The sequence below is a fragment of the Somniosus microcephalus genome, chromosome 16, assembly GCF_052327205.1.
Source record: "Somniosus microcephalus isolate GS21.2 chromosome 16, FLI_Smic_1.0, whole genome shotgun sequence".
NCBI classification, from domain to species: domain Eukaryota; kingdom Metazoa; phylum Chordata; class Chondrichthyes; order Squaliformes; family Somniosidae; genus Somniosus; species Somniosus microcephalus.
In genome coordinates, this window is record NC_141002.1 from 81,377,105 (window position 1) to 81,488,378 (window position 111,274).

At 42.3% G+C, this 111,274-nt stretch overlaps 1 protein-coding gene across 2 annotated transcripts; it reads left to right on the forward strand.

Annotated features, from left to right (window-relative positions):
- Positions 1 to 19,837: 19,837 nt before the first annotated feature.
- Positions 19,838 to 101,075, forward strand: zfc3h1 (zinc finger C3H1-type containing). Of its 2 annotated transcripts, XM_086009331.1 has the most exons (35): positions 19,838 to 20,430; positions 24,544 to 24,951; positions 25,043 to 25,110; positions 25,246 to 25,480; positions 28,864 to 29,099; positions 30,053 to 30,173; positions 43,505 to 43,596; positions 44,089 to 44,298; positions 45,056 to 45,223; positions 48,079 to 48,216; positions 52,395 to 52,513; positions 53,144 to 53,290; positions 54,333 to 54,507; positions 59,731 to 59,859; positions 60,631 to 61,176; positions 63,573 to 63,682; positions 70,206 to 70,337; positions 71,886 to 72,007; positions 72,218 to 72,319; positions 73,071 to 73,196; positions 77,109 to 77,295; positions 81,392 to 81,578; positions 82,472 to 82,663; positions 86,938 to 87,178; positions 87,272 to 87,377; positions 87,594 to 87,792; positions 88,878 to 88,972; positions 91,196 to 91,306; positions 91,538 to 91,642; positions 91,775 to 91,940; positions 97,566 to 97,666; positions 97,830 to 97,931; positions 99,314 to 99,356; positions 99,783 to 99,845; positions 100,070 to 101,075. In XM_086009331.1, exons 1-35 carry the CDS (start codon positions 19,908 to 19,910, stop codon positions 100,199 to 100,201), a joined length of 5,937 nt encoding a protein of 1,978 aa, XP_085865457.1. In that variant the 5' UTR covers positions 19,838 to 19,907; the 3' UTR covers positions 100,202 to 101,075. The 2 variants fall into 2 exon arrangements, with proteins under 2 accessions (XP_085865457.1, XP_085865458.1); XM_086009332.1 differs by lacking the exon at positions 99,783 to 99,845.
- The last annotated feature ends 10,199 nt before the right edge of the window (positions 101,076 to 111,274 follow it).

A 111,274-nucleotide genomic window follows, 5' to 3' on the forward strand; every position in this document is an offset into this window, starting at 1 on the left:
GTCTTGTTTTCGTTCAGGGCCAGTCATCAGAACTACAAGCCCAGCTCCCCCAGTGGCTGGAGGACAACATTAATAAAATTGGATATGCTGCTCAATTTTTTTTTTAAACAGGAGACTAATTTAAATGATAATAATTTGGAAATTGGAGTTAATGAAGCAGTCAGACCAGGTAAGGAACTATGCAAGGTGAGGTTAGTGAGAGTTAAATTTTGCTTGAGGCTGCAAGTCAGAACTCAGGATGATGAAATGTCTGGCTTTTTTAAGTGTGATTGTTACGGTTATTTTTCAGATCAGAAGTTACAGACATTCTGACTTCAGTTTTAAGATATTGGCACAAAATTTACTGTCAAAATAATGGCGTGGCTAATAGCGCTTGTCGTTAATGATGAGCAAATGCCACAAGAACTTCAGGCAAGGGGCAGATGCGCAAGTAAACGCAGAAATTGAAAAGTTGCTGTCAGAGATGTGCCACTCTGCCGTTAGTGTCACAAAAATAGCATCTCACTGTCTGGCTCCCCATTCAAATACATTGAGTGGTGTGAAGTTTCTGTACTTGCGCAGTAGATATGAAATAAACTCGCCACTGAAAGTTAAGTCAAGTCATTTCAAGTCTAAGTACCCTTTTAACAAGGTGTTAAGTGTTAATTACTGGCAGTCAGACTCTGGCACTGAAATGTAACTATTACAACTGTGGAGTCTCATTCCTTCAGGTTTTAATTGTTGTTGGAGATTTATTTTAAAAATATTTTTTAATTAATTTTTTTTAACTTTTTCTTTCAGTCTCTTATTTCTCTCTATATTTTTCCAATCTTTCTTTCCCTGCGCTGTTAATTTCACAATGCTTCAATCTGATTGGCTAAGGAGATACACAGTTGCTTGCCTTGTTCACTCAGATCCCAGATGCCCTGTAGTGTGCGCCGCGCCGTTTCCATCTTGCACTCCCAGCAGTTTTCAGCGCAAAATATCATCAACATTAAACGGACAAGGGCAAATCTAACTAACAGTGGGCCCAATGTTCCCGTTTAGCTATGCAGAAGTTTGAATGGGCCGCACATCCCAAAAAAATTGCAGGGAACATTGAGTGAGCACTGTTCATTGCCCTGCAATAGCAAATTTTGAGCCAATATCAACATTGAATTTTACTGCACAGATACAAGCCATTTGGCCTAACAAGTCTTTGCTGGTGTTTATGCTCCACTCACCTTAGTTCATCTCACCTATCAACATATCCTTCTGTTTCTTTCTCCCTTATGTACCTATCTAGCTTCCCCTTAAATGCATCTCTGTATCTGTTGATACAGGGGCAGCGTTAGGACTGTGCAATTACACGGGGCTCTGAACAAGTCACCTTTTCCACCATGTTGCTGTGTCTCTGATCCCTGATTCAAATAAAAGAACTTGTGACAAAAATGAAGCATGCTTTGTTTATGATGTACTATGTTAACTTCTTTCTTTCTGCCATGGTATATACAGGGTTAAAAAAAATCAGAATCACTCACAGAAAATGGTCCAGTTCTTTTTGATACACAAGAGCGCCAGAATATAAATTACGCTTGTTCAAGTTACACAGGGTGGGGAGCCAAGCCATTCAATTCAAATCAACCTGAAACATTAACCTCACCTTCCTCTCTACAAATGCTGCCTGACTTGCTGAGCGTTTCCAGCATTTTCTGTTTTTACTTCAGATTTCCAGCATCTGCAGTATTTTGCATTTTGCAAGCATCTTGTGGGTTTTCTTTGAATATATATGTTTAATTGGCAGCCCTTTTTCAGTTTTAGAAAGACTCCGTGGATGATCAGTAACCAATCATCAGGTAAGGAAGTTCAGGTGAAGAGGGCATGTTAAATAACCAGTAAGCTGAAATTAATGATGAGGGTTTTGTGTTCAATCTCTGGGATTGCGACAAACTATCTAGGTATTGAGCAGGTAAAAAAAAACTTGCATTTATATAGTGCCTTTCACGACCACTGGACGTCGCAAAGTGCTTTACAGCCAATGAAGTACTTTTGAAGTGGAGTCACTGTTGTAATGTGGGAAACGCGGCAGCCAATTTTGAACACAGCAAGGTCCCACAAACAACAATATGCTAATGACCAGATAATCTGTTTTTGTTATGTTGGTTGAGGTATAAATATTGGCCAGGACACCAGGGATAACTCCCCTGCTCTTCTTCAAAATAGATTTTTTACATCCACCTGAGAGAGCAGAGAGGGCCTCAGTTTAACATCTCATCCGAAAGACGGCACCTCTGACAGTGCAGCACTCCCTCAGCACGGCACTGGAGTGTCAGCCTAGCTTTATGTGCTTCAAAGTCCCTGGAGTGGGACTTGAACCCACAACCTTCTCAACTCAGAGGCGCGTGTGCTACCAACTGAGCCACAGCTGACACTGGGGCACACTCTGGGTCACAGTGAGAGCTTGCCTATAGGAGTGGTCTGAAACACTGAACCGAAAAATGTAACAGTGCTTTATTTATTAACTAAGTATTGCAAAGTAGCACAGAGAGTGTGAACTTTGACTATTGAATCCTACCTTTTCTGATTTACAAAAATCCTGAACATATTAATTTTCATTGCTCGATTACACATATAATCAATAGTTTATATGGAAATAAATTATTTCAAATCAACAAGAACAACCTGTATTTATATAGTATTCGTAAAGTAGAAAACCTTTCCATGTTGCCACACAGAGGTGTAATCAAAAAAATGGACGCGCAGCCAAACAAAGAAATATTGGGCAAAGAGATGGGTTTTACGTGGAAGGTCTTAAGGGAGCAGTGGGAGGTGGAGAGACAGAAATGTTTAGCGACACAGCCACCAATGGTGAGGAAAAGAGGGTTTGGTGGGGGAAGGTTGTTGAGCTGGAAGAGGTTACAGAGATATTGAGAGGCAAGGCCATATATTTGAGGTGTTGGAGTCCCAGGAGCCAATGTAGGTCAGCGAGGACAGTGGTGACAGGTGAACGGGACTTAGTGTGATAGTGTTACATTTCTCTTCCGTCAAAGCTTTAGTTGTACCGAACCAGCTGAAACTATTACTCGTGTTGGCTTTTATTCATTTTTATTCGACTCAGGAGCAGAGGGGATCAGGAACCAGTCACTTTTCATTTAAAAGTTAATGTGGTGAGATGAACTTGACTTGTAGACGGGGTGGGGTCAGTTTGGAGCACTGGTGAACTAATGTCCAGGTTGAGAGACAGTTTTCATGTGGAAAGTGGAGGAGATGTGGAGAATCGACCATGAGCCAGACTTAGGTTGATCCAGGGACCCAGCGGAGGTGAATAGTGGCCTTGGTGACTAGTAGTACACACCAACAGATCTAATATAACAGCAGAGGTATATAAGCGACAATGGGAAGCAGGCAGAAAGTGGCAAAGCACAGGTCATTCAGCAGCAGTGGAGCAGAATCCAGAGCAGCATGGGAACCAGCAAAAACAGATCAGAGCTAGCTCAGCGTAGAGTGGAAAATTCCCATCAGCGAAGCAGAAAACTGAGAACCCAGTAGCAGGCAAGATACTAGAATCGAGATGACCCAGCAGAGAGTAGCATCTCCATGGAAACAACGGTGACGTTGGAGGTCCAGAAGCAGTGAAGAAGTGGTCTACACCCTCCAACACCTTGCCAAAGTGCCATTCTTCGTGTGTAAGTCATGCGGAAATCATTAGCGATAGTTCCTCCAGCTGCCTAGGTGGAATCCCCAGCCTGAGCCCTTCCACCTTTTCTCCTTTAAGACCCTCTTTAAAACCTATCTCTCTGACCAAGCTTTTGGTCATCTTTCCTAATATCGGCTCAGTGTCCATTTATTTCTGATTAACCTTGGGGCGTTTTTCCTCTTGGAAGGCATTATTCAAATGCAAGTTGTTGTTGCAAATCGAAACCACGAGAGCTGACAGGTTTAAGCAACCATAGGGAATGTCGCTGCTGGGCTTGAGCGTTTTCTCACCCAAAGTCCACGCGTATGCATTTTCCATTAGAGTTACGAAAAATAAACCATGAGCAAGAATCCTGTCTGATTTTCCTCTTCCTTCATTTTGGAGCACTGGAATCAATTGCACTGCCCCGAATGCCTCCTGGATTAGACCAGCTAACAGCAGGCTGGCTGAGTACATTCCTTTTATTCATCAGTTATTATTCATTCAACTTATTTCCTGTTGGAAATAGCACTGAGAAAAAAAATCCACGCACAGATGTACTGTAAGTTCATGCATATAGTGTAAAATGAGTCTAAAACCATGTTTAGAGAGCTGGCACGGGCATGATGGGCCGAATGGGCTCCTTCTGTGCTGTATCATTCTATGATCCTCTGATATGCCTGCAATTAACAAACCTATTTGGAAAAATTGATCAGTTGTATTTTTTTCTATAACATTATCCATTTGCATGGTGACATAAATTGTGCCATTTATGTAGAAAGGACTTATGAAATATACTGGGCAGCCTGCTGGTGGTGCTGTCCAGGGAGAGTATAAATACTCAGGCACGGGCCCAGCTTGCTCAGGGACATTTTGTAAACAGGAACTAGTGAAGGATAACTAGACTTCCATGTTGTGAAACAGTCGATTAAGGCCTTGTTTAATACTCTGACCAAGTGCCTAGTGGTTTTCTTACGTCACATGGCACCTGCTACAGTTTGGGGTACATCAATGCAGCACAATATAAAGACAGTGGAAGCATGTAAAGAGGTCCTGATGGCACCATGCATAGTGCAAGATTGTAGAAGAAGGAGTTTTACTGAAAATTTGATTTGCGTTAAAAGTCCTGCCTCCATAGCTCAGACCACCCAGTTGGTTATAAACCTGCAGATCAGGTTTTATTTTTACTCTGTGATGATTAATCACATTTCAATGGGTTGACGCCTTGACATTGTTTTTCATTTTTTTTAAACTATGTGGTCACTCACATTTATCATTGATTTGAAAATCTACAAATACTCTCTTTTTGAAGTTGTAACCGTGTTATTCAGATTCCTTGTGCAAATTGGACCAAACCACTCCTGCTTCAAAGCTTTGGCTCTTAGAATTTCCGATGTTATTTACTGCGTGCTGCATTTTAATGGCAATAAATCCATTATCACTTTTTAAATCTACTTCAACAATATTAAAGAAAGTCTTGCATTTATATAGCACCTTTCACAATTTCAGGATGTCCCAAAATGCTTTACAGCCAATGAAATACTTTTGAAGTGTAGTCACTGCTGTAATGTAAGAAACGCAGCAGCCAATTTGCGCACAGCAAAGTCCCCATTAAACTCATGATTAGGGCATTGGGGGCCAGGTTGATCAGCGTTCACTGAGCATGTTGTACATTATATTCATGTAATCCTCGATCATCTCACTATGTTTTCCTTATTTTGGGGGATGACTTACAACGCTTTGAAGTTTTGGACATGAGCACAAAAATCTAGGCTGACACGCAGTGCAGTGCTGAGGGAGTGCTGCACTGTCGGGTGGGCCATCTTTCGGATGAGACATTAAACCGAGGCCCCGTCTGCTCTCTGAGGTGGATTTAAAAGGTCCCATGGCTCTATTTCGAGGAAGAGCAGGGGAGTTATCCCCAGTGTCCTGGCCAATATTTACCCCTCATTCAACCTAACCAAAACAGATTATCTGGTCATTTATCACATTGCTGTTTGTGGGAGCTTGCTGTGTGCAAATTGGCTGCTGAATTTCCTACATTACAACAGTGACTACACTTCAAAAGTACTTCATTGGCTGTAATGCGCTTTGGGTTGTCCTGAGGTTGTGAAAGGCGCTACATAAATGCACGTACAAAATCAAAATGCTGCGGCTGCTGGAAATCTGAAATAAAAACAGAAAATGCTGTTCCTCTCTCCACAGATGCTGCCTGACCTGCTGAGTATTTTCAGCATTTTCTGTTTTTATTTCAGATTTCCAGTATCTGCAGTATTTTGCATTAGTATCAGTCTTTCTTTTAATGATTAGGGCATGGTGGTGGGCACGTTCACTGAACATGCTGCACATTATATTCTTGTAATGCTCAATCATCTCACTTCTGCTTTCCTTATTTTGGGGGCGGGGGAATGGCTTTGAAGTTTTCAGTACACTCAGCAAAGGGGTTTGCCCGGAGCATGCGCATGGCCACAGCGAGCAGGGGGTACACGAGGGTGTGCCCACCTTCCTGTCCAGAGGAGACGGGGGGTCTCCAATGGAGGGCTCTCTACACGGGAGTCCTCCCTTTATCTAATGGGGACTTGGCCTGGAGGGTGTTGCACGGAGCAGTCCCGTGCAATAAAGTTTTAAGTAGGTTCACGGACTCCCAGGCCGCCTGCCTTTTCTGCGGCCTGGAGGAGTCCATGTTCCATGTTTATACGGAGTGTGAGAGGTTGCAGCCCCTGTTCCATTATTTGAAGGGGCTGCTCCTCGGTTTTTGGCTGCACTTCAGTCCCACGCTCCTGATCTTTGGTCATCCGGTGCGGTGGGGAGCGGGCAGATCGGGGGACCTCTTCATAGGACTGCTCCTGGACCTGGCCAAAGTGGCCATCAACTGGTCCAGGCAGCGGGTGGTCGAGGGGGCCGCTCGGCCCGACTACCTGCCTCTCTTCCGCGGCCACGTTTGCGCCTGGGTGGCCCTGGAGATGGAGCACGCGGTGTCCGCCGGCACGCTCGAGGCCTTCACAGGGACTGGAGTGCATCATCAACCCCAATAACAACATTTTAATTGAATTTGTTAAGTTTCATTTGTTGTATTTTTTAAGTTACGGTTCTAGTTGATTGCACCAAAACAGCATCACCCCAGGGAATAGAATTTTAATTTAAGTCGTTAAGTTTTCCCGATGGCGGGGGAGTCCAGAACCAGGGGTCATAATCTAAGGATAAGGGGTAAGCCATTTAGGACAGAGATGAGGAGGAATTTCTTCACCCAGAGAGTGGTGAACCTGTGGAATTCTCTACCACAGAAGGCAGTTGAGGCCAATTCATTAAATATATTCAAGAAGGAGTGTGTTGTGTATGTACCTTTAAGAGAGAACTGACTTTATACTGTAGTACCGGCAGTGACCACACCTGTATATAAAGCCGCAGCAGGTTTCTGTACTTTCAGTTTAAGCTTACCCTCTGTTCAGTAAATACCTGTTATTATTGTTCTCCTGCAGTCCGTGTATTATTGACACTCGGACACTACACTGGCGACGAGCAGGTTTGGACTCACCTGCAGTACTGCATCACCTCATGGGGATCTTTCCCTGAAAAGAAGCTTCTTGGAGGTCGAAGTCAGAGCAACGGGCGTCGACCGCGGGCAACCGCCCAGGGATCCATCGGAGTTCGGAGAATTGCAGGGGAGGCTGTGGAGAGCTGGGCTTGGCTCCCCAGTCGAGGTTCCAACAAATCGTGCTGGTAGCAGGTAGTGCGCTGACCCTTCCGGACTGCGGCGGGCTCGAGCTCGATCGAGCGGCTCTGCAAAGGGGCCGTGCAGCGTCGTCGGGAGGAAAAGAGAGAGAGAGAGGGTGGTGCTCAAGAACCGGGCAGCGTAGAGAAAATAAAACGAGGGGAAGGAAAAGTGAGACGCGCCGAAGCCGCGGGTCGCCGCCATTGCCCTGTAGAATGCTAGGAGCAGCGTGGCAGCAAGGGGAAGAAGGAAAAGCGCGGGAGGCGCCATTTTATTCCATTGGGGAAGAAGGAAAAGCGCGGGAGGCGCCATTTTAATCCATTGGGGAAGAAGAAAAAGCGCGGGAGGCGCCATTTTAAACCACCCAAGATGCCGAAGAGTGGCAGTATCACTGCTTTTGACAACAAGGTAGAAGACTGGACCACGTATGTGGAAAGAATTGAAGTGTACTGCAAGGCAAATGAGGTGGCCGATGGAAAGAAGGCGTCGGTATTATTAAATTTGATGGGCGCGAGAACGTACGGCCTATTGCGGAATTTAATTACCCCAGCTAAACCAATGGAGAAAAGTTTTGAAGAGATTGTTAATATCTTACAGGAACACCTAAACCCTACACCGCTGCTGATAGCAGAAAGATTCAAGTTCCATAAAAGAAACCAGCACAAAGATGAGAGCAATGTCTTATGTTCATTAATAAATAGACATTCTTATTATGAACACAGCTAGCTTCTGCTAGACACTTTTATTGAGCACATGTGGACTAGGTACAGTATCTGTAGAGGCTTCCATCTTGACTGCTGCCTTGTGGGTAGCCTAGTGCCTAATGGGTAATGTAGTCTTAATATACATACAGCTGGGTAGTGTAGTCTTAGACATACAGCTATATACAGCTCTACACAGCTCTACGGCTCCACCTAGTGTCCACTATAGAATGACATGTTATTGATCATTACATCCCCCTTTCTTTGAGGTTTAACAAAATCAATATCAATCAACTTTCAAGAAAACAATAAAGATAATATCAGTAACACTTTTGTTAGTGCTCTATAAACATAAACATTTTCAAAACAGTCAACACATTTTCAAAGCTTTACATTGTACTCAAAGATTAAGTCTATCAGGCTCTTTTACTTCACGTGTGGATCTTCTCAACACGGGTAAGTCTGATGTGTCTTCATGAGATTGTTCTGGCGGTGAATGACAAGGTGCAGTTGCGGCATTGTCATCAATCTGGTCTTGAATAGTCTCTTGTGTTTTTAGGAGGGAACGGCGGTTCCTCCTGAGAATCTGTCCTTCCTCAGTTCTAACAGTGTATGACCTTGGTCCTACTTCCTCAAGAACTGTAGCTTTCCTGTTCCATGCATCTGGATCCTCAATCCTGACAACATCATCCCTTGTCAATGGTTTTAGAGTTTTGGATGACTTGTCATAGTATGATTTCTGTTTCAGCTTTAACAGTTGAAGTCTCTGTCTCAGTTCCTCACTTTGCTGTTCTTTTGCACAGCAGGGTAGCGTGGTGCGCAACTTGCGACCCATTAGTAGTTCAGCAGGTGAAGAACCACAGTCTAAAGGTGAGGCTCGGTAGCTCAGCAGGGCGAGATAAGGATCAGACTTGCTTTCTGTCGCTTTCTTCAGTAGCTGCTTGAGAACTTGAACACCTTTCTCTGCCTTACCATTTGATTGAGCATACAAAGGACTGGATGTGATGTGCTGAAAGTCATAATGTGCTGCAAACTGTTGCCACTCCTTACAGTTGAAGCACGGACCATTGTCGCTGATGGCAATCCTGGGAATTCCATGTCTGGTGAAGATGGATTTCACATGCATTATGACACTGCTTGCTGTGGTGCTTGAGAGCAGCGCCATCTCAGGATAGTTAGAATAGTAGTCAATCACTATTAGATAGTCTTTACCATTTAAATGAAAAAGGTCCATACCAACTTTTTGCCATGGTGCTGTTGGTATGTCAGCTACTATCATTGGTTCCTTTTCTTTACACATACCATGGAGTTAACCCAGTCTGTTGGCTCTTCAACTTTCCTGATGACTCCTAGTGTGGTCATTCTGTCCAGTTCATTCTTGAGCCGGTCACGCAGGGGTGCTGGAACTCTTCATGGAGCATGTACCACTGGCTGAGCATCCTCCTTTAGCTGGATCTTGTAAGTGAATGGTAGAACTCCAAATCCTTTGAACACATCCTGGAAATTATTCACTACAGAATCCACCGAGTCATCTGGTCTGCTTATGGCACAGTTTATGCGGTAGACTCTCTTGACCAGTTCTAAGTCCTCACAAGCTTTGTCACCCAGTAGTGAATCAAGTCTTTCAGCCACAGCAGAAAACATGAGATGATGCACTTTGTCTTTGACTGTCACTTTAAGTCTGCATACACCTAAGCTATATATTTTCTGTCCATTATAGTCCTTCAGTAGTACTGACTTTTTCTGTATTTTGGGCTTTTCTTTCATATTGTTAATGTCACTCATACTGATTAAGTTTGCTTTTGCCCCAGTGTCTAGTTTCAAGGTAACTAATGCTCCATTTACCTGCAGTGGGATCATCCATTTGTCTTCTTTTACTGCATTAACTTTATGTTCAGCATTGTCCATTTCTGAGGGCTGCACATTTTCTGTATCCTTTTTGATATTGTCACATGACACCATTCCTACAAAAAATGTCTCACTTATATCAGTGTCCTCAATTACATTAACTCGTTGCCCTTTCTTAGTTTTTACTTTTGAAAAGCATTGTTTGGCAAAGTGATTCTTTCCATTACACTTTGTGCACATTTTTTCAAACGCTGGGCATTGTCTTAACTGGTGTTTGTAACCATAGCATTTACAATTAAAAATTTCATCCTCCGATTGCTTTTCATTTCTGTTCTGCCCATGTTTCTTCCCCTTGTAGGACACAGCACCGACAGCAGCATTATCACTCATTACAATCGCATCATTATTGATTTCACTGAAAGTCTTCACGTGCTTTCGAGCTAGCTCGCTGGCTTGGCATATTTTCACCGCATTTTCCAAATTTAGTTTGGTTTCTCTCAACAGACATTCCCTGACTTTTTTATCATGAATACCAAACACAATCTGGTCACGAATCATGGATGCTTTGAACTCAGAGAAATTACATGTCTGTGCTTTCAGTTTCAGATCAGTTATAAAGCTATCAAAAGTCTCATTTTGCTGCTGTGTCCGAGAACAGAACATGTATCTTTCATAGGTCTCATTCTTTTTGGGAGAACAATGTGCATCAAATTTCTGTAGCACATCGTCTAATTTTCCTCTGTTCTCCTCTGGATTAAATACAAATGTATTAAATACCTCTATCGCCTGTGGGCCTGCAACCGTAAGCAGCAACGCTATCTTCCTTGCGTCTGGCTTCGTACCGAATCCGATGGCTGCAATGTAGAGTTCGAATTGTTGTTTAAAAGTCTGCCAGTTGTAGTCGATTTTTCCTGTGAGTTTCAAACGCTCTGGTGGCTTCAAATTCTCCATGTCGCTTTTCACAATTTTCAGCAGATCTTCACCATCCTGGTACCATCTTATGTTCATTAATAAATAGACATTCTTATTATGAACACAACTAGCTTTTGCTAGACACTATTATTGAGCACATGTGGACTAGGTACAGTATCTGTAGAGGCTTCCATCTTGACTGCTGCCTTGTGGGTAGCCTAGTGCCTAATGGGTAATGTAGTCTTAATATACATACAGCTGGGTAGTGTAGTCTTATACATACAGCTATATACAGCTCTACACAGCTCTACGGCTCCACCTAGTCTCCACTATAGAATGACATGTTATTGATCATTACACAATGCTGACTATCTTACGGAACTACGCAAGTTATCGAAGCACTGCCAGCTCGGAGCAGGACTGGCAGACACCTTAAGAGATAAGTTTGTCTGCGGGCTCCAGAGTGAAGGAACCCAGAAACGACTACTTTCGGAAAAGGACCTGACGCTAGAACAAGCTTTCAGCATGGCAGTATCCTACGAAGCAGCAGCATGGGGAGCTGCGGAAATACAACAGAAACCACAAGAATACAGCGCTAACGAAATGGCGTATGGAGCAGAAAAGTGCTATCGCTGCGGCAGAACAACCCATGATCAGAAGGACTGCTGGTTTAAGGACAAAGTATGCAGGCAATGTGGGAAAATGGGACACATAGCAAGAGTCTGCAGGTCGGGAAAGAAAACCAACACTAAAAGAACTACGAAGGAAAAGTACAAGAAAGTAAAAAAAATGACAGACAGTAGTTTAGAAGGTCAGGAGAGTGATAATGACTCCGGGAGCAGGAGACGAAGTTGTCTAAAGTTACACAACGTGATCGCAAAGGAGGATCACCGAACCATTTGGGTCACCCTCATGATAGTAGGGTCCCAAGTAAAGATGGAATTGGACACAGGATCAGCCCTAACTGTCATGAATCAACGAGACTATGAGCGGCTATTCTCACACATACCCTTGAAGGACACGTCCATTGTATTGAAGACATACACGGGGCAAAAAGTCTACCCCAGAGGAAAAATAAGGGTGCCAGTTAAATACAACGGCAAGGAAACAAATAAACTGTATCTATATATACTACAAGATGGAGGACCACCATTATTGGGACGTGAATGGATCCGAAAAATACAATTGGATTGGCATTCCATTCAGGCGCTAACTGTGACTGACAAAAAGGATGACGACGTCACACCTGGCCGACTGTCAAAAATTCTAACTGACGCGAAAGAGGTGTTCCAACAAGGACTTGGGACTCTAAAAGGAGTAACGGCAACGATAAAAATCGAAGATAACGCAAACCCAAAATTTTTTAAGGCCAGACCGGTACCATACGCGATCCGCCCAGCCGTTGAAGCAGAGCTGGAGAGTCTGGAGCGTTCGGGTGTGCTGTCCAAGGTGGACTGGAGCGAGTGGGCCACACCCATCGTTCCTGTAATGAAGAAATCATTGAGCAGCACGCCTGGGGAGCCGAAGAAGGTTCGCATCTGTGGGGACTTCAAGGTAACTGTGAACCCAGTCCTGCACACAGTACAATATCCACTTCCACGGATAGAAGATATTTTCACCTCACTATCTGGAGGGAAACGCTTTACGAAGATTGATCTAGCCCAAGCATATCTACAAATGGAGGTGGAAGAAGCATCTAGGAAATACCTCACGATAAACACTCACAAAGGTCTTTACCAGTACCAGTACAATGTTAGAGTCCATTATTAAGGAGACAGTAACGGGACATTTGGATAAACATAATTTAATAGGGCAAACTCAGCATGGTTTCATGAAGGGGAAGTCATGTTTAACAAATTTGCTTGAGTTTTTTGAGGAAGTAACATACAGGGTGGATAAAGGGGAACCAGTGGACGTAGTGTATTTAGACTTCCAAAAGGCATTTGACAAGGTGCCACACCAAAGATTATTGCTCAAGATAAAAAATCACGGGATTGGGGGTAATATTCTGGCGTGGGTGGAGGATTGGCTCTCTAACAGAAAGCAGAGAGTTGGGATAAATGGTTCGTTCTCAGATTGGCAACCAGTAACTAGTGGTGTTCCGCAGGGGTCAGTGCTGGGTCCCCAACTCTTTACAATCTATATTAACGATTTGGAGGAGGGGACCGAGTGTAACATATCAAAGTTTGCAGATGATACAAAGATGGGACGGAAAGTAGTGAGTGAGGAGGACATAAAAAACCTGCAAAGGGACATAGACAGGCTAAGTAAGTGGGCAGAGATTTGGCAGATGGAATACAATACTGGAAAGTGTGAGGTTATGCACTTTGGCAGGAAAAATCATAGAGCAAGTTATTATCTTAATGGCAAGAAACTGGAAAGTACTGTAGTACAAAGGGATCTGGGGGTCCTGGTGCACGAAACTCAAAAAGTTAGTATGCAGGTGCAGCAAGTGATTAAGAAGGCCAATGGAATGTTGGCTTTTATTGCTAGGGGGTTGGAATATAAAAACAGGGAGGTATTGCTGCAGTTGTACAAGGTATTGGTGAGGCCGCACCTGGAATACTGCATACAGTTTTGGTGTCCATACTTAAGAAAAGACATACTTGCTCTCGAGTCAGTACAAAGAAGGTTCACTCGGTTAATCCCGGGGATGAGGGGGTGGTCATATGAGGAGAGGTTGAGTAGATTGGGACTCTACTCATTGGAGTTCAGAAGAATGAGAGGCGATCTTATTGAAACATATAAGATTGTGAAGGGGCTTGATCGGGTGGATGCAGTGAGGATGTTCCCAATGATGGGTGAAACTAGAACTAGGGGGCATAATCTTAAAATAAGGGGCTGCTCATTCAAAACTGAGATGAGGAGAAACTTCTTCACTCAGAGGGTGGTAGGTTTGTGGAATTTGCTGCCCCAGAAAGCTGTGGAAGCTACATCATTAAATAAATTTAAAACAGAAATAGATAGTTTCCTAGAAGTAAAGGGAATTAAGGGTTACGGGGAGCGGGCAGGAAATTGGACATGAGTCTAGGTTCGGAATGGTCATGGCCCTGTGGGTAGTGGAGTGGGCCCAGGGGCCGTGTAGCCTTGTTCTGCTCCTACTGTGTTCTAATTCTGTTAGATTTCAGGAGATGGTTTTATTCCTGTTCCTGGCTGGGGTGGAGATCGCCTTTACAGAAGGTAAGTACTGTAGAAAATATAGGGACAGAGTGATCTCCTGGAAGAATTTCGATCGCCTAGATGGGTCGGAGAGGAATTTCCCAGATTTTTTTCTCCCAAATTGGCCATTGGGTCTTTATCTGGTTTTTCGCCTCTCCCGGGAGATCACATGGGTTCGGGTGGATGCAGAGTGATAGAAGATTTGAGGTTAGGATCAGATCAGCCATGATCTTATTGAATGGTGGAGCAGGCTCGAGGGGCCGATTGGCCTACTCCTGCTCCTATTTCTTATGTTCTTATGTTCTTATTAACCGACTGGTATTCGGGGTAGCATCAGCCCCGGCTATTTGGCAGAGGGCGATGGAACAAGTCCTGCAAGGGATCCCGGGGACCCAGTGTTATTTGGACGACATCCTGGTTATGGGCGAAAATGACAGTGAACACCTTGCCAACCTGGAGCAGGTGCTCACTAGATTACAAGAATATGGGCTACGAGCCAACCGCCCCAAATGCGAGTTCTTCAGGAGACAAATCTCGTATTGTGGCCACATGATTGATGAGGAAGGGTTGCATAAGTCCCCAGACAAGATTGAGGCAGTAATCAAGGCTTCAGCACCGGAAAATGTGTCGCAACTGAGGTCGTTCCTCGGGTTTATCTACAATTTATCTACAATTCTGCACCCACTGAACGCCCTGCTGCAAACTGGAGTAACATGGAAATGGAGTGATGAGTGTAAGCGTGCCTTTCAGAAATGTAAATGCCTAATCACTTCAAAAGAAGTATTGGCCCACAACAATCCAACACTACCGATTCAGTTGGCATGCGATGCGTCTCCCTACGGCATTGGAGCGGTGCTGTCTCACAAATTCCTTGACGGTTCAGAGAGGCCAATAGCCTTTGCGTCGCGCTCGCTAACCTCAGCCGAGCGTAACTACGCCCAGATTGACAGGGAGGCCCTCAGCCTGGTGTGCGGGGTGAAGAAGTTCAATCACTATCTGCACGGGCAGAAATTCACCCTACTGACTGATCATCAGCCTCTGGTCTCCATTTTTAACCCAAAGAAGGGCGTTCCGGTGATGATGGCGCAACGGCTGCAAAGGTGGTCACTTTTTCTAGGGGCACATCAGTACGACATAGAGTACAAGGGTACGAAACAGCATGGAAACGCTGATGGGCTGTCACGCCTACCGTTGCCTACGGTGGAGGAAGCACCTGCAGTGGACCCTGTTGAGATATTCCATTCGACCATAGTCGAATGTCTACCTGTTACAAACTCAAGTATAGAGAAGGAAACCCGAAATGACCCGACACTCTCTCGGGTCTATGATTTGATGGTGAAGGGATGGCCAGCACATGGCGACTCACTGTTGCCAGCATTCTTGCCAAGGAGAGAACAGCTGTCAGTGTGCCGGGGGACCTTGATGTGTGGATCCCGAGTGGTAATTCCACCCAAGTTGAGAGATAGAGTGCTCAATGAGCTTCACGAGGGTCATCTGGGAGGGGTAAAAATGAAGAGCCTAGCCAGGGCGTTTGTGTGGTGGCTGGGAATCGATAAAGAAATCGAGGATATGACCAAGAGATGCACAGGATGCCAGAAGGTCCAAAACGCTCCACCACAGGCCCCGCTACACCCATGGGAGTGGCCCTCATCTCCATGGCAACGGGTACACATTGATTTTGCTGGTCCATTTATGGACTCAATGTTTCTAATCGCCATGGATGCCCATTCGAAATGGCCAGAGGTCATCAAAATGTCCTCCACCACCACGGAGAAAACTATTGCAGTCCTACGGACCATCTTCGCCAGGAATGGCTTGCCAGAACAGATTTGCTCCGACAATGGGCCACAGTTTGTGTCCGAGGATTTCCGGAGGTTTCTGTGGAATAATGGGGTGAAACATTACACATCTGCCCCATATCATCCAGCCACAAATGGATTGGCTGAGAGGTTTGTTCAGACCTTTAAAAAGGCAATCAAGGCGATGTATAACGACGACATACCACTACAACACAAGGTGGATAATTTCTTGTTTGCTTACCGGAATGCGACACATGCAGTCACCAACCAAGCTCCAGTCATAATGTTCTTCAACCGAAGGCTAAGATGTCGCCTGGATTTGCTCAAACCAAACATAAGACGAGATGTTGAGGATAAACAATTCCAGCACATCAATGAGAAGCCAACCAGGAGCTTCAAGATAGGGCAACCAGTCTTGGCCCGCGACTACCGAACAGAAAAACGGCAGCCAGGAACGATATGCACACAGCAGGGACCACTAATGTACACAGTGGACGTTGGAGAGAGCATCGTGAGACGCCATGCTGACCAGATTCTAGAGTCACAGGAACAAGCCAAACCCATACCACGAGCATGTGCACCTGGTAATGAACCTGAAGTACAGATTGCGTCTACCTCAGAATCAGTGGTATTGGAAGCTGACGAACCAACCAATGACAATGAGCCAGAATCGACTCCGCCGCAAGAACAGGATACTCGAGAAAGGCGCTATCCAGTCAGGATCAGGAAGCCTCCTCAAAGACTGAACTTATAAATGATTATTTCAGTTGATGTATATAGTACAGAGAAAAATTGTAATTGTAATTAGTTATTATTTAATTGTTAAATGAATGTTATGTACTGTTTATCTAAAAGGGGAGGAATTGTTGTGTATGTACCTTTAAGAGAGAACTGACTTTATACTGTAGTACCGGCAGTGACCACACCTGTATATAAAGCCGTAGCAGGCTTCTGTACTTTCAGTTTAAGCTTACCCTCTGTTCAGTAAATACCTGTTATTATTGTTCTCCTGCAGTCCGTGTATTATTGATACTTGGACACTACAGAGTGGGATATATTTCTTAAAGCTAAAGGGATCAAGGGATATGGGGAGAAAGCAGGGACAGGGTACTGAGTTTGGATGATCAGCCATGATCTCATTGAATGGCGGAGCAGGCTCGAGGGGCTGAATGGCCTACTCCTGCTCCTATCTTCTGTTTCTATGTTTCCACGGCCACGTTTGCACCCAGGTGGCCCTGGAGATGGAGCACGCGGTGTCCGCCGGCACGCTCGAGGCCTTCGCAGGGACTGGAGTGCATCATCAACCGCAATAACCAAATTTTAATTGAATTTGTTAAGTTTCATTTGTTGTATTTTTTAAGTTACAGTTCTAGTCGATCGCATCACCCCAGGGAATAGAATTTCAATTTAAGTTGTTAAGTTTTCTTCAATGGATTTTTAGTTACAGTTTATTTGTTTTTGGGTGCACCCAAAAGAGTACACGAGAGGCCAGTAGAGGCCAATTCATTAAATATATTCAAGAAGGAGTTGGATATATTTCTTAAGGCTAAAGGGATCAAGGGGTATGGGGAGAAAGCAGGGACAGGGTACTGAATTTGGATGATAGCAAAATACTGCAGATGCTGGAAATCCAAAATAACAGCAGAAAATACTGGAAAAACTCAGCAGGCCAGGCAACATCCGTGGAGAGAAATTCGAGTCGACGTTTCGGGTCTAACCCTTTTACAAAACTGGAAAGGAAATGAAATAGATCGAAAGGCAGGGCTGGGAGAGAACAAAAGAAGCAAAGAGACATTAAGAGGTATTCAAAACGAGACAAGATGGTAATAGGACTAGTGGAGACAAAAGACGGCTCAGATTAGGTGTGAAATGTTCTGGCAGAATGAGAGACAGCTGCCATGTGGGAGAGAGAAAGAAAAGGAAAGTGGGGGTGGGGGGGAAAGGGAGAAACCGCAAAGGGATGGATAAAAAATATAAGTAAAAATGTAATAGGGGCCGAGGTTATGATCTGAAATTGTTGAACTTGATATTGAGTCCGGAAGGCTGCAAAGTGCCTAATTGGAAGATGAGGTGCTGTTCCTCGAGTTTACGTTGAGCTTCCTATCACCATCTCGTCGCGTTTTGAATACCTCTTAATGTCTCTTCACTTCTTTTGTTCTGTCCCAGCCCTGCCTTTCAATCTATTTCATTTCCTTTCCAGTTTTGAAAAAGGGTTAGACCCGAAACGTCGACTCTAATTTCTCTCCACGGATGTTGCCTGGCCTGCTGAGTTTTTCCAGTATTTTCTGTTGTTATACTGAATTTGGATGATCAGCCATGATTGCATTGAATGGCGGATCAGGCTCGAGGGGCCGAATGGCCTACTCCTACATGGAAACATAGAAGATAGGAGCAGGAGTAGGCCATTCGGCCCCTCGAGCCTGCTCCGTCATTCAATGTGATCATGGCTGATCATCCAAATTCAGTACCCGGTCCCTGCTTTCTCCCCATACCCCTTGATCCCTTTAGCCTTAAGAAATATATCCAACTCCTTCTTGAATATATTTAATGAATTGGCCTCTACTGCCTTCTGTGGTCGAGAATTCCACAGGTTCACCACTCTCTGGGTGAAGAAATTCCTCCTCATTTCTGTCCTAAATGGCATACCCTTTATCCTTAGACTGTGACCCCTGGTTCTGGACTCCCCGACCATCGGGAACATCCTTCCTGCATCTAGTCTGTCCAGTCCTGTCAGAATTTTATAAGTTTCAATGAGATCCCCTCTCATTCTTCTAAACTCCAGCGAGTACAAGCCCAATCGACCCAACCTCTCCTCATATGTCATTCCTGCCATCCCAGGTATCAGCCTGGTGAATCTTCGCTGAACTCCTTTCATGGCAAGAACATCCTTCCTCAGATAAGGTGACCAAAACTGCACACAATACTCAAGATGTGGTCTCACCAAGGCCCTGTACAACTGCAGCAAGACATCCTTGTTCCTGTACTCAAAGCCTCTCGCTACGAAGGCCAACATACCATTTGCCTTCTTAACCGCCTGCTGCACCTGCATGCTTACCTTCAGCGACTGGTGCACAAGGACACCCAGGTCTCATTGCACTTCCCCTTCGCCCAATCTATTGCCATTCAGATAATAATCTGCCTTCCTGTTTTTGCCACCAAAGTGGATAACCTCACATTTATCCACGTTATATTGCATCTGCCATGCTTCTGCCCAATCACCCAACCTGTCCAAATCATCCTGGAGTTTCTCGGCATCCTCCTCACAGCATACACGCCCACCTAGCTTTGTGTCGTCTGCAAATTTGGAGATATTACATCTAGTTCCCTCATCTAAATCATTAATATATATTGTGAATAGCTGGGGTCCAAGGACCGATCCCTGCGGCACCCCACTAGTCACTGCCTGCCACTCGGAAAAAGACCCGTTTATTCCAACTCTTTGCTTTCTGTCTGCCAACCAGTTTTCTATCCAAGTCAATACCTTGCCCCCAATCCCATGTGCCTTAACTTTACACGCTAACCTCTTATGCGGGACCTTATCGAAAGCCTTCTGAAAGTCCAAATACACCACATCCACTGGTTCTCCCTTATCTATTTTACCAGTTACATCCTCAAAAAATTCCAGTAGATTAGTCAAGCATGATTTACCTTTTGTAAATCCATGTTGACTTTGTCCGATCCTGTTACTGTTTTTCCAAGTGCTCTGCTATTACATCTTTTATAATGGACTCTAGCATTTTCCCCACTACCGATGTCAGGCTTACCGGTCTATAATTCCCCGTTTTCTCTCTACCACCTTTTTTGAATAGTGGGGTAACATTAGCTACCCTCCAATCCATGGGTACTGTTCCAGATTCCATCGAATCTCCTGATCCTATCTTTTATCTATCTATTATTTATTTATTTTTATTGTTTCTATATGAGAGTGCGCGCTCTCTGTTCCCCCCTCCCTGGGAGCGCGCACGTAAACCATCATCGGGGAGCGCGCAAGTAACCCACCCCGAGAGCGCGCACGTAACCCCTCCTCGGAAGCGCTTACGCAACACCCTCTCCGAGAGTGCGTCAGTTCCGCTTCCAGCGGTTGTGCAGGAGGTGCTGACGGAGTCGGGCTCTCGCCCTCAGTCTCTGCGACAGGCGACGCCATGGAGCTGGGCGCCGAGCGGCTGTCGCCTAAAGAGGAAGGCGAGTTAGAGGACGGCGAGATCGACGACGACGACGAGGAGGGCAACGACGAGAACGTCTACCCGGATCCCCGGCTGGCCCCGTCATCCACTCCCAAGCCGAGGCCCAGCAACAGCGGCCCGGTCCCCAAAGCTCACCGGCCTGGCGCTCGCCTCTCCTCGCAGCTTCCGCCGCCGCCGGGCTCGGGCAACGGCCTCCTTTACCGGCTCAAGGAGCCCTACCGGGGCTTCATGCAGCCGCCGCCGCCGCTCCCTCCGCCTCCGCCCGCTCTGCTGGGCGACTCGCCCCGCTCCAACTTCTGGGAGCGGAGTCATGGTACCTTCGGCCGCTTCCGCTTTCGAGAAGGCTCGAACCGCGGCCGCTGGGGCCGAGGGTGCCCGGGTCCCGGAGCCGGCCCGCGGGGCTGTAAGAGAGGGAGGCCGGGACCCGGGCCTAACTTCGGCGGCAGCAACATCATCCGCAGGGATTCTCCACCCAGGAAACGTATCCTTCCCCGTCACCCTGAGCCCCCTGTGACCCCGGGCCCAGCCCTGGCCCAGGTCACGGGCCGCCTGACCAAGCGAATTGGAGGAAATTGATGAAGCATCAGGGAAAAAAAAAACACCCACCCTGGAACCTCCCTTCGGAATTAGGAGTCAGGAGCTGGATCAGAATCGAAACTTAATGGCAATTTTTTCCAGAGAGAAAGTTGGGTTCCAGGGTGCCATGGTCTGATTTAACAGTATTCTTGCTTTAGAAGATCAGAGAGGGAACTTCCTTTAGGCGACGAGTTGGGGAGGGGAGGTTGCCTGTGTTCTGTGCATGGGGAGGGTCGCATGACCTCCCATTGAATGCTAACTTGTGTATGGCAATTCGACAGTATCTTCACGGATGGCTGGGGGAAAGTAGCTACGAAATTAATTTGAGGGCAGGTGATGGGCGCATTCAGGTGAAGCCCTAAATCAGGAAAGTAAAGATTGTGTGGTTTGTTTTATGAGCCCTTTGATTCAGTTACAATATGGTCGTGTGTGTATATGCAAGAATAGTACCCCATGATTCACAAGAGGTTGTAACGTAATAACTTACTTATGTGGCAAAAGCAGGTTATCACAATGCTGGGTGGTGTCTTGAATGCATAAAATATGCACCACTTAGAATTTGTATGATGTGTATATTCTTTGGCTCCATGGAGATTTGTTTGGATAAATTGACAAATATTTCATTAGAATTTTTATGTATGTGTTGATGTTTTAAGACATTACCACCTCAGTTATAGTTGAAATCAGTGTTACAAGATCAGGCTTAGAATCCTATTGGCTGAATATACATCACGGATGGTTTGTAACTTGTGGGTTTAATCCATTTTTTCACTAGGTATATAGATTGTTATTTCCCTTTGCTGCATCAAACCTTCATCCACAACCACAGAGAATACGTCTAATGAAGGGCCTGAAACATTAATCTACTGTTTCTCTTGGGTGCTAAATGGCCTGGAATTCACTGCAACAGCAATATTGGCGACTGACACCATAAGTTAGATTGTTCTGCTCCCAGATCCTCTTCTGGCGAATTGACTAGAATATGCTGCAGCGAGCATAGCGGCAAGTGTGAAGCGGCGCAGTCAATGTTCAAGACACACAAGTTACCAGGACCAGACATAGAATGGGATAGGCTATTTAACATTTCCATAAAAGTATAACGAGCTGAACAATTTGTGCAGGTTTCCCATTTTTGTTGTATTAAGAATCTTTATGCCTGTACCTGAGTTGATTATAAGTAGTTTTTTTCTTATTTTGTAATGAATTCTCGTTACTTATAATCAGAATGAAAACAAAGGCCGCTCGTTATTGTTGCGTGTTCTGGTTAATTTCCCTTCTGACAGTCTGTCTTATCAAACCTGTCTGAGATCACATTTATTTTCCACATTCAGAACCCATTCTGTGCAATTCCAGTGAATTAGTTCACAGTGACAATCAATCTTCCTTTTCCATGACCCGTTTTTAATTAATTTTCCTTCCGTTTTCTTTTAAGAACTATTATTGGCCGGTAGTTTGTTGGTAAGTGAAATGGGTTGACTGCCTTGCAGCCGATGCACAGTTTTGATGTAATTATTCTCAATCAATGCTGACTCTTGATTTTTTGAAACTAACACAATAACACATCAAATTGAACAGGAGTAGACCAGAGCTCCTCAGGATTGGCCACTCTAACGAGTGCGCAGTACCTCTGGTATGTAATTCAGGAAAATTCATTCTACCCAACTAAATTGGTGCTTTAGAAAGGAGAGACAGCGGAAGTCTTTTGACCCAATAAATAATTGAATCATTCTGGTTTTTGAGCATTTTGCTGCACTGTCTGGCTGTGTTCATTCCCTCAGTTATTTCTAGAACCTGCGGGATAGTACGAATATATCCTCCTGTATATTTGGGCGACGCCACAAATTGTGACTGAGGAATTGAATTCTGAGCCCGCCAGCAACAGTGGCAGCAGTGAAATTTCATAAATTAGCGATTGCGTTGAATTTGATGGGGGAGGAGCTTTGTTTTAACTGTTCCAGCGAGGGTCTCGGCAGAGTGGTGCAAAGGTTGCAGAAAATTATGGCGGAGCATAAGTAATGGCATATGTCACTCATAATTTCCTGGAATATCTTCACCATAATGATGACTTGTGCTGTAGCTGCACCATTTGCAAGTTTTCAGCAAATTCCAGTTCATTGTTTATTTCCAGCAATTTCTGTTTTTATTTAATGCGGAATAAAATACTTTTCAGTGAAAGTGGTAAACATATCCAGGTTATATTGATGTGAATCTTCATGCTGAGATGACCTGTGTGTCCAATTTCGCCCACTACTTGCTGGTATTCCTGCTTCCATCTCCATAAATTACAACATGTCTACAACCCATGGCCCACATGCTCAACTGATTGATTACAAAATTACCATACCCCAGCAGATTGATTAAAAATCTTCACCCTCAAATCCCTGCATGGACTTGCCCCACCATACCTCTGCAATCTTCTCCATCTGTATAACTCCACACACAACCCTCTGCACCCCAAGATCAGATTATCCCTTGTTCTTCTTTTGTGCTTTCAGCCTCTGCCTCCTGCCATCCCTTTGTCTCGTCACCCTCTTCCCTGCTTTCAGAAACCTCACTAAAACCCTTCTGTTTGAGCGTGCCTCAGTGCCCCTTCCTAACTTTTTCTCCCTTAGCCACTCGGTTTCGCCTTTTCTCTTCCCTCTGCCTTGTAAAGTGCTTTGACATGCTCGCCGTGAAGGGCTATGAAAATGTAAATTGTTGTAACTGGACATATATTGTGTAAATTTAGTGACATTGGTTGAGTTGAGCTGATTGTATTGGCTTTGGATATGCTTACACTCTTTCCTGGCTGTGGCAATATTCTACAACTTTTAGCAATTAAATTGGTTCATTTGATGACTTAGCCAACCCGATACCAGACAGTCAGCTGCTCAGTGCTTGCTGATTGCTCAGAAATATGTTGAATAGTTGTGGATCGATATCACTCTGATTTTCAATTCCTTGTTGTGAAGTTTCTTTCCACCATTTAGCAGTGAGATCAAAATCTCACAGTGATTTGTGGGTGTGAACCCATATCCTGTTGTAAGGCAACTTATTGGTGCACGATATCCTGTACTACTAGTTTGTAAACTGACTGACTTGTTTCCACTACATTGTACAATGCGACAACTCTGGAAAGTTTTGCATGTAATGTTGACTTAATGGTAGGAGCTTTGCATTGATGGAAAACTCTTTTTGATGCAACCCTGTACCATGAGATTTTGAAGCATTTGTAGTAGTTCCACCTAGGAATGCTTGAGTGTTTGCCGAATACTTTTCACACTTCTGTTACAAAGTTTCTAGTGCAAATTGTTGTTTCTTCACCAAGTCCTTTTCATAGATGAGCTGTTCTCTTTGATGTGCATTGACTGAGTTTTGCTTGTGCGTGCTTAGACCTAAATGATCATATTCTGCTTATAGTATAGGCTTAAAATACAGAAGTGAATCTAGTTTCCCTGTGCGTGTGTATTAGCTGTTGTGTGATTGATGAGTATGCTTATGAGGACATTGTAGTGCCGTATCAGTTAAGCTACCTCCTTTTATTTTGGGCTACTTTGGGGAGCTGGATCTATGTTTGTACCCTTTCTCCATTCCTCCTCTTGCCCTGCCCTCGCTGAGCAAAAGCAGCTGAGCCTGAACATGTATGGTACTACGCCTCAGTAGGTTTACTATCTGGGTTTCTTGATCTCCCTGCCTCCTGTATGACTGCAGAGTTCATGAATTATCCAAGTTGAGGGTGTATTATGAGCAACTTAAAATTAAATTTAAAAAAGAGCAATGGATTGGTACGTGTTCTCATTTAATCCCATGGTACGAGGTCCTGAACCGGTAATAAAGGATAACTTCCCCATAGCAGAATTGAACACCATAAAAGCTTTTGCACAATTTTTTTTTTAATGTGGAATTGGAACTCAAAATGCTGATCACAGAATAATATAGAAACTTTGACACCTCCATATTACAGGGACATGTCAGATAGGGTCCAGTATTTAGTTAATTGGATATTGAAAACGTTAAGTTTCCTTTACATTTAACTCAGCAAAATTTTTTGGGCGGTCACCATCAAGACGACCGGCTCACTACTACAGAAATGAAGATGACATGAATGAAACATTTGAAGACCTGCTGAGGAAATACAAGGAGATTCAGCTGGAACTGGAATGTATCAGTCGAGAAGAAAAGATGTCTCAAAGTACCAAGGGAGAAAACTTGCTGGAAGAGGAAGCTGCAGTTGTGCCTGGGAACATTAGTATAGACGCCAACAGTATTGAAAAGAACAATTTGCCGTTCCCATCTTCCACAGAAAAATCTCCGACGAAAGCTTTTCAGGCATTTGAATTAAAACCTGTAAGAAATAAGCTACCTACTCCAGCTGAGATGGATCAACTCAACCTGGTCAAAGACGACCATAAACCAGAGTCTTTGGCGTCCGGAACAAATAAGCAAGGTGCACAGAAAACAAATTATCATTCTTAAACGATTTATGAAAAATAATAAATGTTGCAATTTGTTAGTAACTCAATTGCATTTTCTTTTAGATGGTGAAAGTAAAGATCCAGACCTTTCTTCAAATAGTAAGGGGTTGTTGGTGGAATCTCCTCTTAAGGTAAGTAATCAGTATATTTGTGTGAAAGTGTCTGTAATGGGAGCTTTCTATTTTTGCTATTTGAGTTGCATCATTTTGGAGGTAGAATATAACTGGTATTACTGTAGGGAAATTAATTTTTTTAACATTTAACAGGACATTGTCAAAGTGGAGGATGACAATGAGGAGGAGGAGGAGAAGGAGGAAGAGGAAGAGTTGTCTGAACTCCAATTGCGGCTTCTTGCACTACAGTCGGCTAGTAAAAAGTGGCAACAAAAGGAGCAATGTGTAATGAAGGAGAGCAAGGAGAAGCTGACGAAGCCAAAAATATCTCAGCAGAAGATCAGAAGTAGCCCTAAAACGCACGTGGTCAAGAAACCTCTTAGTGCAGGTAACACACAGATTTGTGGAAATCGATGTTACTTAATTTTGTTTGGAGTTGGCAAAGTTTGAATTGCCAATGGTGATAGAACATAAGAACATAAGAAATAGGAGCAGGAGCAGGCCATACGGCCCCTCGGGCCTGCTCCGCCATTCAATAGGATCATGGCTGATCTGAATCTAGACTCACGTCCACTTCCCTGCCCTCTCCCCGTAACCCCTAATTCCCTTATCTGCTAGGAAAATGTTTCTCCATTTTAAATTTATTTAATGTTGCAGCTTCCACAGGTCTCTGGGGTAGCAAATTCCATAGATTTATTACCCTCTGAGTGAAGAAGTTTCTCCTCATCTCAGTTTTGAAAGGGCTGCCCCTTATTCTAAGATTATGCTCCCTAGTTCTAGTCTCACCCATCAGTAGAAACATCCTCACCGCATCCACCCGATCAAGGAACATGGAACTTATACAATTGTGAGAGCAGACTTGTTTTAGTGAAGGGATAGCTGTATTTACTGAAGGAACTTTAATTTAACAGGGTTTACAATTTGTTTTGAGTGCTAGTAAAGATTTGATACATTACTACCTGTCATGAATTGTTTTTAAACCACATTTCATAAGTGCATCCTTTCACCTGACTTCGAACTCTTCATAACAATGATTATTTTAATTATTAATTGATCTTCCGTGACATTACAAACGAGTCATGACCAAGTGTGGTCTTCAGGTGAAGCGGTGTTGGGGCAGTTGATATCTTGCATTTATATAGTGTCATTAATGTACAGAAATGTCTCGGTGTTTCGCAGTAGCATAATTAGACAAAAATGGACGTCAAGCCAAAAAGATAATAGGAGGGGTGAGCAAAAGCTTGGTCAAAGAGGTGGGTTTTAAGAAGTCTTAAAGAAGGAGAGGGAGGTAAAGACGCAGAGAAGTTTAGGGAGGGCATTCCAGAGCATAGGGCTTAGATGGCTGAAGTCACCGCTGCAAAAGGGGGCAGAGGAATAGAAGATGCCCAAGAGGCCAGAATTGGAAAAATGGAGACCTGAGAGGGGGGAGGTGTTAGACTAGGAGTTTACCGAGATAGGAAGGTCAAGGTCATGAAGAGACTTGAACACGATGCAGATTTTAAATTTGAGTCGTTGGGGGACTGGGAACTGATGTAGGGCAGCGAGGACAGGATGGTAGCAGAGTTTTGAATGAACTCTGAGGGCATTGTAATAGTTGAGTCTGGAAGTGGCAAAGGCATGTGGATGAGGGCTGCTGAGGCAGGTGTGAAGGAAGAGGAGGAGGCAGGGATGGCCATGTGGGTGACACCAGAGGTAAGGGAGTGAGGAGAAGCCATTGTTGGAGATGCTCCGGCTACAATTGGATAGTTAAGAGTGAAACCAAACAAAGACAGTCCCACTGAGTAGGACAGTGGAGAGGCCTTGGAGGAAGATTGTGTGGTCGACCGTGTCAACAGCTGTCGAGAAATCGAGGAGGGTGAAGATGGATAATGCACCACGGCCCCAATCAGAGTGTATTTATGACTTTGATTAGGGCCATTTCAGTGTTGTGGCAGGGCAGAGATCTGATTGAAGAGATTCAAACATGGCGTTGCGGCAAAGATGGGCACGGATTTGGGAAGTGATCCTGCGTTCCAGAACTTGAGAGGGAAGGGAACTTGGAGATCGGGCAGTAGTTTGCAAGGATGAGGGTAGGTTTTTTGAGGATGGGATTGATGGCAGTTTTGAAAGGGACAGAGATAGTACTTGAGGAGAGGGAACCATTTACAATGTATGGGGCCAGAAAGGTAATTAGTGTGGTCAGCAGTTTATTGTGAATGGGATCAGGGAAGTAAGAGGGTTCCTGGACAAGATGTGCACAGAGAAGGCATGAGGTGAGATCGGAGAGAAACTAAAGAAGGTCATAGGTTTAGGGGGAGGGAGCCTTGGGAGGTTTGGCTTGGCGGACAAGGGCAAGGCGGGGGGGGGGGGGAGAGAAACAGTAGATGTAGCTGAATGGATTGTCTCAATCTTAGTGACAAATAAGTCCATAAATTCCTCACATGATGTTGCAGGTGAGGGTGGAGGGCTGGAGATATGGGTTTTAGATGACTGGTGGTAGAGAAAAATAATAGGGATTATCTTTGCTTACCAGAATGGTCCTGGATTAATGGTTGGTTTTGGCAGAGGAGAGTGAGGCCTGATAGTGCTTGATGTGGATCAGCCAGATCTGGTGATGGATGACATAGAAACATAGAAGATAGGAGCAGGAGTAGGCCATTCGGCCCCTCGAGCCTTCTCTGCCATTTAATGAGATCATGGCTGATCATCCAAACTCAGTACCCTGTCCCTACCTTCTCCCCATATCCCTTGATCCCTTTAGCTGTAAGAAATATATCTTAACTCCTTCTTGAATATATTTTTTAATGAATTGGCCTCAACTGCCTTCTGTGGTAGAGAATTCCACAGGTTCACCACTCTGGGTGAAGAAATTCCTCCTCATCTCTGTCCTAAATGGCTTGCCCCTTATCCTTAGACTATGACCCCTGGTTCTGGACTCCCCCGCCATCAGGAACATCCTTCCAGCATCTAGTCTGTCTAGCCCTGTTAGAATTTTATAAGTTTCAATGAGACCCCCTCTCATTCTTCTAAACTTCAGCGCGTGTAAGCCCAATCGACCCAATCTCTCCTCATACGTCATTCCTGCCATCCCAGGTATCAGTCTGGTGAATCTTCGCTGCACTCCCTCCATGGCAAGAACATCCTTCCTCAGATAAGGCGACCAAAACTGCACACAATACTCAAGGTGTGGTCTCACCAAGGCCCTGTGACTAAACCAGTTGTGTGCCAGATGCACTCAAGTCTGTTCCCTTTGAGTGAGGATGGGGTCTGTACCTGGGGAACGACCAGGATGGGAGAGAATAAAGGTTTTACTGGGGACATGAACATCCAAGGTGGAGGAGAGGGAGTAGTTGACCAGATTGACAGCTGCAGAAATATCATGGTGAAAGGAAGGCCAAATGCTCGACAGTTGGGGGCGTTTGTAAGTGACTTGGGGAGGGTTTTATTTGGGGACGAATGCAGAGCAGTTAGGGTTGGATGGGATACGGGGATGTTGATGGCAAGGGATTCAAGGAAGTAATTTGATTTAATTTAATTTAATTTAGACCATGGGAGTAGAGACTACATGAGATGGGACAGTCAAGGGTTTAGCTGTGAACATGGGTAGGAGAGTTTTTATGGAGGTAGTGCTTTAGGAAGGGCAGTGAAATGAGTGAGGACAAGTGATAATTTGAATGGGGAGAGCAGATGTAAATCACTCCCCATATTGAAGCATACACTCGTCCATATTTTCATTGTAAACTCATGTCCACATTTACACCACTGTAACCTTTTGCTTTCACTTTTCTGTAGCTGCTGCTACAAAACAGGTTTTGCGAAGGCAGAAAACTAAAGCATGGAAAAAATTGCAGCAACAAAAAGAACAGGAAAAGCAACGAAAGGAAGAGGAGGAGAGGAAGCAAATAGAGGAGGAGGAGCGAAAAAAACGCGAGGATGAAATCAGAAAAATTCGTGACCTCTCCAATCAGGAGGAGCAGTACAATCGTTTTATGAAACTTGTGGGAGGGAAAAGAAGATCTGGTAGCAAGGTAAGGCTGATGGCTTGTACCCATTTAATTTATGCTAGGTGTTTTTGATCAACTTTTCTTTTATGCTTGTGTGCCACTAATGCTGTACAAGATGTGTATTGTTTGGGACGCTTAATACTTTAGCTTTAACCAAGTGCAGAAGAAACATTAGCCCCAATTTTCTGCTCACAGAAATTGCTTGCTCTTTCAGAAGAATTTGGCTAAGATAAGTTGCACTTGGATTCTGTGCAATGATAGATTCCATTTCAAGTTTCAAATTAGCTGTTGTAAAATTGGAAATGCATGTCAAACTTCCCTACATGATTAAGCTCAAAATGGTTCCTGCATCATGCAAAGTGAATGCTGAAGCTACTCGGATCAAAAGTGAAACTGAGATGCTTTGGAAATTCATCCCCAATATTCTAATGGGTATTGTAGTTTGTTTGAATTGATCTGTTCTTTAACTTGTTTTATTTAACAGCCATGTTGGTGTAAAGCTATTCAACTTCTCAGACTCTAAATCTACATTATTCCCAAATTGTGCAGGTTTTAGTACAGTAGATTGATTGTAGGGTTCCTGTTGAGAATTGGATACAATTCTGTATATTGCATTGAAAGTAAAAGCAGGCATACTTTGCAGAAATGTTAAGTGTGCATTGACTATAGGTGTAGTCAGTCATTACTGTATCTATCCCAGGTTATGATGGGTTTGGAAGTGAACCAATTGAATAGGATGGTTTGTGGTATAGTGTGTAAAGTGCAAAATACATTTAGATTATTGTGTAAGCTAGTGGTTCAGAAACTGGGAGGAAAAGGGCACTTGCATTGTATTTCACAAAGTAGATACGGTTAAAGATTTGAGATATTATTAGATATGCTGTGAAATATTAAAAAATCCTAAATCAATCCAAATGTAGGTTAGTGTTGAAGGGATTTGTACACCGTGATAAAGATTTTATTTTGGATTTTCTTAGTCAACAGATGCAGATATAAAAAAATCACAGGATAAACCAATAGAAGAGTCTGGCAACCTGTACCAGTATGATAACTATGAAGAGGTTGCTATGGAAACAGATAGTGAAACCAGTTCACCAGGTAAGTGCCACCTATGATCTGTAAGTAAACCACATTTCAGGTCTTGACACTAAATTGTTGTTCCAAGCCATTCTTTGTTGTCAAATTGATGCCCAGATTTTGCACAGATAATAACGGTGAGGCTAACAGCACTCGCCGTTATTACGGAGTAAATTGGACTGCAACTTCCGACGTTCGCACATGTGCAGTTAAGCGTGGAAATCTGGAAGTTGCTGTCAGAGATACCCTACTCCTCCACAGGGTGAGCTGTAACAGTCCTCGCCGATGGACTCTGCATTGAAATCAATGCAATGGCGTGTAGTTGGGGTACTTGCCCACAAAACGTGCCAGATTAAGTTAGGGCTGGTGTATTCAGGAGTAAGTGAGTTTTTAACGGTGTGATAAGTGACAATTACTGCCTAACAACCCCTCTGCCCCATAAAATTTAATTTTTAAGTATGGAGTTCTCATTTCTTCAGAAGTTAATTAGTGTTGAAGATTTAAAAAAAAAAATTGGATGTAGAGCTTCGCTGTCTCTTGACCGGCTCAGAAACCCTGTAGAGAGCGCTGCGCTAGATCAGACGGCGGATTAGAGCAAGTCTCTGTTCAAACACCAGCAAAAACTTTGTGGGCAGCTGTCTGAGGCGAATGGCGAGCGTCGTTCCTTTGCCGCTGACCACAAAATTTGGGCCGATATCTTGTGAAACAGTTGAGATAGTGGCAACATCTTTTAATTGTAAGGGACATTACACGTGAATGTAGGATAGTTGTGGGAAAATGAATGTATGCATGGTATTCTGTGTATGAGAATCTGGATTTTGTTCATCATTACAAGACTTTACAAATGTTTGAGAATCTGTTTGCAATGTTTTAGACAATCCTAATTGTTTTTAAATGCTGATGTGCAAATCACACAACAAGAAAAAAAGTAATATAAGGTTTACTCTAAATGCTGCCAGAAATCCAATCATGTATTTATATGGACGTCATTGTCTAAAGATCTGATACTAAGGGGTGCAAGTCCAATGGCTAGCAATTAAAGAATTAATACATAACTTACAACAAATATACATTCCTTTAAGACACGAAAACCCCACAGGAAAAGTGGTCCAACCGTGGCTAACGAGAAGTTAAAGATAGCAGATCAAAGGAAGAGGCTTATAATGTTGCCAAAAAGAGTAGTAAGCCTGAGGATTGGGAGGATTTTAGAATTCAGCAAAGGAGGACCAACAAATTGATAAAGGGACAATAGAATGAGAGTAAACTAGCGAGAGACATAAAAACAGACTGTAAAACCTTCTGTAGGTATGTAAAAAGGAAAAGATTAGCAAAAGTAAATGTGGGTCCCTTACAGGCTGAGACAGGAGAAATTATAATGGGGAATAAGGAAATGGCAGAGAAATTAAACAAATACTTTGTGTCTGTCTTCACGGAAGAAGATGCAAAACACTTCCTGGAAATAGTGGAGAACCAAGGGTCTAGTGAGAATGAGGAACTGAAAGTAATTAGTATTAGTAAAAAAAAAAATAGTACTGGAGAAATTAATGGGACTGAAGGCCAATAAATCCCCATGACCTGATGGCCTACATCTTAGGGTTTTGAAAGAGGTGGCTGAGATTTTTTAAATGGTGAGAGATTGGGAAATGTTGTTCAGAGGGACCTGGGTGTCCTTGTACACAAATCACTGAAAGTTAACATGCAGGTACAGTGATGTAAGCCCCCAAAGTGCGGACCAAATGATATACAAGGTCGACGTCACCGGCTTGTTGTAAGAAAGACAGACCAAATAATTGAAGTCACAATGGTTTATTCAGGCCTGGGGAGAACTTCTCGTGCCCCTTCGCGAGTCCAAACTCCAACGAGCCTTTCAAAGATCCACATACAGGAAACTTTCTGGTATCTGGCACTGACAGGACCGAGCTGGTGCCGTCCCATCAAAGCTGCCAGAGAAACCAGCGCTAATGTTAAAACATACGGAGCTTCTGAGCTCCGTATCTAGCAACAAACCCTGTTGCTTAGCAACAGCTTCAAAACAGTTGGTGCAGCTTGCAAGCGTCTCTGCAGCTAAGCAACAGCTTCAGCTAGACGCTTGCAAAGCCACGACTGGAGAAAAAAAGCAACGAAAAGTTAAATAACTTATCTGAACCGACTCCTGAATTTTGCCAGTGGATAGAGCGTTCTGGACATTTAACCTCCGTTTAAACGAAAGTTTCCTGTAGTTATACACATTTTGCCAGCCATACCTCCTTGGAGATCCAATCAATTTAAAAGTTTACTCATTAATCACTATCCAGGAGTGGCTGTTCATAGAGTTAACACATAGTACAAGTTTCGTTTTCCTGTAAATGAGTCATGCCTCTCTTGCCTCTAAGGTTCCATTTCCTGGAACTGAGTCATGCCTCTCTTGCCTCTAAGTTTCATTTTCCTCTGAACTGGCAGGCTTCACTTCTGCAAGTCAAGCATATGTGTAGTTAGTATTTCATCCTCGAACATTCTGTGGCTTTGCCCGTTATAAACCTGCTTTTCTGTAGGTGAATCCTGTCTGTCTTGCCCTTTTTATGTCCAATTTTTAATATCTTACTTTAGTCCCCCCTTTTGACCTTTTGGACAATTGTTCCAATACAGGTCAACATGTATTTCCACTTCCTGGTGTCTGCCTGAGCATGCACTCCCTGGCCTTCTACCAGTCTAGGTTATACATGTGTATATATGCTATCAATCTGGAAGCCGACTTCCCCCCACGCGGTATGGTGGTCTTTCCTTTATGGTGGTCTTTCCTTTATACATTCATTCCGGTGTAACCATTCCCGGGGCCCCTTAGACCCTGCATTAATGTTTTAGGCTTTCTATTCAAGCTTGTCCTTCGTTCCCGTGTCGGGTGTGTGACGTGTCCATTCGAGACTGTCATCACTCACCAATCCTCATTCACCACTCCCCCGTCTGCCACCTCTCTCTTGCGGTTGGCCGGCCCTGTCATTAATTACCATGCCCAATTAATCCCTTGTAATTTCAGGGCTTCAGATCAAGTCTTACACCATTTGCCTTGGAGAGGTGGAGGCGTTTTCCATAATTAACTTCTCAACCTCCCTCCCTTTCGTTTCGGCTTCTGTCATGGCACCAATTTCGGCTTTACTTATTCTGGTGCAGAGGCACTTGAGCAGCAAAAATACACAATATATTGTAATAACAATCGCGAGGAACATCATTATGCCTTGTACCACTGAGGCGCCCAACGTCCCCGACCATCCTGATCCCCAATTACCAAAATAGGAGGTGGGGGAGCTTCCGCTAATGTTGTACTAGTGTCTTTTTGTTGTTTAAGTCTTCTCCTATTTTATGATAATACTTTAAAATTTCCTTTGTTTCCTGCCGTAATTTCTTCCAAGCTTCCTCTTCCTCTAACTTAGGAATTGCCTTGGGCTCTGGTATGACATAAGTTTCAACCTATTTATTAAGTCCCATATTATCAAGTGACCAGGTTTTCTTTACCTGTGGTCTTGGTGGGTGTATATATTAGTGTCCTATCTGTGTAGGTATCTTTAGATCAAAACAAAAGTTTGGTTGTGGAATGGGACAAGTCATATCTTTATCCATATTTCTGTTCAGTTGTGACACAAAATGTCCTGTTGTTCCTTGGTGCTACCCTTGTCCGGTGTATCCCCCTTGGGTGTACCTCCAAGGGTGTAATTGGTGGTTTTTGTAAATCCGCACTCGATGTGTCTCCCTCGGTGGGGGGGGGGTGTGCACACCCATGTCCTTTCCTTGTGGTGGCACCTGTCCATTACCACCCCCCTTAAGGTTCCATTCTTCTGGTTATTATCTTCATCCCTTTCCCAAAGTGCCTTGGTAGGGACATCATGATATTTAACCCAACTCTCCCTTTGTACCTCTCCTATATTAATCACGTCATATAGGGGCTGTCCCTCTTCTGGGAGTTGTGGGATGGCCAGTACAAAGCCAATCATAATCCATGGGGTCAGACAATTGCCTGCCCGGTATACTTGTCCCATTTTACGCCCCTTACATAGGCTTTTATTTGTGTCAATCCAAGGTCCCAGATCCTCATTTGTAATCCAATCAGGGATCTGTCCATTATTTATTTGCCTCATGTTATGCTGAGCATTCGACAATAGCCATGAGCCATACATGGCACATATTAGTTCCTTATGGGTTTGGCGAGAAGCATTATTAAGTCGATCAATAATTGTATTGATTGTTTCTGCATGGGGGGCTACTATCTCTTCCACCCCTAACAATTGCATTATTGTTTGTTTTCCTGCCAGTGCCAATTGCTGGCTATTTCCAGTAGCTTGTTTTAGTAACTTCTCTATTTTTGCTTGTAGTTCTTCTACTCCTTCGTTTACTCCTTCTATGTCCAAGCTATTAACTGTTGCTAACCCGGCCGCATACCCTGCTCTGGCCATTTCCAATACTCCCCGTTTCTTACGTCTTTGTAAGATAGATTTTCCCTGTGGATCCTCTAATTGTTTTACCCACAGGGAGTTCCATATTTGTTTTGTATGATTGTTACACATCCGGCATCTCAAAAGTACTCATATTAATGGTAAGCTTAATAATTCTACTAATCCCCTCGACAATGGCAATACTTATGTTCATCCCTAGGATCAAGGCGAGGATGTTCCACCTCATTCCGGACGTCCAGTGTTCCTGTAATTACAAAAAGGGGGCTGGTCGTCACCAGCCAATTAGAACGGATAAGAGTAGAATAATTCTATCAGTTCAAAATGCTGTACATCTGGTTCATTTCTTGTTCTGTGGCTCTATCTCCAGACGTACCTGAAGATGCAAACTATGGCATATAACATTATCATCATACACAGCCCTATCATTGATATATGTAGTAACTTCCCTTCCCATTCTTTATACTTTCTAGCATACTCCTCACTCTCCTCAAAAGGATCAAATCATAATTTTCCTTCTATCACTGTGGGGAAATATTAACTTAACATTAAGAAACTTAAATTTAATAATGTCCAATATCTTTAAGTTCACCAAGCAACAACTTCAGTATTACTGAATAAAATTTAAACAGCTGTCAGTGGAAAGGGGTTAACTCCTTTGTAGGCTTTTGAAGGTGGAGCAAAACATTATTGCGTCACTTCACGTAACTTAAAAAACATTCCTGATCGAAAAAGGCAGTTGTGTTTTCACACTTTAACTAAACATGAACACTTGGGCTTCATTGGTCAGATTTCCTTTCTCAGCTGCCCGCTTAGCTGCCTCGTCTGCCCATGCATTGCCCTGTTGGTGTCAGTCAGTAATCTTGTGTGCTTTAATTTATTATTGTGCACTCTTTGGGTAGGAGAGAGGCTCCTACTAATTCCTTGATTATATTCTCGTGTCTTATGGGTCCTCCTCCTGATGTCATATATCCTCGCCTACTCCAGGCTACCATGTAATCAGGCACCACCCCAGAGGAATAGTGACTATCTTGTATATGTTTACACTTTTTCCTTTGGCTAACCTCAGGGCTTCGGTGAGAGCCACCAAGTCTGCTACCTGAGCCAATAGGCTTCCTTCTAGCCGACTTTCCCTTTTAAACTCCGTTGCCATTATAATGATCCTTATCGTGGCAGTTACAGATTATTCTGGTCTGGTAATCCCAGGGCAGGAGCACTTACGAGGGCTTGTTTCACTTTACAAAAGCTGTTTCATGGTCGGTGCCCCAGTCCACCAGCTCCTGGGATGGTTTCCCCCCTTTGATCAAATCCTGTATAGGCTGGGCCATTTCTGTATATTCTGGGATACAGTTCCGGCAATAATTAAATAGCCCTAATACCTCCCCTCCCGCAGCCGGTGATTGCGTGCTGTTCCCCATGGTCCTAATGCCCCTCCCATCTGTTTTCGGGCATTTGTCTCTTTCCCTTGTGTTATTATGTATCCTAGGTAGATTTCTTCGCCCTTCCCTACCTGTACCTTTCTAGGGTTTAACTTTAGTCCTGCATTCTGTAGGGCTCCCAGTACCATAGTCAATTAAATATTGTACAGGGACCTGCCACTATCGAATGTTCTTGCGGAGCGGAGTTATCTTATTCAATTCGGACTACACCAATTTACACCAACCAGAATTTCACTGTGGCCACAATGAAAGTCTGGTTTTAATAAGTTAATTTATCTCCTAACTCCAAGGTTAAATCTTAGACTGAAACTTAATCTTTTGTTAAACAAACTTTTTGTTGCTCTTAATTTTTACACTCCAGCTTAACTTAAATTGTAGTAGTTTTTAAAAATTCATTCTGGGGGCACAATCTTATTCGCACATTCTTAAAACTTTCAAAATCCAAGACAAGACAAAAGGGTTAAATGTCTTTTTTTTTAACAGAAGTGGGTGGAGCTAAAACACGCAACAGACATTTTTCTTTTTTTTTTGAAGGACAGACTTTCAGACAAAGGAATATTGTAACCTCTTAAACATTCATAGTCAGGAAAACATTCACAATTTAACACACAATTTCATACAACCTGAAATTCCAGCATATTTTTAAGGTTCCTTTCACTCCACAAATCTTGTGTTTTATTTGTCTCGGTACAGATGTTAATAACTTCCATGTTGGTAGAGCTTTAAGTTTATCTTTTTTTCCTTTTTAAATCGGTGACTCAGCAGCTTTCCCCCTGGCTTTCCAAATCCGTTTTTTTTTCTTCCTTTGCTGAGTTTTCAAATTGGTTAGCCTGCAAATTAGATCTTTTTCCTTCTTTATCTCTCCCTTCTGTTTCGATTCCTTACATTGTTTCTGGTAACAAGCTAAGATTACCATTCCCCCTTTTCCCTCTTTATCTTTGGTTTGTCCCCTCCACCAAGCCCTTTGGCTCTCTGCACCGTCTTTTTTTATTTTTTATCGACCAGGAATGGGATTATAGAATCCAGGTCCCCCCACAGTGGGGAATCCTCCTTTCCATCTCTCTTTTTCATGATTCTAAATTCACTCGTCTCACTTTATATATCTAATACATAATTCACGTTGGTAAATTAGGTTTGTACGCAACGTTGTTTGCCACTATAGCGTTAACTTAGTTAGTTCCTTACTTCCTGTCAATCACTCCGTTTCGTTCAACACACACACCAACCCTATAGTCACAAGATTTTGATACTGTGGGGTCTGTATCTCCCTACGTCCTACTTGATCCTGGCCAACACGTGGGACTACTGTCCTCTTAATTCCGGCTCAGGCTAGGCGTTTGGGACAGACCTCACCCATGTCCGTTTTAACCTCTGACTATTGAGTTATTTCATTTACTCACGATTGTACAATCATTCATTCGTTTACTGAGGTTTCGCCGCCTCTCGGCTTATAAGGATTTCCCACCTCCCGGGTTAGGGGACTTGCCACCCCTGTCGGTTTACTTTTTCGGTCAGAAGGACTCGTACTTCGTGTTAAAACAACCCGTTTAACTACTTCTTTTAAGAGCCGCACCTCGTGGGCCTACCAGGTTTCTAAACCCCTGTTTTCCGGTACTGCAGTCCGGCAGTTTTAACCGCCTTCAATTAAAGGTGTCTTTCTTTTTATAGTTTTTGTACGTCGATCTTACTTGACGTCTCGCCAGCGATTAACCTCTAATTTTACAGGTGGTAATTTAAACATACCCGTCTTATGTTATCATTGTCCAAGAGTTTTGTTCAGATCGCGTATCCCATCCTCATCGCCAATTGATGTAAGCCCCCAAAGTGCGGACCAAGTGATATACAAGGTCGACGTCACCAGCTTGTTGCAAGAAAGACAGACCAAATAATTGAAGTCACAATGGTTTATTCAGGCCTGGGGAGAACTTCTCACGTCCCTACGCGAGTCCAAACTCCAACGAGCCTTTCAAAGATTCGCATAGTTATACACATTTTGCCAACCATACCTCCTCGGAGATCCAATTAATTTAAAAGTTTACACATTAATCACTATCCGGGAGTGGCTGCTCATACAGAGTTAACACATAGTACAAGTTTCATTTTCCTGTAAATGAGTCATGCCTGGCCTGCCCCTGTAAGGCTCATTTTCCTGGAAATGAGTCATGCCTCTCTTACATAGAAACATAGAAGATAGGAGCAGGAGTAGGCCCTTCGAGCCTGCTCTGTCATTCAATGAGATCATGGCTGATCATCCAAATTCAGTACCCTGTCCCTGCCTTCTCCCCATATCCCTTGATCCCTTTAGCCTCAAGGAATATATCCAACTCTTTCTTGAATATATTTAATGAACTGGCCTCCACCGCCCTCTGTGGCAGAGAATTCCACAGGTTCACCACTCTCTGGGTGAAGAAGTTCCTCCTCATTTCAGTCCTAAATGGCTTACCCCTTATCCTTAGACTATGACCCCTGCTTCTGGACTCCCCGGCCATCGGGAACATCCTTCCAGCATCTAGTCTGTCCAGGCCTGACAGAATTTTATAGGTTTCGATGAGATCCCCTCTCAATCTTCTAAACTCCAGTGAGTATAAGCCCAATCGACGCAATCTCTCCTCATACGTCATTCCTGCCATCCCAGGTATCAGCCTGGTGAATCTTTGCTGCACTCCCTCCATGGCAAGAACGTCCTTCCTCAGGTAAGGTGACCAAAACTGCACACAATACTCAAGGTGCGGTCTCACCAAGGCCCTGTACAACTGTAGCAAGACATCCTTGTTCCTGTACTCGAACCCTCTTGCTACGAAGGCCAACATACCATTTGCCTTCTTAACCGCCTGCTGCACCTGCATGCTTACCTTCAGCGACTGGTGCACAAGGGCACCCAGGTCTCTCTGCACTTCCCCTTCTCCCAATCTATTGCCATTCAAATAACCTGCCTTCCTGTTTTTGCCACCAAAGTGGATAACCTCACATTTATCCACATTATAGTGCATTTGCCATGTTTCTGCCCAATCACCCAACCTGTCCAAATCGTACTGGAGTTTCACGACATCCTCCTCACAGCTTACCCTCCCACCCAGCTTTGTGTCGTCTGCAAATTTGGAGATATTACATCCAATTCCCTCGTCCAGATCATTAATATATATTGTGAACCGCTGGGGCCCTAGGACCAATCCTTGCGGTACCCCACTAGTCACTGCCTGCCACTCGGAAAACGACCCGTTTATTCCAACTCTTTGCTTTCTGTCCGCCAACCAGTTCTCTATCCAAGTCAATAGCTTGCCCCCAATCCCATGTGCCTTAATTTTGCACGCTAATCTCTTGTGGGACCTTATCGAAAGCCTTCTGAAAGTCCAAATATACCACATCCACTGGTTCTCCCTTATCTATTTTACCAGTTACATCCTCAAAAAATTCCAGTAGATTAGTCAAGCATGATTTACCTTTTGTAAATCCATGTTGACTTTGTCCGATCCTGTCACTGCTTTCCAAGTGCTCTGCTATTACATCTTTTATAATAGACTCCAGCATTTTCCCTACTACCGATGTCAGGCTTACCGGTCTATAATTCCCCGCTTTTTCTCTACCACCTTTTTTTGAATAGTGGGGTAACATTAGCTACCCTCCAATCCATGGGTACTGTTCCAGAGTCTATCGAGTTCTGGAAGATGACCAGCAATGCATCTACTATCTCTAGGGCCACTTCCTTAAGTACCCTGGGATGTAGACCATCAGGCCCTGGGGATTTATCGGCCTTCGGTCCCATCAATTTTCCTAACACCATTTCCCTACAAATACTGATTTATTTCAGTTCCTCCCTTTCATCAGACCCTATGTTCCCCGACATCTCTGGGAGGTTATTTGTGTCCTCCTTTGTGAAGACAGAACCAAAGTATGTATTTAGTTGGTCTGCCATTTCCTTGTTTCCCATTATAAATTCCCCTGATTCTGACTGTAAGGGACCTATGCTTGACTTCACCCATCTTTTTCTCTTCACATATCTATAAAAGCTTTTACAGTCAGTTTTTATGTTCCCTGCTAGCTTACTCTCATTCTATTTTCCCTTTCTTAATTAATCCCTTTGTCCTCCTTTGTTGACTCCTAAACTGCTCCCAATCCTCAGGATTATTGCTTTTTCTGGTCAATTTATATGTCCTCTCCTTGGATCTTATGCTATCCCTAATTTCCCTTGTTAGCCACGGTTGAGTCACCTTTTTTGTTTTATTTTTATGCCAAACTGGGATGAACAAATTCTGTAGCTCATCCATTCGGTCTTTGAATGTTTGCCATTGCCTATCCACTGTCAATCCTTTGAGTGCCATTCCCCAATCAATCCTACCCAACTCGCTCCTCAGACCATCGTAGTTTCCTTTATTTAAATTGAGGACCCTTGTCTCTGAGTCAACTACTTCATTCTCCATCTTAATGAAGAATTCGATCATATTATGATCGCTCTGACCCAAGGGGCCTTGTACAACAAGATTGCTAATTAATCCTTTCTCGTTACATAATACCCAGTCTAAGCTGGCCTGATCTCTGGTTGGTTCCTCGACATATTGGTCCAGGAAACCATCCCGTAAACACGCCAGGAATTCCTCCTCCACAGTTTTGTTACTAATTTGGTTGGCCCAATCTATATGTAGATTAAAGTCACCCATGATGACTGCTGTGCCCTTATTGCACGCTTCTTTAATTTCCCTTTTAATGCCATCCCCAACCTCCGCCTTACTGTTTGGAGGTCTATATACCACTCCCACTAATGTTTTTTTCCCCCACAGTATTTCTCAATTCCACCCATACAGATTCCACATCATCAGAGCTAATATCCTTCATTACAATTGTATTAATCCCTTCTTTAACCAGTAATGCTACCCCACCTCCCTTTCCTTTTTGCCTATCTTTCCTGAATATCGAATACCCCTGGATGTTGAGTTCCCAGTCTTGGCCATCCTTGAGCCACGTTTCTGTAATCCCAACCAAATCATATCCGTTTACCTCTTATTTGCGCAGCCAATTCATCCACCTTATTACAAATGCTCCTCGCATTAAGACACAAAGCCTTCAGGCTTGTTTTTTTAACGCTCTTAGACCTATTAGAATTATTATTTACTGTGGCCATGTTTGATTTAAACCGTTGATTTCTCTGACTGCCACTTTTGTTTTTCTCCTTCCTATCTTTTGCTTTTATCCCTGTTTTCCTTTCTTCTGTCTCCATGCTCAGGTTCCCAACCCCCTGCCATTTTAGTTTAAACCCCCCCCGAACATCACTGGCAAACACTCCCCCTAGGACATCGGTCCCGGCCCTGCCCAGGTGCAAACTGTCCCGTTTGTACTGGTCCCACCTCTCCCAGAACCGGTTCCAATGTCCAAGGAATTTGAATCCCTCCTCCTTGCACCATTCCTCTAGCCACGTATTCATTTGAAATATCCTCTTATTTCTACTCTGTGACTAGCACGTGGCACTGGTAGCAATCCTGAGATTACTACCTTTTGAGGTCCTATTTTTTAATTTACCTCCTAACTCCCTATATTCTGCTTTTAGGACCTCATCCTGTTTTTTACCTATATCGTTGGTGCCTATGTGCACCACGACAACTGGCTGTTCACCCTCCCCTTCCAAAATGTTCTGCAGCCGCTCCGAGACGTCCTTGACCCTTGCACCAGGGAGGCAACACACCATCCTGGAGTCTCGATTGCGGCCACAAAAACGCCTATCTATTCCCCTTACAATTGAGTCCCCTATCACTATAGCTCTTCCACTCTTTTTCCTCCCAGTCTGTGCAGCAGAGTCACCCATGGCGCCAGGAAGTTGGCTGCTGCTGCCTTCCCCTGATGAGTCATCCCCCCCCAACAGTATTCAAAGTGGTATATCTGTTGGAGAGGGGGATGGCCGCAGGGGATTCCTGCACTACCAGCCTGCGCCTCTTACTCTGCCTGCTGGTCACCCATTCCCTTCCTGCCTGTACAACCTTTACCTGCGGTGTGACCAACTCGCTATATGTGATATTGACGACGTCCTCAGCATCGCGAATGCTCCAAAATGAATCCATCCGCAGCTCCAGTGCCGCAATGCGGTCTGTCAGTAGCTGCAGCTGGACACACTTCCCGCACACGTGGTCGTTAGGGACGGAGGAAGCGTCCCTGATTTCCCACATAGAGCAGGAGGAGCACACTATGGGGCTGGGCTGTCCTGCCATGACTTGCCCTTTAACTAATTAATTAAAATTAAATGAATCCCACCAATTTCACTAGAGTTAAATGATATATTTAAGGGCCCTGGTTTACAAACTGTCCCCGCTACACCACAGCAACCTTAAAAACTGTAAGGTTCAATTTCCTGGAAATGAGTCATGCCTCTCTTGCCTCTTAAGTTTCATTTTCCTCTGAACTGGCAGGCTTAATTTCTGCAAGTCAAGCATATGTGTAGTTAGTATTTCATCCTCGGAACATTCTGTGGCTTTGCCCGTTATAAACCTGCTTTTCTGTAGGTGAATCCCGTCTGTCTTGCCCTTTTTATGTCCAATTTTTAATATCTTACTTCATACAGCAAGCAATTAGGAAAGCAAATGGTATGTTGGCCTTTATTACAAGAGGATTTGAGTATTCGAGTAAAGACGTCTTACTGCAATTATATAGGGCCCTGGTGAGACTACACCTGGGGTATTGTGTACAGTTTTGTTCTCCTTACCTAAGGAAGGAAATATTTGCCATAGAGGGTTCACCAGACTGATTCCTGGGATGGGGGGATTGTCCTATGAGGAGAGATTGAGTAGACTAGGCCTATATTCTCTAGAGTTTAGAAGAATGAGAGGTGATCTCATTGAAACATACAAAATTCGTACAGGGCTTGACGGGGTAGATGCAGGGAGGATGTTTCCCCCTGGCTGGGAAGTCTAGAACCAGGGGTCACAGTCTCCGAATAAGGGGTCGGTCATTTAGGACTGAGAGGATAAATTTCTTCACTCGGAGGGTGGTGAGCCTTTGGAATTCTCTACCCCAGAAAGCTGTGGAGGCTCAGTCATCGAGTATATTCAAGACAGAGATTGATAGATTTTTGAATATTAAGGGAATCAAGAGATATGGGGATAGTGCAGGAAAGTGGAGATGAGGCAGACGATCAGCCATGATCTTATTGAATGGCGGAGCAGGCTCGAAGGGCTAAATGGCCTACTCCTTTTCCTATTTCTTATGTTCTTAAATGTTCCCGTAAAGGTGCGCGCACGGCCGCGCAGTAATCTGAAAGGTCCCACGCTTTAGAAAAAACAGGCCGCGCAGCACAAAGCACAGCTTACAGGCAACGTTGTGCAAGCCCCACAAATAAATAGTTTTTTCTGCCGATTGCTTAATATCCATATGTAATTACATTTCAGGGTCGCCAGTTGAAGGGTTTTGATAACTATTTTACTCATTTATATGGACTGGTGGTGAACTTTCATCTATTCTGGGTTTATAAAACCATGTGAATAAAATGTGTTTTCTTCCCCTTTGCTGACAGTATCCTCTCCAGTGCCACCTTCGTTCTCTACGGATTACCAGACCGGGTATTTTGTTCCAATGCCACCAGTGCCAGTATCTTTACAACATCAAGTTAGTTTCATTTCTACATTAATCCTAATATAAAAATGATTGTGCTATGGTGTTGAGTGCCCTTAATTTATACATCAAACTACGGTACTAATTATCTTCCATGTTGTCTAACTCTTATTGCCCTGGATGTGTACACACTGTACAATCCGAACCGATTGGTTGCTGTCGGTACTCTTTTTTTTCTATGTTGCAACTGCACCTTTATTACTGTGCATGCACTATTGCCATTTTGCAGTTGATAGTATCCCAGTTAATTGCTTCAGGAGTGACTGAAGATCGTCTGCTGTCATGGTTTTTCATTTTTGCTGGCGTGGGGAGGGCGGACAAATGAGGTGAAGAATTCATATCGTCCAGATGTGATCAAGCCATTATAATTGGATTGTTGTATAAGCTGCAATGAAACAATCTCAGCCTTTTCTGTTTCATAGCAGTAAAAAAAAATGTTTAAACCTGTAAGATATTTAAATATTTTGCAAATCTGTTTCCTTTTAGAACATGGGGGAGCCTGTGATTCCAAATTACTTGGAGACTTACTTCCCCGGTCCCTTGGAGCTGCCCCCACCGCCGCCGCCGCCACTTCCTCCGGAGGAGCCGGAGCAGCCACCTAAACCTCCATTTGCTGATGAGGAAGAGGAAGAAGAAATGCTCCTTAGAGAAGAATTGTTAAAATCTATAGCAAATCGGCGTGCTGTGAAACCTGAAGTAAGTGAAACGGCTTTGGATTTAAAAAAAAAATCACATTTAGCCAGCAGAGGGCAATCTTTAACAAGTCAGGAGATTTAGTTGGAATGGTTTGTTCTTGAGGCTTCTTTGTTCAGTCGTCGATGAGTCCAGGATGTTTAAGTTTTATTTAAGATGCAAGCTCTCTTACATTTTACTACCCTGCAACAAGTCCTCGAGTTCAATTTCTGCTCTGTTGCAGTTTTAGTTGATTTTGGTTGGAGCACAAGAATTTCTTGAACTATGTTCTTGCTCCTGGTTGAAATCTATTGGCCTCTGCTGGCAACTGATGCGTCTGGATGTCTAATAAGGACAGGATTTGGCTGGGCTTTGATGCTCTTCATTGTGAGATACCTTGCTGATACTCAGTTACTTCACACATGAAAAATGACCACTTGGTTTGCTGGTGCCTGTTGAATCGTACTCCACAAGAGTCCGTGCTTCGCAGAAATGAAAAGCAGGAGAAAAACCTTCCTGTCACATGATGGAATCTTCTACATAATTCCCTATACTAATGGGGGGGGAAATTAAATATTTTATTCGTTTTTCAAAAAAAATCTCATACTAACATTTAGATGACATATTAGTTGGTTTGTTTACATTCATATTGGGTGAGTGGTGGAGGGGGAGGGAGTTAAGACTCTGGAATGTAATTTGAGCATTGCGAGAAGTAGAAAAGAATCACATTTTCATTATGTATGGCTATAGTTGACTTACCCTCCCCAATTTTCCTAAGCAGGATTCAACTGATAACTCTGATCTATCTTTGCCACCTCTTCCTAATGAGAACTCCCAGTCTGCGCCAATAAATAATTTTTCAACTGCTAGCCTGAACTCTACGTTACAACTGCGTCCGCAAAGCACCAAGTTTGTGAGAGGACCTTCAGCCCCTCGGCCACTGATAATGGTAAGTATTTTGTTTAGATTTTCTTGACAGTTTATGCTGACGGAATGGGTTTTCATTTCAAATATAATATTTTCGAATGTGGAGGATTACAGGTAAAAAAAATAATAATTTTTTTTTTTCCTGTACCCTCTCTGGAGTAATGCACAGTATTTAAGATTTTTTTTCAAATTTTGCAATGGAGTGAGCCTTTACCAAAATTGAGTAGAGCTTAAGTAAGATTTGTTGCTTATAATAAGAATATAAGAAATAGGAGCAGAAGCAGGCCATACGACCCCTCGAGCCTGCTCCGCCATTTAATGGGGTCAGAGCTGATCCGATTTTGGCCTCAACTCCACTTTCCTGCCTGCTCCCCACAACCCCTGTTGCTCAAAAATCTGACTATCTCAGCCTTGAATATATTCAATGACTCCGCTTCCACAACTCTCTGGGGTAAAGAATTCTAAAGATTCACGACCCTCAGAGAAGAAATTCCTCCTCATCTCCGTTTTAAATGGGCGACCCCTTATTCTGAGACTATGCACCCTCATTCTAGATTCCCTGACGAGGGGAACATCCTCTCGGCATCTACCCTGTTCAACCCCCTCAGAATCTTATGTTTCAATAAGATCACCTCATCTAAACTCCAATGAGTATAGGCTCAACCTTTCCTCATAAGACAACCCTTTCATCCCAGGAATCAACCTAGTGAACCTTCTCTGAACTGCCTCCAAAGCAAGTATATCCCTCCTTAAATAAGGGGACCAAAACTGTACTCTGTGCTCTAGGTGTGGGCTCACCAGCACCCTATACAGTTGTAGCAAGACTTCCCTACTTTTATACTCTCTTCCCCCTTGAAACGAAGGCCAACATTCCATTTGCCTTCCTAATTACTTGCTGCACCTGCATGTTAACTTCTTGTTTCATGTACGAGGACACCCAAATCCCTCTACCGCCGCATTCTGTAGTTTTTCTCCATTTAAATAATTTACTTTTCTATTCTTCCTACCAAAGTGGATAACTTCACACTTTCCCACATTATACTCCACCTGCCAAATTCTTGCCCACTCACTTAACCTATCTATATCCCTTTGCAGACTTTTTGTCCTCCTCACAACTTGCTTTCCCACCTATCTTTGTATTGTCCACAAATTTGGCTACAATACACTCGCTTCCTTCATCCAAGTCATTAATATAGATTGAAAATAGTTGAGGCCCCAGCACTGATCCCACTAGTTACAGATTGCCATCCTGAAAATGACCCATTTATCCCAACTCTCTGTTTTCTGTTAGTTAGCCAATCCTCCATCCAGTCTAATTACCCCCAACACCATGAGCTCTTATCTTATGCAGTAACCTTTTATGTGGCACCTTGTCAAATGCCTTTTGGAAATCCAAACACACTACATCTACTGGGTCCCCTTTATCCACCCTGCTCGTTACCTCCTCAAAGAACTCTAATTGATTTGTCAAACAGGATTTCCCTTTCATAAATCCATGTTGACTTTGATTGTATTATGATTTTCTAAATGCCCTTCTACTATCTTGTCCAATTTAAAGCTGTATCTTGAAACCATTAATTTAATTTTCTGTTCGGTACAATTATGTAGTATATTAAATTCCTGGAGCTTTAAATGCTAAAACACTCCAAAGTATCTTTTCAACAGTGACTAATATAAATGTTTTTTATTGACGGCAGGATTGTGATAGTGAAATATATTAATCATTTTGATTTATTGGTTAAAATCGCTCGATTTAGATATAATATATGGAGGATGACCTTTCTACTCTGCACGTAATGTTTCAGTTACTGCTGAAATCTGTAAAAATAGCCACGTTATTAACTTCCAACGGACCTAAAACATCTAAACAGAAGCAATACGGCCTTTAGCTAAATACCATTGGGCTCAAACCCTCAGTTACTTGAATGCAAGAAACTGTTATCAGATGATGTATTGTAAGTTCCAAGAAATTTTGAAACAAAATAACCAAGTTCATGCAGGTTGTTATAGAATAGGTCTTCTGTGATTTTTAGCCTTAGATTTTTGTGTAATAGTTTTCATTTTTTCATTTGAAAGTCCATCCTGCAGGTACTTGTCAACATATGGGTGTATATAGTATAGGTTTCAACAGCTTCCCTGTGAAGGCAGGAAATGACATAAAATTATTAAATAGAATATACCGCACAGGCCATTCAGTCCAACCAGTCCATGCTGGTGTTTATGCTCCACTTGAGCCTCCTCCCATCCTTCCTCATCTAACTCTATCAGCATAACACTCTATTCCCTTCTCCATCATAGGCATATTTAGCTTCCCTTTAAATGCATCTATACAATGTGCCTCAACTACTGTGGTAGCAAGTTCCACATTTTCACCCCTCTCTGGGTAAAGAAGTTTCTTCTGAATTCCCTATTTGATTTCTTGGTGACTGTCTTGTATTGATGGCCTCTAGTTTTGCTCTTCCCCACAAGTGGAAGTGCTAACTTAGTGTATGTTTTTCTTGGTTTACTTATTTCTGAAATGTTGGATGGTCTAAATGTGCATCTCTGGGAGGTTTATGGAGGCAAAACTTAATTATTAAGTCCTTTTAATTTCCTAATGTAAAAATTTGAGATACGGTGATTAGTGTTGTCTTTAAGCTGCGTGGCTGCGCAGCGCTCTGTTGGTCCCGCACAGCCGGTGAGCCGGCTTTTAAATAGAAAAACCGTGATTGGGTGAAATTTTGAATGGCCTGCGCAGCCCCTTAAAGGAGCCGCGTGGTCCAAAATAAAATTAGAGGGAACATTGACACTGACCTCAATTGCAGTATAGTGCGACATAGCCTGGCATTTTCCCTCTTACTGTGTACACTAAATATTTTGCTTTTTTCAAATTTGCAGATTCCAAGGCACAAATCGGTAGTTGTGAGACTGGATGACTCTGACGATAGTGAGTCAGATAATGAGCAATCCAGTTTAAACGTGGGTGTCTTTGGAGGTTTGGAGTCCATGATTCGAGAAGCCAGAAGATCTGCAGAGGTGTGGAGAAACATAACCACATAGCTACAATAGTAAAATGTTTTTGTAGGGTATAACTGTATTGTTTCCCCAAGACCTCAGGATGTCCCAAAGTGCTTTACAGCCAATGAAGTACTTTTGAAGTGTAGTCACTGTTGTAATGTAGGAAACGCGGCAGCCCATTTGTGCACAGCAAGGTCCCACAAGCAGCAATGTGATGACCAGCCAATCTGTTTTGGTGATGTTGGTTGAGGGATAAATTTTGGCCAGGATACCGGGTATAACTCCCCTGCTCTTCAAAATAGTGTCATGGGATCTTTTACATCTACCTGACAGGGCAGACAGGGACCTCGGTTTAACATCTCATCCGAAAGGCAGCACCTCCGACAGTGCAGCACTCCTTCTGTACTGCACTGGAGTGTCAGCCTAGATTGTGTGCTAAAGTATCTGGAGTGGGACTCAAACCCACAACCTCATGACTGAGGCGAGAGTGCTACCACTGAACCACAGCTAACATACCTTCATGCCCTTTTATATTCATAATTGGAATAGTAAAACTCAGATTATGTTTAGTGTTAGAAATTAACTGCAGTTTTCATTAAGTCACTAGGTAATCTCCTGTGGTCTTGCACATGGGAGTCAAGACCAAGTGCAGTGTTCAGGTGATGGGGTAAGAGGGCAGGGGAAATTTGGATTAGGTCATACAGATGCAATTCTGTCACTGCATCTATATATATAAAGCTGTCTGTCTGTCTGTCTCTGTCTGTCTGGTATGCACTCGAAAGTTACAGGGCGTACCTACGCGCGCGTTACCTCCAAAGAAAGCTTACGCTTCAGAGACGGTTTTAAGCGTATTTACTTTTCGGTCGGACGAAAATTGTTCGCGCCTTATGCAAAGAACCTTCAAAATTAAACTCATTATCTGCTAGCATTGATTGACTGACATCAAGGTTCCACCAATCCTGTTCCGTCACGATTGACCAATCCTACAGTACGGTCCCCTGATGGTTGGCCAATCGGTGTGGGCGGGACTATTCGTTTTCATCTCGGGGAGCTGCCAGCCATTGTTTGACTACCAGCTTCCAGCTCAAATGACTTCACCTTCCAGCTAAAACGACTTTCAAAGTTAGTTTCTCTTTTAAAAATAACATAAGATTTACCAAAAACGTTTTATAAGTACTTTCACTTTCATTTTTCAACCTTTTAAAAGCTAGACATACAGGGACACAGACAGGGCCCTAAGCCTCCCACTCGATTTAAAATGTTGCCCAGCACCAGATTCACAAAGGGACACAGACAGGGCCCCAAAGCCATAAGTAGTTTCACTTTCATTTTTCAACCTTTTAAAAGGTAGACATACAGGGACACACACAGGGCCCTAAAGCCTCCCACTCGATTTAAAATGTTGCCCAGCACCAGATTCACAAAGGGACACAGACAGCGCCCCAAAGCCTGGCACTCGATTTAAACCGCCTGCCCCAAAACAGCCCTGGCAACGCCGGGCTCCCCAGCTAGTTTATTTATATTATAAATTGCATATAATATACAAGAGTCCACCATGTGGCGATTTATTATGGAAACTGCCGTTGCAAACTTGACATGCTGTAATTACACCCTCCTGCCAGTGGAAGTGCTGCAGCATCACAACTGGCAGGATAGTATAATTAAAACATGACCAGTTTAAATTAGAAACGTGGACGTGGCAATTTGTAATGGAAAAAGTTGACTGGAAACATGCACAAACTAAGATTTTACAGATAGAACTGGGTGTACACAGTTGGTTTTGCACACTCCCTTTGCCTCAGTCAGCTAGTTTGAATATACAGTGACTGCTGCCAACGACTGGAAGCTATGCAGAAGCATGCTGTGCACTCCAACGACTGGAAGCATGATGTTTCTGCTTTTTTAAAAATGAGCCCGCTCCCTCCCCGGCTCTGTCTCTCCGGCCCACTCCCTCCCCGGCTCTGTCTCTCCGGCCCGCTCCCTCCCTGGCTCTGTCTCTCCGGCCCGCTCCCTCCCCGGCTCTCTTTCACCGGCCCGCTCCCTTCCCGGCTCTGTCTCACCGGCCCGCTCCCTTCCCGGCTCTTTCTCGAATTTTTAATGAGCCTGCTCCCGTAACGAGCCGGAAGCGCGTATGCGCAGAACGCTTCCAGTTTGTTGGCAGCGGTCGCATCCTTGAATATAACCTGGGTTAATGAGATGAATCAATTGATCAACTAAATGTAAATGCCATAAATTTGGACTGTTTCAACCATGTCCTATAAATGCACAGCACAATCTGTTAGTAATTTGGTACCGTATTGATAACTTCATTTAGGCTACAAGGAAGGCAGGTGTGGGAGTATGAAAAGGAAAACTCATTGATGCAGCAGGGTAGGGATGTCCAGCCTGTGATTCACCACCACTCCCCCCCTCCCCAGCCCCCATTCCCTGAAGTCTTGACGATCTGGCCCTCAAAGCAAAGACAATACAGTCTTAATGCTACTGTGTTTCTTATTAGCTTATTTGTCCTGTTTGAATTATGTGTGCTTGAAGGTATGGAAAATTGTTTTTGGTAGATACATTTTAAATTACACCATCAAACTCTGTCCCTATTACTGTACATCATTTTTGGCATCTTAACAAAACGCGCAAGTTCAAAAGACATTCGGCACTCGGAAGGGTTAATAGGTGCTGCTTCATTTCAGTAATGTATGGACAGCAAGGTTCCACAAACAGCAATGTGATAATGACCAGATAAATCTGTTTTAGCGATGTTGGTTGAAGGATAAATTTTGGCCAGGACACTGGGGAGAACTCCCCTGCTCTTCATATTATAAGACACAAATAAATTAATGGTAACCTGGATTTTAACTTTATATGTGGCCCTTGGGGCTCCATATTACACACATGTACAGTCCATGAAGCCAAAAGCTTTGACCTGTGAATGCGATGTATTTAAATGTCAACAAAGCTTTATTGATACGGTGTGACAAAACCTATTAATCACCAAGGTAGAAGGTCATCCAAATAGGAGACAAGTTTCTGAGGTGGGTCAAAGTCTCTAAACGAGTGAAAGCAAAAGTTATGAATGAAGTTGTTGACAGACATGGCATCGCTAGCAGAGTGCCGCAGGAATTTGTGCTGGGGCCATTGCTGTTTATAGTGGACATATATTATTTGGTTCTGGGAACAAAAACAAAGCCTGTTTGTTTGCAACTGATACCAAATTTGGGGGGTGGGGGGTAGGGCATTTTCAAACATTAGCGAAGACGCAAACTATATACAAAAGAATCTGGATAGATCGACAAGGTGGTTAGATGAGTGACAAATTATATGTAATATGCACAAATACAAAGTAATGAGACTAGGGAATGTAAACTAAATGGCTTTAGGCTACAGAGCACAAAGGAAAGGCACCTGAGGGTATTGTTGGATAGCTCTGTAAAACCAACAAAGCAATGTGCAGCAGTAAAGAAAGTTAACTGAATATAGGGATAGAGCAGAAATCCCAGGAGGTGGTGATGAAGCCTGTACTTGGCACTGGTTTGGCTGCACCTGTACTTTGTGTACAATTTTGGTCACTACCAAAGAGAGAATTATGCAGACGTTGGCGGCGGTTCTCAAAAAAGCAACGAAGCTTAAGGTATCTTACGTTATCAGGAGAGATTGAAAAGCATGGGATTGTTTACTTTGGCAGAGAAGGCTCAGGAGATATCAAACATCCTTCAGGGAATAGATAAATTGAATAGTATGTTTGAGATTACCGCAAACTCGAGAGCCAAAGAACGTGGTTTCAAGCTAGAAGAGGGAAGGCACGCATTTATGCAGAGGGTGGAGACTGTAAGACAACCAGCAGCCCAGGGAGACAGTGGAATAATTGAAGAGATCAATGGGTAGATATTTGAAGAAGGGGCAATTGAGGGACATTAGTTTTTGAGAACAGCCAGGTAATATCGCAGTCTTTTCTGATACTGTGCTATCCTGTGATCCTATATACAAAATTACACCTTTGCAGTAGGCGCTGCTTTTCAGACACATAGTGGGACGGAGCAAGTCCATTAGAGTTGTCATGCTGTATTTGACCTGAGTGCTTGGTACTCAATCTAAAAGTGGATATGAGTTTCAATCCTGAGCACTGGCATTCGTTGCCAATTTTTTTAAAAACACACTAACAGAATGTATGTATAAAGGTTGAATTTTTTTCTTTCCTTTTAAAGGCCTCAAAACCAAAGCCAAGACTAAAAGCAGAGAAAGAAAATGATCCTGCGGGAACCAAAGGTGGCTTTTCAGAGGGAGGGAAAAAAGAAAATAGACTTTTAAAGGAAGAAAATGCCAGGTACATGTTCAGTATTGATTTTGCCTATTTGCTTCTGTTCATTTTATGCTTAAAACAAAAATGATTACAAGACTTAATAATTGCTTTGTTTGAGAGATCCGTTTATTGAATAACCTTTGTCATTTGGAGGACATTGAAATTATGGCCATTTAATTCCCAATCACTGTTAAATAGGTATTTGTGCAGAAGAAATTGGATTTTGTCACCAGCTTTTTGTTAAGTTAGCGAATGTGAAACAGCACTTTTACTGTTCAATTTATATACATATTGTCCTGTAAGCTGTTTACGTTCCTTTAACTTTGAATGAAAGAAGACATCAATAGCAAATTTAGAACCTAATCAAGATAGTTACTGCAACCTGAATGTTTCCTCACTTCAGTGATGGTGTTGAACTAATCTCATGCCCAGTGAAAACAGGAAGACAAAAAGTCTGGGTGTGTTCTGGACAATTTAGCTTAATTCTTGTGACCACAAACTTGTACCAAACACTGCAAGCCTATTCTATGTGTTTGCTGCCAAGCATGAACAGAACATAAGAGGACTGTCTGTCTTCTGTTTGTCAGAAGGACATGCATTAGTTTCATTAGTGCAGTGCCATTGTACTGATTGGTTTGTCTTGATTTTATTTAGCCGTGAGAAGCAGCGATTGTTGAAATCTGATTTGTCAAGGAGTAGTCCATCACCGGTTCACTCAGATGCTGAAGCAAATGCTGTTGGAAAGAGAGTAGTGGTCAGTAAACAACTGTCAGACGTTGAAGATAGACTGAGAAAACACAAGTAAGTTTTGGTTGTGCTTAATTGGTTAAGTAGGTTTTCTTTATTCGGAACACCAAGGAAATAATGACAAACAAATTTGCATTAATAGGAACTTTCCCAGATGTCTTTTAGGCAGCAATGATGTAAATGACCAGACAAACTGTTTTGTTGGTTGAGGGATAAATGTTGTCCAGGGTGCCGAGAACACTCGCTGGCTTATCTTCAAATAGTGCCATGGGATCTTTTATATCCAACTGAACAGTTGGGACCAGAGTTCAACATCTCATTCAAAAGATGGCATCTCTGACAGTGAAGCACTCCCTCTGTACAGCACCGAAGTGTCGGCCTTGATTTTCTGCTCATGTTCTTGTAGAGCAGCTTGAACCTATGACAGAGGAGAGAGTGCCACCAATCAGCTTATTTGCTGTTTCCATTGTAATGTTCTCTGGCAACCGTAGGTCGGCTTCATTTAAAAGAAAATGAATGTCCCTCCCTAATTTGAGACCCGGTGTAAAATACCACCATTTCATGTTTGATTTTTGTAGGGCTCCCAATGACAGTCTTGTGTTGCTGTATTTAGCATAGTTCATTCCATTTGTTTCTCACATGCTCAAAACACCTGCAGAACAGGAAAGAATTTGGACTTCACTTTCATACAAGTTACAGGAAGGGGCAGGAAAATTCAAGCAAGATTGTAGGTGTCTCAATTTTCCAAATGCAATTTTCCGCAATGGTACTGCAACATCTTTGCACCTATTCTTTATCCCCTATCTTTGAGCAGCTACTGCACCTTCTATTAGCAAGGTACAGCTTTCTCGACACTTTCGAACCAAAACCTATTTTGAGTATGGTATTTACTTGAGATTTGGTAACCAAATAGACTACCCTGTACATGGTAATTAACCTATTTAGTATTAATGTGTAATATTTCCTCAAAGTTTTTGAAAGCACATAGCATGTACAATCTACACTTAATACTGCAATGAATTCTACCTTTTCTGTATTTATATTCGCTCCAAAAAAAACTTGGTTTATGACTTGGTGTTCTTTGTTTATATTTTAGTCTCCTGTTGACAAAAGATGAATCTCTCTTATCAAACCTGCTACAACAAGAAGCAAAAAAGAAAGAAGCGCTGCGCCAAGCTGAAGCCAAATATATGAAGCATAAAGAACAGTTGCAGGCAGCTGAGAAGATTGTGAATGCCAATAGAATGCTCCTTAAAAAGCTTCAAGAACAGGTAGGCAACATAATAGCTTTCTTGAGCTTCCCCTTTTCTTCCTACTCCCTAAACTGTTTCAAGTTTAGTTTTGAAGGATATACTTGCAACGAAGGTTGACTAGATAGATCCCTGGGACGAGAGTGTTGTCCTATGCGGAGAGACTGAGTAGATTGGGCCAATACTCTCTCGTTTAGAAGAATGAGAGGTGATCTCATCTCGGATTGGAAGGTGGCAAATGTAACCCCACTATTTAAGAAAGGATGTAGAGAGAAAACGGGGAACTACAGACCAGTTAGCCTGACATCAGTAGTAGGGAAAATGCTAGAATCTATTACAGGAAACTTTTTTTTATCTGGCACCAACGGGACCGGCGTGGTGCCGGTTTATCAAAGTCCGGATTACAGAGGTATAGTTAAAAGGTGCGAGAGCTCCGTACACCAACAAATCCAGGCTTCCCTGTTGCTTAGCAACAAGTGCAGGAACTCCGGCCACAGACCAAGCGTCCCTGTTGCTTAGCAGCAAGTGTAGGAGCCCCGGTTACACAACCACAGATCCAGGAAGGGCCACTAATATGAAGTAAAACTTACCTGAACCTACTCCTGAATTTTGCCGGTTAACACAGATTTCCGGTTATTTAGGTGCCGGTAAATCGAGAGTTTCCTGTATTAAGGACGTGGTAATAGGGCACTTGGAAAATAATAGGATTGGGCAGAGTCAACACTGATTTATGAAAGGGAAATCGTCTTTGACAAATCTGTTAGAGTTGTTTGAGGTTGTAACTAGCAGAATAGATAAGGGGGAACCAGTGGATGTGTATTTGGATTTTCAGAAGGCATTCGATAAAGTGCCACACAAGAGGCTATTAAACACAATTGGGGCTCATGGGATTGGGGTAATATACTAGCATGGATTGAGGATTGGTTAGCGGACAGAAAACAGTGTAGGAATAAACAGGTCATTTTCGAGTTGGCAGGCTGTAACTAGTAGGGAACCGCAAGGATCCGTGCTTGGGCCTCAGCTATTCACAATCTGCATCAATGATTTGGATGAGTGGACCAAATGTAATATGTCCAAATTTGCTGATGAGACAAAGATGGGTGGGAATGTAAATTGTGAGGAGGATGCAAAGAGGCTTCAAGGGGATATAGACAGGCTAAGTGAGTGGGCAAGAACATGGCAAATGGAATATAATGTGGAGAAAGGTGAAGTTACACTTTGGTAGGAAAAATAGAAAAGCAGAGTATTTTTTAAATGGTGAGAGATTGGGAAATGTTGGTGTTCAGAGGGACCTGGGTGTCCTTGTACACAAATCACTGAAGGTTGACATGCAGGTAGAGCAAGCAATTAGGAAAGCAAATGGTATGTTGGCCTTTATTACAAGAGGATTTGAGTATAAGAGTAAAGATGTCTTAGAGCAACTGTATAGGGCCCTGATGAACATAACATAAGAAATAGGAGCAGGAGTAGGCCAATCGGCTCCTTGAGCCTGCTCCACCATTCAATAAGATCATGGCTGATCTGATCCTAACCTCAAATCTTCTATCACTCTGCATCCACCCGAACCCATGTGATCTCCCGGGAGAGGCGAAAAACCAGATAAAGACCCAATGGCCAATTTGGGAGAAAAAAATCTGGGAAATTCCTCTCCGACCCATCTAGGCGATCGAAATTCTTCCAGGAGATCAGTCTGTCCCTATATTTTCTACAGTACTTACCTTCTGTAAAGGCGATCTCCACCCCAGCCAGGAACAGGAATAAAACCATCTCCTGAAATCTAACACAGAATTAGAACACAGTAGGAGCAGAACAAGGCTACACGGCCCCTGGGCCCACTCCACTACCCACAGGACCATGACCATTCCGAACCTAGACTCGGGTCCAATTTCCTGCCCGCTCCCCGTAACCCTTAATTCCCTTTACTTCTAGGAAACTATCTATTTCTGTTTTAAATTTATTTAATGATGTAGCTTCCACAGCTTTCTGGGGCAGCAAATTCCACAAACCTACCACCCCCTGAGTGAAGAAGTTTCTCCTCATCTCAGTTTTGAATGAGCAGCCCCTTATTTTAAGATTATGCCCCCTAGTTCTAGTTTCACCCATCATTGGGAACATCCTCACCGCATCCACCCGATCAAGCCCCTTCACAATCTTATATGTTTCAATAAGATCGCGCCTCATTCTTCTGAACTCCAATGAGTAGAGTCCCAATCTACTCAACCTCTCCTCATATGACCACCCCCTCATCCCCGGGATTAACCGAGTGAACCTTCTTTGTACTGACTCGAGAGCAAGTATGTCTTTTCTTAAGTATGGACACCAAAACTGTATGCAGTATTCCAGGTGCGGTCTCACCAATACCTTGTACAACTGCAACAATACCTCCCTGTTTTTATATTCCATCCCCCTAGCAATAAAAGCCAACATTCCATTGGCCTTCTTAATCACTTGCTGCACCTGCATACTAACTTTTTGAGTTTCGTGCACCAGGACCCCCAGATCCCTTTGTACTACAGTACTTTCCAGTTTCTTGCCATTAAGATAATAACTTGCTCTATGATTTTTCCTGCCAAAGTGCATAACCTCACACTTTCCAGTATTGTATTCCATCTGCCAAATCTCTGCCCACTTACTTAGCCTGTCTATGTCCCTTTGCAGGTTTTTTATGTCCTCCTCACTCACTACTTTCCGTCCCATCTTTGTATCATCTGCAAACTTTGATATGTTACACTCGGTCCCCTCCTCCAAATCGTTAATATAGATTGTAAAGAGTTGGGGACCCAGCACTGACCCCTGCGGAACACCACTAGTTACTGGTTGCCAATCTGAGAACGAACCATTTATCCCAACTCTCTGCTTTCTGTTAGAGAGCCAATCCTCCACCCACGCCAGAATATTACCCCCAATCCCGTGATTTTTTATCTTGAGCAATAATCTTTTGTGTGGCACCTTGTCAAATGCCTTTTGGAAGTCTAAATACACTACGTCCACTGGTTCCCCTTTATCCACCCTGTATGTTACTTCCTCAAAAAAACTCCAGCAAATTTGTCAAACATGACTTCCCCTTCATGAAACCATGCTGAGTTTGTCCTATTAAATTATGTTTATCCAAATGTCCCGTTACTGTCTCCTTAATAATGGACTCTTAACATTTTACCAACCACAGATGTTAGGCTAACAGGTCTATAGTGTCCAGCCTTCTGCCTACTACCCTTTTTAAATAAGGGTGTTAACATTAGCAGTTTTCCAATCTGCCAGGACCTTTGCTGAGTCCAGTGAGTTTTGGAAAATTATTACCAATGCATCCGCAATCCCTACCGCTACTTCCCTCAAGACCCTAGGATGCAAGCCATCAGGTCCAGGGGATTTATCTGCCTTGAGTCCCATTATTTTACCAAGTACCACTTCCTTAGTGATTTTAATCGTATTTAGTTCCTCCCCCCCCCCCTAGAGCCCCCTGTTTGTCCAGTGTTGGGATATTCTTAGTGTCCTCTACTGTAAAGACTGATACAAAATAATTGTTCAGTGTTTTTGCCATCTCCATGTTTCCCACCATTAATTTCCTGGTCTCATCCTCTAAGGGACCAACATTTACTTTAGCCACCCTTTTTCTTTTTATATAACTATAGAAACTTTTACTGTCTGTTTATATATTTTTTGCTAATTTACTTTCATAATCTATCTTCCCTTTCTTAATCAATCTTTTAGTTATTTTTTGCTGTCTTTTAAAGACTTCCCAATCTCCTATCCTCCACTAGATTTGGCTACCTTATATGCCCTGGAAAATTGTGTACAGTTTTGGTTTCCTTACCTAAGGAAGGATATACTTGCCACATAGTGAGTGCAACGAAGGTTCACCAGACTGGTTCCTGGGATGGGGGGATTGTCCTATGAGGAGAGATTGAGTAGACTAGGCCTATATTCTCTAGAGTTTAGAAGAATTGAGAGGTGATCTCATTGAAACATACAAAATTCTTACAGGGCTTGACGGGATAGATGTAGGGAGGATGTTTTCCCCTGGCTGGGGAGTCTAGAACCAGGGGTCACAATCTCAGAATAAGGGGTCGACAATTTACGACTGAGATGAGGAGGAATTTCTGCACTGCGGGTTATGAATCTTTAGAATCCTCTACCCCAAGGGCTGTGGATGCTGAATCGTTGAGAATATTCAAGGCTGATATAGATTTTTGGACTCTAGGGGAATCGAGGGATATGGCGATCGGGCGGGGAAAGTGGAGTTGAGGTCGAAGATCAACCATGATCTTATTGAATGGCGGAGCAGGCTCAAGGGGCTGTATGGCCTACTTCTGCTTCCTTTTCTTATGATCAATTTTTTTCTGCAAGCGAAGTTGATCTGTTAAAAAGCAATTCTTCCTGGGTGAACAGTTGCAGTGGTACAATTGGTTTCTGACCTGGGTCTAGGGAAGGGAATGGGAAATCGGTCAGGTTCCCGTTCCTGATTGCTTTGCTGGAATCCCTCTGCTGGAATGTGCGTGTGGTCATTGGATGAGGACAGGATTGCGTTCAGCTGCAATGCCCTCCAAGTCAAATAGCTTGCCAGTGCTCCGCTGTCTCGGCTCATAGGTGGGCACTTGAGGGTGATACCCGAGGGCTCCTGTGGCCATGTGCCCCAGCAAGAATAGTACTTCCAGGAAAGGAGAGAAGAAAACTGGAAAACAAAAAGCCAGTTATTTTCCTGTACATGTTGCCTTGTTTTTAGCATATAGGGTATGTAACAAGAAAAGCTTCCATTCCTATAATGGGAATGGCATATCGCATCTCTCAAACACCTTAAAGTATTTTGTATACAATGAATTACTTAGAACTGCAGTATTTGTTAATGCGAACAGACGCAGCTTCCATTTTGTACACAGCAAGGTGCTACGCACAATGAGATGAATCACCAGCTAAGTATTTTTTTGAGAGGTGGTAGAGGAAAGAGTGATGGGCAAGAGCCTGGCGAGTTTTCACCTCTTAAAATAGTGCCATGGGATCTTTATCATTCATTTGAACCATGGAACGGGCAGATGAGAATTTGGTTTAACATTTCATCTGGCTGATACTTTAATAATGCAGCAGTTCCTCAGCATCGTATGGAGTGTCAGTCTAGATTATGCATAACAAGTCTTCAGTGAATGTTCTCATGGTTTGTGTATTGCCATTTTTGATTACTTAAACTGGAGACAGTTTAGTCAATGTTGACTTTTTCTACAATGGCAGAAGTTTTTTTCCTCCCCTTTTTAGATCCATAAAGTACAACATCGAATACAAGTCAAGAAGAGTTTGGCGGTAAAATATGAAGAATTTGCACGAGCGAAAGCTGTTGCTAGTCGAGAAGTGGGAAAGCGTAAATGTGAACAAGATTCATTTGTAGTAAGTTGAAAACGGGTTAGGACCAAGGTGTGAAATATGTTCAAAAACTTTGATTATAATCCTACAGAAATTTGGGGAAAAGTTTTTAATCATATAAATGGGTAAAAAAAAAAAAAATGCACAAATGCAGAACCACTGCAATTATAGGTAGAGGTATAGTTTAAATAGTTAAGTGTTTTATCAAATCTGCATATCAGGCCTTTTAAATAACTTCAAAAAGTGCTATAAGAATCTCTAGGTAATACATCACGTAGTTTTAATGCCTGGTATGTGTACAGCTACATATAAACCTTTGTACTTGGGATTCGTTTTTGGTTTTTAACTTTAAAAACACTACAATTAAACTTAACTGCCATGCAAAAATTGACAGTCAAGCTGCTTGATCGCTCAGATCTTGCAATGTTTAGTCTAAAGATCTAATTCTCTATTCCAGCTGTAAATGATGGTGCCTAGTCTGCAATATTTTGTCTATTGTCCACTGTACCATCAAATAAAATCAAACATGAAAAATGTGCTTTTAACAAGTAAATAAGTATGCTGAGTTTTAGTGGCTTTGTAACTGAATTTCCCCTCTATTTTTCTATTACATTTAGTTTAATTAATGAAACATTACTTTGGAAGGGACCATTTGATTTTCTTTACTTCTGTCATTGGGGCCAAGTTACTCTAAACTTACAGCCTTTGATATTTAAATGTTATTTAGATAGATGCCACTTTAACATATTAATAGCATTGGTGATTTTAAAAAGGACATAATTTTTCTTCCTTCAGTCTAACAAGAATATCCGATTGGATGGCTCATCTAAACATGCGGCAATTTTAAAGAAACAATCTGCTGAATATATAGCAATGGAGAAAAAACGCTTGCAGCAACTTGAGTATGAGTATCGGCTAAAGATTCAAAAACTAAAAGAGGCGCAGGCTTTAAGGAATGCAGGGCAACCTGGGATAGAGGAAGAGCGTGCATTTGTGGTATCACAGCCTTCTCTGCATGACCTAACGCAGGATAAACTTGTTCTTGATATTGAAGAAAATGATGGAGAAGATGAAGTGCAGTCTCCATCTCTAAGGGAGCGAAGAAGGTCATTCCGGGAATCAAACTCTTTCACTAAGCCAAATCTCAAGCACACTGACCTAAGTCAAGGGAAAGAAACTTTAAGCAAACCTACAAAGAAAAGCTTTGATGAGCCTGAACTGTTTCTTGGACTCAATATTGATGATCTTAAAAAGCTTCACGGGGAGGCTGACGACTTGAAAACATTGCTACAGAAAACTTTAGATTGTGTGTCTTCAAAAGAGAAACATGTGTATGGTCAGGTTAGTAGAATGGCATTGATATGTCTGTCTTGTGAAGTAACGCACAAAACTGCAGACTTTGTGAAGCTGATGAGCAAATGTGGTTTTCCTTTTCTTAGGATTATTAATAGATGTGGCATTAAGTGGGGGGGGGGGGGGGGGGTGAGATTCGTATTTATATACAGGAAACTTTGAGTTATCTGGAGGCGAACCATCCGGCAAGCTGGAGCCACCGGCAAAAATCAGGAGCTGTTTTTTATTCTTTGCTTTTTTTGAACAGTCAAGCACTGCAAGGTCTGTAGCTATAGCAACAGCTTCAGCTACAGACGCTTGCAGCCACACCCGAGTGTTTAGAAGCTGTTGCTAAGCAACAGTGTTTGTTGTCAGATACGGAAATCTCCGTATCTTTCAACATTAACTCTGGAGTGTCCAGCAGTTTTGAGGCAACGGCAGCAGCTCGGTGCCGGATAGCGCACAGTTTCCTGTAGCACCATTCACAACCTCTGAAAGTTCCAAAGCACTTTACAGCCAAACTTTTGGAGTGCAGTCACTGTTGTAATGTAGGAAACGCGGCAGCCAATTTGTGCGCAGCAAGCTCCCACAAACAGCAATGTGATCATGACCAGATGATCTGTTTTTGTTACGTTGATCGAGGGATAAATATTGGCCAGGACACCGAGGAGAACTCCCCTGCTCTTAGAAATAGAAATCATAGAAACTTGCAGCACAGGAGGCCGCCATTTGGCCCGTTGTCCCTGTGCTGCCTCTTTGAAAGAGCAGTCGCGCTTAGTCCCACATCCATGCTTTTTGTCCGTATCCCTGTAAGTTCCTCATCCTCAGTATCTGTCCAACTCCCTTTGAAAATGATGGAATTAGCTTCCACCTCCTTTTCAGGTAGAGTGTTATAGATCCCAACAACTGATTGAAAAAAAATTCCCCATCTCCCCTCTGGACCTATGACCTCTGGTTACTGACTCACTTGCTAGAGGAAGTCCTACAGAGAAATTTGGTATTTTTTTGCCTATGAGGGACATCCTCCAGCTTGGAGCAACCTGAGCAGATCATTGTTTTCTCACTTGGACAGCCAAAATGCAGCTTCAGAAAGATGGAGATAAATTTATAGATTAGCCATATAAGTTGAAATTAATGCAGAAAAATTTGAGGCGATAGATTTTTGGGAGGAAGTCTAAGGGGAGGACACATTCATTACTTTAAAAGTAGAGGAGCAAAAAGACTTCTTCAAAATAGTGCGGTGGAATCTTTTATGACCACCTGAGAGAGCAGATGGGGCCTCGGTTTTAACGTCTCATCCAAAAGACGGCACCTCTGACAGTGCAGCACTCCCTTGGTACTGCACTGGAGTGTCAGCCTAGATTTTTGTGCTCAAGTCTCTGGAGTGAGACTTGAACTCTCAACCTTGTGACTCAGGCGAGAGTGCTACCCACTGAGCCACAGCTGACATGAGTTAGTTTTTAGTGCGTGTGCTGTAAATTTGTTTCTTTCCCTGTGCCATTTTGCAATTGATCATTCAGGTTGTAAAACTGCATATCCTGGCCCTAGATGCAAGTTCAGTGCGATCATTTATATGATTAACTTAAAAAGGGTACTTAGTCTTACTGGGGGAATGCAAGAAGTGGATTCCTCTGGGTGGTGGCTTGTGCTCAAACTTCATAGACTTACTTTTAGCAGACCATACTTACACATTTAATTAGCATTTTAAATGCAAGATTTCAGATTTTTAAGCTAACCTCAAAGATGCTAGGTTTATTAAAGCAAGAACATGGCATGATTAATTAGTCCAACTTCTAAATTGTGCTGTCTGCAAAATGCCAAAATTCAGTAAGTATAAAATGTACCCGTATAAAACTTGTACATGAGCACTAAAGGGGTGCTACATTTTACAACAAAATTAAATTAGTGCTAATGTTTTTGAAAACTTTTTTTTTTTGTAAACATCTGTTGCACACTTATTCTATTAACAAATTTTGTGAGCATTGCTTTTACATTTGGAATTCCCTTCAAGCAGTTGCTAAAGTATTTATGAATACAAGCCACTAAGGACATTATAGTATTTCCAAACTCTGACAACCTAGGTAAACTGCTGGAAAGTTCTATCACTAGCAGCATTACTCCGTTAAACACAGACAAAAGCTCACTGTAATGGGCAATGACCTTTTATCCACATTTATAATGAGTGGAATTGCAGTTTTATTGAAAAGGTTATAATTTTAAAGTCTCAAACTATATCATTTAATTACGCAGTTTAGAAAGCTCTTGATCACAGTACTTCCTACTCAAGTTACAAGTAACCTTTTTCTTTCTGAATAGTTCTTTAAACTTTAGAATATGTGAAGTGTTTCTCAAACGGGCTTGAAATGTTTGTACTTTTTAAAAAAAAGAACCGCTGTCTTCTGCAGGAGATTCCTGTGGATTTGGATGTAGTGTTGGCACAGTCAAGACAAGTTGATTTGAAACCAACTCCATTTGGAACATATAATAGCCCTCTTTTGGTCTTCAAATCTTACAGGTATGAAAGAAAAATATATTGGCATGTTTAATACCCTTTGAATACTTTTATATCTTGAAACAAATGCAATCCTGATAAAACTACCTAGTTGGAATTTAAATGGGGAAGGAGAAAAGTGAATATATAATTCACTTTGAGACAAACCAGAACTTTAAATGAAGAATATGGCTAAAGGTGCATTTGACTTCAGTACACACAAAAACCCTTTGCACCCACCAAGTCGAACAAAACTCAGATGTATATGGAAACTTTCCTTTTAGCATTGGTTTACATAATTGGTGAGCATTTTAGTTCCTGGATTAAAAGGATAATGAAACAAAGCATTTATTTCTATGTTAAATGTGCAAATGCATGCCAGAGATACTGTTATAATAGCAAATCTCCTGTGGCATTGCCTATAATGAATTGCAGAATACAGCAGGGGTGCTATACAATGTTCCCGCTAAGGTGCGTGGCTGCGCAGTAATCGTAAAGGTCCCGCGCAGACTGCTCACCGGCTTTTACATTTGTAAATACCGTCCATGTGCAAAAATTTAAAGGGACCACGCGTTAAAAGAAACAGAACATTGGTCCTATACCAGGTAACTGTTAGCAGGGCCACTGATTAACATTGTTTAAGTCAAATTCTGTTCCATCAACTCAAGAGTGTGACAGGTAAAGGATTATAGGAAGTAAGTGTGACACAGAAGGGGTGCACTATACACAAAACTCTTAATATATTTTACAAGTTCTTCTGTGGTGCTCATCGTGGTAAGTTGGAGGATCACTGTTTGAGGACAGGAGCATAAACCATTATAATGCTTGATGTATTAATTTGCTGCTAAAGTAAGGGTGTATATGTACTGCATCCTTTAAAAGCTTAGTTACAGATCAGATTGGCTTTCTCTCCTTTAAGTGGATACAAAGCCACAAAGTCCAATTTGAGTAAACATAGGCCGAGTTAAATCAAAATGTAATTGTTCAGGGAATTTTGTGTTGGGAAGTGCTAATCAGTTTCAGGGTGTGGGGAGGGTGGGAGGTTGGAATCTAGAAATGGGCAGCATTAAGTCACAGCTGTTTTTTTCCTCAAGATTGTTGTATATTTGTAACAAAAGTGTGACCACAACGTACATTTATATAGCGCCTTTAAATGTAGGAAAATATCCCATGGTGCTTCATAAAAGCGTAATCAGACAAAAATGGATGCCAAGCCAAAGGAGGAGCTAGTAGGTGGGGTGTCCAAAAGCTTGGTCAAAGAGGTGGGTTTTTAACAAGAATCTTGAAGGAGGAGACAAAGGTAGAGAGCAAGAGGGGTTTAGGGAGGGAATTGTGGGTGCTAGGTTGGAAGCTCAGCTCGGGGTTGAATCGGATGCCGAGGTTGCGGATCAGTCTGGTTCAGCTTGAAACAGTGATCGGGAGGGGGAATAGAATCAGTGGCCAGGGTAAGCAGTTTGAGGAAGGGGCCAAGGACGATGGTTTTAGTCATCTCAATGTTTAACTGGAAGAAACTGTGGCTTATCTGAGACTGAAAGTTGGAATTTGACCTAGTACCGTAAATCAGTGGCTCTGATGAGAGATTGTACATCACGTATCATAAAAATGTATTTTTTGACTTGCCCTGAGCAATGCCATGTATCCAGTAGTGATATTTATAGCACATTTATTTGTACAGGAAACTTTGATATCTGGCACCAACGGGACCGGCGTGTTGCTGATCTATCAAAACTGCCGGACATACAAAGTTAATGTTGAAGCATACGGAGGTTTTCATCTCCGTATCTGACAACAAACACTGTTGCTTAGCAACAGCTTCTAAAGAGTCGGCTGCAGCTGCAAGTGTTTCTAGCTGAAGCTGTTGCTATAGCTACAGACCTTGCAGTGCCTGACTGGGGGGGGAAAAAAGAACGAGAACTAAAAAAAACATAGAGAAAACGGCTCCTGATTTTTGCCGTTAGATCGAGTATTCCGGACATACAACCTCCGGATAAACCAAAGTTTCCTGTACATTTTCAGTGTCTCGCACGAAAATTTGTTTTAAAAAAAAATTATATAAACAGGCCATCTTTTCAAATGTAGAGAGAAACTCTGGCAGCAGAAAATACCTGTCACCATCTGCAGCCTCTTAATTAACTTCTATATATAATGAACTCGCTCGCTGTAATTGGTTTCTGTAATTGGTTACCCCACTATTCAAAAAAGGTGGTAGAGAGAAAACGGGGAATTACAGGGAGAAAATGGGGAATTACAGACTAGTAAGCCTGACACCGGTAGTGGGGAAAATGCTAGAGTCCATTATAAAATATGTAATAGCAGAGCACTTGGAAAACAGTGACAGGATCGGACAAAGTTAACATGGATTTACAAAGGGTAAGTCGTGCTTGACTAATCTACTGGAATTTTTTGAGGATGTAACTGGTAAAATAGATAAGGGAGAACCAGTGGATGTGGTGTATTTGGACTTTCAGAAGGCTTTCGATAAGGTCCCACATAAGAGATTAGCATGTAAAGTTAAGGCACATGGGATTGGGGGCAAGGTACTGACTTGGATAGAGAACTGGTTGGCAGACAGAAAGCAAAGAGTTGGAATAAACGGGTCTTTTTCCGAGTGGCAGTGACTAGTGGGGTACCCAGCTATTCCCAATATATATTAATGATCTAGACAAGGGAACTAGATGTAATATCTCCAAATTTGCAGACGACACAAAGCTGGGTGGGCGTGTGTGCTATGAGGAGGATGCCGGGAAACTTCAGGATGATTTGGACAGGTTGGGTGATTGGGCAGAAGCATGGCAGATGCAATATAACGTGGATAAATGTGAGGTTATTCACTTTGGTAGCAAAAACAGGAAGGCAGATTATTTATCTGAATGGCAATAGATTGGGAGAAGGGGAAGTGCAACGAGACCTGGGTGTCCTTGTGCACCAGTCGCTGAAGGTAAGCATGCAGGTGCAGCAGGTGGTTAAGAAGGCAAATGGTATGTTGGCCTTTGTAGCGAGAGGGTTTGAGTACAGGAACAAGGATGTCTTGCTGCAGTTGTACAGGGCCTTGGTGAGACCATATCTTGAGTATTGTGCAGTTTTGGTCGCCTTATCTGAGGAAGGATGTTCTTGCCCTGGAAGGAGTTCAGCGAAGATTCACCAGGCTGATACCTGGGATGGCAGGAATGACGTATGAGGAGCTATTGGGTCGATTGGGCTTGTACTCGCTGGAGTTTAGAAGAATGAGGGGGGATCGCATCGAAACTTATAAAATTCTGACAAGATTAGACAGACTAGATGCTGGAAGGATGTTCCCGATGGTCGGGGAGTCCAGAACCAGGGGACACAGTCTAAGGATAAGGGGTAGGCCATTTAGGACTGAGATGAGGAGGAATTTCTTCACCCAGAGAGTGGTGAACCTGTGGAATTCTCTACCACAGAAGGCAGTAGAGGCCAGTACATTAAATATATTCAAGAAGGAGTTGGATATATTTCTCAAGGCTAAAGGGATCAAGGGGTATGGGGAGAAGGCAGGGACCGGGTACTGAATTTGGATGATCAGCCATGATCTCATTGAATGGCGGAGCCAGCTCGAGGGGCAAAATGACCTACTCCTGCTCCTATCTTCTATGTTTCTATGTAGTGAACTCGGCCAATGGTTGCTAAACAGCAGTTAAACTTGATAGCTTTAAAGAGGTACCGTTTCATCTGAGCAATAAAGTAATACTTTCTGCATGTGTGATATAATGCTCCTGTTCTTTGAAAATTATTATCCCGCTTGCAGTGCTGCAGGGAAAATATGAAATACATATTCATAGTTGTATTGGACCAGATGGGTATGCAGCTGCATTCCTTAATTTAGTGGTGGATTGCTAATATAGTGGAATCTTAATTCTGACTCTCAATATACCACACCTCGTGAGACATTCAATTTCATGAGAGCTGCAGTAATGCTTGCTCCTGTTTTTCTATTGTTTTGAGTTTAATTAAAATTTGGTGCACAAGCAAGATATTTATGCCATAGTCAAATCTAAGTAGCAAGATTCTAATGGATAGTTGACTTTAAAAAAAAAAAAAAAAAAAAGTTTTGAAATAGTTGATCTTCCTATCACTGCAGTAGGTAAACTTTACTTTCTAAAACAGTGTTTTCTGAATGCTGTACTTTTGTGCTTGCTACATTGTAGATGTATATTTGAATGATTTGAATTTAGGTATGCACTGTATCTGGAAGCATGCTTTACAAAAAAATAATAATTTTAGCATTTCATGACTGACTGTTGTGGACATTTGAGTCAAGCTCACCTTTCACTGAGTGTCTGTACCTTTAAATTTCTGCTGTACTTGTACTGTTATTTAATACCATTAATACAAAAGAGCACACCTTTCTAATCTGTCACAACAGTTTGACTGTATGGCTGAGCAGACTGCCTGTGTATTTACATACATAGAATATGCAGCACAGAAACAAGCTATTCGGCCCATCCAGTCCATGCTGTCGTTTGTTCCACTTGAGCCTCTTCCTCATCTAACTATCAGCATAACCTTCCATTCCCTTCTCCATCATATGCTTATCTAGCCTCCCCTTAAACGCATCTATACTATTCGCCTCAACCACTCCGTGGTAACAAGTTCCACGTTCTCGCCACTCTCCGGGTAAAGAAGTTTCTTCTGAATTCCCTATCTGATTTCTTGTTGACTCTTATATTGATGGCCTCTAGTTTTGCTCTTCCCCACAAGTGGAAACACTCTGTGTCTACCCTTATATCTGTTAACCGTTTTGGATGGTTCTGTTACACAGACAGCACACGTCACTGTGACGAATGATGTAGGTTAATTATGACATTCTACCTGACTTGGAGAATGGATTGAAGGAGATGGGACCAACTACATTGGGTGATTGGTTAACTGATTCAATTAAAAAAAAAAAAAATTGCTGAGGAAGAATTGGATACATTGAAGGTCAGGCAGCATCTGTGGAGAGCGAAACAGTTAACGTTTCAGGTCGATGACCTTTCGTTAGAACTGGAAAAAGTTAGAGATGTAACAGATTTTAAGCGAGGGGAGGAAAGAACAGAAGGGAAGGTCTGGTGATGGGGTGGAAGGCAGGAGAGATTAAATGACAAAAGGTATGGTAGTACAAATCAAAAGGAGATGGTAATGGTTTATACTACAGGAAACTTTTTTTATCCGGCACCGACGGGACCGGCGTGGTGCCAGTTGATCAAAAAGTCCGAATTACAGAGAGGTATACTTACCAAGGTATGAGCGCCCCGTACACGGCCACAGGTGCAGGAGCCCCGGTTACCTGGCATTTGTGCAGGAGTCCCGGTTACACGGCCACAGGTGCAGGAACCCCGGTTATACTGCCACAGATCCAGGAACCCCGGTTACACGGCCACTAATATATAGTAAAACTTAGCTGAACCTACTCCTGAATTTTGCCGGTTAAGAGAGATTTCTGGATATTTAGGTGCCAGTAAAAAGAGTTTCCTGTATCTCCTTTTGCTTTGTTCTCTCATATCTTTGGTCTCTGAATCTCTCCTGCCTTCCACTCTATCACAGACCTTCCCTTTTGTTCTTTCCTCTCCTCCCCCCTTTCTCTGCCGCTGCACCTGCTTAAAATCTGTTACTTCTCTAACTTTTTCCAGTTCTGACAAAAAAGGTCATCGACCTGAAACGTTAACTCTGTTTCTCTCCCCACAGATGCTGCCCCACCTGCTGAGTATTTCCAGCATTTTCTATTTTTATTTCAGATTTCCAGCATCTGCAGTATTTTGCTTTTGGATACATTGAAACTGCACTTAAATGTTATTAAATTGAGTACTAGTGACCATTGCTCTCAGCAAAGCAAATCCAATTGTTAGTGTATTCTTAATTGGAACATTTCCCCATCTACAGTAATTCTTCTGTAACATGGGCATTAGAGAAAATCCATTTGCTGGTAAATCTGCATGTTTGAAATTGACACAGGACCAACATAACTCAAATGTTTTTTAGATTATACAGGAAACTTTGAGCTATCTGGAAGTTGAATGTCTGGCAACTTTGATCTAATGGCAGAAACCAGCAGCTGTTTTGGTTAGGTTTTTTTTTTCCTCCTAGCATTCTTTTCACAGGCAGGCTCTGGAAAGCGTCTTTGTCGCTTAGCAACAGCTTCAGAGATGCTTCCAAGCTACTGGGCCGAGTGTTTACAAGCTGTTGCTGAGCAACAGTGTTTGTGGTCAGACACGGCAGGCTCTAGAAAGCGTCTCTGTATCTTAGCAACAGCTTCAGAGACGCTTCCAAGCCACGGGCTGAGTGTTTACACGCTATTGCTGAGCAACAGTGTTTGTGGTCAGATACTGCGATGAAAAGCTCCTATCTGATAACATTGACGCTGGTCTATCCGGAGCTTTTAAAAAAACGGCAGTAGCTCGGTCCTGTGGGTGCTGGATAGCACAAAGTTTCCTGTAGTTGAGATGTTTTCAGACTGAAATGTGTGGTTTATTTCCTTAGTTTTTAAAAGCTGCCAAAATTTGTCCTGTGGTGTGTTTTCATATACTTGTTTTAAAATCTCTTTCTGCAGGTTCAGTCCTTATTTTCGTAACAAGGAGAAACTTCTGATTAGTTCAGTTTCCTATAGCAACTTGATTGAGCCCAAGCAGTGTTTCTGTCGTTTTGATTTAACCGGTACATGCAATGATGATGATTGCCAATGGTACGTATATTGTTTGGTAATGCAATGAATATTAAATTAGTTTAACATAAAATCAATGATGCAGTGAAAAATTTACACGATAACTACTTTGGCAGTGGAAGAGTTTTAGCGCAAAGTTCTACATGTCTTATTACTTGGCTATATGTTTACACTAAAGATGTAATGCCCTGTTTTTCCTAAAACATCAGGAACATTGGAAACTCCTTTAAGTTAATACTTTGTCTCAAAAATATAATTTTTTTAAAAGGCTGTTAACAGATTTGTGATCCCTATCACTGAATTAATTACTCTCTCTTTCGCCAGAGCAGCTATGAAATTACAATGCTTTATTAGGAATTGGAAACTGATTTTTTCTACATTGTTTACTTAAAAGGTTTATTTTCAAAATTGCAACAATTTTGGATTCTGGTCCTGACAGTACAATAGTAGCCTAAACTTCAATGGCTTATCATTACGGACGTTATTGGCCCTGAATTTGCAGTAGCTAAGGAGTACGCCACCGATGTCCGAACGAAATCCGCACTCACCTGGTGTGAAACCCCCCCCCCCTTCGCGAACTTGCGTTGTTTCACTGCGGAGTTGTGTGCCGTGTAGTGGCCCACCGATCCCAGGTGCGCACCGATACCTGGGATCAGGAAACATAGAAAGCCCCTTGTATTATGTGGTTACAGCTTGCAAGTGAAACTAATTATATTTATTTGACAAGTACAGTACTTGGCTTTAAAAAGCGCAGGAAATACTTTGGAGTAAGTACAGTTATTTACTGGAAGGCTCTGCAAGATTTTTAAAAAAATTAAAACTATCTCAGCCCTCAAACCGAGCCTTGGGAGCACCGCTCCACCTTACTTTTTTTTTTTCCCCAAACTGTAACACAAAACTACTTTATAATGCCTCTCCGTGATATTCTGCAAACAGTGGCCACAGTGTCAGGAATTTTAACCGCAATTTTATTCCAGTTCAGATTAGCCTTTCTGTCATATAGCGCAGAATAGTGATTTTTTTTAATCACTTTCTAACAACGGAGCATCTGAAGTAGAAATAGATAGGTGCATGGGACGACAGAATATTTCTGAACTAATGCTAATTGTTTCGATAGCAACTGAAATGCAGTCAATGTAATGAGTGTAATAGTTAGATAAAATAGGACAGTCTTCACACGCTCATATAGCTTGGTAAACGGCTCTTAACATGTTTGTTTTTAATTATTGTACAATTTTCTCCCCCCCCCCCCCCCCCATGCTTTGTAAACAGGCTCCTGTGCCTGTTTGCACCAGCCATTAAAATTTCCATCGTAATTGATGCGCAGTAGTTGGGCAATCAGCCCAACTCTTTGCCAGCATGCCATTTGAATGAGGACTTGAAAGACGCAGCGGATCATCTATCTATTCGGACGTTATTTAGCGTATGTGGAAATCCTAAACTTGCAATCAGTTTCCAAGGCGGTATGATGGCGTACTCTGACTGCAAATTCAGGGCAATGTTTGGCAATGTGGGGAGGGAAGGATTGATAAACCTATTAAAATCTGGAATATTTTTTCTTCCGTCTAGGCAGCACATGAGAGACTGCATTTTAAATCAGTGCCAGCTGTTTCAAGATCTTCTCTCCTACAATGTATCTCTGATTAAATGTTCAGATTTTAGTACAGATGAAGAAATCAGGGTTGCCGCAGGTAATAAAGTTATGATTTACTGTCCAAATGTTTATGTAAACTGTCTTGATTTATAAAATGTAACCATGTATGGCAATATTCAAAATTTGATCATTTCATGTTCATTAATTTCTCTTGTTCTCTATCATACCAAATGTTTCTTGTTGAAAGTATTGCCTTTTGAAGCAAGCATTCAAGCATAGAATTAACTGACTTTTTATATATATTCAGAAAATTATGTGGATAAACAGTTTGGCAAAAACAAAGATCGTATGACCACAGATGAGATGGCTGTTCTGCTTGTTAGCAAAGTGAATGAGACTACTGGTCACAGTAAGTAACTCTGTTTATTTTCTCACAGTATAGTCTTTCAAATATTTATTGTATTTATAGCCCACAAATTACTGGACTTATTATGTTCAAGTTTGCAACTTGTGGTGGTGGGATTTGAACTCCTGACCTCTGGCTTGCTAGTCCAGTATCTACTTCAATTAAAGCCCCCCTACCCCTGAAGTGAATTAAGAATTGGGCTCGGCTGTGATGCATGTACAGCCTATCGAAGACTTCCAGACTCATCCATGAAAATGAACACTTGGTTAAAGCCCCATAAACTGTGCAGGTTAATGTCTTCAGAAGGCATGGGGAGAATGGAGTGAAGAAGAAAATGCTTGTGCAAGTTGGAAAAAGGGCAGCTATGTCCATGTACATCATATGGAGATAATCCAAAGTAAAAGCTTTTAATAACATTTTATGTATTTGAATTAATCAGAAAATGTGCCGTAATACAGTTGGAGCATTTGACTTTATCTTGGAACATGCTTTGAAGTATATTACAATGAAAAAAAAAATGCTTTGTGAATCAATGAGCTGGTATAAATACTCGTGACTTTCATGAAGTTTGATATTTACTGAATAAATGTATTCATGGATATGCTACTTTTTCAAAACTGATCTAAGCTCTTGGGTGTAGAAATGCTAACTGATTCAGGAATGTTGAGTTTGGTAATTAAGTGACTAGAAATTACACATTTGCAAGTTAAAATTGTAGCATTTAAAAAAAACAAAAAACGCTGATTTGTTTCAGCACCTCCTTTCACAACGTTCAAAGACCGAAGGAAATGGAAGCCCAAGCTTTCGAGAAAACAAGTTTCTGAAAGCAGCACCAGTAGCAACAGTGATGATGAACAAAACTCTGGACCAGTACGATATGGTATGAATAAGCTTTCTGTAGATAAGATTAGAATGGGTTTTTAAAGTAAAGCTATTGATTTTGTTTTTGCAATATTTGGAAAATGCGATCTTTATCTTGTCTGAATACATGGGCATCTGTTCTTTTAACTAATGTGATGGTGGATCATTGATAAAGCACCGCACAAATGAAATGGCTCATCTGTTCAGTATTTCATTCATGGTGAGATTTTAGTAGCGTGGTCTTCTATCTGTCCTTTGATAGTAGATTGTCCTGATAAGTGGATTATACAGTGTTTATTGTATAAGTGGAATTTTCCCCCTCCTTTCTTTCACTCCAGATAAAAGTGCATCGATAAATCTGTCCTTCAAAGGCCAGCAGTATTTTCCTAGCAACAATTCAAATAAACAGTGTTTAACACACACCTGGTATTAACTCTTGAACACTTGTACTGGAATTCTTGATTATTTAGCCAGGCATGGGATAGGATTTTCAGAATGGCTGCATTCTTTAATGGGACAAAAGTTTGTAAATTCCGTTTCGTTCCATGGTTGAAAGAAAAGAATGAAAGAACTTGCATTTGTATAACGCTTTTCACAACCCCAGGATGCCCGAAAGCACTTTACAGCAAATGAAGCACTGTTGAAGTGTACTTAGTGTTGTAATGCAGTCACTATTGTCATGTCGGAAACTGAGTACAGTAGTTTGTACAGTAATTGAGCACTGACCGTATTATGAAATATATGCTGAATAAACACTGGGCTGAAATAAGATGAGCTTCTCTGTTACATTGCCCAGCTATCTAATTATGGTCCCTTTTATTTATTTAAAAAAAAAAAAAAAAAAATTTGTGTTTGAAGCAGCATGTCCATAATTAAAAATTTAGATTTAACCATGTAAAATAGTTGATCTGAAAATTTGTCTGAAGGAATTTCATTGCAGGCTCTTTTAAAATGTTTAATTAACAATTTTTTTTAAAGAAACTTTTCCAAGCTATTCCCTTGGTGTCAACAGCACTCGTAGCTTTTTAGGATCATTGACATTGCTCTTGGTCTTTAACCAGGTTGTTTGTGTTTATTTAAATTAAGATGTTCTAAGTTGAAGCTACATTATTATATCTGGTAAGATCATTTCTGAGGCTTCAAAATGTGTGGTAAGGCTGCTTGTGCTGTTGCTGGTCTTTGAGAGGTCACCTACCTGTGGCCAGTGATACCTGGTAGCACTTCGCCCACCATTGGCAGCACTTTGCCTTTACTGGCCCCTTGGAAACCCATTTGAACGTGGATCCCCGTGCCTCCGAAGGCACAAGTGGCACTTTAGTTATGTTAAAACGCTTTTCCACTATAATATAAAAAATGGTAATCAGTGGTTAGGCCTCAGCTGGAGTATTGTGGACAATTCTGGGCACCGCATGTCAGGAAAGATGTAAAGGCCATAGGGTGCAGAGGAGGTTTACCAGGATGTTACCAGGGATGAGGGCCTTGAGTTATGAGGAGAGGTTGGAAAAGTTGGGACTGTTCCCCTTGGAACAGAGAAGGTTAAGAGGTGACCTAATCCTAATCGAGGTTTTCAAGATGATCGGTTTTGATCGAATATATGCCCTCTGGCGAGTGGGTCAATAACTGGAGGTCATAGATTCAAAATCATTGGCAGGAGGTCTAGAGGGGAGATGAGCAATTTTTTTCACTCGGCTAGTTTTCAGGCTCCTCAAGGCTCTACCTGAGAAGGTGGTGGAAGCTGGTTCCATAAATAATTGGTTGGACGGGTACTTGAGGATGAGGAGCTTACAGGGTTACGGACAAAAAGCGGGGATGTGGGACTAAGCACGGCCGCGCTTTCAAACAGCCAGCACAGGCATGACGGGCCAAATGGCCTCCTTCTGTACTGTAAGTTTCTATGATTCTATGCTCATAATCACCTATGTTCACAATTTCGGTTCTCAGAAAGCCTGGTTTAGAACTTCACAAATTTAATTGCTGGTTTTCTCACTGATGAATTATTAGTTAACACAATTATTCAAAGAAAAAAGAAAGACTTGCATTTATATAGCACCTTTCACAACCACCGGACGTCTCAAAGCGCTTTACAGCCAATGAAGTACTTTTGAAGTGGAGTCACTGTTGTAATGTGGGAAATGCGGCAGCCAATTTGTGCACAGCAAGTGCCCACAAACAGATGTGTGATAATGACCAGATAATCTGTTTTTGTTATGTTGATTGAGGGATAAATATTGGCCAGGACACCGGGGATAACTCACCTACTCTTCAAAATAGTGCCATGGTATTTTTTATGTCCACCTGAGAGCATATGGGGCCTCGGTTTAACATCTCATCCGAAAGATGGCACCTCCGACAGTGCAGCACTCACTCGGCACTGCACTGGAGTGTCAGCCTAGCATTATGTGCTCAAGTCCCTGGAGTGGGACTTGAGCCCACAACCTTCTGACTCGGAGGCGAGTGTGCTACCCACTGAGCCCCAGCTGACACATCAGTTCAGTAGATTCTTTCATGTGAAGTTTCAGCCTGTTGAGCTATAAATAAGTTATGAAAATTTGTAACAATCTGATACATTTAGAAATGATCTAGAGATCTATTCTGATCTGTATGTTTGGACTAGTCAATAGACATCTTGCACTAATGACTGATCAGTAGCTGGTCCAATAGTTTAGTTTTGTTGCCCGTTGGGATGACCACCAGAGGTGGTCAATAATGGTTCAGCAAATAGACATGATTCTGAGGGAGAATAGCTTCTAGGAACTAGTGCTCCATGTCCAGTACCTTGGGTTGAATAGAGCCCATATGGAGGAGATGAAAATAGCCCTTGAAGGGTCATTGTTGAAATGAGTTTGGATTAGCTCAATGCAGTTCATAACAGGCATAGAACCACAGTATAAAACTATATCTAATGTGATGTGAAATGGCACAAAGTCCAGCAATCTCACTTAGTGTCCAAAAATAAACACATTTCCTCAAGCAGGGAAGTGTGTGGTAGCTATTCTGCACTCCATATGCTCCAAGAACCTTATCCCACCAGAATTGGGAACACAGGTTGGCTGTGTATTTGTTGATTTATTCATCCTGCTGAATTAAAAGCAGCGGACTATTTGAATAATTCTTTCCAGCTGCAAACTTCCAGTAAAACACTTTGGAAGGAAAGCTATGCTGAGAATGCTAGTGTTTAAGATTGTGGTCACCTCAGACACCTAGACTTTTGCCAGATTGACAAGTAATTTCCTCAACTTATCTACTTGCAAAACTGGAGATGTTGGGAGCCATCACTGCCTCTGACAATATCTCCAAGCTGTCCATCATTGTGCAGCAATATCTCGTCCCTCCAACAAAAAACATTTTATAGTATTTAAACAAACTTGACCGATGTCTTGCCATCAAGCTTGTAAACTGAAAACCATACCGTTGTCCAAAACACTGAAGTCTGGCAAATACACCAACCACTGAATGAGCTGGAGCAAAGAAAAATAATTTACGCACCAATAAAAAGACCATTAAAATGCCAACCGCCTTCATCTATAGCATTCTCAAAGTTGATGAGGTGATCAACTAGCATAGTGTTGGTGTGTTAATGCACAAAGTGGTCAGATGTGGCTTTATGCAGTACAATAAATGATTAAATTTGTGTTAACATGGAAAGTTTTTTTGGAAGGACTGGCTGGAGTTTATCTTGGGATTTGACTTGACTGGTGCTTCAATGTGGAACAGGAAAAAATAAGTTGTTAAAAGGAGCTTGAATGTGTTTGCTGGGACAAAAGGTGATGTTTCTGAAACTGAGCTTAACATACCGTAGTTTTTAAATGCATTCCTTGTATCACATCAAATCAGTCCTTTTCATGAGGGTGTTTTCCTAAATGTTCAGTTCCTCCCATTTTGAATCTCTTCCTTTTTCAGTGGAAGCATAAACAATATCCTTGTATTTCAGCCAAGTCTGTGGAACATCCATGGTCTGGAACTCAAGCTTTGGATGCAGTTATTACCCCAGATGACGTTCGGTATTTTACAGCGGAGACTGATGACATTGCCAACCTCGAAACAAGTGTGATGGAGAAGTCCCATGATGTACAGCTTTGGATTAAACTCACATACAAATACATGAATCAAAAGGAAGGGTATGTGCTTTTTAGTCATCTCCTGGACTAATTTGTATGAAATGATTAGCAACTATAAATAGGTTTAATGTTTAATTGTCTTGTCTAATTCATTTAGTAAATCATTCTTTTGCTGCAGACAGTTCAAACAGTCACAGACAGAACTCAAATAAGTTACTATATTGTCAAAGAAACTTGTCTTTATTAAGTAACTTACAAATGAAATTTAAGAGTCTCCGTTGGGCACAATTCACCAATATGTTGTGCGTTAGGGGAATACTCTGTTTAGATGAGATTTCAGGTTAAAAAAAGTATTGTGCTAAACCTTGCATTAATCAAATCCTCAAAATGCCCACGTTGGTTTAGTGTGTGTCAAATGGTGTTAGAACTTTTTCCACTTTGTCCTATAAAGTGACCGGTCCGCAATGCAGGCAAACCATGAGAACTCAACAAATTTGGGAAACTAATTTTTGCGGGTCATCAAAATGGGTACATTTATGCACATGTGAGAAAGGAAATGTGTGTTCTATAATGTCTTTGTACAAAAGCTCATTTGTAAATGGCGTTTTAATTAATTGGAATCTTTTTACAAAAATTGGAGTTAATGTTGCAATTTGGATTAGGCGTATTGCTTTATAGTGTATGTTTACTTTACATTCTTTCAGTCAGTATTGATTTAAAGCTACTCAGCTGCATAAACACTAAAATTAAAGTGATACTTGTTGATGCTTATCAGTTACAACTTAACTGCACAAAGGTTTTCTGTTTTGAATCTAGTTTTTTTTTATTGGGAATGAGATATTTGAATCTAGGACTTTGTTAAATCAGGAAGTCCTGCCACCTGGAGCTACGAACTGTATAAACACGGCATAAACCACTCTTGGAGCAGAACAAGCCATAATTAAAATTCAAAATGTATTTGGTCATGCAGAGCGTAAACTTTAAAAGCAAATTAATCTTTTGCTAATGTTGCCAATTGATATTTGGGGCTAGGTCCCAAGCAGTTTGTCTATTTAGTGTGCCATCACAGTCACCTATTTTAGTTTAAAGAATCAACATTTTATAAAGTTAAAATGGAGCCTTCTCTGGAACATTACAGCTGTATCTTTTTACTTTCCCTCCTTGTGGCCTCCAGTATGGTTGTGACTCCATTCTCCTGCCTCTCTCAGATCCACCTACATGGTACCATCCTCTCATGATGCTGCTCCTACCTTTCACACCGAGCAGGTTTTGTTCTCTCCTAACAACTTTATTCCTTTTCAAGTGGGTTTGAACCTCCATCTTTTTTAAGTTCAACTTCCTTTATAAATTTCAAGGGCAAAAACGTTGACCTGCCCTTTGTTTTGCGCAAGAATGGAGGATATGAACTGATCCGTAGCTTTAGCAATCCATTTGGTTTCCATTTGATTTGATTTTTTTAGTGTCTATCCATTAACTGGCAATTGGCACTTCCTTATTTGCTATCTCTGCACCCAAAACATTTTCTCTTACTGCCAACCCATTTTGCTGTTGCAAGATCTGTTCCTGTATTCTGTAGCACAATATTTTCTTCAATTTTCTCCCCTTTACCTCCTCGCTGATTTATGTTGGGATGTAGCTCTGCAGGAGTTGGCAATCTCCCAGTATCTCATCCAAGATACCTTCATGTGTGACCCTAGTTGGTGAATGTTTGGCTGTTCGATGGCAGCAGGAAGGAGATGAGGAGGAAAGATATAGCAACCAAGCCTGATCCTTGTTCACTTATGCGCTTCCTTTCACTCTCGCGTTCCCCGCCCCTCAATCCTTGTCTTGTATACACGCGTGTAAATTAAAATCGTGCATATTATGTGTACTTCCTGTTGACGCTTTACAAATACAAGTTCTTTTAGCTTGTTTAAATATTTTTATGGGAATTTCAATGTTAAAATTCTCAACACACTCTCGCTCCTTGCCTCTACATCTGGAGCCCACATTTATTTGCTACTGCCTATAGATGGCAGAGGTTTGTTCCTCCTGTAGACCTGCAAATACATTTACTTATACATCGACTCAGGAATTTCTGCTCCTGGAGCATTTTTCCATACATTCTAAATGGCTACCTGTATTGCAAATTTTTTTTGTGTGACACGAGTTTTGACTGATACTTCTGAGTCTGGAAGCACAAGAGAGTATCTCTGTTAGAGGAGGGCTGAGCACGATTCTGGAGTATGAAGCACTGGAAAGTTGGTCCTGAGATGCAGGAATTCTGTTCTGGGATCTGCTAATGGTGAGAGAAGTGTTCTGGTGTTTCGGAATACATCCAGCGTTCTGACACTATCAAATCTGAATTATGTTCACCCAGCAAATAAACTTGGCCTTACAGCAGAATAATACTTTTGTTTATTAAATGGCATAATACTCCTGCCTGTACAACAGCATTTCTTCAGACCTGCGGCGAGTAATGCCGTGAGATCTGCTAAAACACAAATATATATCAATATTTAAAATCTTGTACAGAGCACACAGCTCTTGTTTTCAGTTTTTGGTCAAACTTATCTTCAACATTTCCCATTGAGTTTTACCAAGTCAACTGTCAGTGTAGTTGCCGCTCTGGCTACTAGGTGGCTCTGTGGGATGAGTTTCTGAAGTCTTCTCTCCCAACACTGTCGTGCGTGCGTCACCGACTGACCGGCATCCTCTGTCCGCGTTAAGCCTACTGCCTTTGTCACGAGTTGTCAGACGTCGTAGGCCAACACTTTAAACTGGCAACATGCTCACTCTACATATCCTGTCACGCTGCAGTTGCACACCTCCTGCTACTGGTGTTGCCAGAGTTCGCCTTCCATTTTTTACCTGATTTTCGAATGTTCTTTCCCCACTGTCTGGAGTGCTTAAATCCCAAATTTTGGAGTTTCCACCTGATTTTTGGGGCTTCTAGGACCCTCACTGCCTTTTGCAGGGGTTCCACTATCTACCTGGTCCACTTATGGTTGGCCAACTTGGGCTACATTGTACCTGCTCCCTATCCACACTGCGTGGCTTGGCCTTGACGCGAGTGCTTCGGCCTTCCCACCAAGCCCCTTGTCAGGTAAACTACCACTAAGCTGTTAAACAACAGGAATCCTTTACAAGCGCATAAACTCATAATACAAATATATACTGCTAATTGTTTAAGAGCCTTTTTGGTTTAAAATAGGCAAATTAAAAAAAAAAATTAAATGCTTCTTTCATGTCAGTGCAGGTATGAGATCACACAAGGACCGTATGCTTAAAATTATTACACACCTACAATTCCAAGTGCCTTAATGAGTTAAGAAGCTTTATTAATAAAAAAAAACCTTCAAATATAAAGAGGCTTTTAGTTTTTTTAAACTTGCTTCGCAGTGTGGGTGGGGTGGGGGGAGGTGGAGCCATTTACATGGTCACGGGTGTGACAAAACACGCATCCTCTAACATAGTGAGCAATACCATAGAGATCTGTTAGTGTAGAACAAAACTCACTTTCCAGGAGCAGTTACTGGATGCAAAAAGTGAAGATGTTTGAGGAAAAGACTGGAGAAAATGTTCATCTAGGCACTAGTGGAGGTTATTAAAAATGTCATTTAAAGATTATTTATAAATTTGCCCTGATTTAGGGTTGCTGTAACCTCTTAACGTTGAACTTTACACAGTGGAAGCTCTTGGGAAATGGGCAAGACCCTGAGCATTGTTTTGAATTACCTAAGTTGGCATTGGGCAGTTGCACTTCACCAAAACCTGCTACCGGATTAAAGTTCAGAGATACTTTCTGCAGTCGTTTATTTCTTTAGAGTCTTCATTTAGTCATGTAGTGCTGACTTTTGTCAGTAGGTGGCACTGATGCATTTTGTTTCGTAAAGTTTAATACAGTAAATGTTTTGGAGATGCACAGTGCAAAAATTATTTTTCCACTCTCTCCCCACCCCACCCAAAGCACACACATCATGCATTTCCTCTTCCCAGAAAAGTATCCCATGTTGCCTGGCATCTTTAGTTTTCTCTTGCCTTCTAATAAATGATCATAAGTCAGCATGTGATAATTATGGGAAGGTTTCTGCATTGTCATGCTCGATGGTGCAATTTGTATTTGAGAAATTCACATTTAGGTGGTTTTACAAATAATTTGACTCCTTTCTACTAGGACTCCAACAGAATGTTTAGATGCTGCATTGAATGCGTTAGCTCGGGCACTTGAAATTAACAGAGGAAATCCTGAAATTTGGTGCCATTACCTCAACTTGTTTTCCAAGCGAGGTACAAAGGAAGAGGTTCAGGAGATGTGCGAGACAGCTGTACAGTATGCTTCTACAAATGTAGTTTGGTGGACTGTAAGTATTTGAAATTCTTAAAATTTTTTCCACATTAAAAGCTACAGATATATAACTTCATTACTTGAGCACAAAAATCTAGGCTGACGCTCCAGTGCAGTGCTGCGGGAATGTTGCACTGTCGGGTGCTGTCTTTCGGATGAGACATTAAACCGAGGCGCCGTTTGCTCTCTGGTGTACATAAGATCCCATGGCACTATTTTGAAGAGCAGGGGAGTTATCCCCGGTGCCCTGGCCAAATAATTATCCCTAATCTAACATCACTAAAAAACAGATTAACTGGTCATTATCACATTGCTGTTTGTGGGAGCTTGCTGTGTGCAAATTGGCTGCCGCGTTTCCTACATTACAGCTGTGACTACACTTCAAAAAGTACTTAATTGGCTGTAAAGCGCTTTGGGACGTCCAGTGGTCATGAACGGTGCTATATAAATGCAAGTCTTTCATTAACATTGGTACTGTTTAACAGCATTTCTCAGAATTGTGTCCTGAGTGTCAGCCTGGCTTAATGGTAGCACACTTGCCTCTGAGTCCGAAGCCCCACTCCACAACATATTCTGCTCACTGAGGGAGTCCTGCATTGTTGGAAGTGCTGTTTTTCAGATGCAATGTTAAACTAAAGTCCTGTCTGTCTATGCACTATTAGAAAAGCAGAGGAGACTTTCCTGGTGTTCTAGCCAACATTTAACCCTCAACCAAAACATTTTTAACTTGTCAGTTATTTTATTGCTATTTGTTTGGAAATTAGTTGCTGCTTTTGCCTACTGAACAACATTGACTAGATTTCAAAAGTAATTCAGTGGCTGTGAAGCACTTTGGAATGTCTTGAGGAAAGGTTTCCCTTCAGATGATTGAAGGAGCCCTAATCTTTATTTTTTTTTTCCTGATTGCAGTATTTAATGCTAGAGAACTCCTTTGACGGAAAAGACTATGTATGTGGCCGAATTGTGCAGTTCCTTATGGAAACAGTAGAAGGATCCGAAAAATCCGAAATTCTGTCTTTTCAGCTGCTTCAATCCCTGCTTTTTTGGGTGCAGTTAAGTCTCTTTACTGGAAGGCAGCAGAATGCACTGGCCATCTTTCAGGTTTGTATTTTGGAATTCGTTATACAGTAATAGTCATACAGCACAGAAAGAGGCCCAACGTGTCCACGCCGGCCATCAAGCCCTGTCTATTCTAATCCCATTTTCCAGCACTTGGTCCCTAGCCTTGTATGCTATGGCGTTTCAAGTGCTCATCTAAATGCTTCGTGAATGTTGAGGGTTCCTGCCTCTACCATCCTTTCAGGCAGTGAGTTCTAGATTCCAACCACCCTCTGAAAATGTTTCCTCAAATCCCCTCTAAACCTCCTGCCCCTTACCTTGAAACTATGACCCCTGGTTATTGACCCCTCTACTAAGGGGAAAAGGTTCCTTTCTATCTACCCTATCTATGCCCCTCATAATTTTGCACACCTCAGTCAGGTCTCCCCTCAGCCTTCTCTGCTCTAACAACCCCAGCCTGTCCAGTCCCTCTTCATAGCTGAAGCGCTCCAGCCCAGGTAACATCCTGGTGAATCTCCTCTGCACCCTCTCCAATGCAATCACATCCTTCCTATAGTGTGGTGACCAGAACTGCACACAGTATTCCAGCTGTGGCCTTACCAGCGTTTTGTACAGCTCCATCATAACCTCCCTGCTCTTATATTCTGTGCCTCAGCTAATGAAGGCAAGTATCCCATATGCCTTTTTAACCACCTTATCTACCTGTCCTGCTGCCTTCAGGGATCTATGTACATGCCCACCAAGGTCCCTCTGATCCTCTGTCCTTCCTAGGACCCTATCATTCATTGTGTATTCCCTTGTCTTGTTAGTCCTCCCAAAATGCATCACCTCACACTTTTCAGGGTTAAATTCCATTTGCCACTGTTCTGCCCACCTGACCAACCCACCTATATCGTCCTATAATGTTGAAACTAAATGTACTGGTACATTGAAGGTGGCAGGACAAGTTGAGAAGATTATTAAAAAAGCATATGGGACCTTTGGCTTTATTAATAGAGGCAAAGAGTACAAAAACAAGGAAGTTCTAAGTTTATAAAAGACTGGTTTGGCCTCAGCTGGAGTATTGTGTTTAATTCTGGGCACCATGCTTAGGAAGGATGTCAAGGCCTTGGAGAGGCTGTTGAAGAGATTTACTGGAATGGTACGAAGGATGAAGGACTTCAGTTACATGGAGAGACTGGGGTTGTTGAGATTAAGAGGAGATTTGCTAGAGGTGTTCAAAATCACGAATAGTTTTGATCGATTAAATAAGGAGGAACTGTTTCCAGTGGGGGAAGGGTCGATAACCAGAGGGGACAGATTTAAGATGATTGGCAAAAGCACCAGATGGCATGAGGAAACTTTTTTTTAACCGAGTTATGATGATCTGGAATGCACTGCCTGAAAGGGTAGTGGAAGCAGATTCATTAGTAACTTTCAAAAGAGAATTGGATAAATACTTGAAGGGAAAACATTTGCAGGGCTATGGGAAAGAGTGGGGGAGTGAGACTAGTTGGATAGCTCTACCAAAGATCCCGCGCAGGCATGATGGGCCGAATGACCACCTCCTGCGCTGTATAGTTCTATGATTTTAAGATTTAGAGGCATCTGTTGACTAGCCTGTGAAAGAGGCTGTTGGGTTATTCAGTTAACTGACCCGAAGGTATTTCTAAGTTTTAAGACATTAACCAAGCTAAACATTTTCAGACTAAGCTGTTCATCCTTGGTAATTGGCTCCCCATGAGAATAGTTTTAGTAATATGATTTCTCTGTGTGATGGGACTTTATACTGCAATAAAGTCTATAAATATATATTTAACTAAATAGGAAGCTTGTTCCTCAATATAGTAATTGTTGGAGGAGTCCAAATTTTGAACTGTGCCATGCAGGGTTAAAGTTTTACAGGTATTCTAATTACATTTGCTCTGTGATGTTCCATACCCCTCCTACCATCAGTAGAGAATGCTGACTCCCTAGATGCTATTGAGCAGGTTTGTCCTAACTATGGCTGTAGGTCAAAGATAATGCACAAATCTGGGCAACTCTGTTCTATTTCCACAATTATTTCTTGCTTTCTTATTTGTCCTTTTTGAATTTAATGGGCGTGTAAGTTTGGCAGAGACATTCTTAAGAGTGTTGCCTCATTGGTGATAAAATCCTAAAATAGAAAATCAAGATCTGTTTTTATTAGCAACTTGAGATATTAGGACAGGATTGGGCTCTGCTGGCCTTTGTGATTAAATAGTCTGCTGACTGTTGCTGTCCAGCCTTGCATCTAAAGAATGGTCACTTTGACATGGTACTGCATGGTTACCAGGGCCTGTCAAACCATGCTACAACAGGAATTTGGTCTTGAGGATGGGAGGCAAGGTGATGAGTGGGAGGGTGGTGGGGAGGAGGAGCTGCCAGGTTCATACTTCCACATAACAAATGTCACCATATGGATCAACTGAGAAATGTAGTGTAGGCCTGGAAGCCCCAGCACTCCCCATCAGAATGGAAATCATGGTGTGACACATTTCAAGTTTGCCTTGGCTGTTCTCTAATTAATTTAGCAGTGCTGGTTACCCTGGTAAGAAGTCTGAGTGCCTTGCGTTCAGTAATGTGCTCATACTGCCCAGTATCTAATAATACAATGGCACCACTGAGAAGTGTAACAATAGGGGCTCCCTTGTGATCTGAACTGGATATTGTGTGCTTCTCTAGTCTTTTGACAGATGGACTGAAAACACTTTAGTGAGAGGAAGCCTAATGTAAATTGTTATGCTGCTTTATTTTACAGACAGTTAATTTCAATGAACTTAGCGAGCAACAGTTATTAGCTGGCTAACTTAACATTCCCTGGTCGGCCTTATAGTTCTGATCAGATTTGGGCTTGACGCAAGCTAGTTTTCCTTTGTTAGGAAAGGCTCCTTTCTTGGAACTACTTGGGCTGAGTTACTGATTTCATGTGTCCCTTTGTCCTTTTTTCTCCACGCTCACAGGAAGTAAGAGGGCTGCCATTCCGACTACTTTCTCATTCAGGGATTCACCCCTGTAGTCATTTTATTTCTCTTTCTGCCAACCAGCTATCTAACTTATTTTTAAATGTTGATAGGGTCTCTGCTTCAATCACTAACTCTGGTAGCCTCACAACCCTCTGGTTTAAAAAACAGTTTCTCCTGCTCTGTCCTAATGTTCTTACAGTTAATCTTATCGCTGTGTCCCCTCATTCTAGACCAGTCAATCACTGGAAGCGGTCTGCTTCTATCTACTGACCTTCCATCCCTTCATAATTTTAAACACCTCTATCAAATCATCCTATAGTCTCCTCTGTTCCAACAAAAACAGCCCTAGTTTTTCAGTCTTTCTTCATGTTTGTATTTCTTTGTCCGTGCAGCATCCTAGTGAACCTGTGCTGTACCCTCGCTATTGCCACAGCATCCTTAGTATGGAGTAAAAACTGCACACAATATTCCAACTGTGGTCTTAATGACTAGACACAAAAGACATCAAGGGGTATGGGGAGAGAGCGGGAATATGGTATTGAGATAGAGGATCAGCCATGATCATATTGAATGGCGGAGCAGGCGCGAAAGGCCAAATGGCCTATTTCTGCTCCTATTTTTCTATGTTTCTAAGACTCTTGTATTCTGTACCTCTTGCCATAAAGCTCAGCGTTCCATTAGCTTTTATTTAATGTCCTTATCCACTTGAGCTGCTGCTTTAAATACCTTCTGAATGTAAACCTCCCCACCCCATCGCTTTGATCTTCCATGTCAGCCAGCTCTCCCCCATTCAAAGTATAATTTTTTTTAACCAAAATTTGCCGACTCACATTTACTGATTGAAATCCATTGGCTGCTTTTTTCTTATTCCGTCATTTTATTCAATATTCCCCTGCAGCGTCATTTGATATTCAATTATTTATTATGCCTCCTATTTTAGTATTGTCTGTAAATTTGGGCACCAGTCCCTCTAGCCCTATATCTAAATCTGTTCAAACTTGCCCCATTGATGCCCAACTCTGACTATTCCCTTCCTAAACTAATATCCTGAAGACTCCTTTCAGATTTTATATGAAATAAATTCAAGATAACAAGTTGACTCTAGTTTTGTAAGTTTTTGACATTAATTTTGTTAATAGTTCTAAATACAGACGTTCTTGCACACATTTTCATGGTATTAATGAAACTTCTCCGGTTGTGAATTTTTGGGGCTTATTGAGTGTTCCACTGACGAAAGGGAGTTTGCTCCCCATACTGGTAGTTTCTCTTCAGAGTTTTGTCATACCTAATGCAAGTTGAATGTATAAATTAGAAAGTTGTATCCATATTTTTGACATCTATGTTTTACAGAATGCCTTGAAAACTTCAGATGGTAACAAAAGTGTGGCAGAATATTTAAATGCAAATGACTGCTGCCTGGCCTGGTTAGCCTATATTCACCTCATTGAGTTCAACAGCCTCCCTGGCCAATTCTTCGATCCAGCTGTAGCCATTCCTTCCAAGCTTGTCATGAAGGAGCCATTTCTCATCCCTTGGCAGACATCAAAAGATATAAAGACGCATCCTGACACGTTACTTGCATTGTTTGAAGGTGAAGTCGATCAATTTTGTATCTTTCATTTGTAAGTCTTAAATAGTCAGTCAAAATTTCAATTAATTCATGATTTTTTTTAAATGTGTTCAGATGCCATCCAAGCATGTTGTGAGAACTGCCCTTCAGTGGAGGAGAGGATTACAGTCTGTCTCTCAGTTTATAGAAATATGATTTCAGCACTGAAGCTAATGGGAAGGTATGGTTACTTGTAGTTTCTTGAGCAATGTTGAAGTATAAATGGAGCATTGTTTTAGTACCTAAATTGGTGGTATTAATTTTAACTTCTGCACTTTTGGAGTTTTCGATTTGTTTGGCGAATCTTAAATCACGATTGATTGTTTGGAGTTCACTAACTTAAATTTGCATGTATTTTTGTAGGTTTTATTAAGATGACTGGAATTCTGTTTTTTAGGTTGGAAGCTGCTGAGAAACTTTGCAAAACACTGCTGCAGTCCTGCCCAGCTGCTTACCAACTTACTGAAGCTCTAGCTGGGCTTTATTTAGAGAGAAAACAGACGGATGACGGTGTGAATGCGTGGCTTTGTGCGTTTAGAAGGAGTCCTCATAATGCTCAATTATTCTATCATGCATTGAAGTTCTTTATTTCAGTGGTGTGTATTTATATTTTTTGATTTTCTCTCCCTCAAACGGTTACTGAATACATTCCAAGATTGACAGATTCCATAAGTTGCAGCAGATCTTTCACAAAGAATGTTTTATTTGATATATTGGGGAGTTGAAATGTTTTTGTACATGTTTTGCTAATCACCTGGGGGCGGGTGGGTGGGGGGGGGAAATGAATTATTTTCTCCATTATCCACTTACGCACCTCTTAATTTGCTGAACAAATTAATCATTCAGGAGAAAAATTTCATTGAGCAATCCCGGTTAGTTATTTTAAGTGAATGACTAAAAAAGCCATACATTTTTTGTACTGTCAGTTTTGAACAATTCTGAAAAACACCATTTTAATTTTGAAATTTGGTTAAAAGATTTTTGGGTTTGGTAGCCAAATTGATTAAGTTACTGGACCAGCAACCTGGAGGTCATGAGTACACCTCCCACCATAGCAAGTAATGAGATTGAATTCAACTAATCTAATTTGTGGACAAGGACCCTGAAAGCTGCCAGATTGTCATAAAGATCCAGTTGGTTCACTAATGTCCTTCAGGGAAGGGAACCTGTCCACCCCTACCTTCTCCGGCCTGCATGTGACTCCAGTCCCACTTTATGGGGTTGATTTTTAAATTCCTCGGGATGATAAATATTGCTTTGCCAGTGCTGCTTACATTCTAAGAACTAAAAAAGTCAACAAGGAGAAATGGCAGGTTAACATTGAGTGTATACCTGAAGGGTTTACATCAAACGCATTAACTTGTTTCTTCTCTTTATGCTGACTAACCTATGTATTTCCAGCATTTTCTGTTCTTATTTCATTTTTCCAACATTTACATGTTTTCTGTGGTGTGGGAGGAGCCAGTTTCAGTGGGCTGGGTGGCCTTTTCTCATCTTGCATGTGTTGAAACATGTCTCTTCCTGTTTGGTGAAGTTTAAAATATATATAATCAAATTCCAATTGTACCTAGCTGTATTTTGTATTGAGTCATAAATAGTTGTGCTGTTCTAAATGTATTAAAAGTGAAATACGAACTGTGCCTGAAAGGCCCATTGTCATTTCGGTGTTCATTCATTGCAGAAAAAGATAGACATCGTTTCTGTTCTGTTTCAAGAATTTATCAACTCCTTCTTTGAGGGGGAAGCCCCTGAACGCCACCCTGCAAATACTTTACGGTAAGTTTTGAACCTAAATTTAGGAAAATAAATTAAATAAAACCCCAGTGCCAAGTTCAAGCCTGTGTTAAGAATAAGCTTTGTATGTTGCCAATTTGGTAAAATCCTTGTTTTAAAATGAAATTAAACCCTCTTTAGGGAATTTAGCTTGCATGAATGTGACATGTATGCCAGATTTGCCAGTAACTGTGGAGCCCTTTTCTCCTACACGTGATCTAACCTAGCAAAAATCTCTCTTTCCTTTAACACCATGGATCATTCTCAGTTTGAGAAGCAGAGCTATTAACAGTTGGGTATGACCTTTTCAGTGACCATAACTAGGCAGTAATTTGCTCATGGAAACTGATGTTATTGATACCATGTTAAAGTAGATTATTTGTTAATGATGCCATCTGGTAACTTTTCCATTATAGTGAATGCATGATATAGTGGGTCCCACCAGAATTGCAGTGTATAGTCAGTCAGTGAAGTAATGCATAATGTGTTAACTGTATTCATTATTGCTTTTATACAAATTTCATAATGTTATCCAAGTTTGGAGAACCACAGGGACACTGCCTTTGAGTTTTTCATGCAAGGTGATCTTTGCCATATTATGCCTCAGTCTGGAAGCATGCATGGTTCTTTTTCCTCTTGGTGGCGTTTCATTCTTAGCAGTACAATCGAAGTTCTTAATCGCCATGCTGATAATCTTTCATGTTTAATTGTTATAAAATTTAGATTTCAATTGAAGTTTCTACTCCATAAAGTCCTTGGTGTCAGAAGGCAGTTGAGGAAAGCATTTTGCTATTAAGTTGCTGAGAACTGGTAGCATTGCTTCAATTCTGCTGCAAAGATGAACTAAAATCTTTCACTAATCTAGGTGAAGAAGTTTATTACAGGCATTCCCACAGCTGCTTCAGTTACTCCGAATTGTTCATAGGAGCTGGTTGGATGTGAAAGGGTAATTGTTTGCTGAGGAATGCTTTATTTTTGGATTTTTGGAATTCAGGATTCTTTGACCCATTTGGATCCCATACTGTTCGGTGTCTCTGAAACTGGAGCATTTGTGCCTGGCATTCCACTTGAGGATGCCAACCTATCTGCAGCTTTTAGACATAGATGTCCTATTGACATCTAGAAAAGGTTACACTAAGTTAAGTCAACTTACTCATTGGTGTCAAGACACTGTTCTTTGGGGAGGTGATGTCACAGTTATCCTCACCCATCTCCTGCATTTAGTCAATCAAGGTTTGTCACACAACTCTCATTGAAGGATCTTTGCCCTTTGAATGTAGTTCGAGCTTCATTCTTTCCTGCCCATCAGCTATGTGACACCTTAGAATTGTGTTTTTGTATTTAACTTCCTTGTAGCTGTTCAGACATAGATTTTCAAACTGGGGTTCCCAGCGGTCTTCACGTTTCTGACTGAGTTTTGTGTATTTGTTGACTGGTGTGCACATTATTTCTCTTCAGATTGTTTCTGCTTTCCTTTGTGTAGCTAGCAACGTCAGAAGTTAGGACAGGGTGTCACTAGGGAATAGGTCAATATTGCAGGCCCCCCACCTAGTGTGTCAATATATGTAGGGAGTCCATTGGTAATTTTTCATCTAAACACTGCATATCTTAACTTTAAAAAAAAAAAACTATAGCATACATTATTTTTGTAAAAATTTCTAATTTTCAAAACTTTTGACATAGGCATTGTATTTTTGTGCTGCACAGTTATAAATAAGAGTTTAAATGTATGGTTAGAAAATCAACTATGGACATCCAAAGTTAAACTTTTCAAACAGCCTGAGAAATGCTTACAGAAATTTGAGTTGCCTTGACACTGGGGAGGTAGATGTTGAGTGATAAGGTGGCTGCAACATTTCAGATATGCCGTATTAGATGCCAGCACCGTGAAACGATGCTCGTTTAGAAGCGAAAATGATTATTTTACCAAATATTATGTCCGTCTCGGCACAGGACCCGGAGAACTTGGTGTGTTTCGATTCATTTTTCTTAGTTTTGAACCAAGTGAATTTTATTGCTACAGAGATTGTCACTGATCATTTTTAAAACTCAAAACTAAGCAATAATTGTTGGCAGGAAGACTTTCTTGGATGAGACGAGAATCTGGAATTTATTTTGCTAAGTTTTTCATTTTGCTATCTCGTACGCTAGTTGGTTGTACTTGTATAGTTGAAAGAGAGGATTTTAAAATGTGCAGTGTTTGAAGGCTTTTTGTTCTTTCATCAGTCACCTCCTGAATTATCCCATGCCTTATGACTTCAGAGCACCTTCACGTAAGAAACTATTGAATGGGGAACTGCTGAACACACAGATCCCCTACCTATGGCTAATCTTCTGGTAAGAAATCCTGCTGACTGAAATAAATTTGTATCTGCCAAATAGTAATGTCTGTCTTTGACTAGCCTCAAACCATTAAAGCTAATAAATGTATATGCGTACTTGGAACTTTAATGAGGGAAAAGAAGTGACATTATCTAATAGATGAACAATCCTGTATCAGCAGCTAATGCCAATCTTAAATGTTTTCCTCAATTCTTTTCATATTTTACCTTATTATAAATATAACAGCTTGTGGCAGTCCATTAATGCAAGTACACGAGAAACTGTGGACACGTTTGAAGCAGCGCTGGGTACAGTTATGCAGAATGATGTAGTGCAGCAAATCTGGATGGAGTAAGTAGAACATTAAAAAAAAATTCAGCTTAATCAGATTAATATAAACTAACTAACTGTCTCTGGAGCTAATGTCTTCATTAACAGCCGTTGTGCTCAGCATCATAATGAAGATGTGTGTTTTCTCTGCAGTTATCTTGTTTTTACCAGTAGCCAGCTTGTTGGAACCAAGAACAAGATCAGAGACTTTAAACTGTTTACGGACCTGGTGCATAGATGTTTGGTCACTGTCCCTACAAGAATGCCTATACCATTCAGCTCTGCCAATTATTGGACCAACTACGAGTTTCATAATCAGGTAATAGACTGACTTTTGTTTCTAGTTTCCAAAAGCTATAGTTGCATAGGAAAGCAGTGTGTAGGTCTGGCAATCATAACAAAAGCTCCCATTTTATTCTGATTTATTTTTGCTTTCTCCTGATGGCTCAGCTGGTTACGTCTGTTAAATAGATGAGCCGGACAGACTGGGATTGTTGCAGCTTTAATCCCCTACTTGTTCTAAATGAGCTGATCTCGGCCAGAGTGGAGGCAGGGGAGCTGCAGTTGGTCTCAGCACCCCTAGGCTAGGGAAGGGAAAATTAGCCAGGGTTTGCGCTACTAACTGTTATCCAACCGTCTCTACTAGAAGTTTGCATGTGGTTTGGATAGGATCCAGCTTAGCTGTGATGCTCCCAGAGTTGGTATGTCCTCTCAACACTCGCTGTCTAGGCTCACGCATGAGAAATGATCACTTGGATAAGTGGTGCCTGTGGAACCGTACATCAGGAAAGAGTCAATGCTGGAGGGAAGAAAATTGGTGGAGAAAGAGAGGGGCTATCTATTAATATATGAATGCAGCAGTGTTAGCATAGATTTTTCCTTCTGACTTGGGCAAGAGTGCTACCAACTGAGCCAAGCGGAAACTCCAATATTGCACTCGTCATAAAAAGCCTTTCTGTACTTTTTTAGTAGTCACATCACAAACTACCTACATGTTTATGGTGTTTTAAAGAAATGGCAAATATTCCAGAGACTTGAGCATATCTGGCTCACAAATGGCTTTGTCATCTTATCTCCAGAACTGGCTAGACAAGGGGTTCTCGACCTTTTTGCTTCTGAGACCCCTCTCCCGTGTAATGAAGATTTCACGGACCCCCTGTAACACAGCGCAAGTGTTTTTTCTGCATAAAAATTAGTTATACAATTAAACATATATATTTATCATTATTTTTGTTTTACTTATATCCCAGACCATCCCCTTTATTATGACCTGGTTCAGCACATTCCCCGGGATTTGATGCTGGCAGGAATCTGTCCTCTGTGTTCCTACCAGTCCCGGTTTACTGAACTAAATGGCCTCCCGTGAAACTGGAAGTAAGTGATTGTAGAGCTGGGAACAGGATCACAGATGGTAAAATAGGGCTGATGAGTGAACATTAAATGGACAGACGGCTCCAATCTCTTCCCTGCAGAGCTTGGCCTTGCTGAGTTGTAAACCGTTACTGTTACAAAGTCACTGCCTGTTTGATATAAAATATTGGAGCTGAACACCCGCACTGTCAGAGCCATGTCCTGAATAGAGTGGAGTTCACTCCGTAACAGAGCGTGACCTCTGTAACCTGGGGAACGATCCTGTTTATTACCGTCACTCAGATCGGCCCGTGACTCCTGTCACGAGGCAAACTGACCTGCCACTGGGAATCACCGGATTAACGGCAGGGAGCAACACTGCTCTGCCTGCTATCATCTAAGTCTTATTTTTGGCGGGCCCCTTGAAACCTTCTCACGGACCCCCGGTTGAGAACTCGTGGGCTCAACCATGTCAAACACTCCTCCGCTCCTGTCAAAACCATACAGTACTACGGGATCATCACGGACAGCAAAGTTAACCTCTGGCTTCTCAAACTCCTTTCGTCTGCCTCCTAATTTGGCAAGTGCAAGGAGCTCATGGGCTTCTTTCTCACGTGAGACAGTTCCATCAAGCTGCTTTTCCCCCCTTCTCCTTCCTTTCTTCCCCCCCCCCCTCCTTCTCCTTTCTTCCCCCCCTCTCCCTCTCCTTCCTTTCTTCCCCCTTCTCCCTCTCCTTTCTCCCCCTCTCCTCCTCCTTTCTCCCCCTCTCCTCCTCCTTTCTCCCCCCCCTCCTCCTCCTTTCTCCCCCCCTCCTCCTCCTTTCTCCCCCCCTCCTTCTCCTTTCTCCCCCCCTCCTTCTCCTTTCTCCCCCCCTTCTTCCTTTCTTCCCCCCCTCTCCCTCTCCTTTCTTCCCCCCTCCTTCTCCTTTCTTCCCCCTCCTCCTTTCTTCCCCCTTCTCCTTTCTTCCCCCCCTCCTTCTCCTTTCTTCCCCCCCTCCTTCTCCTTTCTTCCCCCCCTCCTTCTCCTTTCTTCCCCCCCTCCTTCTCCTTTCTTCCCCCCCTCCTTCTCCTTTCTTCCCCCCCTCCTTCTCCTTTCTTCCCCCCCTCCTTCTCCTTTCTTCCCCCCCTCCTTCTCCTTTCTTCCCCCCCTCCTTCTCCTTTCTTCCCCCCCCTCCTTCTCCTTTCTTCCCCCCCCTCCTTCTCCTTTCTTCCCCCCCCTCCTTCTCCTTTCTTCCCCCCCCTCCTTCTCCTTTCTTCCCCCCCCCTCCTTCTCCTTTCTTCCCCCCCCTCCTTCTCCTTTCTTCCCCCCCCCTCCTTCTCCTTTCTTCCCCCCCCCTCCTTCTCCTTTCTTCCCCCCCCTCCTTCTCCTTTCTTCCCCCCCCTCCTTCTCCTTTCTTCCCCCCCCTCCTTCTCCTTTCTTTCACCCCCCCCCCCCCCCCAACCTGCTATCCTAGTTCCCCTTGTGACCCCATATACCTTATCATGTCTCTGCTAAGTCTACTTCCAGAAACTGGGGGACCCATGTGCATCCAGCATGTCGCTATCAAGCTAGGGTTAACCTCTTTCTCAGTCACAATCCCTGCATTAGAACAGTATTTAGAACCTGGAATAATTGCAGGCACGTGACATTTCAAGACTGATGCAATGCACAAAGTAATCTTCAAGCAGTATTTGTTAAACCTAACTGCTAATAGATGCGGTTAGCAGCCCTGTGCTCAACTTAATCTGTGACCTTGGGCAGATAGATTCTCCCACTTTCCTGAGATGTACTATTTTTGAAAGTGTTGCCAATTATGTATACAGTTAGATTGTTTTAGGTGCAATAAAGGCTTGCTTCCCAACTTGCATTTCCCCCTCTCCTGGTCTTCGTTACGGTACCTTGTATTTTAGTTTTTCAGATATGTATTTAGAATGATCTTCTGTTCTCTGGTTCTCCTTTAATAATTTCGTTCAACAGTGAACACACTTGCTTTAAATTTAGGTTTGCCAATATTCTGTACTATAGTTTTAATTGTCTTGTATGACAGGAAATAAACCTGATGCTTTCTCTGCTTGAAAGAACTGAAGCTGATGCTCATGGGATTGGGGGCAATGTATTAACGTGGATAGAGAACTGGCTGGCGGATAGAAAACAGAGAGTTGGAATAAACGGCTCGTTTTCGGAATGGCAGGCAGTGACCAGCGGGGTGCCGCAAGGATCTGTCCTGGGACCCCAGCTGTTCACAATATATATAAATGATCTGGATCAGGGAATTGGATGCAATATTTCCAAATTCGCTGACGACACTAAGCTAGGAGGAGGGGTGGGCTCTGATGAGGATGTCAGGAGGCTACAGTGCGATTTGGACAGGTTGGGGGAATGGGCGGATACGTGGCAGATGCACTATAATGTGGATAAATGCGAGGTTATCCACTTTGGGGGTAAAAACAGGAGGGTAGATTATTATCTAAATGGCAATAGATTGGGAGATGGGGAAGTGCAGAGGGACCTGGGTGTTCTTGTGCACCAGTCACTGAAGGAGAGCATGCAGGTGCAACAGGCGATTAAGAAGGCAAATGGTATGTTGGCCTTCATATCAAGGGGGTTCGAGTATAGGAATAGGGATACCTTACTACAGCTGTACAAGGTGCTGGTGAGACCGCATCTGGAGTATTGTGTACAGTTTTGGTCGCCCCATCTGCGGAAGGATGTTCTTGCCATGGAAAGAGTGCAGCGGCGATTCACCAGGCTGATACCTGGAATGGCAGGAATGACCTACGAGGAGAGATTGAATAGTTTGGGCTTGTACTCACTGGAGTTTAGAAGATTGAGAGGGGATCTCATCGAAACATATAAAATTATGGCAGGCCTGGACAGGCTGAATTCAGAGAGAATGTTTCCAATGGCAGGGGAGCACAGAACCAGGGGCCACAGTCTAAAAATAGCGGGCAAATCATTTAAAACAGAGATGAGGAAGAATTTCTTCACTCAAAGAGTGGTGAGCCTGTGGAATTCCCTGCCACAGAGGGCTGTGAAGGCTAATTCAATAAATATTTTCAAGAGAGAATTGGATATATTTCTGAAGGCTAAGGGGATTAAGGGTTACGGAGAAAAGGCGGGGACGGGGTACTGAACTGGTAAGATCAGCTAAGATCTCAGACGAAGATCAGCCATGATCTCATTGAATGGCGGAGCAGGCTCGAAGGGCCGAATGGCCTACTCCTGTTCCTATCTCTGTTTCTATGTTTCTATGATGGCGTCAGTCTTGCAGGATACAACGTCAAGGTCACACTGGATGCAGCTCGATGGTCTCTTGAAAGGGCGGGTGTTTTATTCTCCAGTTGCAGTACTTGTCTGTGACATTCATTGTTTCTAAAGGATTGAACTCTTGTATATCGTCAAAGGTTTACAGTTTCAATTTTTCTGTTGTGATTATATAATTTTCATTATACACATTGCGCATGTACTTCAACACATCAACAGTACTTACAGTAAACTCTCACTAGAACAATTATACCTCTGCCATGATTTTGACTAAATTACTGTAATCTGATGTATATAACATGCAGAATTTTATGTGGAAAATTGTGCCTCGAGCGGTCAGTGACAAACAAATAACGCTTGCCGTTCTTTACACTTACCCTTGCCCACAGACGTTCTCTGGGCTATTGCATTGGAACTTGCAGTGATTCGAGAGTCAAAACAGCACAGCGTGAACAGGGCAAGCAACTGTGTATCTCAATCAATCAGATTGAAGAATCGGTTTTGAGACATGCCGCGTCTGAACTAAAATAGTTAGAATAGTTAATTCAATGTCAAGCATGTACAGAAAGTGAAATAGAGAGGGAAAGAAAGATGGAATTAAGGGAGTGAGATAAGAGATGGAAAGAAAATTAAATTTTTAAAAATTTTTTATATTTTTTTAAGTCTCCAACAATAACTAAGATCTGAAGCAAATTTTCAGTGCCAGATAGGTTGTTTGGCAGTAATTAGGACTTAACATGCCATTAAAAATTTACTTAGACAGGAATGGACAAGCCCTAACTTTTTCTGGCGAGTTTAATGTAAGTATCATGTAAGTACAGCAAAGTCACGCCGTTGCATATATTTGAATGCCGAGTCTCTCGGCGAGATATCGGTGCAGCGAAGCTTCTGGAGGAGCAGGGCAACTGGGACAGCAACTTCCTGATTTCTGTTTTTAACTGCGCATGTGTGGTCACTGGAAGTTTCTGTCTGATTTACTCTTTAATAACGGTGAACGCTGATCACCTCATCGTTACATGTATTGCAAAATCCGGGCCATTAAAACCTGAAGATTTACAAACAAAATACCCTTTACATATCACTTATTGAATACTGGGTCCTTAACACTCACTGTTACCTAAAATAAGGTTTAGCTTATGGAAAAGGACAAAAATGGCAGGAGGTTTTTCCATGTTTTGAAATTTAATGTGAAGTTTTGCATTGTTTTCATTTGACAGATTGACATGTAGGGTTTCCCAGTGATTACCATAATATATTTAACATTATGCTTATTTGACTATGTAAGGTTTTGGTAATTTTTTTGAAAGAATATATTTGGCATGAAGATGAACAATTTATAACTATTTTGTAGGTGGTTTCCTTTTACCTGAGCTGTCTCCCTCAATCCCAGCATTGCAAAGCCTTGGAGAGATTCCCTTCTATTATGCCAACTAATGTTGGACTGGCACTAAGGTAAATGCAGAAATTTGGATTCCTTGGTTTTTGTTAATAGATGAAAATGTCTGTGTTGAAAGATAATTGTATTCTTGTATTGATGTACAGTTTGCTTAGAATTGCTAAGTGATTTAATATGGAAGTGTTGATTTCAACCTGCTTGGATTTTTTTCCAATGCAGGATACTGGCACAGGAGTGGAAGGAGGGTAATACCCAGCACCTCAAGTTACAATTGAAGACGTTTACACATTCTCTGCCAATCTGTTTGCCGATTTGGAAAATGTAATAGCGTGTTTTTATTCTATTTTATTGCTAATTCATAAAATTTGATTAACAGTTGCTAACATTTATTTTGAATAGTATTCGCTTATTTTTTTCTGGATTTGAATTGGGATAGTTGTTTAAAAATTTATCTTGGTAAGAAACTTAGGGGGAAAAATTTGGTTGGTTTGCACCTCCCGTTAGCGCCTTAAGAGGGCGCTAATGGAGCGCAAAGCAACTAGCGCCCGTGCGCGGCCATGTTTGTGCTGCTCGCGGAATTGACCAGACATTTTGCAGCGGCGCTAAACACTACCGCCACGATCTCCTGCGCTCGCAGATTGTGACGTCAGTCAAGCGTGTGGCGCCCTCCCCTTACTGCCTGCCGCTAGCAACGACAGGTTGGGGGGAGCGTTTTGCAGTCGGGAAGGGATGGGAGGGAGTGCTATTTAAAGGCGAAAGCTTCCTGCCTTTTTTTGTTTGCGACATTTTTGCACCACTCATTCAGAGAGAGAGAGAGACAGACTTCTGGAGATATTCTACGCTGTGTTGAGTTTTTGGGTACTGAGCAGCACTTTGCAGGTTCATTTTGATCTGATCTTCCTTGCATTGATTTAGAAGAGAATATGAGGGCTGCACTCTGAGCTCTTTCCCTGGGCCCCTCCATTGTTCTTTCCAGCAGATTTGATGTACAGGTCTCTCCAGGCTGAGATTCAAGGCTGCAATGAGCAGGGTTTGGATGGAGAGCAAGATCGACCCTCCCCTTTTAAGAACTGGCCGGCGCCAGTATGTCTCTGTTCCATTGCTGACTGACATCACATGAGCTTCGCCAGCGCTCTGAGGTAGCACCTCGCTCCTCGGTGTTAGTGCCTTGGGAGGTGTGTAGTGCCTGATTTAGCGCTCCAGGGGCGATTAGAAACAAAGTTTGTAGTCGGAGGTGATAATTAGCGCCAGGCGCTAAACTTTGCACCCGGCCAATAATTGCACCCCAAACGGGGCAATACCGAATTTCTCCCCCCCCCCCCCCCCCCTTCCCCTTAGGGTTGACTTGCTGTAATTATCAAACCAATCAAAAAGTCTGAAGTTTGGTTTTGGTCACCCAGATTTCAATTAAACATTTTTAAGTCAACTTTTGTTCTTAAGGTGAGGGTTATCAGCTGGGCAATGGAACAATTTTCCATTTTGTACCCAGTGTCGGTGAATATTCCCAGGTCACGTGTAGCATGGCCAAAGTGTAAACCTCCCTCTTTGCTGCTACAACAATGGACCTTAAAGTAAATCTTAAAAGAATACTCTCTCGCTCTCAATGTGAATATTAATATATTTGTGCTTAATTTTTATTGATGTGGCAATCATAAGCCATAAAATATTACTAAACCTGTTCTTTTTGTTTCACTTTGCACTAGAGCCATAGCTGTTGAAGGCATGTTGAAGGACCACCAAAATGAGGTGAGTAAGTGCATGTGCTCACATTCTTAGTGCTCTTATGCTGAACTCTCGAGGGAATTCGCAAAAAAATAATTCATTAACATTTAACTGCTGAATTTAAATGTCATACTGTAGTAATTATGCTTTTGTTTAACAGACTACATTCCAGCCAATCCATCTGCCTACTTTGTTCTATGTTCAAAAACATCATATTTTTGATTTTCAAATATGCTCAAGATTTTGATCAAGCGATAAAGTACTGTGTACATTTAGTTTTTTCTTGTTTTAAATGTAACCTTTGCCCCCTGTTCCGCTGAAAATGTATTGTCTGCATGAATCTCCTCTAAATCAATAATTGCAGCCGTTTGTAGGAGTTCTGTATTCTTGTTTCCCATGAATTTGTGGTCCTCACATAAGTGCTCCCACTTGCTATTTGCTATTTTTCAGGTTCGGCATCTTTACCAACGAGCTCTTCAGAAGTTACCCCTTTGTGCAACGCTATGGAAAGATGTAAAGTTTCCCACTTATGTTTTCTTTTTTGATTTAATTTTCTATATTTTAGATTTTGTGCAGCAATGATATTTTAGGTGTTCGAGAAGCAGTATTTTGAGCTCTGTTCTAGTTTGCAAGAGAGATTATACAGATCATTTTTATAAAAGCAACCATTTCCAGTGACAAGGTAATATTTAATTGGTGGCTAGGTCTTACCTAAGTGCTTCCCCTATCTCTTTCAGCAACTCTTGTTTGAAGCTTCAGAAGGAGGTAAAACTGATAATCTCAGAAAACTAGTTACCAGGTGCCAGGAGATTGGCGTCAGCTTAGATGAGCTCTTAAATTTAAGCCCTTCCCAGAACAGAGGGCAGTGATTACAGAGCATAAAAAATCTTTCCTCATCCCCCTACGTTAAAAGAGGTGGCTCTTCAAGACTTGGCTGCTCTGTAGCTGATGTCTGCAAATGCAGGCAGTAATCAGTGGAGGTGCACTTGCCCACCGGCTTTCTTCACTACGTGGTCAAAAATCTTGGGAGTTTACGAACCAGTGACCCAAAACAAGATCAATGAACTCCTACTTGGCCTCTCTGGGCCCTGTCAGAATCTCGTAACATCACGTCCGTAAGTATGGTACCTCAGAATGATAAATCATTTTTCTTTCTTAATGTTGTGTTGTCTTTAGTCTTGACGCAAACTGATGCATGTAAAATTGGCTATATCTAGTGCAGTTTTATGCACGTGAATAGGGCAGTTTCCTTTTTTTCCTTTTTTATCCTGCCCCCCCCATCCCTTAAACTTCTGTTGAGATTTTTTATTGCAGGTTCAAAAGCGGCAGGTTTCAAAGAAAAAGTGTTATTGCCCTGGTACAGAGTCCAAAGTGACTGCTTGCCAGGTGAAGATTCCAGGAGGGGTTGCATAATGCCCGCCCTTATATGTTCAGTGTGGTGGACTTGCTGCTGCAGGGACTCTTTGTTTTATGTATTAACATACTTGAAGACAAAACCTACTGCAGTGGAAAAGTTGGAACACTAAAATTTATGCATGCCAGTGCATCAGTTCTTGAGGCTGGTCAAAATTTATGTGCAATCTTGTTTTGTGAAAATTTATTTATTTTATGGTTTAAACAAAACTTGAAGAGTGACAAGTATTTGACAAATAAACTTTTGTACTAAATAATTACTTTGTAAGTATTCTTATACAAACAATGTTTATATTTGAGTATTTTCAATACATGCTTTATCAAAGAAAATGACTGGTCTTTTTCTAAACCCAAATACGAAGTAGTATCTCTACATTACATCGACAAAATAGCCTATTGGCAGTTACACATGAAATCCAAAGTAAATAGCATAGAAAATATGCATTGATACACAGCTTATCTGCATAGAAAATGCATTTGATCAATTTTATTGCAACTTGATGAAAATTTTATTAGATTAAAAAGCTTTTCACATCCTTAAAGCAAATCTAAAGCACTTTCACAGGCAATGAGTTATTTATAACATATCACTGTTGTGTAGGCAAACACTCAAAATTTGCACTCGGCAAAGCTCCACCAACGCTGAGATAAGTGACTAGTTAATCTGAAAGGTAAACCTATGCGGATAACTTCACCGTTCTTCCTACTGCGAAACCTGGGCCAATCTATTTATATGTACTACTTGGTCTGGAATTGCATTCTTGAGTATTGATTATTACTAGATAACATTTTTATGTTGGCTTATTCCTGCATAGTGCGCAGTGGGTTTAAAGTCATATAATGGTGCAAATAAAGAAATTTGTGCTGTACCGCACAACCATGGGACAAAAATAAAGGTATGAAGTATTTCAGGTGCACAATTGTGAATTTCATCCTTTAATCTTGCAGTATTAGTCTACATAAGGTTACAGTATTAATCGTCTATCCCTATTGTGATATATAAGGCTGTCAAATGTCCAGGCCACTTGGGTAAGGTACCAGAGAACCATGTGGAGCTGCACTCCAGCAAGATACGACACTTGGAGAGGAGAAAGTGGTAGCACTCTAACTGACCTCAGTCCCCCTTTGTTAGAAAGGGGGAAAGTTGGCCAGGGTTATGTTCCTGACTGCTATCCAGCAACCCCTGTTGGAAGTGCATGTGTCTACAGGTTAGGCTTGGCCATGACCTTCCTTTGGCCTCAAACCGCCCCCTGAATTTTAGCCATTTGGACAAGTACTGGAAGGTAGCTGCCATTTGTCTAATAGTACTCCGAAAAAATTGGTGAGTGGAGAAATATGGAACAAGTTAACATTGCCTCATTTTGAATAAAATTGATCCGGCTGAATAATCTATTTCTCTTTGCTTGCATCCTCACCGCTAAGTTGCTTTTTAGCTTTTGGACATAGAGAATTAAACTTCATACCAAGTTAAGAGTGCATTTGCCATACATGAGAATTCACAATATTTATTGTAAGAAATTAATTTGGACAATCCTAGATCATAATGGCTGTCATCGTACAACACAAACCCATTCAGCATGAATCACTCAAGCTATAACAATGATGTGGAGCATGGAAAAACTTGCACTGATGCTGTGGAATGTACTCTTGTAAGGTTGAGGTTAAAGCAACTTGTTGGGGCAAAGTAGATTTTTCTCCTGTCTATTTGCTGTTCTTTAATCATATATAAGCTAAGCCCATTTTTATTTTATTCCAAACAATGTCCTAAAATTTCCAGAACCTGAAGGCAACTACTTAAACTCAATGGCACATCAGTGAATAAATCATCTGCCAAAGTGCATTAAATTCAGAGCTAATATATAAATGCAAATGTGCTTAGAATCACAAAGCTGGTGTAAACAAGCCTGATTGAATAATAATTGTTAAGGGAAGCAACTGCAAGTTTCTTAAAGTAAGTACCTGTATATCGCACTTGGAAGCCAGCAACTAACAATACTGCAGCTGCTGGAAGTCTGACATATAAACAGAAAATGGAGAGAAAGGTCGAGTTAACATTTCAGGTTAATGACCTTTCCTAAAATTGGTTCTGACTAGGAAGAGCTACTCACTAAATCAGCTCTGATGCCCTGACTAGACCACCTGACTCTGACTGAATAGTTTAAATGCTGTTTACAGCTGTTCGAGTGCTTTTTCCAGAAAGCTACCACCAGCAAAAGAGCTATTTGGACTGGGGATGCAAGTCACGCTGAAAAGTGCTTGCACCAAGTAGTCGTGGTGGCAGTTAGGTCACTTAACTAGTGATTCAGTATACTGTCAGGACTTCCATAACCCATCCCAATTGCAATTTTTAATAGTGAGGAGTGGGAATCCCTCATTTTGGCCACAGTTAGGCATAGTGTGCCTCTCTCCTAGAAGAGGGGTAAAATCTTCCTAGATCATGCTAATTCCCAGAAAATCAAGGGTGTAAATCAAACAGGGCCACAGTAAATAATTCTAAAAGGACAAAGAGTGCTAAAAAATCAAGCCGAAGGCTGTGTCTTAATGCAAGGAGCATTCGTAATAAGGTGGATGAATTAGCTGCGCAAATAGATGTAAACTGATATGGTATTGGGATTACGGAGACATGGCTCCAGGGTGACCAAGACTAGGAATTCAACATTCAGGGGTATTCAATATTCAGGCAGGACAGGAAAAAAGGAAAAGGAGGTGGGGTAGCATTGCTGGTTAAAGAGGAGATTAACACAATAGTAAGGAAGGATATTAGCTCTGATGTGGAATCTGTATGGGCAGAGCTGAGAAATACCAAGGGGCAGAAAACGTTAGTGGGAGTTGTATACAGACCCCCAAACAGTAATGCTGAGGCTGGGGATGGCATTAAATGGGAAATTACAGACGCGTGCAAGAAGGGCACAGCAGTTATCATGGGTGACTTTAATCTACACATAGATTGGGCTAACCAAATTAGTAACAATACTGTGGACGAGGAATTCCTAGAGTGTATACGGGATGGTTTTCTGGACCAATATGTCGAGGAACCAACTAGAGATCAGACCATCTTAGACTGTATTATGTAATGAGAAAGGATTAATTAGCAATCTTGTGCGAGGCCCCTCGGGGAGGAGTGTTCATAATATAGAATTCTTCATTAAGACGGAGAGTGAAGTAGTTGACTCGGAGACCAGGGTCCTGAATTTAAATAAAGGAAACTACGATGGTATGAGGCACGAGGTGGGTAGGATTGATTGGGGGACGTTACTTAAAGGGTTGACGGTGGATAGGCAATGGCAAACATTTAAAGATCGCATGGATGAACTACAGAATTTGTTCATACCTGTTTGGCATAAAAATAAAACAAAAAAGGTGACTCAACCGTGGCTCACGAGGGAAATTAGGGATAGCATAAGATCCAAGGAGAGGACATATATGGCCAGAAAACAGCAAACCTGAGGATTGGGAGCAGTTTAGAATTCAGTGAAGGAGGACAAAGGGATTAATTAAGAGGGGGGGGAGAATAGATTGAGAGTAAGCTTGCAGGGAACATAAAAACTGACTGTAAAAGCTTCTATAGATATGTGAGGAGAAAAAGATTGGTGAAGTCAAGCGTAGGTCCCTTGCAGTCAGAATCAGGGGAATTTATAAGGGAGAACAAAGAAATGGCAGACCAATTAAATACATACTTTGGTTCTGTCTTCACAAAGGAGGACACAAATAACCTCCCAGAGATGTCGGGGAACATAGGGTCTAATGAGAGGGAGGAATTGAATGAAATCAGTATTTGTAGGGAAATGGTGTTAAGGAAATTGATGGGATTGAAGGTCGATAAATCCCCAGGGCCTGATAATCTACATCCTAGGCTACTTAAGGAAGTGGCCCTAGAAATAGTAGATGCATTGCTGGACATCTTCCAAAATTCTATAGACTCTGGAACAGTTCCCATGGATTAGAGGATAGCTAATGTAACCCCACTATTTAAAAAAGGTGGTAGAGAGAAAATGGGGAATTATAGACTGGTAAGCCTGACATTGGTAGTGGGGAAAATGCTGGAGTCCATTATAAAAGATGTAATAGCAGAGCACTTGGAAAACAGTGACCGGATCGGACAAAGTCAACATGGTAAATTTACAAAAGGTAAATCATGCTTGACTAATCTACTGGAATTTTTTGAGGATGTAACTGGTAGAATAGATAAAGGAGAACTAGTGGATGTGGTGTATTTGGACTTTCAGAAGGCTTTCGATAAGGTCCCGCATAAGAGATTAGCGTGCAAAGTTAAAGCACATGGGATTGGGGGTAACGTATTGACTTGGATAGAGAACTGGTTGGCAGACAGGGAGCTAAGAGTTGGAATAAACGGGTCTTTTTCCGAGTGGCAGGCAGTGACTAGTGGGGTACCGCAGGGATCGGTACTAGGACCCCAACTATTCACAATATATATATTAATGATCTAAATGAGGGAACTGGATGTAATATCTCCAAGTTTGCAGACGACTCAAAGCTGGGTAGGCGTGTGTGATCTGAGGAGGATGCAGAGAAACTCCAGTATGATTTGGACAGTTTGCAGATGCAGTATAATGTGGATAAATGCGAGGTTATCCACTTCGGTGGCAAAAACAGGAAAACAGATTATTATCTGAACGGCAATAGATTGGGAAAAGGGGAAGTGCAACGAGATCTGGGAGTCCTTGTGCACCAGTTGCTGAAGGTAAGCATGCAGGTGCAGCAGGCGGTTAAGAAGGCAAATGGTATGTTGGCCTTCATAGCAAGAGGATTCGAGTACAGGAGCAAGGATGTCTTGCTGCAGTTGTACAGGGCCTTGGTGAGACCACATCTTGAGTATTGTGTGTAGTTTTGGTCGCATTATCTGAGGAAGGATGTTCTTGCCATGGAGGGAGTGCAGCGAAGATTCACCAGACTGATACCTGGGATGGCAGGAATGATGTATGAGGAGAGATTGGGTCGATTAGGCTTACATTCGCTAGAGTTTAGAAGGAGAGGGGATCTCATTGAAACTTTTAAAATTCTAACAGGGCTGGACAAACTAGATGCAGGAAGGATGTTCCCAATGGCGGGGGGTTCTTAGAACCAGGGGTCACAGTCTAAAGATAAGGGGTAAGCCATTTAGGACAGAGATGAGGAATTTCTTCACCCAGAGAGTGGTGAACCTGTGGAATTCTCTACCACAGAAGGCAGTTGAGGCCAATTCATTAAATTTATTCAAGAAGGAGTTAGATATATTTCTTAAGGCTAAAGGGATATGGGGAGAAAGCAGGGACAGGGTACTGAATTTAGATGATCAGCCATGATCTCCTTAAATAGTGGAACAGGCTCGAGGGGCCGAATCTTCTATGTTTCTATGTTAAAAATATTCCAGAGTCCTTCAGTTTAAATAGTTAAAACTATTTTTACTGTTACCCTCCACCCTTCTTTCCTTATGCTTGTAACCGCACTCCTGAAATTTTTTCTTTCATTACCTGCCCCAAACTTTTTGGTTTCTCAGTTATTTGTTCAATTTTCTGCCCAGGTCCTGATGGATTGCACTATGATCAAATGTAATTATGGTGCATGGTCAACTAATCCTTAGAGACGTAAACCTATTTGTAGTGCTTTGAGCAACTGCCCTATCAGCAGGTGAATATTTCAGCATAGGTGCAGCGCTACTTCACATTTGGATCTGTCTTTTTTTCAATGCATCAATGTCTTTGAGCACCACTGATGGGCCAAATGACCTGTGGGAGCTGACAGCCACGTCTCATTAGTCTGATTCATCTGGTCTTTTAACTTTAAAAAAAACCCACACTCATAAATACCTGCACTTGTATTGTCAATGGCACACTTAACTGCACCAAAGCCCAGGTTTACTGAACAGGAGGTATGGCCTTTGGTAAAGAAGTTAGACGGGCTGCTCCTCTTAGAGCTGTTTTAATTTTTGAAGCAGTGTCAATTCCTCCTTCCTTCTCTCTTTCCCCACTCCTATAGCTCCCACAAAATACAAGTGCCAGGGAGAATGGGGAACATTTGCTGGATATTTAAAGGCATTTTTCCAGGGAAAAAAAACTGCCAGGAGGAGATGGTTTACCAATGTAAAGCCCAGCAAGAAGAGGAATACCGACAAATGGAAAAACTAGCAGAGCAACTGGAGAGGAAGCCATATGATTCAAGGACTTGACATCAATGTAGCTGAGAGTGAGCGAGCTCCAATATAGACCTGAGGCTTGCAGAGGTTCATGTGAGAGGCACTGGCACTGAAGCAAGTTAATTTTATCAATGTCCAATATCCTTGTAAAGTGTCTTAACATTTAAATTCTGTCATATTTGGTTGCATTACTTCATCCATTGCACACCATGTAGCACAAGCATTATTTCAGCAAATGGCAGGACAGGCTTTTCAGGCACTATACCAACACTACTGTCAGAGTTTAGAATGCAGGAAGGAATAGTGGAGAGACCTCTCAGGACACTGATATTGTGAACTTAATGCACTTGAGGAGGACCAGGCAGATGAAGATAGGTAGTCATGCCTTGAAATCTTTGAAGGTGCCAGGACAAGTTGAGAAGGCTGTTAAAAAAGCATACGAGATCCTTGGCTTTATTAATAGAGGAATAGAGTACAAAAGCAAGGAATTTATGCTAAACCTTTATAAAACACTGGTTAGGCCTTAGCTGGAGTATTATGTTCAATTCTAGGCACTACACTTTAGGAAGGATGTCAAGGCTTTGGGGAGGGTGCAGAAAGATTTACTCGAATGATACCAGGGATGAGGGACTTCAGTTATGTGGAGAGATTGAAAATGCTGGAGCAGTTCGTCTTAGAGCAGAGAAGGTTAAGAGGAGATTTGATAGAGGTGTTCAAAATCATGAATGGTTTTGATAGATTAAATGAAGAGAAACTTTCCAGTGGCAGAAGGGTCGGTAACCAGAGGACACAGATTTAAGGTGATTGGCAAAAGAACCAGAGGTGACATGAGGAAACTTTTTTATGCAGTGAGTTGTTGTGATCTGGAATGCACTGCCTGAAAGGGTGATGGAAGCAGATTCAATAGTAACATTCAAGAGAATTGGATAAATATTTGGGGGGGGAAATGACAGTGCTATGAGAAAAGCATGGGAGTGGGATTAATTGGATAACTCTACCAAAGTGCCAGCATAGGCATGATGGGTCGAATGGCCTCCTGTGCTGTATCATGAGAACCGGCAGCACTGGAGCAGCAGCGGGAGGAGAATAAAGAGCGCGGCGAGAGGAGGCCTGAGAGCAGAGCCAGCGGGGGAGGAGCAGCAGCGAGGCTCCAATTAAATAACAAAAAAAAATCAAAGTGTGACATCACAGGTGGTGAGTATTACTTTTCTCTTCGGACTGAGGGCTAAGTTACAGTAAAGACCTATAGCATAATAACTAAATTCATAACTAAACTTATTTTAATCAATTTAATAAATTAAACAAGGTTATTACCTAGTTTAAAAACTATAAATAGACAATTGATTGATATTTATGTAATTAATTAAATAAAATACAATAGAGATGGCAGGGCAGGTGATGTGTTGCAGCTGTAGCACGTGGGAGCTGGTGGACACCAGGGTGACCACATCTGCGGTAAGTGTCTGCAGCTCGAGGAACTTCGGCTCAGAGTTGATGAGCTAGAGTTCGAGCTGTAGACATTGCAGTACATCAGGGAGGGAGAAATTTACCTGGACACTTTGTTCCAGGAGGCAGTCACACCCTTTAGGTTAAATACTTCAGATTTGGCCTGTGGTCAGGGACAGGAGTGTGTGGCTGCGAGTGAGGCAGGTATGGGGATCCAGGAGGTTCTTGCAACCTGTGTGGACAAGAGTAGGGATTGCAGGGAGGATGAGCAAACTGACCACAGCACCATGGTACAGGGGGCCATTCAAGTGGTGGGTGTAAAAAGGAATGTCGCAGTGGTAGGAGACAGTATAGTTAGGGGGATAGATACCGTTCTCTGCAGCCGAGAGCGTGAGTCCTGAATGCTGTGTTGCCTGCCCGGTGCCAGGGTTAATCTCCTCGGGGCTGGAGAGGAACTTGGAGTAGGAGGGGAAGGATCCTGTTGTCATGGTCCACGTAGGAACCAATGACACAGGTAAGACTAAGAAAGAGGTTCTGCTGAGAGAGTATGAGCAGCTAGGGACTAAATTAAAAAGCAGAACCACAGAGGTAACAACCTCTGGATTACTACCTGAGCCATGAACAAATTGGCATGGGGTCCATAAAATCAGAGAGTTGAATGTGTGGCTCAAGGATTGGTGTGGGAGAAATGGGTTTCGATTCATGGGGCACTGGCACCAGTACTGGGGAAAGAGGGAGCTATTCCATTGGGACGGCCTTCACTTGAGCCATACTGACCACAGCACCATGGTACAGGGTGTTATGTATTGTGTGTTCTCCTCCCACCTGTGGTGGCGCTGTCACAGGAGATAAATGGTTGGGTGTTCTCGGTTGAGTTTAGCTCTCTTTGTTCGGAACTTTCCAGAACTTCCTTTCCTTCCAATAAAGCACTTCATGTTTGAATCTCTGAGTTCTGAGTCCTAAATTGTGTCTAGGTAGAAAGGTACCGACACAACAAGTGGCAACGAGGAGCGGATGAATCTGCGTACGTTACGGGTGCAGTGAGTAAACAGAAAATTTAATTTGAAACGTGAGATGGCTACTATATTAGGAAACATTGGTGATTTTGATGAAAATGTGGAGCAATGGAGCGCATATACGGAACGTTTTGACTATTTTGTATTGGCCAATGCGGTGGCAAATGAAAAGGTCGTGCCTACCTTTTTGAGTGTAATCGGGCCGAAGACATTCAATTTACTTCGCAGCCTCGTGCAGCCAGATAAGCCAGGAACTAAAACATATAAGCAACTAGTGGAAATTCTTGGAGCACATTTTTCACCAAAACCTCTGGTTATTGCTGAGAGATTTAGGTTTCACAAACGGAATCAAGAGGAGGGGAAATCAGTGACAATGTTTATTGCTGCTTTAAAAAGGTTGTCGGAACACTGCCAGTTCAAGGAGGTGCTGAATGACACCATTAGAGACAGACTTGTGTGTGGTCTGCAAAATGCAGCCACACAGAAGCGCCTTCTTACTGAGGACAACCTTACTCTTGAAAAGGCCATTGAAGTTAGTGTCTCCATGGAGATGGCGGAAAAGGAGGCTCACCAGTTGAGTTCAACAGGGAGAGTTCACAAGCTGTCGTCTGAGCCTAAAGGTGCGCGGAACGGCACATGTTACCGTTGTGGGAAAACGGGCCATCACGCTAATGACTGCTGGTGTACGGAGCTGGAATGCCGAAATTGTGGCAAAAAGGGTCACATTGAACGCGCCTGTAGAGGTAAAAAAAGAACAGACAGAGCTGGGAAGCATGGAAGCAAAATGTCTGTATTTGGACAAGAGAGGAAAAAGTGTTCATTCGGTGCAGTATGATGGAACAAGCAAAACAGAGGGGAGCGACACCTCTAAGGAGGAAGAGGTGCACATACTGATGGTTGCAGGTGATTCAAATGGCTACTGGGTATCACCACTGGTGGAGGGACAATCAGTGCGGATGGAGGTGGACACAGGCGCGGCTGTGTCCCTTGTTTCAGACACTGTCTACAACAAAATGCTAAAGCATCTTACCCTTCAGCCAATAAACATTGTGCTAAAGACGTATACCGGCGAACCTGTGGCCATGAGAGGCGTCATTGAGGTGACAGTTAAATTGAACGGACAGACTGCAAAACTGCCACTATATGTGGTAAAGGGAAATTACCCATCGCTACTGGGACGCGCGTGGCTAGAGAAAATCACGCTGGACTGGCCTGCAGTCCGCATGATGTCAAAAGGGGAGTCAGGTCTGACTGCAGTGTTAAACAAACATGCAGAACTCTTCAATGGGGAACTTGGGAGCATGAAAAAGATCAGCGTGAGACTGGACATTAAACCTGACAGCAAGCCGAAGTTTCACAAAGCCCGACCTGTAACCCTATGCAATTAGGCCAAAAGTTGAGGTTAACTTGGAGGCCTTAGTCGAGAATGGAGTCCTGGAGCCTGTGAGCGTGAGCAAATGGGCCACACCCATTGTTCCTGTCCTGAAAAAGGATGGAACTGTTTGAATCTGCGGGGATTTTAAAGTGACTATTAACCCGGTGCTGTCTGCGGAACAGTACCCTCTTCCTCTCATTGAGGATCTTTTTACGGGCCTGGCCGGAGGGCAAAAGTTCAGCAAAATAGACTTATGCCAGGCTTATCTACAAATGCATGTCGATGACAAATCAAAGGAGCTGCTGACAATTGTGACACACAAGGGGCTATACAGGTACTGCCGCCTTCCATTTGGAATTACGTCGGCCCCTGCTCTATTCCAAAGGGCAATGGATCAGATTTTGAGTGGACTGCCAGGAGTCCAGTGCTACCTGGACGACATCCTTGTCACTGGGACAAATGAGGAGGATCATCTTCTGAACTTGGATGCGACACTACAACGACTGAAAGAGTACGGACTCAGAGTTCGTAAAGACAAATGTGAATTCTTTCAGTCTTC

What these genes read in the sequence shown, in the direction of transcription:
- zfc3h1 (XM_086009331.1), top strand. Translation starts at nt 19,908, where the DNA reads ATGGAGCTGGGCGCCGAGCGGCTGTCGCCTAAAGAGGAAGGCGAGTTA. An exon ending in GATAGACTGAGAAAACACAA is followed by an intron (nt 53,291 to 54,332) that starts GTAAGTTTTGGT and finishes TTTATATTTTAG; the next exon opens with TCTCCTGTTGACAAAAGATG. An exon ending in AATGATGATGATTGCCAATG is followed by an intron (nt 70,338 to 71,885) that starts GTACGTATATTG and finishes TCTTCCGTCTAG; the next exon opens with GCAGCACATGAGAGACTGCA.